The sequence below is a fragment of the Zootoca vivipara genome, chromosome 1 (assembly GCF_965207765.1).
Source record: "Zootoca vivipara chromosome 1, rZooViv2.hap1.1, whole genome shotgun sequence".
Taxonomy (NCBI): Eukaryota; Metazoa; Chordata; class Lepidosauria; order Squamata; family Lacertidae; genus Zootoca; species Zootoca vivipara.
In genome coordinates, this window is record NC_142582.1 from 114641257 (window position 1) to 114755243 (window position 113987).

At 42.8% G+C, this 113987-nt stretch overlaps 2 protein-coding genes across 4 annotated transcripts; one reads left to right on the forward strand and one right to left on the reverse strand.

The window, feature by feature from the left end:
• The first annotated feature begins 9493 nt into the window (after positions 1–9493).
• Positions 9494–90202, forward strand: PPP4R4 (protein phosphatase 4 regulatory subunit 4). Of its 2 annotated transcripts, none has more exons than XM_035106785.3 (25): positions 9494–10977; positions 11960–12033; positions 40344–40446; positions 51082–51229; positions 52249–52322; positions 59000–59106; positions 60982–61089; positions 64195–64316; positions 64471–64593; positions 67135–67304; positions 68110–68229; positions 70240–70317; positions 71759–71842; positions 72293–72475; positions 74546–74651; positions 75470–75617; positions 78771–78915; positions 79675–79716; positions 79807–79881; positions 81348–81423; positions 82603–82680; positions 83428–83521; positions 85547–85614; positions 86189–86339; positions 89060–90202. In XM_035106785.3, the coding sequence occupies exons 1-25, from the start codon at positions 10858–10860 to the stop codon at positions 89082–89084; spliced, it is 2622 nt and encodes an 873-aa protein (XP_034962676.2). In that variant the 5' UTR covers positions 9494–10857; the 3' UTR covers positions 89085–90202. The 2 variants fall into 2 exon arrangements, with proteins under 2 accessions (XP_034962676.2, XP_088511469.1); XM_088655343.1 differs by having other exon boundaries at positions 86189–86331.
• Positions 90203–94013: 3811 nt separating this feature from the next.
• On the reverse strand, positions 94014–102492 carry SERPINA10 (serpin family A member 10). 2 transcript variants are annotated; one of them, XM_035106759.3, is made up of 5 exons: positions 102314–102492; positions 99843–100568; positions 96512–96785; positions 95030–95177; positions 94014–94225 (listed from the first exon to the last, which is right to left on the reverse strand). In XM_035106759.3, exons 2-5 carry the CDS (start codon positions 100540–100542, stop codon positions 94034–94036), a joined length of 1314 nt encoding a protein of 437 aa, XP_034962650.1. In that variant the 5' UTR covers positions 100543–100568; positions 102314–102492; the 3' UTR covers positions 94014–94033. The 2 variants fall into 2 exon arrangements, with proteins under 2 accessions (XP_034962650.1, XP_088529045.1); XM_088672919.1 differs by having other exon boundaries at positions 102337–102436.
• Between the last annotated feature and the right edge of the window lie 11495 nt (positions 102493–113987).

The window sequence follows — 113987 nt, forward strand, 5'->3', positions numbered from 1 at the left end:
ACTGTCATGTGATAGCAGTGGAAATGGCTTGGTTGCCCCAGATCCCAGGAATGCCCTTTGGTTGGTTGGTTTTCTTGCAGATAGTTATCCCAACTTCAGCTGGTGGGGAGTCAATTTAACTGGGAGAAGCGGGCAGATAAACCTCACAACCTAATCCACCTGCATCCTGTTCAGCGCTAAGTGTGTTTGCATTGCTTTGCTATTGCTTGATCATGGGTTTAAAGCCCACATGAGAGGGTCGAGGAGCATCACAGGCCAGTCTCGGCCCCTGCTAATAAACCTTGCTGCTACATTTCCACCTCAACAGCCATACATTGGGTAACCATGTGCAGGAGCCCTGTGCATGTACCAATGCACATCACATTTCTCCATCTGAGAAAGGACTCAGGATACCATCCTTACACAGAAGAGCTGTGAGTGTCTATGTCAGTATACACAAGTACCCCTTCTCATGGTTGCTGCACATGTGGCTGGTGGGGTGTGTGGCCTGGTAGCCTCTTGACATGTTGGATGGACATGTGACAGGGGCTGATAGAGCAGCAGTTCTTACCTGCAATCAGAGATCTACTGAGTCAAGTGGCTGTCAAAGGCCCATCTAGTCCAGCATCCTGCTCTCACAGTGGCCAGCCAGATGCCTTTGGGAATCCCCCAAGCAGGACATGAATGTGACAGCAGTCTTCCCCATCATGGCTTTGACCAGGCACCCCCCAAACTGCGGCCCTCCAGATGTTTTGGCCTACAACTCCCATGATCCCTAGCTAACAGGACCAGTGGTCAGGGATGATGGGAATTGTAGTTCAAAACATGGAGGGCCGAAGTTTGGGGATGCCTGCCTTTGACAGATGTGAATGTGAAGGTGCATTTCCTGGAATTCTCTTTTCTGCCCAGCTGTTATGGGAGCAGCCCCATCTTCCGCTGCATCCAGTAACCTTAAAATAGTCCTCACCACACTGTTAGAATTAAGGAACAGGGAGTTCAGAACTCCTCTGGAGTGCTGTGCACTTATATCATTTCCCTTTAAGTGTCTGTTGTTCTGACCCAGCAAGGCTGTTAATGTTATTAATACAATGGCTGTATGGATTTGAATGTCACTTCAAGCTTCACCTAAGAAAGAACCATGTTATTTTTTCTTACTTTTCCTATTGTTCTCCTCCTCTTGCCCTCCCCCCACCTCCGGTGTTTTTCACTGAGAGCAGGGGCATGTGGAGAGTAACATGATGAAGGGGGGGGGGGTGAGTTCCAAGTAGCTAAAGTGCACTGCCAGAAGACACAGCATGTTATTTTCTCCTGTGCGATCGAGAGCATTTCGCAGGTTGCTCTTGGCAAATAAAAAAAAGGTACGGCTTAAATTATACACCAGAAACAATGGAGAGTTTTTGAGTTAAGCATGAAGACAGACAGATGGCCGGAACAGCTTCTCTTATACTGTGACACATAGGCAGAGACAGCAAACAGGAGATTTCTGGAAGGGAAAATTATGGGACCAGACAGTGAAATGCAATTATTGCAATAATTAGTATGATTTCATCTCTCTAAGACTATCTGCAGTTGCTTCTCAGTCATTGAGGTGCTTGAAAAATATTTCTTGATGCATCTGTATTAGTAAAGAGAGGCTGAAAAGCAGCACCTTGAAACCATTTTCTGTCCTAGGAAATCATTACTATACATTACCTCAGAGGCACAGGCATAAGGAGACTGAACTCCTCTGCTAACTCTTTAGGCTTTGAGAAGGGGAAGGACTGTTAAGGTGGCTTCTGCAACTGTGCCTTTAACAGAGGCTTGATCTCCAGGGATTATGCTTTTCAGGGCAGGAGAAAGATTTGATCATCGGCTAATAGCTACGGATCAAGATGCTGTTACAGTAGGGTAGCCATGTGTCCAACTTTACAGCCCTCTATTTCAAGGGAGGTCAAGAGGGTCCTATGAAGTGCTCTCTGGTCCTAGTCCAGTTTAAAAATAAAAAACTAGAGAAAGAGGAGCAGGGGCTTTGACGATGCCCATCAGCAATTAGCATCCGGATAGGAGACTGAGCAGGCACACAAGCCACTATCTTCTCAGTCATGGTGAGATGTGTTTCTACTTCAATTATAGTAATTATTTATAAATGTGCATCTATAAATATAAATTAGTCTATGCAAGGTTTACGCTAATTTTTTTGGCCGCCTTTTTGTGTGATGCGTTCCCTTCCCCCCTCTCTTTTGGGCAACACATACCAAGTTGCCCTATGTTACAGGCACAGTTGCAGAAGCCCATTGGAAAAATTGGGAACCCTATTGAAATCTATCATGACGAAGAACTGACAACCCCAATTTATCATTTGTTTGTTTTGCAAACTGGCACCTTGCCTGGCAGCTCCTCAAATTGGATGACACAAGAGTCCAGTAAAAATGAAAAAAAAAATGCAGAATTAAACTCAGCATAAAAAAGACTTTGATCCTACAACATGCTTACTGACACTTCCAAATAACTCTAATAGCATTGTGAAACAGGGCTTGTCCTTCAGAAGCCATGCTGGCTCTCCTTCAGCAAGGTTCATTATACGCTTGGCAACTTTTAAAAAACAAAAAAATAAATTCCACCAGTTTTCACAGGGAAAATGTTAAGCTAACCAGCCTATAATCTCCATGATCCCCCCCCCCCGCATGCTTTTTGAAATATTGGCATTACATTGGCTTCTTTCCTATTCTTCAGGAATGGAGGCTGATCTGAGGGACAAGTTATGTGTTTCCGTTAGAAGATCAGCAATTTCACATTTGACTCCTTCCTCCTTGAAGCATTATGCCTTCACATTGACAGAATTACATATCATGCCACTTCTTTAAAGTACGATACACTTTAAAGAATTTGAAAGTTGTAACACTTGAAGTTCCCAGTCTTCCCTACCAGCTGCACAAACATTGTTACATAAAAAGAATTCAGGCCCTTAATGAATTAAACAATTTTTTTGTCAAGCCTCTTCTTTGCAACTTATCTGGAAAATGGTTTCCACTTATAATTTTTCAATGCTATTACAATCACCTTATGTGGAAAACCCTTCCACGGAAATTGCTTGGGTAAATTGATTTTGAACCTCAAGGAGACATTTTCTTTTGAGAGACTGGCTCACATTTTTATTTATTTAGTGGTTCTATGTAATGTGATCTTGTGCCACCTTATTAATAGAACATCAAGATTTTATGATAATCATTATGTTTGTGATTCTTAAATATTCATTGTGTTTTGTAAGCCTCCTTGATTTAAGCTTAGAAGACATGGTTGAAATTTAGAAAGCAAATGATGAATAAAAATGAGGCCCTTTTTGAAAGGTGTTTATAAAGCCTTAAGGTCTTCAGTGAAGCAAAAAAAAAATCACAATAGTCCAGAATTTAAATGCCATACTATTATAACTTCTGTCTGAGCCATAATGCCTGCCTTCAAGTTATCAAAACGTGTTCATGATTGTCTCCGACTCAACCAAACAACCAATATAAAGGTTTTTGAGTGGGTAGTGAACTAGACCCAGGCACGCTTGGTTTAGACCTGGTTATGGTACAGGAACTAACTGCATTCATAGAATCTTAGAGCTGGAAGGGACCCAAGGGTTATCTAGTCCAACCCCATGCAATGCAGGAATCTCAGCTGAAGCATCCATGACAGATGGCTATCCAACCTCTGCTTAAAAACCTCCAAGGAAGGAGAGTCCGCCACCTCTCGAGGGAGTCTGTTCCACTGGCAAACAGCTCTTACTGTCAGAAAGTTTTTTTCAAATGTTTAGTTGGAATCTCCTTTCTTGCAACTTGAAGCCGTTGCCTCGAGTCCTACCCTCCAGAGCAGGAGAAAACAAGCATGTTCCCTCTTCCATGTGACAGCTCTTAAGATAGTTGAAGATGGCATTGGTTGCTCTGGATGATGATCTCTGTCAGGATAGAAACAGGGGAAATGTGTTCCTGTTCATTTTCCTTGACCTCTCAGCAGCTTTTGATATTATCAATGATGGTATCCTTATCTGCTCCATCTGGGCTGTGCAGAAGAGTTTCCCAGGTGATTTGCAAACTTCCAGATCGATGCATATAAACTTCCACCTACCAGGTGCAGTTGGTCAAATGTGTTGGCCCCACCTGGTGCTAAGTTCTTGTAATATTGGCATAGCTTCTTCTGCAGAAGAGTAGTAGTGATAGGTATTAGTAGTCCTGTTCAGTCCTAGTTCCTGTCCCCTTATGTGATTAACAATTGTGTGAAGCATGGGAGTCTGGAGGAGTTTTTCTGGAGGAGAAGGCTGACCAAGTAAAACACTGAGGGGGGCAGGCACGGCAGTTTCTCACTACAGTGGAACCTCGGTTTATGAACACCTCAGTTTATGAATTTTCGGTTTACGAACGCTGTGGACCCATCTGGAACGGATTAATTCACTTTCCATTACTTTCAATGGGAAAGTTCGCTTCAGTTTATGAATGCTTCAGTTTATGAACAGACTTCTGGAACCAATTACACCCATGCTTTGGGTTAAGTACGCTTCAGGTTGAGTACTCCGCGGACCCGTCTGGAACAGATTAATCCACTTTCCATTACTTTCAATGAGAAAGTTCACTTCAGTTTATGAACACTTCAGTTTATGAACAGACTTCCGGAACCAATTGTGTTCATAAACCGAGGTACCACTGTATACAAAAAGAATGGAAAGAATAGTGCATGCATGTACAAATTTGTCTTATATGTTAGGTTCTAGAACTGCTAGACTTTTTTTTTAAAAAAAAGAGAAAGCAGGGGATCCAGTAATTATCATTCATCCAGAGGTGGGTAAGAGGGGTGAGGACTCCCCCTACCCCACAGATGCCCATGGTATGAAGGGCAGAGTGAAGCATAAATAGAGTTCTGCATCCAGAGAGGCTTGATGCATGTAGAGCAGACTTACCTCTATAGACATGCACCCACAAAACACTTGGATTGTAGGGGAATTGCACATTACTGGGAACTGCAGCTGGACAGAGTGCTGCTGCACTCATTTCCAGCTTGCTTACAGGTTTCCCTTATTTCTAGTTACAGGTAGGTAGCCGTGTTGGTCTGAGTCGAAGCAAAATAAAAAAATTCCTTCAGTAGCACCTTAAAGACCAACTAAGTTTATATTTTGGTATGAGCTTTCGTGTGCATGCACACTTCTTCAGATACACTCTTATGTTTCCCTTATGTTTATTTATTCAATGCATTTATAGCCCACTTTTCTCCCAAATTAGGACTTGTAGAACCAGTGGGGACATGGGTGTCATGGGTGCTGCCTTGCTCTCTCTTGCACACAACTGTGACAACTGACAAAGGCTGCATTGTCTTCTGAATGTGGCGTAGCCTTTCTTCATAGGACTGGAGTCCTGCTTGCTCTTGGGATATGAAGATCTCTGTAGCCAAATCACACATACCTGTACAGATACTGTGAGAAAACCATTCAGTAGAGCCCATGTGCTGTTGTGCAGCTTTTAAAGGCACAAATGTTTTGTCAAGAAAAGGAGAAAGAAACCAACACTTAAAATGAAATTCCTACTTAAAATATGTTGTCATCTAGTTTCATTTTAAGTGTTGGTTTCTTTCTCCTTTTCTTGATAAAACATTTGTGCCTTTAAAAGCTGCACAACAGCACATGGGCTCTACTGAATGGTTTGCTTTAAAAGCTGCACAACAGCCAGAACTTCAACGGACTAGATCTTCTCATTACTGTTTTTCAATCTACAGGAAAAACTGTCCTAGCTAAATTACTACATATTGGGCAGTTGCTAAATGCACAATGCACCTATCTGGATAAAAGGTAGCAATCATTGTTGTCATCATAACCTCCTCATATATATGGCAAGAGAGAGGATGGGGGAAGTGAAATATCTGCACGTATAAAAATTCCTAGAATAGAGATGCCAAACTGCCAATACACACAAGCCCTGATAAAAATAAGAACATTACTTAACACAGCTTCCAGTTTGTTGCTAAGAAACTACTGCTTCATAGTTTCATTATTTTCGTTTGCAGAAACATTACTGGTTGTTCTCTTGCATCTTAGTGTCTGCTTAGTATAAAAAGTATAATTAGAATGTGCATGAAGTCAAATAATATTTCACATAATATGATTTCCCCTTGCCCCAAGCCTTGTGGGGTTGATCGGTCTACCATTTCCTGTTAGTGTAGTGAGTTATCCAGCATAACATGGAGGAAAAGGAAGAGTTACAGGAGTCTAAAGAGGCAATGCACTAGCAGCAAAGCAGTTTGAGCACAAGAACGTCTACTGAAAGCATTTTTCAGTACGGCTTTCAGCAACAGTAGAGTAGTTTGGGGCTTGTAGCCTTGGGGTTTAACCCTAAATCCATATGTATAAATGGAGGTATCTCCTGTAATCAATGCTGTTCCGTTTGTACAATAGCACTCAGACCTATCCATACTGTGAGTGAAAGCATGCCCCTCCTTCATTTCAAACCTTGCTCGCCTGCTGTTCCCAAATGCTCATCTCCGGTGCCATACGCTTGCTATCCATAACCAACTGTGCCTGTTTTCTGCTACCTGTCCCTGATAAATAACTGTCCCTGTTTGTTCCTCTTTATTTCTGCCTTTTCCTGAGATGCTTTCAAAACTCTGTTGGTGTGCCTGTGATGTAATGCTCTAGAAAGCTTTCAAGGAATTGAAACAATATGAAAGATTCCACAAAACTGCACGGCAGGGCTATGGGGGTGGGATAGATGTACATGCAACTCAACGAGGTGCAGAAGAAATGCAGCCCTGTTTGGCACATGCAGTATTAAATGGAATGAGGTCACAACTCAAATAGAAAATGCCAAACAAATAGGATGTGAGCTATGAAGATGTCAGGGCAGAATCACACCGTTATCTATGTTCATGGAGAGTAATGGCCAATATCTGCTTGTTCAGGGTATAATATCATTTTACCCTATCTGTGGTGTAACCATTTCTTTTCAACATTAAGTACATCTCAGATTATTATTCCTTACTTTTTAAAACGAAAGCTAAGAGTCTGGGGCCCCTGCTGCCATGGGGTCTTGTATATGTGCTCAAGCCTGTGCTGTGTAGAGCAAGAGGTAAATGTACAACAAATGCAATTCTTGCTTCTGTACTCTCCTCACACATTTCTCCATGGAAGAGGAAAACTTCCAGCCCAGAAAAAAACAAACAAACCAAACAACAACAACAACAACAACAGCTCAAGGAGACTGCAGGGCTGGTGATGGTGTATGGACTTGGGAAACACTGTGCTTGCCAGACAATGTGACCTGGAAGGCCACATCCAGCCCCAGGGCCTGAGGTCTCCCACCCCACTGGGAACACAAAATTGAGGAAATTGGTTCTCCATATTTATTCTTAGCAACTCTTGGCAGAATTTTCCCCAGGGAATGTCAGTTCACCCTGCCCTTTGTTGGACCTGTAAGCTGAAAATCTGTGTACATCTAGTTCTGATTCTCCAGTGCTCTATGCTAACAGATTAATTGACATTTATTGGTTAAAAGTAACAGTTAATTGACTAATTAAATTGGCAGGCTCACCAATAAATACCGTATATAAAGTGCCAGTAAAAGTGTATTCAGTCTTCCATTAGATCTTATTATTGAAAATGAATTTTGACATTCCTAATGAAGAAGCAACCCCCCCCCGCCCAATCTTAACATGAAACAGCATGAAAGGATTGCCTTGGGTAGCACATTCCAAAGGGGTTGTCCCTCCTGTCTCTTTGCATATTCAGAGTCGCCTGATTCCTAAAAGTGACTTCTGAAGTATAAGCAGTGGAATAAGAAATTGATTATGCCCCCACAGCAGTAAGGGCAAGGTGCAGAGGCATCTAGGACTTGTTCCATCCTGCCTGGGAGTGCAGAAGTGAGGAAACACCACCACATTTAACTATTTCTCTACCATGAACCAAAGCAACTCTCAGTGTGTTTCCAGATAGGTGTTTATTGTGGAAGGGTACTCGTAATGCATGCAAGCTTTTTACAGCCTCCACAAGACAATGCCAGTTTGCTTTTTTAAAAAAAGTACGTAATTTCCCAGATATAGCTGGGATTCAGCTTTAAAAATAGCTCCAAAACTTCTTTTGTTTTTTTTGAGAATCTGCAAAAAAAGCCCCACAATCTTCAGTCTTTTGAAACATGGCAACCCTAACTGTGTCAGTGACCAGTAAAGATATACCGAGGAGCAGCTTGCAAATGAAGCTCCCACCTGGATGTATGCGCCCATAAGGTGGCCAGTCTCATTACAAGTGGCCAGTGGGCCTGAGTTGATGCAAAAAACTAAAGATGAGTTTCAATAGGGACAAATGTAAGGTTCTAAACTTAGGCTTAGAGATGAGAGAGGATGAGATGGTTGGACAGTGTTCTCGAAGCTACGAACATGAGTTTGACCAAACTGCGGGAGGCAGTGGAAGACAGGAGTGCCTGGCGTGCTCTGGTCTATGGGGTCACGAAGAGTCGGACCCAACTAAACGTCTAAACAACAACAAACTTAGGCAGGGATAACCAGCTGAGCAAATATAAGATGGGGGACGGGGGCGCCCTGGCTTGCTAGCAATACATGTGAAAAGGATCTAGGCGTCTTGGTGGACCACAAGCTTAACATAAGCCAACAGTATGATGCCACAGCAGCAAAAAAAAGCTAATGCTATTCTAGGCTGCATCAATAGAAGTATAGTGTCGAGATCCAGGGAAGTAATAATACCACTCTATTCTGCCTTGCTGGTGTTTTGTTTTTTGTTTTTTTGGCAGGGGAGGCCCAAGAACACAAGGAGGCCCTGCTGGATCAGGCCAGTGGCCTATATTTTGACTACGTATTTTGTTCTGTGAACTGCCCTGAAACCTCTGGGTATTGGCATATAAATTCAATAAAGAAGAAGATCTGGTCCAGCCTCCTGTTCTCACAGGGCCCAACCAGACCTCCCAACGGGAAGCAGGGCCAATACATTTTGGCACCCGAGGCAAACCATTGTGAGGCCTGTTGTAGAGGTGGCATGGCTGGTGTGCCTCCACAGCAGTATGATAAGGGGCCAGATTTGGCTTTCACAGAGTGTGCTGCTGTCCCTGTGTGTGCCAGCGGGGCGATGCTGCCCTTGCAGAGCCGAGCCCCCCTGAGGACATCACCTCACCTTGCCTCACGGGTGGGCCAGCCCTTGGTCTCTGAACACGTGACCATACCCCCCCCCCCAGGGGGAAGAGCGCAGCCAACCAACGGCCAGCAGCCGTGGATTAAAAAAGCTGTTTTATCCTTCACCACCTGAAGCGGGGCGAAGGGGTTTACATTGCGCGTAGCAGGCGGCGGCGGCTAGTTTCCTCATGAGGCGGGCCCATGTGCCAAACGGGAACGTCAAGTTTACCTCAGGGAGAGGGGTGGAAAACAACAAATTAAGCAGAAACATTATATATATGATGTGCCTTGACCGTCTTTCCGGGCGCGTTGCGATATTGGCGCGCCCGGGTCGGCCCTTTTTGCCCCTCCGGGGCCTCTGTAGCGGCTTCGTTGCCCTGGCGACGGGCTCGGCGCTGCCACACTGCCCGCGGAGGCGAAGGCGGCTCCGGCTCCCTCGCCCCTCGGCACGGGGCTCCTCGAGTCGCGGGGGAGGGAGCGCGGCGCCTCTGCGAGCTGCAGGGCGAGGGAGAGCAGGCAGCCCGACTGGGCCCATGAAGCCGCGTCCCTCGGAAGGGCCCTGAGTGGCCCTGCATCTCCCGGGGTTGGCATCCGGCCTTCCCGGCTTGGTGCTCTCTTGTCTCTCTCTCTCCGCTCGCGGAGCCCCATCCTGGCCCGTCACCAAGAGGGGGGCGGGGGAATCACTGCGCTTCGGGGGCGGCGGGAAGGCAGGAGAGCCGCTCCTTTGGCGGGGGTGGCAACGCACCGCACTCTCGGGCTTATATGTATGATAGAGTGGTTGCGTTTCCCTCCGTAAGCGGGCCCTCCAAATCCATCATCCGCGCCCCACAAAAAAAGCTATAGATCATTCGCCCACCTCCCCGTTCTGCCACCCAAACCACCTCGTTTCCCCCCGGGAAATCTTCTCCCTTGTTATTGGAGCATCTAGGAAACGGCGCCTGCCTTCCCCAACCCTTCTTCTTGCGGGGGTGCAGGTCTCTCTAATCCGCACGCCCCCTAAATTCACATTTAAAATACAAACCAATAATCCCTTGCACTCGTTCGGGGAAGAAGTTGTCGATTTCTCCATCCCCCCCCCAATTGCAAAACCCTCTTCAGTGTTAGCTTTCAGGTGGGCACCTGCCCCCATCTGTCCTGGAGCAGGGCATCCCAAGATCTGCCTCCTTTCCTGGGCCAAAGAGGAGAAAAGTTGCAGCCTCAGATCCGCCTCCATCCCACCCCCACGCCTTGCATTTCCACCCTTAGCGCCCCCACTAAAAGAGAGAGAGAGAAAAGCAAGCAGGAGCGAAGTGAAAGGAGGGCGTGCGTATATGCGTATGTGTGGAGGAGGTGGAGGAGGAGGAAGGGAGATGTTGGTGTCTCCTTCTCCCTGGAAACGCTGGAGGGACTGAGGCGAAAGTGAAGCAGCAGGAGTGAAAGTTTCCTTGCCGGAGCCTGGGCTGCGTGGCGAGTGATGCTCTTGGAGCAGCAACGGCGGCGGGCTGTGCTGGTGCCGCATTGTGTTTGCTGAGGCTCCTCCTGGGCGGTGGGGGCTCAGTAGCGTCCTACGAAGAGGAGGAGGAAGCAGCAAGAGCAGCAGCACCAGAGCAGCCTCTATTCGCCCACCTCCACCAGTGCATCCTTTTAAGACGAGAAGAGGGTGTTTGTTGCCTGCTTGCTCTCTCCTCTCTCTCTCCCACCCTCTCTCCTTTCTGGCCTCAGTGCAATGTGAAGCTTGCACACAACCCTGGTTTGTCAAAGACTGGAGTTCCAACCTAGTACATGCATCCGATAATCATCTTCTCCTACAAAATGGATTTTAGCCAGAACAATCTATTTGGTTATATAGAAGATCTGCAGGAACTTACAATTATTGAAAGGCCAGTACGCAGGAGTCTAAAGGTATACCTCTCTCTCTATATATATTTATAACTGTACTTTCTAATCAAACTGCAGTTATTTTGGATTGGAATCTATTAAACAAATGGTGCTACTATTTGCTATATGTAGGCTCAGCTTGTTTTTACAAAGAAAAGATAGTTTGCACAGATAAGGGCATTAAATCATGTCATCCGACAGTAGAATTATTTCAGAAATGGGGTTTTAAGCGTGAGGTGGGGGACGAAATACTAGATACAAACTGCTTTAACTTGAATTAGGTTTTGTGATTATATAATTTGGGATCTTTTCCCATTCCTTTCTTTCAGGATGTAGTTTAATAAAAGGTGTGTGTGTGTGTGTGTGTGTGTGTGTGTGTACTATTCCTGATTTTTAAAAAGTGTGCTACCTAATTTTTGAAATGTTATCAGAGATTCTGAGTATTAAAAACCAAAGGCCTCAAAACCCTGGAACTGTTTATAGACTTCCAGGAGACTGTTCCAGAGAAAGTGAGTTAAAAAATACAGCCTTACCGGTACATTCTGATTCAGAAACTGAGGAAGGGGACAGCTACAGACCACATGTTTTGCATGCACAAAATCCTAGCTTCAGTTCTTACTGTCTCTAGTTAGCAGGTTCAGGAAAGACCTTTACCTAAGAGCTTGGAAAGCAGGTGCTAGTTGGTATAGATCATATTGAGCTAAATGGATCAATGGTCTGACTCATACAAGACAGCTTCATAACCAATTAAGCAGGAGTACTTGAATTCATTTTCCATTGGCATCTTTTTAATTTCATGTACTCTGATTTAACTTATTTGTGTTTCAAGCTGTACAACATAATTAACAGCATCATCCTAGGCATAGTCACTCAGGAATAAGTCACAGTGATCTCAATGATTAAGTATTTTTATGTACCGGAGAACTTGGGGTGGAAGTAGTTGTTAACAGATTCAAGCATGGACTTGAGATGTTAATTATGTTAATTTGTGTTTCACACTTGACAGACACCAGAAGAAATAGAGAGATTGACAGTTGATGAAGAACTCAATGATATTGAAAGGGCTGTATATCTACTCAGGTATTTCTTCAGATAATGTTGTAGAGGGTTTTTTAATGTTACTTTTTATCTAAATGTTTCCATCTCCATGCTTCATGTTTTTTTAAAGGTTTTTTTAAGGGTTTTTTTTGGAATAACACCATGGAAGAAAGTTTAAATTGTGTGATGGTAGCATTTTATTTATTAAATTTGTATAAGGCCCTTCCTGCATGTAGTAGCATGAAGAAAGGATGGTCATGCACAGAGGCTTAGCTACTTTCTATTAAGTTGGCTACTTTCTGCTATGGTCCTTCCCTGTGATGAGTTGGGCTGCTATTTTTTCTTTTTGAGGGTCACCAAATTGTGTGGTGGTATTAATAAGATTTCACACTGACTAACTCCATAGTACAACTTAATGTTTTAGAGGATTTGTTGTGTAGCACCTGAGAAATGCAGAGATGCAGATAACATTGACACAATCATATCTGGTACCTTTCCCCACGAAATCTGCTTGAAATGCTTACTTAACAAATGTTTAACTGTCTTGAACATTAACTGTCCGAAACATGGGCTTCCTTTGACTTTCATGCAGATGCCATATTTGAAGGAGGTGCTGTTCTGAAAGATTTTCATTTAAACTTGCATTTTTATACAATGCTCACTAATTGAAGTGCCAGCTGTAAGCTTCCTTTCAGTTTGATCAGTTATTTTTAGAGTGCTCCAGAGCCATGTTTGTCTCGTTCTTTAAAATGTGCTCTGCTAATATAATCTATTTGTCAATTTTTAAGCCAGCATTTTTATCTGCCACTTATGCTTCTGATAATAGTTCCTATCTGGCAATAGCCACCATCTTTTTTTTTAATTATCTCACTCACATGTGATTTGGAAGTACTTGCTTGAATTCACCATTTACCTTTTTCAATGTTATCAATAGTATACTGTTCATGCAGATATTGGGTTCCATAGCTCTGGGTGACCTTTGCATTGTTTGAAGACATAAAATAATTTTGTACATTGCTACTACCTCCGCCTCCTTAATATTGTTCCTCCAGTCTGCAAACCACCTCATATTTAATCACTTGCCTGGTCAACTTAGATGAAAAGGAGTTGTATGTAGGAAAGCGAATGGACAGAGGATGGATGGAACACTCCACTACTGCTGCTCCAATCTCTCTTAGCAGGCTACAAACCTTTTAAGAGGCTAGTAACTTTGGGGGGCCTGTTTAAAATTTTTGGTAAATAATGAAAAATTGTTCTTGCGCCATAGTTTGTTATTTTTCAAATGGGAGCCACATTTCATTTCCTTGGGCAGCCAAAAGGAGCTGACCTCCACGCAATCCAATATTTATGTGTCTTGACTGGGTAAGCAGAGATTGGACCAATGTCTGCTCACCAATCACTGTAGTAGAGGCCACTCTGGTGGCTGTCATTGGTGATTCTATGCCTACCCTTAGCGTTTGCACAGTCTGATGATGCAAGGCAGGTTTCTGCCACTTTTTGGGCCTCATATGAATAGAACACTTTGCAAGTTGTCAAAGATGGAGAAAGAATAATGCAATTGTATTGGAAGGTTGCAGGCCTCAATTTTTTTTTGAAACAAAAAGAGTCTCATTAAGATAAGATTTTATAATTGCTGATGTAGCGAGATAATTGCTAAGATATATTTAACAGTTCTTAAGAGTTTAATAGGATTTTTAACTGGTTTTGTATTCTTCTTGACCCCCCCCCTTTTACTATACAGTGGCCCAGTTCACCTGTCATAGTATACTCTAGTTCATGGTTTACTATGAATGCACTTAGTTGAGCTGTTTCTCCACTTCACACTGGGGAGAAACAAACTATGACCTCTAGTTTAGTGTTACAACAGTTACGTCTGATCCTGTTTTGTTCCAACAAACCTTGGTCCCTGTTTTGATTGTAACGTTAAGCCCAAAGCTCATGGCTTGCTTCTTCCTGGCATGAGCTGGGAAGAGGGCGGGGCAAAACAGGAGCAATTTGCTTGTGCACAGTAAGCCATGGTTTATGGCTAATGACATGAAAATTTGGTCAATTTGTAGTCTTGTGTTGGTGGAACACAAATTCTTTCGAGTGTTCATTTCCTTTGGTTAAGGTATGTACATTTGGCTTTTAATTGTTTTCTTATTGAGACATATGGTGAAATAAATAGTGTCGAGTGTCATCAGTGCAGCAACACTAGCATGCTTTTTTTGTTTGGGTAGTCTGTTCTTTGGTGCACCCCCCACCTCTCGCCAGTGATGCCAACCTCTCCTCCTAGTTTTTTCTGTACATTCAGTGGCACATAGAATACCTCTTCCTGATTGACCACATTTTTCAGAACAGGGTTTTCTGTAACAACTGCAACAAATCGGGTTGTGCTTTTCCCCCTATAGACTAGTTTTGTTTGTTTGCTTGTTGTTCTTTGCAATTCTGTTTTCTTCCAGTTAGACATTTATTGTCATATTTCTGGCTGAACATCACCAGCATGTTGTTGGCTTGACTGATACGTGTTCTTTCTTTCTTTTTTTGCTGTATGATTCTCTCCTTGAATCTCTAGCATTATTACATAACTTTCAGACATTATTTCATTATGGGCTGGTTCACACTGTTCCCCAGAACACAGGCTCCACTTATAGTAGGGTGCAAGAATGAGCTTTGGGCAGACATTTCCTCCTTGCCTCTGTCTTGCACATAGGCTTTTAAGAATCTTTTGTAGAATCATAGAATTGTAGAGTTGGCAGGGACTCCAAGGGTCATCCAGTCCAACCCCTTGCAATGCAGAAATCTCAGCAAAAACATCTATGACAGACAACCATTCTATCTCTGCTTAAAAACCTCCAAGGAAGGAGAGACCACAACCTCCTGAGGGTGTTTGTTCCACTGTCGAACAGCTCTTTTTGCGTCAAGAAAGTTATTCCTGATGTTTAGTTGGAATCTTTTCTTGTAATTTGAAGCCATTGGTTTGAGTCCTACCCTCCAGAGCAAGAGAAAATAAGCTTGCTCCATGTATTGTTGTATGCACGTAGGTCCTGCCCATCTACCTATCCCCTTTTTGCAGCACATAGATGACAGGACTACTTTTGTAGACATTTTTAGTTAATTGTACAATGTGCAAATCTGCGAATTGACCCAGGGTGAACAGGTTGCTGTCACTGGGTGCTGTATCAAATAGCAGAGCTTCCTCTTTCTTTCTTTCTTTCTTTCTTTCTTTCTTTCTTTCTTTCTTTCTTTCTTTGCCTTGCAAGTGAAGCCTGCCTCATTTGGACATTTGACCTCCAAACTTTGCTAGTTTCCATTTTATTTTGAAATCTGAAGATTTTTGTGTGAAATGTGTAAAAATGAGTGTGCTTTCTGAATCTGGATTGTAGGGGAAAATGTTATGAAGGTAACCTTTTTAAAAAAATATTTGACAAGTTGTGTCCCAGACAACATGGGAATAATGAGGTCATTTGACTTGATTGGTCAAACCTTGGAACTTTATATTACAGTACTCTGATTTCATGTTTTGTATCAGAGAAATAGGAATAGCATTGAGATACTCAATGACCTGTTCATCCCAGGATCCCATCTCTGACAAAGCCACTTACTTGGTCACCTGTGCCAAATAAGAATGGCTCCAAGGGATCAGGAGTTCTTACACAGCTACCTGTCAGCCTCATGGGTGTAGCCAGGGGGGGGGCAGGGGAAGGCACGTGTCTCCCCCTAAATCAATGCAAATCAATGCAAATCTTAGGTTCTGCCCCCCTAACTAAAGCCTGCCCCCCAAATTCCTGGCTAAGCCCATGGCCACCCCCTTCCCCTTGCACCTGGAAATACTTTTATTAGAAACAACACAGATAGCATGCAAAAGGTATACAAAATGTACAAAGAGACATAGTCAATTGACAGCCAAAATGTTAAAAAAAATTAATTTGAAATATCCAAATTGGGGGATGGGGTTGAAGAGAGAAAATTTTTATATGAAAATGAATCTCTAATAATAATAAAAAGCCAACTATTTGTAAAATATATTCCTGAGAGCATTGCAGACATTATTAATTATTTTACATTTTACTTATTAAATTTATATACCGCCCTTCATCTGAAGATCACAAGACAGTTCACAACATTAAAACGCAAAATACATAGTAAAGCAAAGCAAAAAGCAAGCACAAACCAATAATACCCCTCTCTCAAACACATTTAAAAGGTCATTGAACATTACTTAGCCAAAGAACTGGTTATAGAGAAATGTTTTCGCCTGGTGCCTAAAGATAGGTAATGAACTTGCCCTGGGATATTTCAATTGGAATACTTTTTGCCCTATTCTTTTTGCGCCAAAATTTGGCAATCTTTCCCTAGTTTGCCCCGAAAGAAAGCATTGTGCCTGTGTGTCCTGCCTTTGCAGTTTATTTGCACATGATCAACACATACCAAATTTTCTTGCAAGTTAAGGTGACTTCTGATTTTCCCATTTTTGTCCAGCATTTTGCTTGTCCTGCTTACTCCTTGCAGTTTCTCCTAATTCATACTTATAGCTTACTACTATCCTTTTTGCCTTTTTTCTTTAACCTATCAAAATACCGTATGCTCGGTAGATCAGTATTATTATCCCCATACTGTAAACTAAGGATAGCAATGGGGACTGAAACGGAGATAATATTGGCAACTTCAGCTGAGGTGAGATTTGAATGTGGAACTTTCTGATTCATTGCTTAGTCACTGTGCTATACAAGTGCTGTACTTCATTTTAGGCTTTATTATCCGCCTCTGAAAAGCAGTTCAACATGCAATTGCATTCAACACTTATGATTACTAATGTTACAATGATACAGTGGAACCTCGGTTTACGAACACCTCGGTTTACGAACTTTCGCTTTACGAACTATCCTAACCCGGAAGTTAGTAAACTGAGGTGCCCGAGGCCTACTGAGCGTCCGATGCCTTCGGGGAGGCTGGGCTTCGCTCCGATGCCTCCTGGAGGCCCAGAGCGAAGGCCCGGCCTCCCCGAAGGCATCGGAGCGAAGCCCAAACCTCCCTGAAGGCATCGGAGCGTCCGATACCTTCGGGGAGGCTGGGACTTCGTTCCGATGCCTCCCAGAGGCCGGGGAGCGCTTTCGCGACTGGGCTGCAGCCGCGAAAGTGCTCCCCAGCCTCCGCGAAGGCATCGGAACGAAGCCCTGGCCTCCGGAAGGCATCAGAGCCGGGACTTCGTTCCGATGCCTCCCAGAGGCCGGGGAGCAATTTCGCGGCTGCAGCCCAGTCGCGGAAACACTCCCCGGCCTCCGCAAAGGCATCGGAGCAAAGCGGTTAATCCTTCTAGACGAGGAAAAACACCTAAAGCAGCAGGGCCTTCGCTCCGATGCCTCTGCGGCGGCCTCCGCGAATTTATCGGAGCGAAGGCCCTGCTTCAGGGGGTGGTTTTCCTCGTCTAGAACGGATTAATCAACTTCCCATTACTTTCAATGGGAAAGTTTGCTTCGGTTTATGAACACTTTGGTTTATGAACAGACTTCTGGAACCAATTGTGTTCGTAAACCGAGGTTCCACTGTATGAGCATGTGGTAAGGTAAGAGTCTAAATATCATTCTCCCTGCCCAGTATAGAAGTTCTTATAAAGGAAAGTACACAGACTATGATATTTTCCTATTGTTCTTGAATTTGACTTTCATTTCTTTTGCTTTGTTATCCTGTTCCATATGTATTTAGAAAAGCCACTTTAGCCTCTCGAACCACCTAATTATAACATAAGCTCTAATAGGTCTTGCCTCTTGGGGCTTAGCTTCTGACTTGGGAGAGCCTCAGGACATTTCTTTTTGATGCTCAATACTCCTCTGCCTCCTTTACTGCATTCTCCCCTCCCCTTTAAAATCAAGGTCTTACACTTTCAAAGAATAACATAACCAATGGGTTATGCCTCTTGGGGTATCATGTATTCTTATTAAAGATTGGGGGAGAAACTGTTTGCTGCTCATTATCCTTGTGAGGAGTCATTAGAGCTGCCACTCATGGTAAAAAGAAGAAGAAACCAATGTGCGCATTTATCTAGTCATACATTTTATTGCCTAGGATCATGCCATTCATCTCATGTACCTAATATTCCAAATATGTAAGCCAAATTTCTTCTCTCGACCCTTCAGTGTTCCTCATGCACTTTGAGGCTTTAGTTTGAAGAGGAAATGTGATCACCTGAGGGAAGCGGATGGGGGTGAGGATCTTGGCAAGGGAAGCCTTGTTACTCTTTCACAAAGGTAGCTTTCATGAATGGTTGTGTGTAACAGTGCTGTCAAGGTTTCTACAGCAATTACAGGGTATTCATCAAAAGCTGGAAAAGTATTACGTAAAAGGGAAAGGATCCAGGAGAAGGGCACAAATGGAAAACAGTGACCAACTACGTATTCCTGATAGCCAGCCTAGTTGCCCCAGATTAAGACAATAAACAGAGGTTGCATTTCCCCTTTAAGAGGTGACATTCAAACATGTACAGTGGAACCTCGGTTTATGAACACCTCGGTTTATGAATTTTCGGTTTATGAACGCCGCGGACCTATCTGGAACGGATTAATTCACTTTCCATTACTTTTAATGGGAAAGTTCGCTTCAGTTTATGAACAGACTTCCGGAACCAATTACACCCATGTTTCAGTTTATGATCGCTTCAGTTTAAGTACTCCGCGGACCCGTCTGGAACGGATTAATCCACTTTCCATTACTTTCAATGGGAAAATTCGCTTCAGTTTATGAACGGTTACTCCGCGGACCGTCTGGAACGGATTAATCCACTTTCCATTACTTTCAATGGGAAAGTTCGCTTCAGTTTATGAACGCTTCAGTTTATGAACAGACTTCCGGAACCAATTGTGTTCATAAACCGAGGTACCACTGTATTGAACCAAACTTGATGCTGAACCAAATGTGTTGAATGTAGAAGCACGTATAGATATGCCTTTGCATGGCATTTGGAAATGCATTTATGGCAGAAATAGTACATAAGTGTTGCAAAATACCCACTGCAGCACTTCTGGAAGTTTGTAACACTGGCTATTGAGCTGACAATATTTTGGTCCCTTGGGTCACCTTCTCACAGATTCTACCAGATCCTAAGTTTGTAATAACTCAGGGGCAGCCTTTCATTTTAAACACCCATATTTCATGTTCATTGTAATTGTAACTTTTTGCGCTGAAAATAAATTAATTATTGCTTCAGAACAAATACACTTAAACCAGAGAAGGAGGAGGAGAGAGTGAAGGGCTCATATGGATGTCATGTACACAACACTGAAAGTATTAGTTATGCTGTCATGCAGGCATGCAGATGAAATAGTTAGCTCTGGGAGGAAGAGCAGAGAAAATGTTACTCGTGCTGATGTAGTCGAGCTTTTGGATCAGGAAGCTTTGCACTGATATCAAGCAATGGATGAGTCACTGGCTCAGCGTTGCTTGTCCTGAAATTCCACTGATAATTGTAAACAGTAAAATCCTTCCTATTGTTTTCATTAAGTATCTGTTTCCAGATTATGCTGTGCAGTGAGATATTGCTACTTCTTCCAGTTTAAGTAGTGTGGTGTGTGTGTGTGTGCGTGCGTGCGTGTATACATGCACACAAATGCACACATGGGACCTATGGCAAAATATTGCATTGTAAAGTGCTTGTGTTCAGGATGGCAGCCAGTCAGATTTTTCAGGATACTTCATTCTGCCTTCACTGAGCCCTGGATTTCTGACCACACCCTTAAAAGACACTCAGTATTCTGTGGACATTCAGCATGCTTAGTCCTTATTTGGATGTTTCTCCCACCCCCAGGGCCCCCTCACCCTAATTTTTAAAGATTACATCCTCACTCTTGAGGTTCCCTAAGCCTGCTGCTTCTTCCATCCTATGTGTGAATGGTGCCATTTTGGCTACATGAGAATTGACACTTGGCGAATGAGTTCATTATGATTGTGTGTGGGATGCTTATGTATATACGGTATATTTGTATTTTGGACCACGAGAAGAAAGAACAAGTAGGAGAAATAATATATGAATATATAATCATAGAAAATTATTCTGCATGTTGAATATATCATTTATTCTTATCTCCTTTTATTTTTGATTTGCAGGTTGAACACTGTTTTAGCAGCACATTAAGTACCCTTTTAATGTCACCCTCACTTGTGATGTGCTTAATTTTTTTTAAAAAAACCATTTTGTTTAACATGTCTCTACTACTAGTCAAACTATTTTTTTGTTTTTTGCATATGCTGTAAATTTAATAGATTTAATGATGGTCAGGGCAATACTTCCTTATTCTCCTGATATCTCTAAAATTTAAGATACTTGGAGATAGCAATGAATGATAGGAGAAGCAGAACTCTGCTAGTACCTTTGGTTTTTGTATACCATTCATATTTTCTTTTTTCATATATTTTTAAGTGTGCAGTTCTGCTCTTGGGCATTCCTTAATGCTCATCCTTAACTGTTGCACTGTAGATGTTTTTGTACTGTGATTTTCTTTTCCAGCTGTGGAAGGATGTTAATTCTCTTATTGGAAGTTTTACCAGCTGAGGCCTGTCCCTGTGTGTGTCATTAAGATACTCATAAAGAAATAAAACACAGCAATCTTAATTTTGGAAAATGGTGAATTACAATAAAGTGCAGTAAAACTGACAGTTAAGTTAGATTATCTGTTGGCTGAGATCAGAATATTGGAATTTTAGCGTATGAAAGTGATGAGGGGTCCTGATCCAGAGAAAATTAGTTACACCAAGAGTTCCACTGAAATCAAGGAAATGTTGGCAGTAACTCACTTAAGTCTCACTGATTTCAACATGATTCTAGATTCAGGTAGGTAGCCGTTTTGGTCTGACGGAGTCAAAATAAATTTTTTAAAATAAACAATTGTCCAGCAGCACCTTAGAGACCAACTAAGTTTGTTCTGGGTATAAGCTTTTGTGTGCATGCGCACTTCTTCAGATACACCTGAATATCTGAAGAAGTGTGCATGCACCTGGTGGTCTCTAAGGTGCTACTGGACATTTTAAAAAAATTATTATTTTTTAATGATTTCAACATGGCTTAGGCAGGGCTAATGTATTTGGGATCTGTTCAAGGATATGCATGTCTGTGTAAAAATGAAGTTCCAAAAATGATAAATTAGATATTAGTTTCATTAATTATTGGAGTGTGTGTATGATCTACATTGGACTCAGGTGGCGTTGTGGTTAAACCACTGAGCCTAGGGCTTGCTGATCAGAAGGTCGGCGGTTCGAACCCCTGTGACGGGGTGAGCTCCTGTTGCTCGGTCCCAGCTCCTGCCAACCTAGCAGTTCGAAAGCACGTCAAAATGCAAGTAGATAAATAGGAATCGCTACAGCGGGAAGGTAAACGGTGTTTCCGTGTGCTACTCTGGTTCGCCAGAAGTGGGTTTGTCATGCTGGCCACATGACCTGGAAGCTATATGCCGGCTCCCTCGGCCAATAATGCGAGATGAGCACGCAACCCCAGGGTCGGTCATGACTGGACCTAATGGTCAGGGGTCCCTTTACCTTTACCTTTATGATCTACATATATGAAACCTTTCCATTGGCTTAAATGAGACCTGGGCCTATTCAGTAAATAACCACTTAACACCATTTTTTCATTGCTGTGTTAATATAAGTGCAGCACTTAAAAAAAAAAGAGCTGAGTATGAATCAGCTGTGGCAAAGTCACCTTAAATGATTCACTCATGCTGCAAGAAAGCTCTCTCTGATCTATGGCTAACACCTAATAAAAAATAAAAAAATTCATTCAGTAGCACCTTAAAGATCAGCTAAGTTTTTATTTTGGTATGAGCTTTCGTGTTCATGCACACTTCATACTAGGTTGATGGACTTTCGTGCATGCACATGAAAGCTCATACCAAAATAAAAACTTAGTTGGTCTTTAAGGTGCTACTGAAGGAATTTTTTTTATTTTGTTTTGACTCAGACCAACACGGCTACCCACCTGTTACCTAATAAAAAAGAAAACATGGCAGCTTAGCTTGATATGGTATAGCTTCTGAGAACCTGATCCTGGGCAATGGAGATGGTTCAAAAGGCTGAAATAATGTAGGTGGGGAGGGAATCCTAAACTTAACTAGTGATCCCATTATTTAGCTAAGGTCCAGAAAAGTGGCGGCAACTCAGAGAATGGAAGGACAATAAGACATGAAAATGGTCCTGTCAGGTGGTATTTTGGGAACTGAGAGAATGGTGCTCTTTGACTTTGTCAGAAGATAACAGAAGTTATCAACAGTTAATTTTTTTGATGAATAAAAGCACACACATAGACCCGAAATAACTAATATTTGGAATAGGCTCAAAATATTCTGTAACTTGAACATCTTCATTTGAGGAGAGCATGGAACAGGGTGTGTGTATGTGGCCTGAGTAGGGGTGTGGCTTGGGAAAGAGGCCTGAAGAGCTTTTGGAGAGCTGAAGGGCCACATTCAGTCCCTGGTCCTGAGGTTTCTTACCAATGTCTTTGAAAACCCTTAAATAAGTTGCACCAGTTTATATCCCTTTAAATTAAGATTTGCGTCATGAACATACATGTTTTCAGTGTTGAATATTTAAATGAGCAAATTGTCAATAATGTGGATTGTGTGAAACTTTGTAAAGTTTGGAATGCAGGGAAGTACGGTGTGGTTGTTTCCCCATAGTATCCATATTAACCTCACTCATATTAAATAAACTACAGATCATTCCACTTTAGGCAGATTTTGTGATAATCATTTGTGAAATAATCATATGGCAGCTTCACCAGCTACTACAATTTGCTTGGATCTAGTCAACCCATATTTGTAAGATGACAAAGCAATGCTCATAAACTTTCTATCTTTGTACCATTCTAGGGTGATGTGGAAAAAGTAAGATGTAGATAAAAGCAGTTGCAAGTTTTCTGTACAGTATGTTGGTTTGTACAATTATAGCACAATCTGTGCATGCTGTTAGATCAGTTTGTTGGATAGAAAATGGTTTCTTAAAATTATTCCCTCATGGTAACATAAAATGTGCAATTTTGTGGATTGCACATTTATCTGAAATATGACACACACAGCAGTGATTTACTCATACTTTTGCCTCTGCTGTACGTCACCCCTAAATCACAGTTTCCCCCATAACAGTATAAGCATGACAACTCAGGCCAAGCAATTTGAGGTACACAAAGTGCACCATTAAAATGCACTGCCCTAGCTGGAGCATTCTCTTCTTTGAAGTGCTGACCCATCTTTAACGGAGTGGTCAGGTTTGCATGTGCAGAACTATATGTTCATGAAAGAGTCCCATGTGTGTCCGAAAATGCTCTCAGAGTCACGGAGCTCTTGATTAGTGTGCAAGAGTCCAACTCTAAATTGTTGCCAGCCTCTCATTCCTGTGTCCCTCTGTCATTCCACACAGAGATCTCAGGCTGCTGCTTCTCCACTGGTGGTGGTGGTGGTGGGTAGGGTGCCCACAGGTGTGTGTGTGTGTGTGTGTGTGTGTGTGTGTGTGTGTTGTAAACTGCTTAGAGATTCTGTTTGCATTCAAGCAATATGTAAATTTTGTAACCTAGCCTACCCTGGATATGCTTTTCACATTGATCTGCAGACAGCTCCATTCGTGATAGCATTTTACTTGCAGGCAAAAACTGTAGAAGACATAAAGTCATGATGGAACACTAAATGTTACATTGTATTATCCAGCAGTGCTCCACCTCATGACCAAGATCCTCCTGTAATGTTTACCTGCAAGCAAATGCTGCAAGATTCCCCACAATGTTTATTAATAGATTCCTCAATGTAGGTTCTATCTCTTTTATTGCTTCTTGTACAGTGGGGCTGAGGGAATTAATGAATTGGGGTGGGGGTTTAATTATGACATTTCTTTTTTATTTTCTTTTATAACAAACTTTATAAAAGAAAGAAAAAGTGATGAAAGGAATAGATCATTAAAGCCTCATCAGGAGTTGAAGATAACCAAGGGGTATTAATTACTATTCTCACAACAGGAAGCAATAAAACGAGAAGACCCTACAAGCAGGAAGCTTTTAGTTGAAGGCCTAGAAGCTTCACTAGTGTAGATCATATTACCCTATTGTATTATCAGCCACCTTGTGAAGTAAGTAGGTTAAGGACCAGTGCCTGATTCAAGGTCACGATTGAGTGAGGATTTGAATTCTGACTTTCCTGGTCCAAGTCCAGCACTATGTTTGCTATACAGTACTGGCTTTCAGAATGTTTAAATCATGAGATCTCCCTCCCTTACCTGTAGTTCAAAGGGTACAATCCAGGAAGTTCTATAGTGTGTGCTATTTCTGCATGTTTGAATCTTTAGAACTTTTCAGATTACGATTGCATGTACCGGTACATTGCAGGTATCGTACCCACTGTCCATGACCTTATCCTACATTAATGTAGTGGAAGGTCCAAGTAGAGTCTAAAAACTTAGAACTGTATGCACAATTAGGGTCCTGATAATGCAGAGAGAGACTACACCCGCCCTGTGGAACGCCCTCCCACCAGATGTCAAAGAGAAAAACAACTACCAGACTTTTAGAAGACATCTGAAGGCAGCCCTGTTTAGGGAAGCTTTTAATGTTTAATAGATTATTGTATTTTAATACAGTGGTACCTTGGTTTAAGTACACAATTGGTTCCGGAAGTCTGTACTTAACCTTAAGCGTACTTAACCTGAAGCGAACTTTCCCACTGAAAGTAATGGAAAGTGGATTAATCCATTCCAGACGGTCCGCGGAGTACTTAAACTGAAGCGTACTTAACCTGAAGCGAACTTTCCCATTGAAAGTAAACTTGTAGACTTTATCCTTACCTTCCCCTGAATATGGAGATCAGGAGGAGGGATGGTGCATCCCTTTCCTTCCATTTAATGTGTGAAAAGGGATTCTTGTTTCAAAGTCATGAGCGGAAGGATGAACACCCACACAAGTGTGTTGGTGATTTCCAATTACTTCTTCAGTAAGAAGGAAACAGCATGTCAGCTTGCCTTTAAGGAAATGCTTCCCACTATTTCTAGTACTGTGTAGCTAAAGCTTTTCTAGATGGGAGATATATTTCCTTAATGTTTATAGAATTTTCTTTAATTTTAAGATTGTGAGTGGGGTTTTTTCTGTTAGCAAACAGCAATTAAAGCTTGAACTTGGTGAAATAAACTCTGGGGGAAAAAGAAAGAAGTTACCGGCGTACACTTGATTTGGCAATGTCTCAAAATAGCCATTTGTCTGAATTATTCCATTCTTGCTGGCAGTTCTTTCGTCAGAAAACAAAGGAGTAAGAAACTTGGATTGAGCAAACTGATCTTGATAAACAAGGTTACTATGATACATAAGGTAGCTACAGTAGCATGCAGCCAATTCTTGTTTTTATTTAATCATAGTTAAACAACAGTGGGCTAATCATGTTGACTATCTAATGGTAAATTAAATAAACCATTGAAATGTAAGGACTCTCTTCTTTAAAACAGAAGTAGTAGGAAACCTGTGTAGAATTAGCCCATTAAATAATTCAGACACAAGCTTTGTGGCAGGTAAAGGCCAGTTTGTAACTAGATATCTGAATGAAAACAGCAGCAAATTAAACTAAGTGTATAGAGTGCGTTAGTTTTGGTTCCAGACAACTGAGACAGACAATGTAAGTAAGGTGAGATCTTTTGTTCTAAAGGTCTTCTAGCTGTCGAAGTGGAGGTGGACTTTCCCAGCAAGGTGTGGAGAGTTGCCAGAGTGGCTTCAGATTTCTTTTATTTCTTAATTTTTTTATTGACATGAACAGCTTAAAACCAATAACAATCAAAGCATAATAAAACATTAAAAGTTCATAACGGGTAAAAAATAAAGAAGCAGCAGCAGCTGACAAAACCCCCAATTCCCAAACCTTGTGAATAGTAGTAGTGATATTAATATAAAAATAGTAACAACAACAACACCTTTTCACCTGTCTCTGAAAGAAGACACGTGAGGCCGACAAATGGGCTTCCCAGGCTCTTGGGGGGGGGCACTATTGAGAAAGAATCTTTTGACCTCCCTCAGTGTCTCACTTGGGCCAAGTCAGACAAACAGAAATGATGAGATTCTTTCTGGATAGCACCACTTTTAGGCTTTGTGTTTTCACTACAGCACCATTAGTGCATACTATCGCTTACAGAGTATCATAAACCTAGCAACTCCCCTATGAGAAAAGATTACACTGTTTGGGGCTTTTAAGTTTAGAAAAAGGTGATGTTTGTTTTTATATGAGGAAGTGCTCATTTATGCCATCAGACACCTGCAACTAGAAGAGCTGCATGGTGTGCTATTTCTGCCCATTTTAAATGGCTGCTGTCTTCCTGCCAATCTGTTTACCTGGGTCCAAATGTGAACTGTGTCAGAGAAATAGTATGGCTCCCCGCCTTCCTGTTGGGGAGGCTCAAACTGTCCTAGGGTGTATGAAAAGTTCTGTTTTGTAAAACCATATTGAGGAATGAGTGAATTAAGTTAAGACCTTTATTTTGGTATGAGCTTTCGTGTGCATGCACACTTCTTCAGATATGGTATCTGAAGAAGTGTGCATGCACACGAAAGCTCATACCAAAATAAAAAACTTAGTTGGTCTTTAAGGTGCTACTGAAGGAATTTTTTTATTTTACTTCGATCCAGACCAACACGGCTACCTACCTGTAACCTTAAGTTAAGACCTTAATAGACATTGTAGATTGCTATAGCACCCTGTGGCTTGGTTAAATAACACAGCAGGGCTACCCCACCTTCTTTGTACATTACAACTGCAATGTAGATTGCAGTTTGGTGTTTGCAGGAGTATTATGGCATTGTGTAAAGGGTGAAATGTGACTAGCACCTGCTTTCCATTACTAGGAATGTTCTAAGATGCTTGTGTGGGACCCAGGTGGCGCTGTGGGTTAAACCACTGAGCCTAGGGCTTGCTGATCAGAAGGTCAGCGGTTCGAATCCCTGCAATGGGGTGAGCTCCTGTTGCTCGGTCCCAGCTCCTGCCCACCTAGCAGTTCGAAAGCATATCAAAGTGCAAGTAGATAAATAGGGACCGCTCCGGCGGGAAGGTAAACAGCGTTTCCGTGCACTGCTCTGGTTCGCCAGAAGTGGCTTTGTCATGCTGGCCACATGACCCGGAAGCTGTCTGCGGACAAAATGCTGGCTCCCTCGGCCTATAGAGCGAGATGAGCACCGCAACCCCAGAGTCGGACACGACTGGACCTGATGGTCAGGGGCCCCTTTACCTTTAACCTTTAAGATGCTTGTAGACTGATAATTTCTTGAGTATTAGGTATGCCTGCTCAGATTGCCATGAACTCAGAAACTTACTGGTATGTTGACCCCTGTACTGATCTCTGCTAGCCATAACAGACTGGGGATAAGTGGAAATAATGTAGGCAGCACAAGGGGAGAAAAAAGATTATTGTGAAATTGCCCCATGCTAGCTGGAACTTTTTTCCTGGCACCTTTCCCTGGCTTTCAGGTTCAGGCACGGGAATTTCCTATCAAAAGAAATTGGGGGGGGGGGGCATCTTTGGAGAACCTCTGATAGAGCATGCAGTATTGGGCAAGATGGACTAATGGTCTTGTGTGTGTATGTGTTCCTGGTTGCTCACATATGCGCATGTGCCAGCCCCCAGAATCTCAGATTCATATTTTCATATAACAGAAAACACATTTTTCTTCTGCAGAAAATGTTTCCTTTATCAGATGAAATAAGACTGTACCTGTATTATTATTATTATTATTATTATTATTATTATTATTATTATTATTATTATTTCATATGCATATCTTCCATGGGTGTTTCTAATCTCTTTGTGTAGAGAATGTAGTGGCAACTATGCCCAAAGCAATGTCTAACTTGTAACGTTGTAATCTCCTAAAATTTTGATAACAAAATGCTAACAGCAGATTAGTAACAATTCACACTGGTTGAAACTGATGTTATAACTCTCTGCTATCAGTACTGAAATTAGCAGTTGGGTTGCTGCCACAAAGGCAATGATACGTATCTGCAGTTCTTTTTTGTCTTGGCAACTAGTGTACTCTGGAGATGGAGAACTGAAATCCTGGAAGGGAAGTTGATGTTGACTAATCACTGATGCCGTATGCTGAGTCTTCTCAGCTAATGGGTGAATGACATATCATGTCTTAAAAAATGTGGTTCCTAGAATTCTAATAGGTGAAACAAAGAGGATAGTAGCAATGAACAAATAATAATATTCTGGAGATCCCGAGTCATAAGATGGCTAGATTGGCCTCTACTAGAGCCAGGGCCTTTTCAGTACTGGCCCCAACCTGGTGGAATGCTCTTTCCCAGGAGACCAGGGCCCTGCGGGATTTGTCATCTTTCCGCAGGGCCTGCAAGACAGAGCTGTTCCGCCTGGCCTTTGGGTTAGACTTAGCCTGACCCCTGTGTTTTCCTCCCTCATGGCTTGGATTTATGGCCTACTTGAAATGAGGCTGCACTTTAAATTTTAATACTGTATTTTAATCTGTATTTTAATTAATTGTTTTTATGTTTTATTGTAATTCTGTTGGTGTCAGCCGCCCTGAGCCCGGCTTTTGACTGGGGAGGGCGGGGTAAAAATAAAAATTTATTATTATTATTATTATTATTATTATTATTATTATTATTATTATTAAAGAACTATCAAAGAACATGGTATCATTGAAGAAGTTGTACATAAAATACAGTAAACCCCAGCACTCCCAATTCAGTTTCTATAATAGCTCTTGATATTGTTACAGGCTGCTCCAATCTTTGCCAACTGATGCGAGATTCCAGGGGTCTTGGCACTCAACCAGATTTGTGATTCCTTCAGAAATTAGGCACAGGAGACACTGCAGTGTCTTTATGAAATATGGTTTATTTACAACCTGTGTCTAAATGGAGAGATATCCCAGCATTCACATTTACTGAATCTAAGAATTTAGGGGGCTTTAAACCCGGGTGGCGCTGTGGGTTAAACCACAGAGCATAGCCTAGGGCTTGCGGATCAGAAGGTCGGCGACTGGACCTAATGGTCAGGTGTCTCTTTACCTTACCCCCACAAAAAGGCCTCATAACAATATATACATATGAGAGGGTAAGCTAAGGGTCTTTGCCACAACAGGGTGCTTGCTGGAGACTTCACATTCTCAGTTTTGTGAAAGTGTCCAACGTGTTTAACACCTGGGCTACTGTAGTGGTTAGAAATTTGGTAGAGTGTTAGCCAGGGCATGGATATCATATACCATACTATTCTGTGTATAAGACGAGCATTTTATTTAAAAAAACATGTCCCAAATTGGGTGTCTTCTTATACATGGATAGTGCATAGTTGGAAGTTGGGATTGGTTTGTGCTGCAAGCCGGAGATTGCCAGCAGGTATTTGGCATGTTATTGGTGTCTGCGGCAAGGGCTGTTGTTGATTGGCTGTCACTGCGGCACTAGGGTGGGCGATTGGTGGCTTTTGGTGTTGCGGGGACAGACGATAGGTGGCTTTTGTGACGCGTGCGAGTGGTAGCGTAGGTCAGGCGGGTGAGCGATTTTTGACAACCCCCCCTAAAAAAGCTCAACAAGTCTTGGCCACTGCCCCCCAAAACTCAACCACTTAGGGCAATCTCCCTCCATTTTCTTAATTTTGCGTCCCCAAAATAGGGGGCATCTTATACATGGGGGCATCACAGAAAAATAGTATGTTAAGTATGGTATGGTAGTATGTTAAGAATTGGAATGATAACCTAAGGAAGAGGAATAGTGGCGGGAGGAAAGGGAGATGCTTTAAAAGTGGTTGTGGGCCTCATCAAGCATTGGAGAGTAATATTTTACATACATACTTTCAGCAAAACATTTCCTTTGAAGACAGTAGGACACTCTGGATCCCTTGCCCTGCGTTTTACCTTTCATTTATTGTTCATTGCCACAAGAATCTAAGCAGAGCCCTTCTGGATCAGAAGTATCCATTTAGCTCAGCATTTCAATTGAAACACTACTCTGACCTGAAAACCAAAGCAGGCAAACAGTGAGCACAGTCATGCTTTTGATTTGTACAAGAGATTTCTTTTTTTAAGTACAGAAGGAGCCCATTGTGCTAATTTCAAAGCTGTTTCTTCAAAAGAAGTCTTCACCTGTTCTTGAAGTCCCTAGTTTTTCTTTGTAATATAGCCAGACATCCATAAGTATTCACATCCACATTAGTTCTTAAAACTGGCTATTAGTTTATGTATGTTCCTGGATGAGCTTCCGCCACTTTTGCTTTAACCACTTGACCCTTTGTGGTGATCATTGTAGCCTCTATATTGTTTTACAGTGGATGTGTATCAGAGTAAGTGTTTTGTAAAGGAAATATCCATAAACGAATCAGTATGAGGCATTTGTAGCTTGATACCATTGGTACAAACTGAATGGAACAAATAAATGTCCATATTTTGCTATTCTTGCCATTTGCGTTTTGCAGTCACAAGTGATTGACCTGGTAGGAAGGAATTTGATTGTGTTTAATACTTTGTTCGTAGCTATGTGAATTAAATAAACTAGATATGAAATGTACATTATGACTCAAATGCTTCTAGTTGTCCAAAAACTTTTCTGTTGTGTAATCTGCTGAATCACCATTAGCAAGCTACTGTGTCTGTGCATTTGAGCCTTTATTTGCAAAACAACAAAAACAGAACCACTAGTCGCTGATATTATGGAGCAAACCTAAGTTTTCATCAGTGTCAAATATCCAAAAGAAAGATATTCTTGCTTTATTTAACCATGACCTTCCTAATACCTTTTAGAATTTAGTGAGAATTTATAAGCTGTTTCCTATATTAGTTTCCAAACCAGAGTAAGGAAACAGAAATATAGAGCTTGTTACAGTTGAACACAGGCACACTGCATGGATATACCGTATGCAGAAGAGTCCTAGTGGCCTTATTCCTTGTTTTCCTACCAATGTGAGAGTATTGATTTGAATAGTAGGGAAAAGGAGATTTATACATGTGTTCTGTATCCCATGAATTACTTGTGCTCCACAGCATGAAAACCTCTGTATGTGTGTGCTATGCTTGTCCTCGACTGAATCCATAATATCAGGGGAAGCTCCCTGCAATCTGGGCTTCCCAACACACATATATCTTAACAGTGCCGACATTTATGCTGATTTATAGTTCTGGTGGTTATTAGTGTGTTTATGTACTTCTGTATTGCAGCTTATATTGTACCCCACCCAGACCTCTGATGAAGGCTGTACATATGACTACAAATATTATCTATGTATTTAACCCAAATACTATTTGGGCAAAATAACTTGGTGGTGCATTTGTATATATTTCCCTTAATTAAAATTCACACTGTGTAGTACGTGTGTGTGTGTGTGTGTGTGTGTGTGTGTGTGTGTGTGTGACTTCATATGCCTCATCTGTATGCACTGTTGGTGTGTGAGTATCTACTCTTGGGTTTTCATTTATTTCTGCAGCAGAGTTCTTTTTGTTGTTTAGTTGTTTAGTCGTGTCCGACTCTTCGTGACCCCATGGACCAGAGCACGCCAGGCACTCCTGTCTTGCACTGCCTCCCGCAGTTTGGTCAAACTTATGTTCGTAGCTTTGAGAACACTGTCCAACCATCTCGTCCTCTGTCGTCCCCTTCTCCTAGTGCCTTTCTGTAAGAGTTCTTTTTACAGAAAAGTTTTCCTGCACCTTCTACTTCTTTACAGCAGCAACAGCAGCATTCCAACTGTATCTTAGTGAAATTACCATTACAGGAATAAACACCATTTGGTTCTCAGAGTCTTTATTATTTACAAAACTTTACATTGGTCATTAATAAAGAAAAAAACAAATAAAGAAACATAATCTTTTCCTCCTTTTAGCCATCCGGCCAGAGACCCAATGCTGACTCATTCACATACAGTACTCATTTACACTGACCCCAACTTAGTTGATCGCATGCCCTGATAAGGACACCTGTTCCTGGGGATTTTTTTCTGTTGCCTAGCAACTTGTTCAAGGCCATTTACAAGTTTCTTCTAGAATATTCCAACAGCCCTCCTGACTTGAAATGCTGCCTTGAACATCTGGTATCTCCCCCCCCCCCGCTTTTGTTCAGTAAGTCCCAATTCCATAGTCAGCATTTGAAATTTTACAGCGGTCAAAGGCTTTGTAAAAATATCTGTAGTCATAAGCTCTGTGGAACAATACCTGAGGTTGATCCACACTTTTAAAAAGCAATATTTCACATGTGCATAGTGTATATCTAAGTGTTTTGTTTTAGGTCTACATTTTCCTGATTCAGTCATACTTAAACATAATTGATTATCCCCAAATATCATTACAGCTTCTGGAAAATTTAAATGTAGATCATTGAAAAGTTGTTTGAACCATTCAACCTCATTACAAGCTAGAGATAGGCTAATATATTCTGCCTCAGCACTTGATACTGCTACCAAACTCTTTTTCTGGAGTACCACTCAATGGAAGTTTGTTTATACATATATACAGTCCCAGATGTGGGCTTTCTATCTGTAGAAGTCCCCCAATCTGTGTCAGTATAAACACAGAGATCACCATAACTTTGTTTAAATAATTTAAGCTTATAATGAATGGTTCCTTTAAAGTATCTTAAAACACCATTCATTGCATTCCAATCTTGCTGTGTTGGCTTGGACAATTTTCTGCTAAGTATGTTAGTTGCATTTGATATCTCAGGCCTGGTTATGTTTGCTAAATAAAGCAAACTTCCAATTACACTTCTGTATTTGTCAATATCCTCAAGTTCTTTTTCATCATCTTGCTTTTAATATTCTAGAGTCATTGGAGTAGCAACTGGATTACAATTCTCCATGCCATTTGACTCCTGCAGAGCCTGAATTTTACTATTTGGGCTAATCAGAAAAGAGCCTGATCCATCTCTGTCTATTTGCATGCCTAGGTAATTTGCCTGTAATTTGCTACCGGTAGAAGTTATATTTTTCTATTTTACATTATCCAGTCACCTGTTCCAACTAGTAAAAGTTCACAAGCTGGGTGTTGCTCAGTGGTTAATAAATTAAAAAGGAGAAGAAAAAGAAGCAAGTTAACATAAAAAAATAATAATTGTCCTTAGCACGGTAAAGGTAAAGGGACCCCTGACCATTAGGTCCAGTCATGACCGACTCTGGGGTCGCGGCGCTTATCTCATGTTATTGGCTGAGGGAGCCTGTGTACAGCTTCTGGGTCATGTGGCCAGCATGACTAAGCCACTTCTGGTGAACCAGAGCAGCGCACGGAAATGCCGTTTACCTTCCCGCTGTAGCGGTACCTATTTATCTACTTGCACTTTGACGTGCTTTTGAACTGCTAGGTTGGCAGGAGCTGGGACCGAGCAACGGGAGCTCACCCCATCACGGGGATTCGAACCACCGACCTTTTGATTGGCAAGCCCTAGGCTCTGTGGTTTAACCCACAGTGCCACCCACTGCTGTAGGCTTTTGTGTGCATGCACATGAAAGTTTATACCAAGAAATTTAGGTGGTCTCTAAGGTGCTACTGGACAGTATATATATATATATATATATATATATATATATATATATATATATATATATATTGCGACTACGTCAGACCAACACGGCTACCTACCTGAAGAAAGTCAACATTATTCTAGAAAAGAACACAATATGTATTACAGTGTTCCTTTACCCTTTGTGTCTGAAAATTTTAAAGTACAGTCATACCTTGGTTTTCAAACAGCTTAGTTCTCAAACGTTTTGGCTCCCGGTTTGCAAACTATTTTTGGAAGCCGAACGTCCAATGGGACTTCTGCGGCTTTTCCAGTTGGCTGCAGGAGCTTCCTGCAGCCAATCAGAAGCCGTGCTTTGGTTTCCAAACATTTTGGAAGTTGAAAGGACTTCTGGAACCGATTCCGTTCGACTTCCAAGGTACGACTGTATTGTAAATTGATCTTGATTTTCTTGTTTTATCTACCGTATTTGTACACCACTTTGATGATGATGATACAATAAAGTGGTGTATAATTTCTTATGAAATAAATAAAATCAGCTGGACTCCAGCTTAGTCTGTAGGAGTGGATCCCTTAGAACCTACTTTTAGAGATGATGGAAGGTTGACTGAAACCACCCGCCATTATTGTTGAGAAGGCAGTTCTGGATAAATTCTGTCTCTTGGATATTAAACTGTCCAATCCCTGACCCACTGACCAAGTTTACATATCATGTTAAACTTTAGTGAAATGTGCAGAAGCAAGAAGGAGCTGCCATGAGCCTTAGTCTCTTGTGGTCCCCCTCACTTTTCTCTTACAGCCAGAAGGAAGATTTCAGTAAGCTTTTGCTTTGTTGAATCTTGCCTCCCCTTGTCCTCTGCATCACGACTTGTGATTTATAATAAATTCTGGTTAATTTAACAACCGACGGTTCAAAGTTTACTTGTTTTGAAACTGAGCTTCTTATAAACAGATCCCTAGCCCAGATGACATAACAAACTGCGATTTGGGGAAAGTGTTGTGTGTGTGTTGGGAAGCTGTTGAAGTCCTCTTCCTGGCTAACTGGTTGGAGGCGAGTGCACACAAGCTTGAGGCTTGTGCTGGCTCCTTCCATACCATGCACATTTCACTGGATGCCAAGTTGCACCCTAGCCTGTTTTGTAACATAGGTTTAACAGTTGTTGATGTAGGTCTGACTGTATATAAATTTAAATTTCCTATTGGTCAGTGGGAAAGAAAATCAAGGGGTAGCCACCAACAAGTGCCATCAGCTGAGATCAAACCATGGACGGAAGGAGTATTGGACACATGTGTGCTCCTCTCCTGTGCTGCCCATGACTCATCTATGTTTCTGCCCTGTTTTGCCTTGCATATATGTTTGGTGGTGAAGCCGCTCAGCCAGCAGAATGACTCTGCTAGCATATCTCTTAACTGTGGTGTCATATCTTGTATTCCTCTAGTGCAGGGTTTCCCAAACTTGGGTCTCCAGCTGGTTTTGGACTACAGTTCCCACCATCCCTGACCACTGTTAGGGATGATGGGAGTGGTAGCCCAAAAACAGCTGAAGACCTAAGTTTGGGAAACACTGCTAGTGTATTGGGACTTCTGCCAAACACTAAAACCTTCTTGTTCAGTGGTTCTTGAGAATCTGTACCTCATGTCATGCACTTTGCTGATTAAATTATTGTTTCTTTGCATATGAGTAGAAACAATAGTTCTGAAGCAAAAAAATTATACTGTACTTCCTCTTTAGGACTTCTGAGTAGACTTGGCAAGGATTGTTTGAGCCCTAACAAAGATGATTGATTGGTTGTGCCCATGTTTTGGAAGAAAATAGGTTTTTAAAGTTGGTATTGGTCACGGGGACTTGCTTCATGCTAATGACAGTTTCCTAAATATATTTTGAGTTGGAGGATCACAGTTAATATGCACACTTGAGTTGCATGAAATCAGTAATTTGCATATCTTTCTCATGAATATGCAAGTTCCTGTTCTGTGAATGCCTTGTACTAATTCTATCGCACTCTGATAATAGTAACCTTTAATTGTGAAAAGCTTTCAGTAACTCATGGAAATTTTTACTATGTGGGTCAGAATATTGAGTGCTAATAATTCGTGGTGAATTTGGGCTCCATTTTATCTTGAGATTTCTTATTTAAGTCACATATTTAAATGTATCTTTCAAATCACAAGGGATTAGGAACTAGCTTTTTTATATTTTATCTATAACAATAGTGAACTGAATCCTTACAAAGTCTGAATGGCCCTATCCATAAACAAGAGGGAGGTATCAAAGGTTTGCAGAAGTACAAAAAAACCACATGCACAGCCCTTTAGAAAAAGGCCCAAAGTGGTAGAGGACATGAAAGACAGCCCAGTGAGGACTGACCATGCTTAGTGGGCTTAGGGTGGTAGTGAAATGGAGTACGTATCCTGCAAAAGGGCATGAACATTTCTTGCTGAACAGGAGCACTCCAAACCACAGCATTTTGTTGCCATTTCTACTTGTATTAACTCAACATAAATATTAAAATCTTGACAGATTGAGCTCTGTAGGTAAATGAGACTCTGGTTATTATGATTTGTGGAATTGTTGTATTTAAAATTGATTTTATCTTATATTTCTGCATTGTTTGTCCTTTTTTTGTACACCGCTTTGGAATTTCTTCATATGTTAAAGCAGTTTATACATATTTTAACACAAATAATCATACTGCTGTTGTCAGGATTCCAGTGAACTTTCAAGTTGTTCAAAAGATATTTGGAAGATTGCAGATAATATATATTGACCCCAGCCATGTGAAAGGACTTTTTGATGTACTGTGGGGAGTCTTGTCATTTGTATCCTTTGTCCCACTATATTTCATGATGCACAACTTGTACAGATTAGGGCCCACTGAATTCAACTGGAGTTGCTCCCAAGTAATTTAAGAATTGCAGCCATACTATTTCTGAGGCATGCATCTAAAACTGTTAATGGATCTGCTTATCCACTTAGTAATGGTGATAAGAAAGCTTTTTAAAAATGTTTCTGAAGGCAAGGCATTAAGATAAGCTAATATTCAGAGCTTGTATCAGTCATTATCTTGGAGTCTATTTGAGCAGAATGCTCTGCCTTGACTTCAGAAACAGTGCTAGAGCAGGATCCCCCAGCTTCTACAACCTTCAACATGCTCTAGACTAGCTAGAAAAGTTGAGCTTTGTATTTATAGGGCACAATCTATTTCCTTTGTGTGTGGAGGGGAGGAATCAATAACGTACATGTAGATCTCGCAGCCCTGCTCCTCCATGACTATTGGATTGTTCTGTCTAGGAGGTTTTTGCATTTGTTACTCACTTAATTATCTCTCACCATGGAAATAGCTGGAGCAGAACTTGTCCAACTGTGCAGATCTTCCTACTGGAATCAAAGAGTGTAGATATTGTGCAGTCTTGTATATAACAGCAGAAACACCCAACTCTGCCATTTCACTAGCAGAGCAGATTTCCACTTGAACAATGTAAAAGTTCCACTTGAACAATGCAAACTTGGTAACCCCCATTCAAGTTGCAATAAGACATACAAGCAAGGCAAACATTCCCATAATATATACAAGCACTCTAGGACTATAGTTCAGTCTTTTTCACAGGCTTCATCTTAAGTCTTAAGGGAGCCCTAGGATTGGTAAAAGTTATTTAGGGGGCTTGGCCCTGCCCCCAAAATGCCTAAGAGTAAGACTAAGACTGTAGTCTGTGGCCACAGGATACTGACTTAGTGTTGCCATTGGGTTTTTTTTGTAGTTGGTGGGGTGATGACAAACTAACTGGGTGGAAGCGGGAATGGGGTGAAGCGCTGAAATCCTGAGCAACAGCATTGAGCGCTGCAACATTTTGTTGCAGGACCCACTTGTTTGTAATCTGATATCATAATATACATAGCTTAACTTCTATAGAAAAAAATTGAAAATGTAGAAATGACTTTCCCTCCATGAAAACCTTAGCATTGTGAAGTTTGTTCACACAATGGCAGAATAGTTAAGTTGACTTTAAGTTTTGGGAGAGCTTTCCTGTGGTTAGTGCTTTTAATAAAATGACAGTTTCTGAGCAATGCTGAATTTACAGCAACCCCTGATTGAAATAAAAAGTGTGTGTGTGTGTGTGTGTGTGTGTGTGTGTGTGTGTGTATTTTGATGCATCTTACAGTGTTAAAACTGCTGGAGTGACCACTATATGATAGATGGTTTTAATTCAGAATCACTAAAGAGTAGAGGATCACAAATTCTGCTATTTCAGTAGAAATAAAAGAAAAATCTTCCACAGTTGGAAAATTACAGCTTGTGTAGGTGTTAAAAACCCTCTGCTTCTCATTTTAAATTGACAGCAAGCCAGCCACTTGGAACTTTCTTCTTCTTCTTCTTCTTCTTCTTCTTCTTCTTCTTCTTCTTCTTCTTCTTCTTCTTCTTCTTCTTCTTCTTCTTCTTCTTCTTCTTCTTTAAGGAAAGGCCTCATTTTTCTTTAGAATTGCATATCATCACACCACTTTTTTGCATTAACATTCAGTTTACACAAATGCTGGCTTCCTCTTTGTGCTAAAATGAACGAATCTCTTCCCATCCCCCCGCCACATCATTTTATTGGTTAAGTTCATGGAAAAGGATTCACATATATGTGTTTATTATAGTATAGCATGTTAACGTGTGATGAAGATTTTTTTAAAAGCAGGATTAATATGAAAAGATTTATCTAGTACAGAATTAAGAACTTCCCATAAAGACAGATCTTGGAAGCAATTCAAAACTTTGCTATAGTTTGAGAGACTGACACTGTGTACTTAACATTTCCATCTGGACCCCTTAATTTTTTTAAAATACGTGTGAATTTATTAACAGAAACATGAACATGTGAAAGTGCCTTATACTGAGTCAGATAGTTAGTGCATCTGGGCATACTGTCTTCAAGGTCTCAGACAGATGTATTTTCTAGTAACGCTATCTGAATTCCTTTTAACCATATACGTTGTGGTTTGAATCTAGAACATTGTGCATTCAATTTTGAGTTTTTTTGAGTTATGTGTCTCTTTCTACTACAAATAAGCAATGAGCTTATTCTCATGTTCCTTATATTTCTTCCCTCTCCAGCCCTTCAAAAGGACCCCAGTTGACTATCCCTAAAGTTTTTATAACAGATGTTATATTATTCAAGGATAATGATTCCCCAGTATGAGCATTGTCTAATACATATACATACATACATACAGACAGACAGACATACATACATACCTATCAGTCTATCTATCTATTAGTTAAATGAGTGAAACCCAATATTCTGCATAATAGCCTGCCTTATTACTGAAGAAACCCATTCTGATTGTATGTCAGGATGTAGATTGGAATCCGTAACTGAACTACTGTAACTGAATGTTGGTTTTCATCTCAAATTTGTCTACTAAGGGTATTTTCCCAGCACTCAAGTTACAGTTTCCCCCATAAGGCTCAAGTGTCAGAACCAGCTATTGTGAGGCTCCTAAAATATCATCCCATGCTCATGTTATAAATTTGTCTCCTGTCCTGTATGTAGAGAAGCCCATGGGTGAGAAGAGATTCTGGAAGGAGCAGGAGTAGACAAAGGGGAAGGGCCGTAACTCAGTGGTAGAGCATTTGCTTTGCATGCAGAAAGTACTTGGTTCCATCCCTGGCATCTCCAAGTAGGGCTAGGAAGCGATCCCTTGTCTAAGATGCTGGAGAGGCACTCCCAGTCAGCACAGATAATACTAAGCTACATGGACCAATACTCTAATTCAGTATTATGCAGCTGCCTGTCTTATGTTCCTATGTAAGCCATAGACAATCAAAAGCATACCAGCCACTCAGTCAGTAGCAGGTACTAGCCTGGAGAAGCCGGGCTTTGGACAACTCCATGTTAACAACTTGTTCCAACAAGGTCTGGAACGCAACTGAGCCCTTGTGGCAAGAATGGACAGCCTGCAGCTCTACAAATATTGCTGGACTCCAGCTCCCATTAGGCCAGGAAGCATGGCCAGTGGCCACAGATGATGGGAGTTGCAGTCCCACAGGTTCTCCATCCCTGCTTTATGGAGAGGAATATAGAAGAATCTTTTCCAGGTTCTGCTCCCTCTGGATAAAATGGTTGGTGGATGAAGGAGGAGTATCTTACTTTGAAAGCAGGGCTACAATAATTTGATTCCAAGCACTTAAAATCTTCACTCCTTTTGTTCACTGAGATCCAGCTCCAAGGGCCTTCTGGCGGTTCCTTCACTGTGAGAAGTGAAATGACAAGGAACCAGACAGAGGGCCTTCCTGGTAGTGGCGCCCACCCTGTGGAATGCCCTCTCATCAGATGTCAATTAATGTTTTACTATGTTTTTATATATGTTGGTAGCTGCTCAGAGTGGCTGGGGCAACCCAGTCTGGTGGGTGGGGTACAATTATTATTGTTATTGTTATTGTTATTATTATTATCAACTGGTTATTACAGATTACTCTTGCTTGTGGTTTCAGGGTTGAGATTACATTCTTACCAAGCCCCCTCAAGTTAGCAGTTGCTTTTTTGTGATGCAAAAATACTACTTGCTACGCATTTGGAAATGATAACACTTCCATTGGCTTGTAACAGTTTCTTGCCTCAGCTGCATGTTGCTTCTGTTTTGGTAAAACAATTAAAATGGTGTTTTAAGGATACATTGTGACTTTACTGAATGTATTTCAATCACATCACATAGGAGGTAGAATGTTTTCGTTGTGTATTGTTATGCTACTTCTAGTTAATTAAATGAAGATTTGTGTTGCATGCACTTTTAAATTAAATTTCAAAGCATTAAATAATGGTAATTTATGTATTCTAATGATTAAACAAGAGAGATATGAGCAAAAGTTTTTTTTTGTCTTTTGCTAAAGATGTTCTCATTGCAAAATACTTTAAAACAAATGTGTTTTTTATAAGTTCTGGTCAGGATATCCAAGGAACAAGCGTGGTTGCAAGTCTTCCAGTTCTGATGCGACAGAATCCTGCAGAGACGCTAAGGAGAGTCCTGCCAAAAGTTAGAGTAAGTGTAGTTTGCCTTATTTTGATTGTTGTTTTTTATCTTCTTTAAAATAATTGAATGCGACCCACATCCCATTCTTGCTAATGACAAAGCTCCCATTGATTTTAACAGTTGTGAGTCAGACCTTCAATAAAGAAGGCAACAAAAGAAAACATGTTTTTCAGATTGAATAACATACTCCAATAGCACTGTATTGGTAACTCTTTATAATTAGTGTATTTGTATGAGATTTTAGTTATTTAACCATATACAGTATGGCAATTTAAAAATGCTAGCTATCTTGATGAGATGAATGCATGTTTATTGCATTATTCTGGGATATCAGTGCTATTGGTTTCCAATAGTTGTCTCCAGCCAATAATTTGTCTACTGGTTTATTTATGCATGCATTTAAGGCTTGCTTATACTATCCAGGGCTGAGGGCAGATTACAAAGCATTTATATTAGACTTTTCACAAACTCTTAGATAGAATTTTAATTCCCTCCTCCAAAACCTTAAGCTTTTACCAAGAGAACTCCTTCCACCCAGGTCAAACACCTGCTCTTTCACTTGCATGTTTTATGTGACAAAGAACCCATTATTTAAGGAGCTGTTCAGCTAGCTCTGGGCACTCAATGTGGCCTTGGACTTGTCATTCTTGAACAATAGTGCTCCATGCTGTGTTGTAAGATGAAAAGGCCTATGGAACATGCAGAAGCTTTTTGGTACACCTAAAGTAGTAGAGGGATTGCAGACAATAGTTCATCTGTGTAGACTGCCTGTGAATGGAATCCTGTTGTAGCTTGGAAATGCTTGTATAAAATATGAAGTTGTTTGAGATAATTATCGGAAGCCATGGTCCAAGTGTCCTTCCCATCCGAGTTGAGGAAGGTGGAGACTGGTGACAGTGTCTTCTTGGTGGTGGCACTATGGTTGTAAAGCAACATCCCAAGGGACACTTGAATGGTGCCCATCCTTCTAACTTTTAGGCACCAGATAAATACATTCATGGGGGGTTTGGAGCTTTTAATTAGATTTTTCTTTCTGTGCTGTTGTTTTTATTGTTTTCTGGTACACCTATGAATTTCTACTTGTATACATTCTTAATCTTACTGTTTCCTTTTGGATTTTTTTTTCCTAATTGGTTTTGTATGAACTAGTGTTTTATTTTTGTTGTGGCTGCTTTGGATATTTAGGATGTAATTCTATACTGCAGCCTGACACTTGAGGTCCTATAGGTTTAGACACGAGACTTCCTATGCTGGTGGAATGCGGCCATGACTCAGTCATCCAAGCCATTCTGCTTATGACGTTGTGCTGTCAGAAAGGCTGAAATGGGATGGGAATGTGGGCAGCATGGCAAAGAAGCACACTTAATTTGTATCCTGCAAAATAAGTTTCCATCTCCATTGCAGAGCTAGAACCAAGAATTTTACTCCCACTGATTTCAGAGTGAGGGATTTTTTTTTTAGCTAACAGTTAAAGATTTTGACTGTGCTGTATGTGTTGTTTCTTTGTTGTCAAGGATTGATAGACAGGGATCGCTTTCCACCACCCTACTGGAAAAATATAACATTAAAAAATGTTTTTAGAAGTTCTTACTGTTTTTAAATATATTTTTTATTTTTATTTTTAAATGGATTGTTTTGCTTCTTTGCTGTCTGCTGCCATGACCTCCTTTTGGGAGGAAGCATGGGAGTGATGATGATGATACTACCACTACTACTAATTATATATGGCTTCAGGGGTGGGTAAGAGGCTTGATGGGATCTAAGACAGTGAGCTCTCTTTTATCAACTCAGTCAGGTCCCCTGTTCCATGATGGATTCACAAGTGAAATGGATGCTGCTAGGGTGTACGAGACAGTGAGGGGGGTTCAAAAGAGAAGAGGGGGAAAAAAGATGGGTTGAGAGAAGAACTCCATGCCCTCCTGAGTTGGCCACTGGAGGTCGCTGCTGTCAGTGTGTTTCTGTGGCTGCCTTCATTGTATGTCCTGGTCCCTTCTATTGGCTGCTTGCCAGAAAAGTGGCTCATGACCCCTTGTCCTAGGTGAGTTCTGTGTACTTCTTGCAGGCATCTTGCCTAAGGAGCTATGTAGGTTTTTCGTTCCTGTGTGATGTGTACTCATGTGTGGTGCTTGTAAAACTGGTTGTGAGGAGCATTAGGGGATTCAATTATGGGATGCATGGGGACTAGCAGTTGGGGGGGGGGACACATCATTGTCTGCGCCACTGAGGCTGATGGAATGGGGTGGCCGTTGCATTATGCATGTTCTGTGTGTGGTGAAGCAGGTTGTGTGCCTTTGCCCCTTCACGTATGCTTTCCATGTGGTGGACGCTGGCAGAATTTTCAGGGATGTTGTGGGTGTGTCTGTCATTGCTATGCTGTTTGTGTGTTTTCTGTGTTATGTGTTTTCACCTTGTCCCCTTGGGCCAAGCACACATGGATGCAGTGGCTGTTCCATCAATGGAGTGGCAGCACAATATTAGCATAGAATTGCTCTGCCTATTTTCTCAGTCTATTCAGTCTGGCTTACAGGAAGCATTTAGATTTCCCCTTTGTTTAAATAACTCTATTTTCTTCTTCCAGCTTTCTATTACAAGTGTAACATCTACTGAAGGGTTCAGTTTTGTTAGTTGTTAGGTATGTGGCCTTCTAGTAAGGAAGTAGTAGGAGTTCTAATGATAAATTGCCCCCTTTTAATTGGCTGAGCCATGTGTGGCATTTGAAATCTTGCCGATTGAAGTTCTGGAACACATCTTAACATTTGTTTGTTGGTTCTTCTTTCATTTAAGTTCTGAACAAAGTGGTAATTTTCTAATTTAGCCCAAGGGCTCTTTAATATATTTCCAGCATATTCCCATCCACCTCTTTCTTCCTGCATTTCTCTGACTTATTTGATAGACTTTAAAGGTCATCCATAATAGTGACTGTGGAGGCTTTGGGGGAAAACAGAACAAACAGAAAAGGAGTAATAATTGTAAGTGCTTGCAAGAGCCTCAGACTATCATTGCTAATAATGTGGGCTAATCGTTTTCATGTTGTGATGGTGAGTTGAAAATTACGTTGGTTCACTTTTCTCTTTAAAATGACAAGATGAGAAGAAACCTTTGACTTATTAAAAATGTCAGCTAACTTGTCTATACTGTTGTGATATGGGTATCCTCTGACTTTTTACTGAAGGAAGAAGACTTCTCAGAATAGCTTGACGGTGAGGTCTCCCTCAGCAGAGGAGGTGAAGAGTATTTTGAAACATACTGCCTGTTTGAGTGCTATTTGGCCCTTGGGCTTCAGGCTCCCATGTAACCCTCCTCAACTCTCACCTTTGCCCTCAGCACAGAGAAAAGGTATTGAGTGAGGGCAACCTTCTACCTTGAAATCATGAGTTCAAATAAATAGGAGGTTTCTCTGGTGCATTCTTTTGTCTTCCGCAAGCGACGAGGTGAATGGGAGAGGAAGTGTACAAGCCCAGAGATTATATTCAGAAAAAAATGTGGGAGCTCAAATTTTGTAAGCCACTCAAGGATGTACACACTTACCGTAGTGTCCCTCCTTCAACCTTTTTGCATTCAGTTCTGCAGTAACAGCATTTTTCAGAATGCAATTAGATTTTTCCAATTAGGAATCCTGATTATGCAGGGTACGACAGGAGCCAGTCGAGTCATTGGGAGAAGGGCTTGTGTGGACAGGCATCTCTTCCCAAGCCATTATAAGCCCACATGTACTCTTTTGCGGCCTGGAGAGGGCTTAGGCCTGTTTCAGATCCTACTCTAAAAATAGCATCCCCATCTAAAGAAGCACTGGACAAGTGAATTTGAGATGACTATTGTTGCCATTAGTAGTATTGCACAAAGTTCAGGCTTGTTAGTACTTATTTATTTCACTACAGTGGCATCTAGATTTTTCAGAAGTATGTTCACATATTAATTTGCATTTATTTAAATATACTGTATAAACTATTCATTTGAGATTTCAGGATAGCGTGCAAGCAATCAATTGGGGGAAAATCTAAATATAACAAAATGGCTTAAAGCACAACACATTCTGTTATCCTTATCCTGCTCAGCTAACACAATCAGAAAGGTCTTATACTGCTTTCAAAATATTCACAGGTTTTCTGTAGGTACTTTCACCATTTCTTTAAAAACTTTATTTCAGTGGAGTGGAAATGGTTCTTCAACACATTTTTTTAACACACCCGGCAATAAACAGGCTTCTTACTTTGCCTGGGAATGTGGTTGATAGTTGGATAATCTTGCACTAATTATTATTTCACGTCAGTAAACTAGCTGGTCAGCTGATTTGGAACAGCCAGGCAGTGACTTGTTCTTGGGTACTGAATAGCAAGTAAACCCATGACTACTTTTGCCTCTCTTCTTAGATAGTATATCATTCTATTATGGCTATAGTCCAACCTGCTCCCGTTGACATTATTTTGTCATATATCATGGGCTGAATAATGATTTTGCATATCAGCATGGGTGGGGACTTGGCAAAAGCAGCCATTATGCCTGCCCTGTGTATCCTTCCATGCTTTATGAATCATGGTAGGGCTACCATGAAACCCCAAACTCCCCAGTCTCCCAGCTCAGTGCAGTCTTCCTATTTCACTTGCTAGTCAGGTATCCTCATAAGAGTTAGTTTGATTAATGTTAATCAAGAAGAACATTACGTGTGGTTAAATTAATGTCAGTGTATATGGTGACAGAATCTCTTGATTCCAACCCAATATCAGAAACTTTGCAAATCTCAGAATGAACAGACAAGGGAGGTTTGACGTATGGGTGTTGCAATCATGATCAAATGACAGTTAAAGAGCACTCAATCCAGGAGGCAAAAAATGAATTATTCTTATTCTTATTTTATTTATTACATTTGTATACTGCCCTACACCTGCAGTTCTCAGGGCAGCTCACAGGATAAAAAATGTGAAGTCCCATTTGTGATCATGCTTCAAACTAACATTATAATAGTCTGACCTCATGTAGTCTGGTTCTAACCTCTTTCACATGAATAGGAATTGGACCTGAGCTGCAGAAATGATTCAGTTGAGCCTTTCATCCCATCCTTGGCTCCCAGTCCTCTCCACCTGACTTTTTCAAGACAGGATGCAGTGGAAAAGGAGTGAAATGAACACCAAGACTTAGGGTTTCTTCCATAACTGGAACAGAAGCAAGGGGTGTGTGTGTGTGCCATCTTGTTACTTCCTCCAAGGTTGTCACCTATGACAAATGTCTTATTTGTCTAATGGGCAAGCCAGCACTGTTCATTCTGAGTTCCTTGCTGTTGCAAGCCAAGCAGCTGGTATGTGGGAGAAGATGCTTAGTATGCATTAAAAAAAGGACATGTAACGGTTTGCTCCCGGAATCTTGGGATTTATGCCACTGTTTACAAGCTAGTTAAATGTAAACCATTCTGAGAAGATGGATTTAGACAGAGGAGTGGCTCGTGGGCATGCTCTAACATCCTCAAATTATAATAATAACACTGGTCAGACTTCCACTTATGCAATGGGACTTCACCGTCCACTCCTGCCTGCAGCCTGCTGTGTTCCCTCAAAATCTGCTCCAAATGATTGGAGGAATGCACTGGGACAGCTTTGGGTAGTGCAAGGGGGATTGCAGGGGAGAGCAGGGAAGTTAGGCTCCTCTTGTGTAATTCTGGGTCCTGCTCTTAGGTTAATTTTCTTGCTGAAACTCAAAAGCCAAGTTGGCTTAGTGCTCAGTATGTCTTGCAATCAGGAATGCAGGAAGTGTGCACATTACATACAAGGATGATGCATTCTTTTATTTCAAAAAATCTGTATTTTCAAGGAGAAGGAAGTGAATGTCTTTGTAAATCCTGATCACTAGGATCCTTTTGGGTCAACAAAAGGATGAGTATTGCACTTATGGCAAGTTCAGTTTAAGTGAATGTGAGTTAGAGATCAGGCTGCCCAATGGCCCAGCACAAGGTTTAGTTTAGTAACTTCACTCCTGTAGGTCACAATTCCAAAGCTGCCATTGTTTTTCTTGGGAACAGAGAACTGACCATCATTTGAGACGGCTTTTGGATATCATCTGTTGCCTTTCCCAAGCAGCAACGCTATTGTACGAATCCCCATGGGACCTTTCTTCTGGGTAGGCTCTGATACTTTTTAAAGACTGTGGCAGGCAGTCTGTTGATCATTGTGTTTATTTTTATACCGCTCAATTTTAAGGAAAGCTCCAAGTGGATTACAAAAAGAATGAAATGAAATAATGAAATCATTGGCCAAAAAAGAAATCATTGGCCAAACATTGGCCAAAAAGAAATAAAACATATGTAACGTCTACATGTCTCTATAGGGTTGCCTAATCAGAAACATTTTAAGCAGGCAGCAAAAAAAAAGTACAGAGAAGATGCCTGCCTGATGTCAATAAGCAGGCAGTTCCAAAGTGTAGGTGCTGCCACACCAAAATATTGATTTCTGAGAAGTATGGATCTAGTATGATGTGCTACCTATAACAGTGCCAGTTCTGCGGATCCAAGTAGTCGAGTGGGCATAAATGAGGTAAAGTGACATTAGTCAGCTCATGCTCCTAATCTGTTGGTGCTTTCTTGCCTTTCTCCCCAATGTTCTGTCACTCTCAATTTGTTTTCCCACTACAAGATATCCGTGCTTTGTTCTATGGCAAATTAAGGGATATTTAATGGCATTCAAGGGCAAAGCCCTTGGAGACATCCCTTAGTGAAAAATCAGAGAAACTTGGAATTGTAAAATATATTTGAATCGCACATATCCAGTAAAATGCTAAAGATAGCTCTTTAATCAAGGCACACAGGCACTATGGTGAACATATTTAAATCTTCTTCCTTAAAGGTGAATAATTGATTTTCCTTATAGTTTTGTAAGCAATGACAAACCTAGACAGCATCTTAAAAAGCAGAGACATCACCTTGCCGACAAAGGTCTGTATAGTTAAAGCTATGGTTTTCCCAGTAGTGATGTATGGAAGTGAGAGCTGGACCATAAAGAAGGCTGATCACCAAAGAATTGATGCTTTTGAATTATGGTGCTGGAGGAGACTCTTGAGAGTCCCATGGACTGCAAGAAGATCAAACTTATCCATTCTGAAGGAAATCAGCCCTGAGTGCTCACTGGAAGGACAGATCGTGAAGCTGAGGCTCCAATACTTTGGCCACCTCATGAGAAGAGAAGAATCCTTGGAAAAGACCCTGATGTTAGGAAAGATTGAGGGCACTAGGAGAAGGGGACAACAGAGGACGAGATGGTTGGACAGTGTTCTCAAAGCTACGAACATGAGTTTGACCAAACTACGGGAGGCAGTGGAAGACAGGAGTGCCTGGCGTGCTATGGTCCATGGGGTCACGAAGAGTCAGACATGACTAAACGACTAAACAACAACAATAGTTTTGTGTTTCATATGTGTAATTCTAGATTGACATTTCCATATTGAGCTGTCATGGTTGTTCGTCTTGCATAGAGGAAATGATGTGCACACATTCTATTCACGCAACAGCTGTTAGCAAAATCTTTAAGCCAGGATGTTTCACTTGGATGTCAAATGTTTCAATTTTGTGCCATAAATTTCCATCTTGGTGCAGCTCTTTCTATGTATCAGAGTCATCAAGGAAAGTTGAAGTACTGCATCTTTTTATTCCTTTGTAATACCTTTGTGTAGGTTTTAAAAGAGCTTGACAGTTTATATTGTCAGCTTTCACTCTGACAGAAATTAGAACTTACTTAACATTTTATTTATTATATTGTTAACCATTTGAGCAGATTACTTTACCATTTAACAAATAGGCTGAGTGTATCAATAAATCTCATTCTACGTATACTTAAAATACGGTATGTCTTGTCTTCCCACCTCCCAGATGATATACCTCATCTAATGTGCATTTGACTTGTGTAATTTCAACTGTTCACACTGGAAGACAGTCTGGTTGAAATTGTGCAAGTCAGGTCCCAAGCAAGCCTAATAACTTGGAAGCTCTTTCAGTGGCAGGTCCGCTTGGGGTTACTCAGGTGGGCTGGTTCTGGGACTGGCAGGGATGCTCTCACAAGATCTCACGGGACAATGTGACTTCCTGAAAGATCTCATGGGAGCATCCCCAGCACTTTTAGAGCTGGTGTGCCAGTAAGGCTGAGAGCTTAAAAGCTCTTTTCTTACTGGGTAACCCCAATTGGACCCGGAGTGAAAAGAGCTTTTAAGCTCTTGGCCTTGTTTGCTGGGCAAGGTCCACTCAGCACACTAAGCTCTAGGATTGCTGGGGATGCTCTCTCTCTCTCTCTCTCTCTCTCCATCCCCCCCCCCCCACCTTCATCAGCCACTTTAGAGGAGGCAGGCTGGCTAGCTGCAGGGCAGCTCCAAGGGTTTGGCTATATGTATGCAATTTCAGCGTATACGCATAACCCTTGGAACCGAACCCCCGGTTAAGATGAGGCATTGCTGTACTATAAACATTCTTTCTATATCAAGAATTTATAGGAACTAAAGTTAAATATTGGCCTGTACATTTTAGACGTCTTTTCTGGGTATGCAGTAGATTTGTATCTCCAGTTCAGAGGCACAACACATAAATTGAAATGAGTTCTACTTGATTTGTGGTGACAGACATGCTGTGCATGGAGGAAATCACATGAATATAGAAGCCTCACTAAACAGGAAAGATACCTAAAGCCACAGTTAATGATATTCAGTAAAAAAACGTTATAATCCATTTACATCTTTGCCATACTGATTTTCTGATGCACAGGAGTCTTTCAGTGCTTTTGGTATATTTATGCCATTTATTGATTATACAAATGCTCATCATTGTGATAGACTGATTGTGTATAGAGAGAGGGCACCTCTCTAGACTCTGCATGAAGACCCACACTGTACTGCAGGGGAGTTTGGGCTGCACTTTGCTGGGGGCAGGGCAGGCAGGTATTGCTCACACTGCCACATTTCCCCCTACTTAATTTACCTCTCCCCACCACCACAATTGGAATGAGTAGCAGCCATTCTGCTGGAAATAAATGAGTTGACTCAGTACTGGTTAAGAATCCCCTAATCCTGCTCCAAGTTAACTCCGTATCTGGGGTGAGGCACAGGTGTTGCCCCTCAAACTGTGTTCCACATTGCAGCCCAATTATTTTATCCAATAGAATTTAGCAGGATCAATTGAGAACAGAGCCAGATCCCATACACAACAGAATCTTGGGAATCTTAATACATACTGGGTAAACTCTCCTCAGCTTGTTTCAGAAGTGGCTTTGTATTTTGAAGGGGTTTTTTTGTGGGTGTTCAAGAAAAAGCTTGTTTGTTTCCAAGAACTCTGTTTGGGCTAAACACTGTGCATGCAGGCTGATTGTGCTGCAGCTTATCAGATTGCCCACTGTGAATTGTAATTCCCAGCACCAACTATGTCTGAAAGCCACTTGGAAAGTGAGCCCCCATCCCACAATGCCAAAGGAAGTACACCAGGGAGCAAGTGGGTTTGGGTTTTTTTAAGAACTGGATGGCGGTAACATTAATATAAACAATTCATAGAATTGACCTGAGTGGCAAAGATGCCAAACAAGAGTGGCTCGGTTTTCTTTGTTTGCATTTTTTAAAGCCAAGAAGAGTTTCAGCAAGAGTAAGGGGTTAATAATAAAGAACAAAAGCACATCCACAGACAAAGTAGCCTAAGCAGCTGAACTTGCACATGTAGCAGAATTCCAGATCCAGAAATTAACTTTTGAGTGAAACGTGTTATAATTCGTACCACTTGAGAATTAGCTGGATGATTTTGTATTCCAAGCCAGGTAATAACATCCCTAAGATTTAAGAGTGTGACCAATACACAATATTGGGGTCCTTGCTATGATTTATATAGTTGTGTGTGTATAACAAAAGGAACAACCTAAACAAGCCAGTGTGAATTTAGGTAACAAGGATGGGCAGAAATTGTTTGTTTATTTAAAATATTTATATGCCTCTGTTCATACAATGCCCCACAGCTGTTTACAAAATTAAATTAAATTAATAAGAATAATGATGATAAAGCAAAACCAAACAAAGAAAATAAGAACAAGAATAAGGCAGATATGGTACATGAATTTTTAGAAGATTTATAGCAGCCACCTTTAATGTTCATAGGCCATATTAGTGTCAGGACTGCCACAGAACCTGCTCTTGGTGGAAACAATCCAACCCTTGAATGTTGCTGTTTATCACACCAGCGGTAAGGTCGGCCTGAATTCTGGTTTGGACTGGCCTTCCCCCCAAGAATACTGACAGTCATATATAACAGAGGTACATAACATTGGTGACCAAATCAAATGTGGGCTGGACTGTATTCTGCATACACATGGCACAATATAAAATGACCATACCCGCTGGATTGAATTTGATAGGATATTTGTGAGCATGTGGGTCAGTGAAGAGGGGGCAGAAATGAATAATTCAAAATTGAGTTTCTTCTGCCTAAAAGAGAGGATTTAAGATGAATTATTAGCACATTGCCTTGCATGCTCGTCTGGTTTTATAAAATTATGGTGCATTTTGCCTGGTACAGTACAGATAATTTTTGGCCTGACCATGCTCTTTCTTGCTGTAATGGTTATGTTTGCCTTTCATATCTATAAGCCTCATTATTTGATTTAAATCTTCTCTCCCCCCCCCCAACCTCTGATTACATAGGAGGTCCTTCCTGTTGCAGGGGTGGAAATGCAGTTAACAGCTGCTGTTTCACTTTTGACTATTCTACAAGAGGAGTCAATATCTATCCATACTTACTCCCACTCCTTCCTACACATCATTCTACAGAATCTGGAGCACAGAGATGCAGGTCAGAGGCATGACATGCTGCTGATTTCTTAGCTTGCTATGCTTTTTCTTTGCTCAGTGATATACCATTTAAAGCAGTGCATGCACCAATAAAAAAATAAAAATAAAACAATGCCATAGTGCGATCTTGCCAACACTATGTATAATGCAGTATGCAGTCGATTACCCAACTCCTGATTTTGAAGTACACTAGAGCTTTGAGGGCCTTAGCTTCAAGCTCCTAGTCTACACTCCCCTTTAAGTGATCACTGCCTGTGCTTAGGTTCAAATAGCCATGAATTGTATCAGCAGATTTAAAACAGATCTCATGTGGTGTGTATGTGCTCCGGAAGCTGACTTGATTTTGTTAGCACGGTCCAGAAGAAAAATAATGTCCTAGATAAGGAAACAGCCCTTCAGCATCCCAGAAATGTACCATTTTTTAAAGATCTACGCAGGAAAGAACTGAAAAAGCTACTGCTATTCTAGCCTGCATCAACAGATGTATTGTGTCCAGATCAAGGGAAGTAATAGTACTACTGCTCTATTCTGCCTTGGTCATACCGCAGCTGGAATACTGTGACCAGTTCATACTAGGCCACTTGCTTCTAATGAAAAAGATGGACAAAAAGCACTCCCAAACTCCAGACCTGATCCTTTAGGATTAGTGCAGGCCCCTCCAGAAAAGGTGGGTCACCATTCACCTGGGAGGGAAAACCCACTTGCTAGCGGTACTTTCATTTGGCTTAGATTGAGACTCAGTTTATTGATCCTCATCCTATCCATTACTGCAGCCAAGCACTGTTTTAGCACCTTTGCTACCTTGATGAAAAAGAGAGTTACATATCATCTGCATATTGCTGACACATCGTTCTTTAACTCCAGATGACCTTCACTCAGCAGTTTCACGTGGGTGTGTCCATCCTCATGTTAGTTGCCATTTAAGAGCTTGGTTAATTGAGGTCACAACCTGAAGGAGCTCCATGAAATAGGAATATGATATAACATGTATAAATCTACAGTCTTTTTTGTACCTCACAGGTGTCAGTAATGCATGGCTGGAAACCCTTCTTGCTGCAATAGAAGCTTTGCCAAAAGAAACCATCAGACATGAGGTAATTTTGTTTTCCTTTGAATATAACAGACAACATGAATACAGTCTGGGAAGGGGGGAGGATGTAGTGTGTCCTACAGTTTTCTGAACATTTGGCCTAACATTTTTATTTAGGGTCAAACTATGCATGCTGTTCAATTATATTTGATTGATTAAAAGCACTTACATACCGCTTAATATTTCAAAAAATTCCCAGCTGTGTGCTATTGAGTTGCTATACGGCTGCTGCTGCTGCAGAGTCCATCCATCACTGTTGTCTGTGAACATGAGCCAAAGTAGGGTTATCCCAGTTCCTGAAGCCACTCCTGCTGTTTAACGACACATGTTCCAACTTCCATCAGCTGCAGCCAGCATCACCAACAGTCAAGGATGATAGGAATTTTAGTATTAACCACAGGGAGGGAGCTAGTTACCTGTAAGAGCTCCTGTGTGACTAGGAGAAGATCTGAATTCCCTCATCCCCCTGGAGTAGTGCTGATTCCATAGGAAGGACCCAATAAATAGGTTTCACACCCCTGTGCTTGGTTCCTCTGAATATTCTCTCAGCCCTAACATATAGGTTGCTCTCAGGAGCCTAGGGAACATCTAAAGGGCGCCAGAAGCGAATTTCAATCCATACAAAGACAGCATTGGTTGAGGTGGGGGGCAAGTCAGTGGTGTCTTGCTGGTGGCACTGCATTGCGCCTGCCAGGATGGACAAGGTAGGGGTAGCTCTGGGTTGGCAAGGGTGCATGCATCTGACATACTGATTGTTTTAAAGCAAGGTTTCTCCAAATTTGGGTCTCCAGCTGTTTTTGGACTACAGTTCCCATCATCCCTGACCACTGGTCCTGCTAGATAGGGATGATGGGAGTTGTGGTCCAAAAAGAGCTGGAGACCAAAGTTTGGGAAACCGTGTTGAAAAGCAAGCATAGACAACGGGTGGCCCATCTAGTTGAATGAATGCAGCTTAGCAGGCCATGTGGCAGCCTGCCATTTTGGTGGTCTGGTGAGCTGTGCTTGTCCAGCTTGGTGATTCACATTTGTTTATTTATTTCAAAAAGATTATACACTGCTTGATTACCCCCAAAAACTCCACCCTCAAAGCAGTTTACAAAAAGATAAAGCAACAAAATCAATAAAAAATTGCAGCCATACTTTAAAACATACAGAAGTTAAAGTACTAAAATAGATTAAAATTCTAAATTGGTGCTTAGAAATTTGTGCAGGGCAGTTGTAAAGGTTGAAGGCACAAGGTACGTGAGGGTTTCTGAACAGTCAGAATATCCTGTACAAATGTCAAATATTATTGGCGTAGGAATAGTTCTCAGTATGTTGTACACACTCCATTGTAAATTCTGAGATGTGGCAGGCATCCTACTGAAGGAAAGCTGTATCAAATGAATGGTTGCACAGGAAATGAAATAAATGACAAGAATTTTAAAAAATGCAATTAAAGGGTGAAAAAACTATAAACGTTGGTTTCGGGAGGTGCAAAGCACTTCTGGCTTTAAAAAATCCACTTAAAAAAATTAATTGACTTCTTGCATTTTCTCCCTGGAAACACTGGAAAACAAGATAATATTAACTTTCATGAGTAGCGTTGTGCAGAATATAATTGGTAAGATGTTTGTAGCTTCGTGTCAGGTATGGCATGTAGGCCTTTTCATAATCTAATTAATTAGAGTAGACGAAAGCACTCTGGAGTTTCATTTGCTCTAAATGTCAAGTCTTCCTTTTCAGGTTTGTTTCTGATTTCACACATTTCATTCACAGACGCTTCCCCACAGGCCACTCCTGAAAGAGAGATAACAAAATGGGGATGGCTTATGGTGTGCTCAGACCACTATAATCTTTCAAGTGGTCTGCAATAGAAAATAACATGAAATAACCAGTCTGGTTTATTTGTTTGAGGTTGGGGTTTTTTTTAGCACTGGGTTTTAATCATGTGTCTTGTTAAGGAGAAGCAAACGTTCAGTCATTGTTCTGGACAGGAATCTCCCCCCCCCCAACCTCGTTCACTGCATCGAGACTGAAATTGAAATAAGAGAATGCATATTTATGGCAGTGTGTGTAGGTGTTGGGTGTGGGATGCAAGTATGCAGATTCAGCATTTATTATTGGGAATAGCCAGGCAGGCCCAAGGAGAAGGACACATCCAGACGTTTAAGTTACCGGTAGGAAACAGTACTTCTGCAGTAGCAGTTAAGAGAGGACTGAGTGGGAAGCCATATGGAGGGTGGGGGCAGGTCAGCCACCAAAACTAACCTAGAGGCAGTGCTGTTTTTCTAGAAAAAGAGGTGCCAGAACTCACCACGAACGCCTCCCTTGTTCTCTTAGAATGGCAATGGCACCCACCTAAGAGGCAAGTTCTGACTGAAAAAAGGCCCTGCCTAGAGGCTTCCTGAACAAATCCATACATATAACTGCACAAACTGGACTCAAACCAACCGCATCAAGTTGCAAGAAAAGAGATTCTGACTAAGCATTCGGGAAAAAAACTTTCTGACAGCAAGAGCTGTTCAGCAGTGGAAGACTCCCATGAGAGGTGGCGGACTCTCCTTCCTTGAAGGTTTTTAAACAGAGATTGGATGCCCATCTGTCATGGAAGCTTTAGCTGAGATTCCTACATTGCAGGGGGTTGGACTAGGTGACCCTTGGGTTCCTTCCAACTCTAAGATTCTATGATTCTATGAAATTCTATGAAATTCAAAGAGCTGCAGTTATCTCACAACAATCCTGTGAAGTAGGTTAGGCTGAGAGATAGTGACTGGCTAGTGAATTTCATGGCTGAGAGCCTGGGTCTCCCCAACCATAGTCTGAAACTCTTAATGGCACTCCCCAAAGAAAGAAGTGTCTCTGTTTTGCTCTTACCTGCTGCCCATCCAATCAGGCTCTCCGCGTCCATCACAAGTGCCCATGCGGCACTGCACAGGGACAGGCATGAACCTCATACATGCTTTCTTTTGGCTTCATCTTGCACTGAGTGCCACCTGCCACCCTGAGAGCAAAAGAACCCCCTGCTGTAAAAATCAATACACATTGTTTCCTACCATTCTCCCACCTCCCTATTCCTTTGTTCTCAAGATGGTGGTTCATTATTTTGCATGCCCTGTTAAACAAATCGCCAAAGGAAGCCTGTAGGTTAGGCCTGGATGCCTGGAGGCATTGTCAAAGCAGAAGACAGATGATCACTAAGTAAATAGGGTGATTGGGTTGAAGCAGAGCAGATCATGGGCAGAAAGATGGCCAGGTATGTGGGATATACAGCAGCTTGGCATTTTTCCTTCAACATATTTCTCAGACTGAGGACCTACGGAAAAATCTGAGGCTTTTTAGGACTGTGTGAAATTCTTTCAGTCCCTCTTGTCGCCTCTTAATTGCAGAGTCAGCAAACAGCAGTATCTTTTAATAACAGCTGATTTGGTGGTGTCCAAGGGCAGCATATAGCCTGGCAGCAGCTCCATCATTTTGTTGCACTGCTGTGATGCTGCAGATTGTGGAGCTCTTTCTTTTTTTTTTTTAATTATATTTTTTTTTTATTAAACATTTTATCAACACACATACAGAACACAAATACAAAAAGTAAACATCAAAATACAGAAATACAAAAATACAAAAATACAACAAAAAAATATATCATCTCTAATCCATTTTAATATTCATTGTCCTCTGGCTTCCCCAATTCCCTACTATCTGATTTTCTTTTTTATAAACTTCTGTAGCAGTTTCTAAATCATCCTTCTTACCCATCATATAGTCTCTTTAACACTTCAAAAATTTCATCTTTATATCATCTATCATATTTTCTCCCTTTCAATCTTCTATTATTTCCCTATTGCCTTAACTTCTTTATTTTCCTGGATGTTCAAAATCTAGTTTTCAAATTCATACCCTATGTATATTTTAAATTTCTTCCAATCTTTTAAAACTTTGTCATTTGTTTGGTCCCGGAGTCTTCCTGTCAATTCTGCCAATTCCATATAATCCATCATTTTCATTTGCCATTCCTGCCTCGAAGGCAGTTCCTCTTTTTTCCAATATTGTGCTATTAAGATCCTAGCGGCTGTGGTGGCATACATAAACAAATTAACATCGTCCTTGGGGATTTCTTCCCCAATTATTCCAAGCAAAAAGGCTTCCGGTTTTTTCAAAAATGTGTTTTTAAACATCTTTTTCAACTCATTATAAATCATTTCCCAGAAGCCTTTTATCTTAGGGCATGTCCACCACATATGGTAGAATGAGCCAACATCCTGCTTACATTTCCAACATTTATTGTCGCTTTTGTGATACATTTTAGCCAGCTTGACCGGCGTCAAATACCATCTATACATCATTTTCATCAAATTTTCCTTCAACACAGTACAAGCCGTAAATTTCATACCCTTCTTCCACAATTTTTCCCACTCCGACATCATCACATTATGACCCAAGTCCTTGGCCCATTCAATCATCACTGATTTTGTTTGCTCATCTTTCAAATGCCATTCTAGCAACAAATTATACATTCTAGACAAATTCTTGTAGTCTGTCTCTAATAACTCCGTTTCTAATTTCGACTTTTCTGTCTGGAATCCTATTTTTTTATCTAGCTTGAATGCTTCATTTATCTGCACATACTGAAACCAGTCACTCAACCTATCTTTCAGTTGTTCATATGGCCTTAACTTAAAGTGGTTTCCCACCTCCATCAGGATATCTTTGTATTTCAACCTATTCTCATCCATATTTGTCCTTTTAGGTTTCTTTGCCTCAAGTGGTGAGATCCACCTAGGAGTTTTTCTTTCCAATAGATCTTTGTATCTAATCCAAACATTAAACAATGATTTCCTAATTATATGGCTTTTAAAACCTTTGTGTAATTTTACTTTATCATACCATAAATATGCATGCCAACCAAACGCATTATCATGGCCCTCTAAATCCAACAAGTCATCATTGTCTAACAAAAACCATTCCTTCAACCAACAAAAAGCTGCGGCTTCAAAATAAATCTTTAAGTCTGGCAAGGAGAATCCTCCTCTTTCTTTTACATCAGTCAAAAGTTTGTATTTAATCCTGGGTTTCTTCCCCTGCCAGACAAATTTAGACAGTGTCTTCTGCCACTCTTGAAAACATTTCATTTTGTCGACTATCGGTAGGGCCTGAAATAAAAACAACATTCTCGGCAATACATTCATTTTAACAGTTGCAATTCTTCCCATTAAGGACAATTTCAACCTTGACCATACTTCCAAATCTCTTTGGATTTCTTTCCAAAGTTTCTCATAATTGTCTTTATACAAGTTCAAATTTTTTGACGTCATATTAACTCCTAGGTATTTCACCTTTTTTACACACTTCAGTCCTGTGCAATCCTCTATATTCTGTCTCTCTTGCAATGTCAAGTTCTTTTCTAGTACTTTAGTTTTCCCTTTATTTAACTTAAAGCCTGCCACACTGCCAAACTCTTGAATTATCTGCAGTACTCTCACTGCACTCTGTTCAGGGTTCTGCAAGGTCAGTACTAAATCGTCTGCAAAGGCTTTTAACTTATATTGTTTTGTACCCACTGTAATTCCTTTAACACCATCATCGTTCCTTATCATGTTCAACAAAACCTCCAGAACGGAAATGAATAGCAGGGGGGAGAGTGGGCACCCTTGTCTTGTTCCTTTCTCAATTCTTATCTCTTCTGAGACCACATTATTTACAATAATCTTAGCTCTTTGCTCAGAGTAAATACCATTAATGTGGAGCTCTTTCTTTGGTCTTTGCTGCAAGACTCCCTGGCTCCAGACCCCAGGTGCTTTAATGTGAAGCCAGGGAATGACAAATTGAAATGAAGTCAGAGTACTAGTCTGAATGCATCTATAAACAGGAATACATAGATGTGCTGGTTTTTTCTTGGCCTTTGGACTGCCTGAGACTCGTGTCAACAATTCTCATGGAGTGCCTTGTGGGAGCATTCCCATGAATTTTAATGTATTTTAATCTTTGTTGGAAGCTGCCCAGAGTGACTGGGGAAACCCAGTCGGATGGGCGGGGTACAAATAATAAATTATTATTATTATTATTATTATTATTAGGAATGAAAACTGTAAAGTCAGAAGTGGTTCTTGGTTTATATGATTCTTACTGCAGATAACCTACATGTTGCTAAATATTTAGAAATCATTTACAAAGCAACAAGCTAGTCCCAATTAGTGGGAGTCACAAAGCCTCTGGCAAGAAGCACAGAATTGAAAGCATATAATAGTGTAATATTTTGAGCTCCGATGCTCTTAATTTACTTTAATGTTGTTAATGTATGTGTTCTTAATGTACTGTGAAAAAGTCATCTCCTGGAAAGGGGTGGGAAGTGCTACTTTTGCAATATAATTATAAATGTCCTTGTCCTGTCTTCTTTCTGATCTTACATAAGGAGTACAGCTAATTTACACCAACATCCCCTTAGTTTGCATTTTGGATTTTTTTTGGAATTAACTTGAAGGCCAATAATTTTCTTACATGGAGGTCATTCCTCTGAAGGTGAAAGAGTGTACCCCATATTGCTTCAAGTAGGGTGTGAATGTTGTAACTTGCAAGAATGCTGACTGGGCAGCTGATACTAACATCAGTTTCAATATATGAAGTGGTTCTTGATTATTTTTATTTTTTTGCTTCTGTTTAGCCTGAGATTTGCCATTTGAATTTCTTCTTCTGTTCCCCCCATAGATCCTGAATCCTCTTGTTTCCAAGGCACAGCTTTCCCAAACACTTCAGTCTCGCTTGGTTAGTTGTAAAATCTTGGGGAAATTAGCTAACAAGTTTGAAGCTCATATGTGAGTAGTTTGAAGCTCATATGTGTGTTTTTCAGATGTCCTCATAATTAAAACTTGCAGAAGGGAAACAAATTGACCTGCTTTTGTGTTCTGCATGTATATGTGTAAATGAGAACTTTGTCAATTTATTTCAAACTGTATATGGTGGACTCAATCTACCAATGCTGCTGCGGTGCATCCTTATCCTTTCTCCAAAAGCTCACCAAGGTGGCACAGCATGAGTACTTCTTATGGTAGGTTGTGCCCATAAAAAAGACCACAGTGTTTTCTCACACTTACAGCATGATCCAAAAAGGTGTTCATCTGCACTATTGAATTTTCAAATGAATTGTCCAATTTCATCCTGATTTCCATAATTTTCCTATTGGCTGCCATGTTTTTCTATGGGATCTTTTCCAAACTCCTTACCAAGACTGCTGCCCCATATTAGAAATTGTGGATAAAGCATCCCATTCTGCATGAAGCCAATTTCAGTAACAGCCGGGGTGTTCCTTTTTCATCTGCAAGTGCCACCTTGTTTGTTCCTCTGACAGCCTTGGTATCTCTTTGCTTGTCTTAAAATTTCACAGAATAATAAAAATGTCACAGCAGATGCCCTGAGATTTATTAATGTTGGGTCCAAGTTCACAGTAGTCTTGTTTTAAAGGTGGAAGATCTCACTGCCCAATACTTTTTGCCAGTTTGCTTTCATTTTCTCTGCTAAACTCTATTATAATCCCACATAAAGGTTTATTTTGAAGGCAGGCCCTCAGCAGTGATGGGTACCCTCTAGCAACTGATTATTTATCTTCTGTCAAAGTCAGTGAAGGCCTGCTATTTGTGTGAGGTTCTGCTGCTGAATTCACAGTAACGTTTTACTTTATAGGCAGGTATCACAGCTCTAAATATTTTTGGTGGTATATTCCCGTGTGCTACTCTTGTACTTAGAATGCTCACCAAATATTAGATTTTACCAAAAGTATGCTGATTTTGGAATGCCACATCCTAAACTCATGTGCTTGTGCACCAGATTTTAGGATTAAGCTTCACAGCTGGTGTTCCAAACTCAGTCCCTTTTTTTGTAGCTACACCGATAGGGATGCCTGAGGAGTGCAGTCTTCACGATTTCTGATATGAATTCACCTCCTGGACTAACGTAACATAGATAACTATTGGATTCCACACTTTTCTGATGGTTGTAGCAGTTCTCAGCTTAAAAAATGTTTCAAGATGCACATTTTTTTTGTATTTTGAAAATAATTGACATATTAATATTGACACATGTGACAATGACTCAAACAAGTAATAGACTGAATCGTCCAAAACTATTCAGTTTGGGTGCTGGTTCACATGACATGCTAAGCTGCAGCCTCTCTGCTGCTTCCGCCCCCCGGTCACTCCCTCTTCCTTCCTCCTTGGGGGGGGGGCAGTGGCAGCTGCAGCAGCTATGCCCTCCTCCCCCTTCTTGTCCAGCTCAGGGGCGGGGCACTCATGAACATCCCTTCACTGACCACAAAGAGAAGTGGGTGCCGCTGCCACCCCAGCCCCAGAGGCCTGGCCCTGTGCATGGCTTCCCTTACTGTGGCTCCGGCCTTTTGATGGGGGAGCATGTTGTGGGGGCGCCTTGTTGTGCCTCTCAAAAAATGTGCCTTGGGCCATGGTCCCCCCACCCCCCAAGCTATATCACTGGTCATGCCTATATATTTCTAAAAATAGCAGTATCTCCCTTTCATGTTACTTCATTATGCAAAACTCAAAAAAGCAGAAATGCAGTTTATATATTGTCTGTGATGTGACGATTAAGGTTTTTCTTTCACATTATTCAACTTGGACATGTCAACTAAATGGAGTGGGTTTTTTCCTGTCTATTGATTAATGCAATTCTTGCCTTTTTAGAATTAAAAGAGAAATTCTTCCACTGGTAAAATCACTCTGCCAGGATGTAGAATATGAAGTTCGTTCCTGCATGTGTCGGCAACTGGAGCTTATAGCTCAAGGAATAGGGTGAGCATAATTACTACAGAGTGGAAATGATTTCAGAAGATTAACGACATGAATTGGGGTGGGCAACCTGTGGCCCTCAGCCTAATTCAAAGAAGCCCTTTGCAAATGATCAGCTCAGGAGGAGGAGGAGGAAGGCAGTAGCAGAAAGAACAAGAGAGAAAAGGGGATAGACGTGCCTACTGCTGGCTTCAGTCCTGTTCTCAGTTGACTCCAGCCACTCTTAGAAAAAAGGTGGCCCATGCCTGATCTGCAACAGAAAGTGCTGTGGCCCCTTAGAATATACCAACTTTACTATGACATCTACATAAACACAGGCGAAAACCTACTTCATCAGATATTTAAAATACTGGTACAAAGCAGTATAGAAGAAAAACTAGTATACTACTCCCTACCTACATAGACTCTCTCTCTCCCTGTGTCCAGTGTGAATCGCCTACTGCCCACCCTCTCACCCACTGCCATATCTGTTTGCTTCATTTGCTTCCTAACTCTTACAGCTTGCTACCTTGGTCCTCTTCCTTCAGTTCTGTCTCCCTCCCTCTCAGTTTTGCACACATTCTCAGGGTCTCATCACATATCGCATGCAGCCAAGTGTATCTTGTATTCAGTGGTTCCTTTCCCTTTTCTCCTTTTCATAGTAACAAAAACCAACTTCTGAGGCTCCTAGTTTGGGGAGAGAAGTTGTGGGTGCCCCAAAGTACCACCCTAGTTGTGTTTTGCCCCGTAGGAGAAAATATTCAGGCACCCATATCTTTTGTGCTGCAGGATGAAAAAGCAGCCTGGGACGTGGGTTTCAAAGACAAAAATGGCCCAAAGTAAAGGACTTTTCTTCTGCTGAAGACCACAGCCCCAGAGGCTGCTTTCAGTTAGAAAAGAAAATATTGGACAAATTATGCACGCAGCTATTTGTAATTTGGCCCTTATCTTTCTCTGGCTCTCCCCTTTTTTGTTAAGCATGTTCATGTATTTCTACTTAAAAAAAACACCCTGCCTCTTAACTTTCTGGTCCAATGTTAGGGTGCCTTCTTGGTCCTCCATCTTCTTAACCTGCCTCCTGCATGCTTTTCTACCTCTGACATTTCTTACTTAGCTTCTTGCTCTGTCCCCATCAAGAGATCCACCTCTGCTAGCTGTCCTTGATTCCTTCTCCCTCTCCCACCTCTGTGCCCTCTGCCTCCTCTACCTTGCCCTGCAACAGCTTCCTTCTCTGCTTGTCAAGGGACTTCCTTTCTGCATTTCAAGTCTTTCCTCAAGGTCCAGTTCCACAGCAAAGCTATTCCTGCCCCAGCATAATTTCACCTTATCTGGCTTTATCACTTCCTTGTCACCTTTCGTTACCTTCACTTTTGTCATTCCTGTTTACATCTACTTACAATCAAATCTAATTTCAGTGGAGGAAGCAAACCTACATACACACTCCTTTTTTGTGTGCTCTCTCTGAAAATGAATACCACAACGGACTTCCTGGTTCATTGGAGGCTTCCTACTTTTTCTATGCATTCAGACAATGGGAGAAATGACTGGTTTGGCTTGAAAGAACCTGGGGGTATAACAGATTTTCCTTGGTAAAAAAGTGATTGCTGCCAGGAGGAAAAAATGGAGAAATCCAGGGTTTCAGTGTACCAATGGGGCCAGCCTTGCACCCGCAGCTCTGGTGGTAGTAATGGGTGTGGGTGTGCAGACAATTTGCTCTGCCAGCCTGGAGGTGGTGTAGTAATCATCATGTGATGGCTGCGAGGCCAGTTTAGGATCGGGCGTATCCCAGGCTGCCTCAGCCTCTCCCATGGAATGCTGCATTTGGGGCCTTTCTGCTGGCTACCAGCACTGTGGATCCCACCAGTGGCACTTGTACCTGGCAGGGGGCTAAAAGAGAGCAGCATATGACAACCTTGCAGTGCTGGCCAGTGTTATCCAATCTGTTGGTGTATTGGTTGGGGTGTTTTAAAGTGAAAAACAGTTGAGGGGGTTGTTGAGTGTAGGAGCAGCAGTGGGTGGGAGGAAAGGGGGTGATTAACTTAGCTCCCATGCATGGGCGTACTCAGGATCAAAACTATGGGGGGGCACGCCAGCCACGCCCCCCACCTCCAGCCACCCGATTGGCTGGCTGGCGATGACGTGGCCAGGATCCCCCAGGAGGCGTGGTCAACGTCCACGCCCCCAGAAGGGACGGGGCCGTTTCCAGCCGTTGCCGAGGCGGCACACGGAGCCACCTGCGCTTGCGCTTCTGCCTCGCCCGCTCCTTTACCGGCAGCGGTGACTAAAACAAGGCAGCAGCAGCAAAGCTGCCTCCATCGAAGGAAACCTGGACCTGGACCTGGGCTAACTTTAGCCCCTACTCCTTCAAGTCACAGCGAGCACAGCACAAAGTGCTGCCCCACAATGCTCCACGGCACCTCAGTGCTGTGCTCGCTGTAACTTGAAGGAGTGTGGGCTGAAGTTAGCCCAGGTCCAGGTCCAGGTTTCCCTTGACGGAGGCAGCTTTGCTGCCGTTTCGCTTCAGCCGAGCAGGCCGAGGCGGAGCACAGCTGGCAGCGTCCCTGCCTGTCGTGCCGTGCTCTCCAGCTGCCCGCCGTGCCTGGCCTGCCAGACCATGGCGGCTGGTATAGTTAAGACGGCCCTGCCCGCTGTGGCAAGATCGTGAACCTGACCGAGAAGGTGAACTGCCTTGACAACAGCGCACGCCGTGAGCTGTTTTATACCATTCCCCCTTTTTTGCTTCGGGGGGGGGCAGCTGCCCCCTGCCCCGTGCTGAGTACGCCCATGCTCCCATTCATGGGTGGGGGGAGATGGGGATTCTTGGGGTTGGGTTTTTGTTTCTGGATTAAACAAGCAAATAATTATATCCATGTCAAAGGGCACATTGTTTCTGCTAAAAATGAGAAAAAGGAATGGAAAGGATGGCCATTTGACCTCTGCCTGGTGACTTCTAATAATTTAACAAAACTTAAATACTGCTTGATTGTAATAAAACCTCTGAGCGGTTTACAAGGTACGTTGTATGGGGAAATACAAGCTTGTTCTTGAAGCCCCTGCCTATTTCTGGAGAATCTGTGGATAGTGCAGCAGTTGTCTTTTTTTTACTAAATATTTTGATACTTTTTGTAGGACTGAGCTGACCAAAAATGTAGTGCTTCCTGAACTGGTAGAATTAGCAAGGGATGAAGGCAGCAGTGTACGTCTTGCAGCTTTTGAGACCTTGGTTAATCTGCTGGAAATGTTTGATGCAGGTAAGATCAGAACTGACTTGCTTTGAACCTAGTACTACAGCCATTCCTCTGGTTGCCAGACTATGTTCTTTGTCAATATGCTATTATTCACATTTTTATTAAATATCACAAAAGGATAGTTCTGTTCATCTTTATAATATTTTCTGTTTTTCAGATGATAGAAGTCAAACAGTCCTCCCATTAGTGAAATCCTTCTGTGAAAAATCGTTCAAAGCAGATGAATCTATTCTGGTTTCACTATCTTTCCATTTAGGGAAGCTTTGTAATGGACTATATGGTACGATCAAATGATCCTCATATGATATATATTTTAAGGGGTGCTGGTTTGTATTTATTTGCATTGGAATCTTAATCACTAAAACCCCAAGTAAATGAAATAAATGATTTTAATAACAAAGTAAATATGATCAAGGTGAAAATTGTATATAATTACATTATTTGACTTGCTGTTGCCCCCTCCCTCGACATGTGACATTTATTTGAATTTATAGTCCACATTTGTTTGCATAGCAATAGCATTGGAATCAGATACGGTACATCCTATGAAAATTCATTTAAAACTTCGTTACCTACTAGCAGAAATGGCAGACTTGTCCGTGAACTGTTGATCCTGTTTTCTGAATCCTTTATTTGATGTAACAGTTGAAGAGGAGCAGAAGAGGGAAAGATTTGTTATTATTGTTTGGAGTTAGACTATTTTAAGATCCATTCCTCTTGTGAGTATTCTAGAGATCTCTGAACAGTGTGCAAGTGCCAGAAATTTTAGAACTTTAGGTCTGACCTAAGCTTTTTACACTAAAATGAGTTTTGCCATGGAATGTCATGAAGGGAATTTGAAAAGGGTTCTGTGCTCTTAACAGTCTGGTTCACATAAAGAATTTCCTGATCAGTCAGTGCAGAGGTGTAGCACAGAGTTGAAAGCAGATCAGTGCCACATTATTCTGCCCCTGCCCCTTACCTGCTTCCAGCTATTAATCACAGAATCATAGAATTCCAGAGTTAGACGGAATCTTGACGGTCATCTAGTCCAACCCCTTGCAATTATGATAGCAAAGACTGAAGCAGGGTTCCTACAGAGTTCCAGCAAACACCCTCTTTATAAAGAGGATTGATGTGATGGGAGCATTGATGGAAAAACCTATTCCCTTTCTCTCAGTACAGTAGCTGTAACCACACATTTAAAAGGCGTTAATAATAACAACAGATATAGCATGCATACCTCCAGTTACATTTCACATGAATATTAATTGATCTACATTTGTTATGTATACTGAAGTCATGATAATTATTCAATATACGGTATAATGAATATTCAGTGTGTTAACAATGAATGCCAGCCTGTGGGACGTGTAATATTTTGTCCTTGGATTGTCAGTATTTTCCATATGCATGTGCAAGATAACAATACAAATTGCTTTGCCTCAGTGAGTTCCTCCTCTCAGGATGAGAACTTGGTGTGCCATAGTTCTTCCTGCTTTGGAATGTAAAATCTCTGCTGGCGTGTTAAGTTTCAGAACTGGCCTTAAGGCCTTATAAACCACAGACAATGCCTTAGCTCTAAGGTCTTATCTTAAATGATCAAAAGTCTACTCCCACAATGCCTTCTCCCTGCAAGATCCAGTGCAGGTTAGCACTTATCTGCTTACAACACATTGCAGAAGAGCCCTAAAGCAAGAGCTGCAATAAATACCTCTTTCATATTAAATCCTCAGAGCTGGAGTAAACAATCCCCATGGCTATTGTCTAAAGCAGAGGTTTTCAACCTTTTTGGGTCCAGGGCTCCCTTGACCAACTACATACTTTCTGCAGCACCCCTGTAGGGCCCAGGAGCCCAGTTATGTCACCCCTTGCAGAGCTGGCAGCCCCTTATCCCTTTCCAAACACCCTTCTTTGTGGAGAGTTCCTTCAGCCTCTTCTCTTCTCCCTTCTCCTTGGGAGACCTCTGGGCAGCCACAGCTGCTGCCCCTGGTCTCTGAGCTGCCCCCCCCGCCCCAAAGAGAGGTGGCTCTTCATACTGCCCCACAGGGGCCTGGGAAGCACCCCCTGGCCAGCCCCAGAGGCACCATTTCCTTGGGGCATTTGTAGCCAGGGCTGCTGCAACAAACAGCTGTGCAACCCTTTGGGAGGCAGAGACGCAAGGGGGCATCAGAGGAGGGAGGGAATGAAAGAGGGACAGAGCTCAGTGTTGCCCACGGCACTCCTGACCATCATTCAAGGCACCCCAAGGTGCCACATCACACTGGTTGAAAACCACTGGTCTAAAGAAATATGTGGCTGAAATCACATGCAGTGGTAATGATGCCTAGCTTTGTGTCTAGGGAAATTTCAGATCGCTGTTTGCAGCAGTGCTGGCTTTTGCGAAGAGGAAAGAAAGCCCTGCTGTGTGTGAATAAGCCCTTCTGCATGTTGGGTTGTAGCCCTTGCATTTGTAAATTCTATAATACAGAAATAAGGGTATTGTTCCTATGGATGAATATCTAGTTCCTCCAAATTTTTCGTGCCTTTTAACACAAACATAGGAAGCTTTCCCAGGGGAGTTGTCTCATGAGAATTGACGAGGGCGTTGTACTGTGATTTCTGGAACAAATGGGTTTCTTGCACATTGTGGTGCAAATAAACCTCACAACAACTCTGCGAGCTAGGCAAGGCTGAGAGAGGGCAACTTGCCCAATATCAGCCAATGAGCCTCATGGCAAAGCAGGGATGTGCACCCAAGCATCAACGGTCCTGACTCCAATGAATCCGACTCACTGGACAGACCATTCTTGTGCTGTTATGTGAATGTAAAATAATAAACACATATTGCATTTGTTTGAAGGGATTTTTACACCAGAGCAGCATTTGCGATTTTTGGAATTCTACAAGAAGCTTTGCACACTGGGATTAGAGCAGGAAAATGGACACAGTGACAACCAGGTGCAACTCCAAACCCTAGAACAGGAAAAGAAGTACATCTCAGTGAGGAAGAACTGTGCTTACAATTTACCAGTGAGTGGGCTACTATTTTACTTGAAAATCCATTTATAATATGTGCATAATGTTCCTATAATTCATATACAGTAAATCAGTTTAATAGTAATAATGAAGTCTGGTAAATTTTCTGGTTTTAAAGAGGTGGGATGTCCCCACCTCTAGAATGCTTTCCCCAAACTAGAAAGTGTACTATAAGCAGTGGGTTTTCTTTGGGGAGACACAGGGGTACACATACCCCTAAACATTTTGTGGATCTTTGTACTTTTGTCCATTTACAGTATTTATTTTCCCCAAATTGAACTATAAAATGGTGTTTTTCTTGAGTCAAAATGAGAGTACCTCTAAACATTTTTTAAGAAAAAAAGCACTGACTATAAGGCTAGCAGGGCTGCATCCCTTGCTGTTACACTGGCAGCGGCAGAGGATGGTGAAACAGGCACTACCACTTGCCTGCTCTCTTGGGATCTGCAACAAAATGTTGCAGTATAAAGTGCTTCTGTTCACGTTCCACCCACTCCATTCTATTCCCGCCCCCCATCCTCTGTTTTCTGTTCCCTTTCTCCTAAAGGTCAGCCAGCATTATGTAGCCACAGCATACTGTCCTGCACCCCCAGTTTCTTTGTTTTTTAATATAAAGTTGTTGTTTTAAAAAAAACACCTTGCAAACCTTGGGATTCCACACAGGCCAGTGTGATGCTTCCTTCTTATATTTGGATTGTTCCTTTTGGCTACATAAGGGTAAGCATTTGGAGAAAGAGTCCACTTTGTGGTTATGATATGTTCCTGCCCACATTAAATGTTACATCATTTCTATTCCCAGGCCATGATGGTTTTCGTGGATCCCAAAAATTTCAATTTGGAACTGTACTCAACATTCTTCTGTCTATGTCATGACCCTGAAGTCCTAGTCAGGCACACAATGGCTATTGGCTTCTATGAAGTAAGTCAAGGCATACTCCTCAGATTAATTTCAGCAACTATTCATTGTATACAATCTCATTGGTATGTTCATCTTTAACATATTAGTGTATGCTAACCTCCCTAATTGAAACCAGTGCAACTTATAATTTACTAACTTTGGATTCTTACTGGATTATGGTTGTTTCCTATGACTGCATTGAGGTGTATTTTATGTATAACACTTATAATACAATAGAATATAAATCCATGTATACTTTTTCCATTATGAACAAATAAAGTGCATGAGGCCATGAGCAACTCATTTTCAACACAAATTGTGTTATTAGGACTTTGGATTTTTCCAGTTGTGTATGTGCAAAATATTTCTTGCTAAAGCTAGTTTGAGTTCACAGGAAGTAAAGGACAACAGATTAATAAAGCCAGGCATCCCCAAACTTCGGCCCTCCAGATGTTTTGGACTACAATTCCCATCTTCCCCGACTACTGGTCCTGTTAGCTAGGGATCATGGGAGTTGTTGGCCAGAACATCTGGAGGGCTGCATATATGTCTGTATAACCAATGTTTTATGCATGGTTTTTTATGGTTTTTATTGTCTAAATTATGCCAATAAAGGCTGAATGAAGCTGTTGGCTGTATTCATTCTTCCCCTCCTTCTCCCCCCCTCCATGTACCCCACACCCCTAAATCTGCTCAGGGGGTTATCCCAACCCCTCCAAGCAAATCAGGAGGGGAATGGAGAGAGGCATGTGGGGGAGGTGAGGGAAGGAAAGTTTCTTGCACGATGCTTTAATTGATTTAACCCAGCATAGTGTAAGTTTTAAATCTGAGGGTCTTGCTTTAGAAAATTAATTTGGGCCAAAGGAGAGTTCTATTTCCTTGTCAGCAGACAGAAACAGTACAATGACTGGGGAAAGAGGGAATCAAAACAGAAGGGAATTAGATACAGATGTGAGAGGGGGTGGGAGTGGTGTACTTGGCAATGCTTCTGCATAACTTATGTAGGACTGTAAGACCTGGCATTTTAATTGGCTGTTGCTGTATAATAATTTTATGTACTCATCTGAAGCACTTTTCATATGAATGAAAAATTGCCTATTAGACTTTAAAAATACATACTGTATCTTTGGTGCCTTGTGTTAATTACCACCTTGGATTACACCAGCTGTCCTGTACCATAGTAATCTACATATTTCTGCTACTGGATATGTTTTAAATATATAGTATTCTGCAGATGACTACAGATCCCTCTTTCTGTTCTGATAGTAAATAATCATAGCTCTTAACAAGTATGTTTCATCCAGAGAGCCAGATAATTTTCTATTGCTTTGACATCCTCATAAGAAAAAGTTATAGGTGATCAACCAATCCATTTTATAGAATCTATCAAATGATGACAATTCATTAATATATACTTTTTATTTTTAAAGTTTCCATTATATTGCCTAACCAAGAAGCTACTTGTGATTCAGTCCAGTCAGTGTCACCATTCCATGGACCTGTATGGGATGGTGGAAATATATGGGGTGGTTTTCAACTATATTTTACTCAAAGTAAATGTACAGTACTCATTAATTTCAGTGGGTCAACTCTGAGTAAAACCTAGCTGAATGCAACCTATGGTTTCGGTTGGGAATGAGGAAAAAGTGAGAAAACTGTGTTTAGTATAGTAGTATATGTGACCAACTAGATCAGCTATATTATTTTAAGTTAATAAGGAATTACATGGCAGAAGGCTAAAATATTTGGCTGTGTAAAAATATTGGATATTTGAAATGTAAAAAGAAGCAAAATGTCATGTCAGTACCCCAGGGCACAATTTGAAAGTGTGCTGTTTGTGCTACTTTGTGATGCCACACTGCTTAATAGTGAGAAAAGGACATGACCTCAACTCTCTTAAGTATGATTGTTGGTATTAGAGATCTAGTCTATATCCTTGTTTCCTTTTGGCTATTCAGACCTTGTTGAAAAATAAATATGACCAGATTAAGAAGGCTAATGTCCCTGTTTTGTCGGTTCTGTATTTTTCAGGTTGCTAAGCTTTTAAATACTGATGTGTATGTAATACATAAAGAACTGGTAGCCCTATTACAGGATGAGTCATTAGAGGTAATAATAACCTACCTTATTTGTTGCTTACGTTAAGATCATTTACAATTATCCTAAATGACACTATAACAACACTAAGTAAGAAAGGCTTGGTGGGATGAATCATTTCTGTTTGTTGCATGGTCTAGTCATAAAGAACATGATAAGTGTTTAGTAAAGATTTATTTGAAAGTGATGACTGAACTCTTTTCACTTAAGCCCATATGTCATCTTCCCAAGAGAGGTTTAAAAAATGTGGAGCCAAATGAACTAACGTACAGTAAACACAGAAGTGCCATTCAAACAGTACTGATTCGCAGATTAACATTAAACCAGAGTAGGGTCAATCTTGGATTAACTATCCTTCAATACCTTTGTAGAATACTTGGGTTTGATCAAGTCATCACTTATCATAAATGGTGGCACAAAGCAGTGAGAGACTACTGATATTTTATAGGCTAGGTTAAAAATCATATTCAGGAATCATCAGTAAGAATTCTCTACTTAACACTAATAACAACTCATTTTGCAATGAAGTGTTTAGTTGTGTCACAAAATTTATGTTGGTAAATCAAAATGTATGAAGTCAGGCTGTAGAATATACTCTATTTTTCCATGTATAAGACCAGGTTTCCCCCCCTAAAAAATAATGTCAAAGATTTGGGGGTGTCTTATACATGGATACATCTCCCTCCATTTTCTTAAACCAGAGTCCCCCCCAAAAAGAAGAAGAAAGAAAATGAGCAGAAGAAGAAGAAAATGAGCAGATTGAAGCATGTTCAAATGAGAAAAGAATTGTTTGATAGATATGTTGATGGTTTCTTGGTATTTTAATACATGTTGGAAATAAGAGGAATTGTGGAATTGGAGGGGGTTTAGGCCTCTGTCTAACCAATGTTTGATGCAAGAAATTAAGAGATAGATAGCTGTCTAGCCTCTGCTTGAAGACCCCCAGGGAGGGTCTGCTTACTGCTTTCCTAGGTAATTGGTTGCATTGTAAAACTGTTATTTTGGTTAAGAAGTTTTTCTTAATGTTCAGCCAACTTAATCATCTTGTGACTTAAGCACATTAGACCTGGTTCTGCAACAGTGAACAAGATTTTGCTCTCTTCCATGTGACAGCCTTTCAGATATTTGCTCTGGGAGACAAAAGATGTTTTAGCACCATACGAACATACCGTTGCTGACTGAATAGGCATCTCTGTTGATGTTTACAGCCTTCATCTGTGCCACAGCCAACTAACTGTCCAGTCAGTGACTGTAGACTTGTATAGTGTCTTACCTTCACCACTGCCTCCTGGCTCCTACAGATAAGGGTGGGGATTTTCCTTTCCCCTTCAATTCCCCACACAGCAGCAGCTGTAGTCCTGTGGAGAAGACTAAAATGAAAACTAGAGAGATGTAACGTTAATGATATGTCTTAGTCACATAAATGTCAGCGACTCATCTTTTCTTTAACTAGGTGTTAGATGCATTAATAGGCTACCTTCCTGAAATTCTTGAACTATTGTCTACTGGAGGAGAAAACATTGGAACAGAGAGCAAGGTAAGGTGGCAGAATCCTGTTTTGAGCATTGGAAGTGTTTCCCAATTGCCTCTTTGGGGCAACTAACTACCACCTTGTAGCACAAAGCAACCAAGATTACTCCTTCTGCTGCTTGGTAGACATGGCCCAAGTATCAAACTCACACCAACTAAGCTATTTATGGAGTTGACATTGAGGATTTGGTTGGGACCCAACGAGCCCATGTGCATATGCAGAGCACTTGTGTGTACACTGGGTGGGAGTCCCGGTCCTCCTTTTCAGCTGTAGCCCCCTGCTCTGTTGCTCTAGGAAGAATTCAATTGGGGGTGGGGGAGAACCACAGTGAATGTCAAGAAGACCACATATGGCAGAGTAAGTAGAATTTGTGTGCATTTGAAAGATGGCAGTTTGTTGTTCAGTGATATAATTTGCATTTCTTCTCCCGTCCCCTGGATCCTTGCCATTCTTTAGTTGTTGAATTTCCCAGAGTTGATCCCAGCGCTAACAAGAGCGGAGCAGAGAGCAGCAACCTCTTTGAAATGGAGGACTCATGAGAAGCTACTACAAAAATATGCCTGCTTGCCTCATGTCATCTCAAGTGATCAAATTTATTATCGTTTTTTGCATAGAATGTTGAGCATCATTATGACAAATGTGAGTTCCCTGTGACCTCTCTCTCTCTTTATTTATTTTACTTATTTGTACTTCCTTCTGAAATATTATAGGAGGCATGGGCATAGCCGGGGGGGCAGTTGCCCCCCTAAATGAAGTAAAAAACCAAAAATACTTAACAAAAAGTAGAAATAATCAGAATATTTGAAATTGAAATGATCTTTGAGGTCACCTAGGTGATGTTGTGGCACATTCTAGCGATACAACTGGCTTCAGAAATGGGAAGGGCAAAAGCAAGCTTAGATAGCAGCCCTGCTCAGCGAGGGCTGATATATAATTTGATGGCATTACTCCAAAAAGAAGTGGTGTTATGAGCCATCAAACCTCAGAAATACACGTTTTCCAAAAGGTTTCTGCAATTTTGGCCACTAGTGTGGTAAGGGGTGGGATGAGCAGAGATTAAATCCTGCTCAGTTTGCCTTCACACCACTGCTGGGAATGGGTGTGCAGCCAATGCAGAATGTAACAATGCCCAAGCACCGTTAGATGTGTCAGGAGTGATGTCAGTGGGTGGGCGTGGTTTGGGGAAAATGGCCTTGCAGACAAACTTGGCAAGTTGATTCCACCCTGCTGGCACTATCTGCCAGAGCTTCAGGTGCAGTGGTGGATCTTTCACTCTCCTGCTCTGAGCAGGGATGCTATCTAATCTGAAGTAAACCCCACTGAGTTCAAGGGGTCTTATCCCCAGGTAATTGGATGTAGAATTTCAACCTTAAACAGTAAACGACACAGCAGTATGAAATGCCAGATGGTGGAAAAACATTTGTTAGCAGTGTGAAGCATGATAACTTTATTTTGTTTTATTTTAATGTGCTTCATTACTATTAAGTGTATTTTGTCACTGAAGTATTCAGCAGGTAGCATAACTTCTGAAAATTAAAAGTAAAGTGGAATGTGGTCAAAACTCTACTACTTGTGCTGAAACAGCAAAAAGAGAAAGAGCTCTATTTAAAGCTTCCCAGAGGTGTCTTACCCATAGAGGCTAGTGGCACGGGGCGCCAGGGCGCCAAGTTCTGGAGGGCGCAAGGGAAGAGGCGGAGGCTGGACGTTGCACCTCCCAGCATCAGCTCGCTGCCCTCGCCCGCCTCTGCCATGCTGTGCCGAAGCAGCGCCGCGCCCAGAGCCGTGGCCACTGAGTCAGCTGAGTCGGTCAGCTGAGTCGGGAGGCGCAGCATCCAGCCTCCACCTCTTCCCTGCCGGAGGAGCCGCCCTCCAGCCGCTGCCCGCCTTCTCCAGCCCCACTGGCAGTGCCGTCTTCCTTAAAAAAATGTGGACAACTCTGGAAAAGGGGGGGGCGCCTCTGGAGGGAGCTTTGCACCATGGCGCTGGTTATGCTTAAGACGGCCCTCCCAGAGGATTTCCACCTCTATTCTAAATCCACTCATTTGGAACGCCAGCTTCTTGTATGTTTTGGATGAAGGCCTCAAAGGCATCTGTCTTAATCTACTGATTGCTGCAAGGTTAGTGGTTCAGAAGCATAACTCCAAAGCCTACTCCATTCATTTCAGTGGATTGGGCAGATTGTCTTCTGCATTTAAAGAGAAGTGTTTCCCTCCCCCCATTTCCTGACTCATGTGCTCATGAGTGAAATAAAAACTTGCACTGACTTCACACATTTCCCTGCTCCCCTCCCTGCCCGATCATTTCCCTGTAGGAATAATGTCACATTATGAATGTTCTTAGCATATGTTATTTATTGCAAAAATAAGCAAAATAAAATAAGCTGTAAAACGCAATATATTCAGTAAGAAACCAATCAATTGGGAATGATTTTGAGAATTTACTACCCGCTATCACACAAACATTTGAAATTGCTTCATTTTTGAGATTCAAGTTTTAAGGATTAGGCTTTGGGGAGTAGTGGCAAATTCAATTTAAGTGCATTTCAGATTTCCTAAGTACCAATTCTTCAGTTGCTTTCTACTTTCTCCCTTCACCCCCCTTCCATACCATTAGCCATTAATTATCCTGAATGCTCTTCAATCAACAATGTGACTATCTGAATACTTACAGAGACTGTAGGATTAAATGTATTTCCTTTCTTTCTTGAAGAATGTTTTACCTGTCCAAAAAGCAGCTGCTCGAACCCTGTGTGTATATTTACGTTACAATCGCAAACAAGAACAGAGGCATGAAGTCATCCAGAAACTGATTGAGCGTAAGTCCTGATTTTCTCTTTGTTTTGAGGACAGCAGTGTAATTTGGAAAAAGGGATGGCAACTATATGTAGAGTTGTACAAGAGGGGAAGGTTCCCATCTTTACAGTGCAGCAAACAATTTTACAATCTTAAGGTCCCAGGTTCAGTCATATCTTCAGTTAAAGCAGGGATGAAGAACCTGTGGCCCTAGACATGGTTGTACAGCTTCTGCCATCCCTCATCAGTGACCCACGCGGTTTGGGACTGTGAGAAGCTGAGTCTAATAAGCTCTGGAGGGCTTTAGGTTCCCCATCTCTTAGCTAAAGGTGTGAGAGAGCCAGTGTGGCATAATGGTCAGAGTGTTGGACTGGGACCTGACAGAGCAGGGTTTGAATCCCCATTCAGCCATGAAGCTCCCTGGGTGACCTTAGGCCAGTCACCATATCTTAGCCTAACCTACCTTATTAGAGGGTTGCTATAAGGATGACTCTTGAGAGTCCCATGGACTGCAAGAAGATCAAACCTAATGCTAAACCCTGGTGGAGTTCATGCTAGAGAACAGGAAGAAAGGGGAGAGAGCCCACGGTCATCTCTTGATCTTTCAGATTTATTTAAAAGATTAACAGTGTTGTGTCTTGAGTCTTGACAGGACTTATGACTAATCTTTTCACATTATTGAAAATGACATAAAACATTTTTCAGGATCAGTTTGTATTGAGCTCATCCCATTAAATTAACTTTGAGATTATATATTGCATTTCTATGCATTTCTTGTGCAATAAAATAAAATGAAAATCTACATATGGTGATTGTCAGTTTCTTTTAATATTTTTTTCAGAGTTGGGCCAAGGAAAAAGCTACTGGAACAGATTGCGTTTTTTAGATACCTGTGAATTCATCATAGAACTCTTTTCCAAATCATTTTTCTGTGAATATTTCTTTCTCCCAGTGCTTGAGCTTACACATGATCCAGTTGCAAACGTGAGGTACTGCACAAGTTGTGTTAAAAAAAATCTTTGTGGCTTGTTCAAGATGTTTTATATCGATGTTATATAGAGTGGGTTGGCAGTTTGTTTGGGAAGCCTTGCATTCAATTCTTGAGTATTGTGGCAAGAATTCACCTCTACACCACCTTGTTTGTTACCCAATATTATCTCAGTATTAATGCTGCAATATCTTGTACTGTTGTGTAACAGTGGCATGGCTTTCCTCAGAAGAGGCTATCTATTCTGAGTGCAATCCTTAGTCTTTTGAAGTCTGAAGCTAATATTTCTCCTGATTTAAGCAGGTTTGATATTGGCTGTTTGGCAAATTGTGTATTAAGTAGCACAGAAATTAAAATATATAATAGGCATGATGTTGCCCAGAGGCATATGGAGGAGAGAAGGAAATATAAGAGGAGAGAGGTGTGAAAAATGTTTACAAGGAAGAAGCTGAAGTGGTTTTCTATGTACCCTTCCAGATAATATAAAAAGGATGAGCAAATAACTTTTTGAAGTTGAAAGGGATTCTATAATAGACAACTTCAGACACAAAAAAGCAGATGGAGATGAGGGCCACACTCCAGCAAGTCCCTAATGGGTGTGTAGCAGAGCTTGTCATGATTATTGTGTATTCGTTATACCGTATTAAATATATTTCTAACCCACCCTTCATCATAAGATCTCAGGGCTGGGTACAGTAAAAATTGCAACCCCCCCCCCCGCAATATGTAAAACACTATAACAGTCAAACAAAGAACAAGTATAACTTAGAGTGCAGTACAAACTTTAAAATTACAAAAACCATGAGACTGCTGCAAATGCCCTGGGAAACAAATGAATCTTTCTCTGGCAGTAAAAATGTCAGTTTTTTCCAGGAGAATGACATTCCATATGTTTCCAGGAGAATGACATTCCATAGATGGAGTGTCACCGCAGAGAAGACACTTTTATGTCTCATTGCATGATGTACGTGTCTCAATGGTAGAACGTCAAGAGGGGCCTCCTCTCCTGATCTTGGCTCATGGGCAGACAGATACAGGGAGAGGGGTCCCTCCAGCTCTTTGGACCCCAAGTCTTTTAGGGCTTTATAGGTTACCAGCACCTCAAACTCACCCCAGAAGCATGTAGATAGCCAATGTAAATCTTCTAGAATCAGCATCACATGATTCCAACTAACTGAACTGAACTAATACTATGGCAGCTGAATTCCCCAGCAGTTGAAGCCTCTATGTCATCTTAAAGTACCGTGTTTCTCATATTTTAAGTCATCCCTACAAAATAAGCCATGGCAGGATTTTCCTGAGTTGAAGAAATATAAGACATACCCCAAAAATAAGCCGTAGTGGTGGGAGCAGGTCTGGATGGCGCCATGGAAGAGGAAGATGCCTGTCAGCGTCCGGAACCGGCTGCTGCTGCCCCTCCACAATGTCCAGCAGCATGCACCGCGCCAAGCGCTTACCCGGCGGCGGGACTGGCAAGAGCCGCAGTGCGTGCTGCTCCGAGCCCCGACCCGGCGGCGAGACCCGGCAAGAGCCGCAGCGCGCGCCGCGTGGAGCCCCGACCCGGCGGGACCCAGCAGCGTGCCCTGCTGAAGCGCCGACAACGCGCGCAGCAGCAGCCAGTTCCGGGCACCGAGCCACAACAGGAAGAGGAGGGACGAAGCGGGACGCAGCTACAACGACAAAAAACACCCGGCCGAGCCTTCATTGGCCGCCGCGGCTGCCACTCGCTGGTCCCTCCTCTTCCTGTCGCGCGCGCTGCAGGTCCCGCCGGTCCCGCCGCTGGGTTGGCGCTGGCGCTGCTCCAAGCCCCAACCCGGCGGCGGGACGCAGCAAGAGCCGCAGCGCGCGCTGCTCCGAGCTGGGATCCGGCAAGAGCCTCAGCGCGCGCCGCGTGAAGCCCCGACCCGGCGGGACCCAGCAGCGTGCCCTGCTGAAGCGCCGACAACGCGCCCAGCAGCGCAGCAGCAGCCAGTTCCGGGCGCCGGACAGGGGAGGTACCATACTGTAATTTTTTAAAAAAATAATAAGACACCCCCGAAAATAAGCCATAGGCTTATTTTCTTGAGAAAAAAAGATTATAAGACATGACTTATAATATGAGAAACACGGTACATTGAAGTAGTCCAAACAGGAAGTTATTCGAGCATGGATTATTGTGGTCAAGCTCTTTCTACCCAGAAATGGCTGTGGCTGGTGAACCAGCTGGTTTGTTTGACTTGTGGACACATCTACACAAATTCACATACATAAAGGATCGCATATGTTTTAAGAGTGGTTGCTTTGAAGGGAGCTTCTGCCCAAAGTGGCATGTCCCATTGCTCCGAAATGTTCAGCAGATTGTTACTACATCACCTTATTTTAGCAGAGATCACAGTTTTTTTTACTGGTTCCTTACTATTACTTTATTGCCCTACACTGTACACGAAAGGATAATTAAAAAGCAGGTCAGCAGAAATTGGTTGCTATTAAGTGATGGAACAATATAACTCTCTAACAGCTCATAACATTTATTGTTTAGCATTCCTGTAGTGTACAGTGTCTATTGTACTGTTGAGAGGACACATAAATAGCATGGTCCTTGCCTCAGAGGCCTAAAACCTTATATTAGGTAGACAGGACCAAGCTACAGAAAAGGACAGTACTTTCTGCTCCTTTGCAATCGAGAACTCAGGAATCATTTGACCTAGAAAAGGGAGAGCGTTTGAAGTGACAGGGCAGAAGGTCAAGGGCATGGGTCAAGGTGGATGTACACTTTTAAAAAGAGTAAACAAAACAAAATATATAGGATAGAGCAGCCTTTCTCAGCCTTGAGTCCCCAGATGTTGTTGGACTATAACTCCCATCATCTCTGACCACTGGACCTGGTAGCTAGAAATGATGGGAGTTGTAGTCCAGCAACATCTGGGAGACCTAAGTTTGAGAGGCTGGGATAGTATGTTGTGCACCATACTATTTTTCACCAAGCCGCTATCAGTCTCCATGGACAATTTTGAGCTAGATGGATCAAAGATATCTTGGTATAAGGCAGCTTCCTGTCTTCCTATGTACATAAACCAAGGGATACTAATAAAGGAGAGATACACTGTTTGTTTTTCTTAACCTATTGCCAGATCTTTACTTTCCTCCTATATAAATATTGCTTTTCCCTCTGTAGAATGAAGCTTTGTTATTTATTGCCAAAAGTGAAGTCTACTCTCAAGGTTCCCACAGATAAACATTTACTGCAGCAGCTAGAACTGTGTGTAAGAAAACTTCTGTGTGAGGAGAAAGACAAAGATGTTCTGAGCATTGTTAAAAAAGTATGTGGGGTGGTTTCTTCTTTTACTCATCCAGTATTTTTTTCATGTTGCAAGTACATTTTAGTAATTTCCTGGGGTTGTATGAAATGCTAGTCACACACAGAGTAAACCCACTGGGTTGTGCTTAACTAAGTCCTACTTAGAGTAGACCCATTGAAATTAATAGGCCTTAGTCATGACCATTAACTTCATTAAAATTGTGTTTACTGTATATAGTATAGTGGGAAGAATTCTGAATATGTTTTACTTATTTGCAAAAGTGTGAACTGTGATTTAGTGCCTGTATCTAGAGCTGAGACAGTAAAAGACAGTAAATTTCACAATTGTTAGAAATTATTTTCAGTTGTGTTCATCTAGATTTCAATAGATCAGAGAATGCTGATGATGACAGAATACTATAATGTAATATAGTAAGGCTTCCTTACTATAATGTCTTACTGTTCTACTCTAACAATGCAAAATGTCTGCACATGAAAAACTTTAGTGAGACTCTAACCCAGGCACCCCCAAACTGCGGCCCTCCAGATGTTTTGGCCTACAACTCCCATGATCCCTAGCTAACAGGACCAGTTGTCCTGCTCTAACCCATGTTGCTAGTTAGTTCCTTTTCTATTTTTCAATACCTTTACTCACATTTATGTGAAAATCTCTGTGGAAAATCCCACAAATATTTCAAGATTCCTGTTAGGAGATCAAACTGGCTTTTTAAAAAACAAAACATTAAAACAACCTAAAATAATAATTAAACTTTTTAAATAGATGGTGCTGGAACTGGACAGAATGGAAACCTCTTTGGATGCTGTAAGTATCTTCTAAGATGATAACCTGAAATAACAAGCTGGAACGATTGGCATGATCACTGATGGCTTGTTTGTTTCAACCTTCAAACAGTTTCAGAAGAGGTTTTATGAAAATGATCTGTTGGACCAGCAAAAAGAAAGAGAGGAGCACCTACTTTTGGAAATGGTATGTTTACGATAGACATTAAGCTGAGTATCATGTAGACTTTCCAGTGGTTCCAGAGTGAAGATTTAAAACAATTCCCTGATAAAGCAGGGCCAGAGAACAATCAATCCTAAACATTCTCCATATATGTAACTCAAGACATACTATGTCACAGTGCTTATTTGTCTGAGAGGAGGTCCTGGTACAGGAAGAAATGGACAGAGCCTTTAGCAGCTGCAGTCCACATATATAGATTTCAAATTACTGGCAGGAGAAAATGCCCTGTAAAACTACAGCAAGTTTGTGATTCTTTTAGCAGTAATAATAATATTTATATAGTGTAACCTAACATTATCTCAATAACCCATACAGCAATTCTGCAAGGTAGACAGAAGCAGCTTGCTGGGTTAGGCAGGGTCCCTGTTGCTTACCAGGAGGGCAAAGTGGTGGGGAGGTCAGGGTGTTGCAGACACACTGACGGAGCCAATCTGCCACTCCTAATACAGTCATACCTCGGTTTGTGACCGCAATCCGTTCCACGGAGGCGGTCGCTCCCCGAATCGGCCGCTCCCCGATGCACGGATGCTCCCCGAATCGGTCGCTCCCCAATGCACGCTTCTGCGCATGTGCACAGTGCCGCGGAACCCGGATGTAAACACTTCCCGGTCCGCGGTGGTCGGAAACCAAAGTGGTCGCAAACGAAGGCGGTTGCAAACCGAGGTTTGACTGTAGTGTGTTTGCAGTGTGCCACCCTTTCTGCTGCCTTGCCCCTTTGCCTCTGTCTCCTGGTAAGCAACAGTGGCCCACCTGCCAGAAAGCTAGTGTGGCAGCTCCATCCTTCCCGGCAAGCAGCTTTTGATGGTAGGCTGGCACTGTGATGCAAATAAAGGAATAGTGCCCTAGGGTATCAGAGTTCATAGTCAGTTCTAGCAGAAGAGCTTTCGCTGCGTGAAATGGAGCCCAAATGGCACACCCTACTGAGGACGACACTTTGCTGCACTATTCGAACACCCTCGTTTATCCTCCCTGTGGACAGTGGTGAGGTTGCTTCACCCGGCTGCATGGCAGATCTGTCCCTGTTCATGACCGAGGCAATATTTTAACTGGGAACATCTTGACTCCCAGGTTATATTATTAGTCTCTGTGCTAAAACCGTTTTCTTGCAGCAGTCGCAAACATTTCACCATATATGTCCAGGTCATGAGTTCAGGTTTGGGTTGCACATGAGTTCAAGTTGGGGAGGGACAATTTCTGGGGAGAGTGTGCTATGAGCAAACGGCTGTTTAACCAGTAATAATAATAATAATAATAATAATAACAATAATAATAAATAATTTATTACTTATAATTGGTGGCATTTCAGGCTGCATCTTTCTCTCTTCTGAAGCTGACTGGGTTGTGGAAGCATGCCTGTCTGCAGCTTGCAGCCCACAAATTTTAGGTTTTAAGTTTCCATTACTACTGTTGTTAAATTGTTTCCACAACAGGAACAATTAGAAAAAGAGAAACAGCAAAATGAGGGCAGGTCTACCAGTATGAGCGATAAAATGTATGAAAAGAAGCGTAAGTGTTCTTTTGTTTCTTTTCCCAGAGGCGTCTTAATTTCTTTCTATGGGGCGTGGAGGATGCTGAGGTGGAGGTGGCAAGGACTATTTCTAAACTGGGTTACATTCACAAACACGGGGGATGGCGATATTAATCTTCTGGCTGCTGCTACTAATTTAGTGTGAGAAATGCATGTCAAAGCATTGCACACTCTTACAACCCAACGTTTAGGAAATTCTTTGGCCAGGGTCATACAATCAATAACTTGCATGACTGGAGTGGGCAACTGGGGCAGATCCTGTTCTCTGCTGTTACCAGGCAAAACCTCATTCAATACACTAGAGCAGATGGTTCCAGAGTAGCAGGGTGCCAGGCTTTTGGATCTGTGGAATCTGAAAATGTCCTTTTGGATAACTTCCTCTGACCCTGCCTCCTGCCTGCCTCCTGTGATCTACAGCCATCTAGCCCCTCTTCCATTACTAGGCCTGACTATGTTTTTGTGTTACATGTGCATTGATGCAAACTATTGTTAGTGAAAGCTGTGTTCCTTTCAGGCTCAGAAATTCTAATTTGAAGTGGGCTTGCAAACAATAGTTATAAGAGAACATGTCCTGCATAGGTAGCACAAAACCATAGTCAGTACTGGAAGAGAAGTTGGGAGGAATCACTTTGGAGAATAGAAAAGGAAGGAACCTATTTGCTCCTGATTTCAATCCAATCCAAATAACTTTATTGAACTAGCCACTGGTCATGACAAATCTGAATCAAAACTAAATACAAGCAAAAGGGGTGTAAAACCATGGTTTTCCGGGAGCCAGCATTATATCTGCTCTAGACCCCAAACCACACTTTCCTAAGTGCTTCATGCATCAGTTTCAATGGTCAGTCCCTTAGAGCTGAAAGAAATAACATGGGGCACTTAGTCCAATTCATGCCCTGTAGTAGGGAAAATTCATATCAAAAAAATCTGCAATAGATAGTGCTCTTCAGTATAGTCAGTTTATACTGTGATTGAAAGCATGGCATTGATACAGTGATGGGACACGTGACAGTTTTTACTCCAGGATAATGTATTATCCCGTCTGAGTTTCAATATGGTTGTGTGGTGTTTAAGATGTTGTGAGAGACTGTCATATTGCACAGTCTTTACCTCTTCAGTTAATCTGAGTAGAATGCTTAAAATGACCTTTGTTTTAGGTAGAGACAGTAAAGCATCAACAACTTTGGCCAAAACTATACCAATGTCTGTTTCCGGAAATCCAAGTGCTGCAGCAGGTAAGAAGAAACAACAACACCTTTTGCCTGTTTTAAAATATATGTCCACGCCACAATGAACACAGGTAGAAAACCGCAGGATAGACAGCTGAGTGGGGTCCAAACCCATTCATTCTCAAGTTGCCAGTGCAGAGTTGAACAAATAGCAAACAGCATGATTCCAAGATCCAAAGGTGCTCTGTGAATGTCCCTGCAGTCTCACGCTGCTAGGAACAGGTGTCCATGCAACCATAGCTTCTATATTCCCTGTGGCTGCCCACCCCTCTGCAGTTGTTGCTTGAACATCCTCCTTGTCCTTTAGCTAACTGGACAGTTTGGGTTTCAGGAAACCTGCCTGCTGGCTTTGCTTCCACAATCTCTCCTTAGGTTTCATGGTCACATACAAGCTTTTTTTTTTTGCTCAGTCCCCTTCAGTTATATCAGGCCCTGTAAATTTGGGTAACTGCTTACATATTTTGACTAAAAATCACATGAAATTATAGATAGACCTTTACACGCAATGATGAAAACTGATTGCCAGAACTCCCATCATGCTTTTCTAGGTCTCTGTTCCAATTGTTCTTTCCCTGCAGTGTGAATCCTCATATTGTTGCCAGCAAATTATAGACTGTGTATTGCTATAGCATTTTCAGTCTCATGTTGTGCTGAGGAGGAGGCACAAACCTGATGGGACTGCTGTAGTAAAACAAATGAGAAATGTAATAAGCCCACAAGAAATTGTGTTGGTTTTTTTTAATTGTCCCCTAGGCAAAGAAGTGAAAAAGTCAAAATTAGTTCGAAGCCAGTCTTTCAGTAGTCAAGCCTTGCAGTCAAAATATGGAAACATAGACAAGTGTCCCAGGTATGTAATATTTATTTTTTCTATGTGTCTGTGACAGAGATAGCAATCCTATAGACCAGGGGTCCCCAGACTACGGCCCGCGTGCCAGATGCGGCCCAATTGGCCTCCCAGTCCGGCCCGCGACGACCCCCGCCGCCCGCTGCCGCCGCCTGCTCTTACGGTGCGCAGCGCGGCGGCGAGCTTCCAAATCGGAAAAAACGCCGAAAATCCTTTGTGCGCATGCGTATGGGCCTCTCCCGACCCAGAAGAGGTCATTTCCGGTGCACTTCCGGGTCGGGGGAGGCCCATACGCATGCGCACAAGCGATTTTCGGCGATTTTTTTCGACCTGGAAGCACGCCAGCATGCCAGTAAGTGTGATCGGCGCGGTGGGCACCGGCCCAAAGCCCGGTAAGTCTGGGGACCCCTGCTATAGACCACTTAGCTTGTTCTTTATGGAAACATACCTATCTTTCTCTAGTTGTATACTAATAGCATGCTGTTATTCTTTAGTTGATTTCTAGAGAAATGATGGACAGTTAGGGAAGGATGGATCAGACAATTTCCCATTCTGCATTAGTTTGGCTAGCAGTCTATTCTTTCCCAGTTTTTTTTTTTGCAGTTATTTTAAAAAGCACATCTAAACTATTATTGTTTTATATGCATTTTTCCTAATATGCATTTTGTATGCCTCTCGTCTGAAAAAATAAACAATTTGTGCATATGTTTGATCAAAAACCACACTGCAAAATTCGGAGAAGTGTGTAACCAATTGAAAGTTTCATTCTAATCCCCATGTAACTTCACGTTGATTTCTCCTCCATCTGCAAGAACAGTGGTACACTGTAATGATACAGTGGTCATTTAGCAGAACTGGTCAGGGATGAAAGTTACAGCCTGTTCTGGATGGAGTAGCACTTCTACTGACCAGGTTTGACATCTGGGGTGCTGCTGGAGTCATTTTTACAGGACTGCCTTTGCAAAGTTTCAGTTAGTATACCATTTGCACCCTTACCTCACATGCCCTAGTTCTCAGTCGGTAGAACACAAGCCTCTTAATATGAGGGTGGTGGGTTCGAGTGCTACATTGGGGAAAAGATTCCTGCATTGCAGGGGCTTGGACTAGATGATCCTTGTGGTCCCTTCCAACTCTATGATTCTATGATTCCATGTTTTCTAAATTGAGATGATTGGATCATGCTCTGTGTGGGGCTGCCCTTAAAGAGTGTTCAGAAGCTTTAGCTGGTACAGAATGTGGCAGCTAGAATCGCAACTGGGCCATGCCATCTTTATCAGTTACCAGTACATTTATGGGCACAAATTGAAGGTTCTGGTCACTATGTATAAAGTCCTAAACATTTTGGGGCCATACCTGAAGGACTGTTTTCTCTCATGTGAAGCACCCTACGTACCGTGTCCATCATTGGAAGACATATTCCATATCTGTCAGTTACCAGCGTTCCGATTGGCTGGGATGCAGGACAGGTCCTTCTCTGTAGTGGCATCCAGGTTGCAGAATTATCTTACCTTTAAGACCAAGCACCAGTAGCCTCAGTATTGATCTTTATGGACCATTAGGATATCCTTGCACTGTTATGTCTTGCAGTTGTTTTATGTCTCTACTGTATTTTGTGACCCATTAATTTGATTCTCCCCTCCTTTAAAGCCTTTGTATTATTAACGTATTATAGATTGTTTTAGTTTCTGATGTGAGCTTCCATGAAGATTTTTGAACTGAAAGGCAGGATACAAATGTTTTACAATAAATACATAATGGAGGTACTGGTGTCAGCCTTTGTTGCTGCAAATTCACCAGGCACATTTGGGGGAAGGAAAGGTGGGGGGTGGGAGGGGCTCATGGGAGAAGATTTGGTAGAAGTGCTTAGAATAGGATTTTAAATCATGCAAGCTCTTTTCCATTTGGGAAGGGAAATTATTTGTTACGGTATTTATCTGGGCCCATTCTGAAATGCGAGGGGGAGGGCCTGCCCATGGCTAATGGTGGTTATGCTTTATAACATCATCACATATTTTTGTACCCCTTCAGCAAAAGTTCTTCAACAGGATATACTCCCGTCTCAGCAGTAGGAAAAGGTTCTATGTTCTCCTTTTCAGGTAAGCAGCTTGGTTACTTTTTGGGGGGGCGGCGGGGGGAATGTGTTTATTAGATTTCTTTTATTAGTTTCCCCTTGTGAGCTCAGAGACATTTGGGGCCCATTGTCTTTAGCGCTGGCCAGACTGAACAAACAGCAGGTCTAATATGTAGAATAAGAGAGCAAGAACAGGTATTTAAAGAGGAGTGGAAATTTTTTGTTGAGTATATTGAAAATAATTGTGCACAGTTGAAAACATGGGCAATATTAAAGTAAATTCAACAGTATAACATATATTGAAGTGATGTAACATAGGAGAACAGAATTAGATGGATACACTAATGCAGGAATGGTGAATAAGGGGAGGGAGGGAAGCCAGAGAAGGTATGGTATAATAAAAGATAATTAATTTGAAATGTAAAATTTTTGAAAATTCAATAAAAAATATTTTTTTAAAGAAATGAAATAAATAAACAAGCACACATGATTTTTATAAACATTCAGTACAAGCTGCTAACAAAATCACAGCTCTGGTAGCAACAGCTGCACCCACATACTGCCAATTACTGTGTTAACATTTCCTCCTTGTCTTTCAGATGATTCCTTCCGTACTCGCTCCAGCAACCCCAGTGGGACTGCTGCGTTCTCCTCTGGTCCCACCTTACCATCTTCCTCTCGTAATACAAGTAATTCAGTTGATCAGAAGAGCAACGGGAGTAAAGAAAGCCATTCGCGGAAGGTTAGCTTGTAAGTGATCGACTAAAGTTAGGGCACAATTTTAAGGCTATGCAGCCTTAAAGTGAAAGGCTAATTTTACATCCTTGAATTTTTAGTTAGTTAGCTTTTATGATGAGAATATTTTCCATTTATGGATCAGAGAAATGTGAGATTTAATCTGGTTTTGCTCGTTATGTATTATTTCCACCTGAAAATATGAGTGTTATTACATGGTTGCACCCCAACATGTGTGTGTTTTGGTACTACTTAGCTCGGAGCACTGGGAATCCCCATATATCTGAATCAGCCCTCTGCTACAGAAGGCCCATGAATTTCATTTGTAGCACATGGGTAGAATGTGGAAGGTTTCATCCAGCAAGTGCCTCAGACCTGCAGGAGACCACACATAGGGGAGGTATTCTTCGGGCGGCAAGAAGGAAACACATACAGACTCATTGCTAAATGAGTTTGCGTTAAATGAGTCATCCTAGAATAGACGGCAGCCCTGAATCATAAACATGGGGATTAACAAAAGAATCTGTTCTGCTACTATTATGCTGTTATGCTGGGCTTGGTTTTATTATCCTCTGTGTGTCTGCTCATTGTGAAGGGCTTTAGAAATTTTCTCTCAACATAATAGCTTACTCTTACACTCCTACATGGCAACAGATTTGAATATATATCTGGAGAGGAATCAGGTGTCTTTACTTTGTAAGATGAATCACTGCAATATGGGTTAGGGGGAGAGTGTGCATAATAATTTACCACATGGGCATACAGTGCTGAAGTACATGGCAACATTCTAATTAATTCCAGTAATTTAACATCTGCTCCCAAAAGACAGGTATCTTTAATGAGAAGTGAGTTGTTCACATATCAGTGATCTATAATGCTTCTTTTCATGTATACTTTAAGACACAGTGTGAGTTGGGAGGACTTGACTTCTAGGCCGAGCTCTATTACCATCTAAGTTTAAGGAAGGTGGTTGCTTTTAGGTCATATTTTCTCACAGTTTATGGAAACAAGTCCTTGCTGAAGACATGATAAAGTACAGGAGTGGCAAACTACTTTGCCCCATAGATTGGGTCTGATTCCCCACCCACCCACCCACACATTTGTTTTTGGCCCCAAGACCACCATCTAATTGGGTCAGCTGCCTGGCAGTGGAATCTGTGGAAAGAGCTGTGGGGAAAATACAGCGGTCTGAGCTGCACATCACCCCCTGGACCACCTCTGAGGAAAAACCCTCCTTCCCTCTCTTCTTGAAGCACCCCTCCCTCAACTGAAGCAGAGCAGAAAAGGAGGGAGGACTTTGGCATGTTTTAACATTTCCTGAGTCCTTAGCACTTGGGAGACATAAGTATAGCTCTGAGTGCCCCTTCCTGTTTCTGATCTGCTGTGATCAGTGTAGAACTACAGTGAAGGAGTCATCCCCCCCCCCCCCCCGAGATTTGTTAAACAGTGAGGATAGAAAGAGAAAGGGGCGAAATTGCTCACCATCGCAAAGCCTCAAAAGAGAGCAGGGCAATTAAAGACTCAAAAGAGAGCAGGGCAATTAAAGGCACAGAAGTCCTATCCACTATTGAGTCTGGCAACCCTACCTAATGGTTAGACTTGGGTGTGCCCAGTGGAGTTGTTGACTCCCCCCCCTCACTGAACAAAAGGGACACAGACCTATGCTTTGCAACGGAGAGTGTTTATGAAAACCCCAGTTTCCAAGCAGTTTGATACATGCTATAATGTGCTACTTCCCCCCAGCTCTGCAGGACTAGAAGTGCAGTTCTTTGGATCCCAGCCAAAGAGTTTAGAAAGTCAGTCTTAGTCGGCTGCCAAGGCATCAGCCTCTAGCTGGGAGAAACAAAGATGTAATAGCCAGTTAACCACTTGAAATGGCCCTTCCAGATGACCCTGAGCATATGCACAGGGAGGTGGGGAACAGAACATTCTTATCCCTCACCACTGCCATGCCATAGTTCCCACCGTAGACTGTATGTTGTATTTAGTGATACTTAATGGGTTTTTATGCTCTGTGGCTCCTCTTTTGAATCAGGAGGAAATGTATTGCCAAGGCACAGTTTGACTAAGAGCCCCATATGGACCAGCATGAAATTTAGAAGCAGGTCACATCCTGCCTACTTTGAACTGTTGATCAGTTTTAAAAACTGATGAGAAATAATACTGTGATAGCTCATATTTCTAATAAAATACTCTGCATTAATAGATTTAGTCCTCTCTAGATTGTTGCCTCAGTTGAGGCCCCAATGTGTGTCTCTGTTTAGCATATACGAGTTTCCACACTCAAAGTATGGAATGATGGAATTAATACCAAAGAATGCATTCATTGATTGATTCTCTGCATAGAAACGGATGTGCAAGTTCTTTCACGTGAGGGAGAATTCCACCTGCATTTGGGAAGCCAAACAAGAGACTTCTGTACACCAAAGCCTTTATGGTGGCCAAGGTGACGTTGGAGGGGTGCAGGGATGGGGCACGTGAGACACCAAAGTTGAGGCACGGATATCATATCTTCTTGTTCTAGTCAAGAGAGGAGAATGGCTTTGGGTTTTTACCTTGCAATAAATGTGTTGAGGATCACAAAATCCATAGGAAAGAAATTTTAAAATATGACTGTACTAAGTCAATATCCCCCCCCCCATTGATATACTTAAAAGCAGTGAAGTTCAGCAGTTCTGCCTTATGCTATTCCAATCTGACTTGTTTGATTTGGGTTCTTTTGTATTTACCTGAAGGAAAAGCAGGAAGTCAAACTCCTAGAGCTGGTGAAAAAAAGGATGCACACCAAAGACCCCTGGAGGCAACGTGGATGAAGGATTGGCAGGAGTTGGAGTAAAATCTTGAACAATGAGGACCAGAGAGGAGAGACTGACTGCATCTCACGATGTTAACATCTTCTGTCAGTTAAATAAATTCCTATGTTGTAAAATACCTTCATAGAAATAATGTAATATGTGCAGAATTCCAATGTTGTAAGTGAAGTGTTTAATTCAATGTTACTTTAGCAATGTGCTTTAAAACTGCTGCAGCTAAAGAGACAGGGTTTTACCTCCCCTTCCTCCCTCTCAATTATGCCTTTTAATAGTTCAGGTTCTTCAAATTGGAATACAAGTGCCCCCTACTTTAAAATATACTTATTTATGAGTGTAGGGCTCCTACTATATCTTTGCTATGGAAATAGGACCATATAGGTGTAATTGATCTGCATATAGGATTAACTGACCAAGTAACATCTTATCTCTGAAAAAAAAAGCTTTAGTATTGAACCTGGAAGCATGGGCAAAGAAATATTGAGTAGTCATTTACAATACAGTTGTGCTATAATTTTAAGTAAGATTGCTTACCTGGTGTATACAAATTCTCAAAAGGGTTTTCCTTTCACCTTTTAATAAGAACAAATACCTCCAAAATGCATACAAATGATTATTCATGAGTTTCATATCTCAGTTTCGTTGTATAAATACTTTGTTTTAACTTCTAGTATTTCAGGTTGTAGTTTCTCTTTATCCAACATTTTAGAAATAATGCAATCTAGTTTTTAATTAGTTGTTATTTCAAGCTATCATGCTTTTAGCTATGTCAACGGCATTTTGTTTGTATTCATCCTAACATTTCTATCAAAATTTGCCTGCAACATGCAGTTCTATTTAAAAAGTTCTATTTATGCCAATACTTGAGAGAGACTGTATGAAGCTATTGTCAGCTTCTCTATTTCAGAAATGCAATCAGCAAAACTATATTGATATCAGAAATCTGTTTTTTTAAATATATTGGTGTATGATAAAGATAATCTAATTTGTGAATGAATATGTGTGTGGTTACTTTTTACAATGTGGAATAATGAATGCTTTACGCACAATAAAACGTAGGATATGAAAGTACTTGCATGTTTTGGGGGGGAGAGATCTAATTTTTGCAATTGAGAAGTGCAGCCGAGACATAAAGACATGGGTCCTATGTTCACTATACCAGCAGCTCTGGCTCCAGGCCTAACACTAGCGTAATATTTCCTATATAATAATGTCCATGTTGTCCCTGCGTCCAGATGTCCCGTGTGTCCCTGGGGTACTGCGCATGTCCCCCAGAGACACAGGGATTGGACGGAGGGACAACCAGGGACACAGGGATTGGACCCGTGCTCTCGGGACACAGGGAACAGCCAACTGCCGCTCCGCCAACCGCCGCTCCGAAGCCCAGTCTCATGCTGGAGGTGCGCGGTGAGGCGGCGGGGGAGAGAAGCGCTCCCCCCCCCGGCAGCCTTGCCGCACACCTCCGGCATGGGACGGCGCTTCCTCGGGGAACCCGAGGAAGCCGAAGCGGCAGCGGGCGCGGAGGGAGGCCCGCTTTGGCTTGGCAGCGGCGGGAAGAAGGGGAGGAATTCCTCCCCTTTTTCCCGCCGCCGCCAAGCCAGTCCCGGAGCCGAATTGCGGCGCGGCGGGGTTTTTCGCCGTTTGCCTCCCCCTCGAGGGAAGGCAAACGGCGAAAAGCCCCCGCTGCGGCCTGGCTTGGCGGTGGCGGGAAGACCCGCCACCGCCAAGCCAGTCCCGGAGCCGAATTGCGGCGCGGCGGGGTTTTTTGCCGTTTGCCTCCCCCAGGGGAAGGCAAACGGCGAAAAGCCCCCGCTGCGGACTGGCTTGGCGGTGGCGGGAACATCCCGCCACCGCCAAGCCAGTCCCGGAGCCGAATTGCGGCGCGGCGGGGTTTTTCGCTGTTTGCCTCCCCCAGGGGAAGGCAAACGGCGAAAACCCCCCGCTGCGGACTGGCTTGGCGGTGGCGGGAAGACCCGCCACCGCCAAGCCAGTCCCGGAGCCGAATTGCGGCGCGGCGGGGTTTTTCGCCGTTTGCCTCCCCCTCAGGGGAAGGCAAACGGCGAAAAGCCCCCGCTGCGAACTGGCTTGGTGGTGGCGGGAAGACCCGCCACCGCCAAGCCAGTCCCGGCAGGCCGCTTCCTCTAGCGCCCGTTTTTAAACGGGCTAAAATCCACTAGTATTTTACATTTCTATAATCAAAGGCTGATATAGCAACTAGGGATGGGTTAGTTTCGGTTTCTCTTGTTTTTCCACATAAGTTTCTTGATTTATTTATTTTCAAGTCTTCATGGAGGTTCATCAGCATTTTCGTGCAATTTTCTCCCAGTACACACATTTTTGCGTACAACCTTGCCCAATACAATTCTTTTCCCAGAACGGTTTCCCCTAATATAATGCACTTTTGTAGGATTTTCATTAATATATTTTCATTAACAATTTAAACTTATCTGCTGGAGAACTGCACCACACAATATAGAGAAGTCTGAATTGCAAACCAGGTGCCTTTGGCTTTCCCAGTGTGGCTAGCAAGAGGAAGTCCGGGTCACAGAGTCCTGCGGTGTGGCCACTGCCTTCACGCACAATGGTCATGATCCCTGCCTGTAACTTACTGATATGGGTATGAGAAAATCTTTCGGCAAGAAATATTAAAAATGGGAGCCACGTGGATAAGGTAGAAGATGCTGCACCAGCAGGGCGACACAGGGCCAATGCATGAAATGCCCAGCAGCTCAGTGGACAATGGCATTGCAATGGATTTAAGGTTCACCCTGGGAAGTTGCAACTGTGGCTTCTACAGGGCAAAGGACAGCTTAGTGGTTTGGGTGATGGCAGTAATTTTAGATAGGGAAAGGAAGTTGTATGGAGATAAACCCCGATCTAGCTGGTTCTCAAATAGCTCAGTTGGTTAGAGCGTGGTGCTGATAGCACCAAGGTTGCAGGTTCAATCCCTGTAAGGGACAGCGGCATATTCCTGCATTGCAGGGAGCTGGACTATTAGGGGTGGCCAACTCCCAAGAGACTGCGATCTACTCACAGAGTTAAAAACTGGCAGTGATCTACCCCCTTTTTTGGGGTGGTCAAAGTTGTTGAGTTTTTTCAGGGAGGAGGTAAAATGTTGAGCTTTTTTTTAGGGGAGCCACAGTTGTTCAGCTGCTTTGGGGGGGAGCCAATGATCTACCAGTGATCTACCGCAGACGTCCAGTGATCTACTGGTAGATCACAATCTACCTGTTGGACATGCCTGGACTAGATGATCCTGAGGCTCCTTTCCAACTCTGATCTATGATTCCCTCTCAGCATGCAAAAGATTGGTGCCTTTTTGGAAATATTTGAGGGTCCAAGTGCAGCAGCAGCAGCAGCAGCACATAGGTAGGGCAGGAATGTCTTTGAACTGGCATGAAAAGACGGGAGGAATCAAAATATTTGTACCTACAAAACAGGAACTATCACTGCAAAAACCAAACGTGAAAATTTGGTGCAGCATCAATACAGTCTAATACTGAAAGGGTTTTCTGGGGTGTTGCAGCCCAGCCTTAGCAGGTGTGGGGTGGTCCCCATCTCCTACCTCCCAGGTTTAAAGTGACATGGAGTGTTAACATATGCTTACTTGTAGCATATGTAGTGAGCCAGCATGGCAAAGCACCTGGACCAGTAGCCTCAGGAGATTAGCTAGTTCATCCTCAGGTTGCCTTATCCTCATTTATCACATTCCACCACACCTCCCTCCCACTTATTAGGATGATGTCCCCATCTCCTGGTTGGTTGGTTAGTTGGTTTTCCCCCTTCATCCCCTCCTACCCTTCACTAAGGATGGTCGTCTGTCGATTTCAGTTCCTCTCCATTTCTCATCCACTCTTCAGTTCATTTTTCCACGAGTCCGCATCAGTTTGTGATCCTTAAAAAAAGTCCTCATGCAAATGCATTGGCACTTAATGTGAAGTTCTCATGAGTTGGGAGAGGGTCATTCTGGATGCCCCCCCCCCGGGTCGCTTCATATTCTCAGCTCTTATATCTGTGAAGCTTAAATGTAAAAGGGATAGCTCAAACTAGTCCCTGTCAAGGTAGTGGCTTTAGCTGGGCAGTTCACTGCTCATCAGCATCTCAAAGAATGAGCTAAGTGATGGTGCTCTCCCAGAGGCGGGGTAGGCATTTCCCCACTCCCCTCATCTGGCTGGAGAGCATGTGAACCTAGGTAGAAGAACAATGGCCACAGTATTTTGTGAGAGTGTTGGTGCTCACCTTTAAAGCCCTAAACAGCCTTGGCCCAGTATACCTGAAGGAGTGTCTCCACTCCCATTGTTCAAGTCCAGCTCCGGAGGCCTTCTGGTGGTTCCCTCACTTTAAGAAGGGAGGTTACAGGGAACCAGGCATAGGGCCTTCTCGCTGGTGGTGCCCGTCCTGTAGAACGCCCTCCCACCAGATGTCAAGGAAATAAACAACTATCTGACTTTTAGAAGACATCTGAAGGCAGCCCTGTTTAGGGAAGTTTTTAATGTTTAATGTTTTATTCTGTTTTATTATTCTGTTGGGAGCCACCCAGAGTGGCTGGGGAAACCCAGTCAGATGGGCAGGGTATAAATAAATAAATTTATTATTATTATTATTATTATTATTATTATTATTATTATTATTATTATCATCATCTATTAATGAGAGAGCTGGCAGACTGGATGCTAGTGGAGTTGCAAACATCACCTTTAGGGGCAAAGAGCAGCTGTCTCCAATTGAACTATTAGTAGGGAGGAAAAAGCTGATCTCTTCCCCATGTGCTGTGGTTCCAAACACCAGCTTTTTTTTCTGGAAGAGGAAATGCAATGAACACAGTTTGAAAAGAGGCATGCCTGACCCATAAAGGACCACTAAAAGAAGATGGACCAAATAGAAATGTGTGGCTTTTATTCACAGCTCTGTAGGGTCGATAACTCTGCCAAGGAACAGCAATGCATTTATGCTCGTTTCATAGATCATAAAAAGGAACGGCCGATTCACCCGGATGACTGGCGGCAGCGAGTATGCCATGATTTCTGACCCACTGGCAGCTACAGCTTCGGTCCCCCACTCATCCACTTCAATAGCTGCTCTTTGGAGAACCTAAGAATGTTGGAAATGGATGAGGTTTCATAGTAAAGCGGCCTGCATTTCATGCAACACTGATCTCCATTGGCCATTGTTATCTGGAGCTGATGGGAGTTGTAGTCCAATATCTGGAGGGCGCTATGCTGGGTAACCCTCATGGGAGTCAGAGATTTATATGAGAACAGGACTCCAGCCATCGTTGAAGCAGCTTCAAATAGCACAACCGTTGCCAACATGCTTCCCTCACTTTTGGGGGGTTGGACTACAGAACATCTAGACTGAGGGCATCAGGTTGGCAAAGGCTGAGATAGCAAGTTCAGAAAGGTGATTTTTGCCAGCACCATGGCAAAGAGAGAAGGTACCAAACTTCTGCTTAAACTGCACCCTCTCTTGGTCTCTCAAGGCTGCTCCATCACTGCAATTAATATATAAAAAAACCTATGTTAATTGCAGTCATGTTGTCCCATTCCAGCAAAGGTGGTTATCCACACAACTGCAACAACTTTCTGCACACAGAGGACTCTTTGGGATTGGGTCCTGCAAAAGCGAAAACGCCTCAAATCCAGCACGGGAGTCTGCAAGTTATTGGGTAGGTCAGAGATACGTGCACACCACCAAAGCAATCTAAGCACCGTCACTTTTGATTGCTTTAAATGGGTGATCAGCGTTGTCTAATCTGGCAATGCCAATCTTCTTCCCAGCACACTGATACTGAACAAATGGCACACAGCCATGTGCCTGGATCTCAACGTTGGGGCAGTTGTGCCTTGTGAAATGGGATAGCATGCAGTTCTATGCAGGAAAAGTGGTCACGCTTACCTGGGATACTTTTACATCTCTCTCATTTGTGAGGTGGCTGAGGTCTGCTTCATTGGAGAAAAGATCTTTAATTCCCAGATCTTGAAGCAATTGATGCATGTGGTATTTCTGGTCTAGCTTGAACTTTGGAAAGTAAATGTCCATTTTCCTGTAATGCAAATAAACAATATTTGGTGACGAATGTAAGTTGAATGGAGAATATGCATAAAAAACTGCTCATTGTGCACATTGATTGGACAGCTATGAAGAATGGGCATAAATGAACATTGACAAACAGGTACGGTTCCCATATTCCCCAAAGTGAAAATCTGGACAAAAGTTGTTGAGCTTTCATTTGTGGGGGTGAGGTAGGGAGTCAAAGTTGCTCAGTTGTGTGTTTTTTCCGCTGATGTTGTTGAGCTTTTAATGGGCTTTTCTGGGTTTGTTGAAGTTTTTTTAAAAAATAAAATAAAACCCTGCTTGCCATAGGTCCAGGTTTTCCCAGACATTTTGCCGATTCACAGAAATCCCCCTGGACTCCATTTTCAAGCCTGTTTCTCGGCTGTGTCCAGGGAAATCCGGACATACGGAGGCTCTACAAGCAAGGGATTTTGTTTAGTGCCATCTCAGTCTGCATACTCTCTGAATGAACTCAGGGAATATGCAAAGCAATTAGTGTTGCTTGGTCAGTGTGCATATTCTTCTCTTGGAGACTGCACATTCAATGTGTATAATAAATATATCATCTAAAAGACTGTCAATGTGTATAATAGTATATCATATAAAAGACTTGGCATATCTGCTGATCCAGTTGACTCGCAACTTATACACATTTAACTTGAGTGAATAATTAAAAAAAGATGATGGGCACGGGAGGGGGTGACATCGCCCCCCCCATTGCGCTCAACTTGGGAGAGCATTTTGAGGTATAAGGAGAGTGTTTGGTGGCCTTAGGAAGGTGTTCAGAGGCGCAGGGAGTGTTTTGACTATACACAATTTTGGCTTTATGCACTATCCCCAGAATGTAACCCCTGTGTAGGAGAGTCAACTATATCATTCAGAGAATGCGGGCTTTGACAGACATATAAAATCTCTTAATGGTAGTTCATTTGTTCATACAAGTGTTCATTTGTGATGTCAGGAGCCATGGGAAATGTAACTTCTATGGTTCCCATCATCGCTGCATAGTGTAGGAAGTTTGGGCCTAAATACAGGAATGAATATATATACGGTGTGTGTGTGTGTGTGTGTGTGTGTGTGTGTGTGTGTGTATAATTACACACACACACCTGTTTTTGTGTTCCTGTGCTTGATCATTTCCCAGAAGAAAAAGCAATGAACTTGTCTTTGCAGAAAAGGTGACAAGCTCCAGGGACCCATCATAGTTAAACCCCTTTCCTTCCTTATTCAGGTACATTGCCCTCTTTCTTTCCTTCTCCTTTGAATATTCTAGCTTGCATCAATCTAGCATCTTAGCAACAAAAAGCACAACATTTCCTGTACCTGCTATTCATGGTCCTAAGCCAAGACTCCACCAGCTCATTTGTTAAATGGTCTTCAATGGACATAGAATCAGCACCCTTCTCAGGTATGACGATCAGCATGTGTGCGCTCCCTTTGTATGGCAGCTTCAGTACAACACAGCTCAAGCTCTTATCGACTGTGATGGCAACCCTCTCCGTCTTGGACATCATCGGCACTTGGACAGTCCTGTAATTGTCAATATAGAAGGTGTCCAGTTCTGTGTGCTTGGGAGGAAATGGGTGTAGCCAGTTGCCTGAGAATAGATCACAGAAACACAACCATTTATTCTATAACGCTGACATAATCCACATCAGCTGCAGGAAACTTCAGGGACAATCCAGACAAAGCCAAGTCCCCATTTATTGCCATTTCAGCATGTGCTTAACCCTTCCGCTGAAATGAATGGGATTTCAAAGCATGTGTAACTTTGGCATGGTTGATCACTGCTTTTCTAATAGGGTTCCTGGTGTATAGCCCTCCTTCCCAAGCCATGCCCCCGTTGGCCATACTTCATACATATTTTTGTCGGGATGAAAGGTGTCCTTGAAGTGTGATGATGCCTCAGGCTTATGTGGGGGGGGGGAGTATGGAGATGGGGTTTGTGTGTGCATGTGCAGGAACTAGCTTATTGTACAAAAATAAGGTTTACATTCATTACTGTTCCCACTTTTGCCTCTGGTCCTGCCTGGAAAATTGCCCAGAAAGGAATGTGGCCTTTGGGTTATCGTAACACTTTCAAAAGACTCTTGTTTGTATCCACCCTGAACATTTGGCTAGATAGTTCAGTTGATTAGAGCATGGTGCTGATAAGTTGCAGGTTTGATCCCCAGAAGGGACAACTGCATATTGGTTGGATTGGATGATCCTCAGGGTCCCTTCCGATTCTATGATTCTATGACATCTTCTCCTCCCCACTCCACATAGTTTCTCTTCTTCTCTACGAGTCACCTTCTAGACCTCCCAGGCTTGCCCTTTCAGTCACAAAAGGGGTGCCATCCTGCATATTTTTAGGTTGCTTAAAGCCCACCAAAGCCAATAGAGCTTCTGCAGCCTCCATGTGCTCAAGATAGCTCTAGCTTCTTTTTCTCTCATCAGCACACTTTATATCGCAACTCAACAATTAGTGAAGGAGTGAAAAATCAGAACAGGAGCTAAAAATATAGAAGAGAGAAATTAGGGGATATTTAATTGCAGTGTCTTTTGGGTTGCCATGGAGCCCTTTGAAAATATTCCTGACAAGCAACACCCAATGGCTGGGAACATTCCTTGCAATCTTTTTCTCCACTTATTAAAAGGGTCGACAGAAATTGAGGGAGGACGCAGGCGGCCTTGATTTTTGCCGCTGTGCGAAATTCTGCAATAGCAACGAGACCATGTGGGTCCGCATCTATACGGCATCCCAAGAAATGTGCTGATGACCACCAACCTGGATGACTTTGAAAGAGGATTAGGACAAATTCATGGAGCAGAAAGGCTCTCAATGGCTACAAGGCATGATGGCGATGTTGTACCTCATGGCTGGAGCTAGTGCACTTCTGAATGCCAATTGCTGGGAATCACAACTGAGAAGAGTGATATTGGCATCTGGCTGGTCACTGTAAGAACAGGATGCCGAACTAGTGCCAGACCCACCAGCTTCCTCTTTGAAAGTCATGTAAGTTCATGGCCATCACTTGATCTTGTGGGGGAAAACTCCTTAGTATCTTCGGGGTGGGGACACAACACGGGTGGCGCTGTGGGTTAAACCACAGAGCCTAGGGCTTGCTGATGAGAAGGTCGGCAGTTCGAATCCCCATGACGGGGTGAGCTCCCGTTGCTCGGTCCCAGCTCGGTCAAAAGCACATCAAAGTGCAAGTAGATAAATAGGTATCGCTTCGGCGGGAATGTAAACAGCGTTTCCGTGTGCTGCTCTGGTTTGCCAGAAGTGGCTTAGTCATGCTGGCCACATGACCTGGAAGTTGTACGCTGGCTCCCTAGGCCAATAAAGCGAGATGAGCGTCGCAACCCTAGAGTCATCCACGACTGGACCTAATGGTCAGGGGTCCCTTTACCTATACCTTTATCTTCAAGCAGCACATCTTTAAACTTTGAATTCACTCCCACAAGAGACAGTGACAACCGCCAACTTGTATGGCTTTAAAAGAGGATTAGAGACATTCATGTAGGATACGGCTATCAATAGCTACCAGTCATGACAGCTAATATTCTGCCTTCACTGTATGCCTGTGAATACCAGTTGCGGGGAATCACAACTGCTGTTGCACTCACATCCTGCTTGCAGGCTTCCCGTTGGCCTCTGTTTGGCCACTGTGAGACCAGCATGCTGCATTTAGATGGGTCATGGGCCTGTTCCTGCAGGACCCCTCTTGTATTTTTATGTTATGTTCTTATGAGAGGACCAGCTCCTACATTGAAAACTGCAGGGAGAGCTGCAGTGGACATGCACACATTTTAAGAATCCTATTTTCACTTCCTGAAATTCATTGAAATACATGGGGTGGGGGGGGGGGAGAGCTCCTTTTCCAACTTCCACTGCCTGCATGGAAGATTGCAAGCAGATTGCAAGCAGAACCCAACTTCACCCTGAGTGTGGTTCGAAGGTTCACATAGCTACACTACATTGGTGAGAGGTGACTGGTCACTCCTGTTTTATAAATTTCGTTACTGCTTTTGGGGGGCATTTATGGCAACAATGCTAGCTTCAGATACATAGATTTCTCTGGAGTAGCCCTAGTCTAGGGATGGGCAGCTGGTCCCTAGAGCCCCTTAATGAGAAGCAGCTGACCCTTCGGCTGCCGATAAAGGAACAAGAGAGATGAGAGAAAAGGAATGATTGTGGTGATAAGACTTGCATGCCCTCCAACATTTCTCCAGTGAAAGTAGAAATGTTGACTGCTATTTTTCTAGAAAAGGAAGTGCTGGAACTCACCCTGAACACCTCCCTCATTCTCTTAGAATGGCAATGGCACCCACCTAAGAGGGGCCAGAACTGAGTCCTTGTGAGTTCTGGCTGAAAAAAAGCCCTGGGGACATCCTATTCCATACCCTCCAACATTTCCCCAATGAAAATAGGTAGGTCCTAAGGAAAAGCAGGACATTGTGGGATCAAATAAGAAACCAGGATGGCTTCTGTAAATTCGGTACTGTCCCTGGAAAATAGGGACACTTGGAGGGTCTGGTCTTGCTGGTAATGTAGAATGGCAGGCAGAAAGACTCTTCCATAAACCTAGCTGTTAACCACATCTCTGTTCACCTCTTAAGAAACGAAACAAAAAACAGCAAAGATATTTATGATCACAATAATCGTTACCTTTAAAGAGAATGCAGTTCACCAGGATGATTCTAGCCTGGTGATCGACTGCATCAAACAAGCTAGGGATTTTCCCTCTAGTCTTTTGTTTCACATGTTGGTTGATGGCAGTTTTGGCATGAGTAGAGTTGTGGAAATCAACCGTCAGGAACTCCATATCGAAGTATCGCTTGGACAAGTTGCGGAAGACGTCTTTGATCTGGAAGCCTTTCTGGACGAAAGAGAAGCTGTCCTGCAAAAGAGTGAAGTCCTTGTTCTTGGCGAGGCTGACGCTTAGCTGCTGGAACAAAGATGGTAGCCGGTTCTCTTTGTCATCCAGAAGGTGGAGGTTTAGAGTCTGAATCATTTGCTGGTGCGTCTCTCCTTCAGAAGCCAGCAAGAAGGCTGCCAAAGCGAAGGACAAGGACAATGGGGAAAAGAACACATTGTTGTCATGCTTCAGCGCTATTTTTCTGTAGAGATTGAATCCAAAATTGGTGTTCTTTTCGGTGAAGTTGCGCATGGAGGACTCCAGCACAAACTCTTCCCCAGATGGATCTGGCACAGTATTATGCAGGGATAGTTTATCAGTGTCATTGAAAGGCCAGAGGTTTAGGATGAGACTCTGCTCTGTCTCCACCCCTGAAACACCAGCTGTTTCATTTGATAAGCACATGCCAGCCCACAGTTCAAATAAGACAAGAAAAAAGGCAGATTTCATGTTGGAGTACAGCAATGAACTTCTTTCTGGTGAATAAAATGATAATAGGTCAGAGAAATGGATGAAAATGCTTTATTCTTGCAGTCAAACAAAAGGCCAGTAGACATACAGTATATTTCAGACTCTCCAAGTGTCCCTATTTTCCAGGGACAGTCCCAGATTTACAGAAGCCATCCTGGTTTCTGATTTGATCCCAGAATGTCCCGCTTTACCTTAGGACATCCCTATTTTCATCAGAGAAACATTGGAGGGTATGGAGTTATGCAATGCCTGAGCCAAGGAGATAAGTAACTATACAACCTTTAGAAGCCATCTGAAGGCCGTCCTGTAGAGGGAGGTTTGGAATGTTTAATGTTTTATTATGTTTTTATATATGTTGGAAGCCACTCAGAGTGCCTGGGTCAACTCAGTCAGATGGGCAGGGTATTATAACAACAACAACAACAACAACAACAACAACAACAACAACAACAACAACAGAATAGGACATCCCTATTTTCATCAGAGAAATGTTGGAGGGTATATTTTATCCCATGCATCATACTCATATCTAATCTTTTCTCCAAGATTGGCTTCCTTAACCTGGGGTTCCCAGATATTGGTGGACTCCAATTCCTATCAGCCTTGCCCATTGACTATGCTAACTGAGAATGATGGAAGTTGGAGTCCAACAACTTCTGAGCATCCAAATTCAGAAAAGGCTCCTCTAAGGCTGCATTCACATTATAAATTTAGAGCACATTCCCAAACCAAGAATCCTGGGAACTGTAGTTTACCCATTACAGAGCTACAATTCCCAGCACATTTAACAAACTGTGTATGGTGAGTACACAGCCTAAGATTAAATAGGCTTCCCCCACATTTTATCCTTGCGGCAATCTGCTGGTTAAACTAAGAGAAATGCTGCCACCCAAGCCACTTGCTGAGCTTAATTCTTCAATTAAATACTTAGTGACTAAGTTTTTAAGTCTTAGTCTGAGGCTGAACAATGTGAATGTGAATGAAAAGACCCCTGCAATGCCAGTCTCAAATAGGTAAAACAATGACATTCTGATTAGATGAAAAATTAAAAATGGGGTGTTCTAGGTGTGCACTTTGGAATAGACCTGAACTAGGTCTGTTTTAGAGGCACATTCAAAATAATGTGGGTTAGAAAGCAGGGTCTCCCTCCTTCAAGGCTCCCAGAGGAAGAAGGAGATGTGTGAATGCAGAATAAGAAAAGAGCTTGGTTTTAAATATTGCTTAGCTCGAATGTAAACAACGCAGGGATACCAGTCTGAGAACGTTTTAAAGAGTCACATGGCAAGCATTAAGAAAGCATTGCCTGAGACCCTGGAGAGCTGCTGCCAGTCAAAGTAGACAGCACTGGGCTAGGTGGACAAACAGCCTAACATGGTATATCGCAGCTTCCTATTTTTGGTACAGCTAGGTATTCCAAGCAAATGGTGCAGTTCCATCGTTGCTTGTAATGTAAGGCATTAATCCCAAACATTTTAAGGATTTACCAATGAAATGCCACCACTATAGACAATCTTATAGGGATTGCTTTTGGAACAAGAAAAAAGTTCAAAAATACAGAGGAGAATCCCTGTGGAGCTATTCACATTTTCCCTTAAGGCATTCAAAAGTAGGAGATACTTTTTGAACTGCCCTAAAACACACACAAACCCTCAGTGTTTAAAATACAGCAGTGAATTAACTAGTGACCACTTTCAATTGACCTCCCTTCCATTATATTCTTTTAAAATGCATTTAGATTTGCAAATCTTACCAATGGGACAGCTTCTCTCTTACTTTTCTGACTCCCGTGCAAATCAAGTTGCAATGTTATTAATTCCAAATGAGTGAGATCCTGAGGTAAATATTTGCTGTTCCAAAGTGTAGCTTCATATTTTTGTCTGTTGCAAATTAACTAAAGGACAAACAGGACATATGACTTCCAGAGAAGGAAGTGCTGCAATGCCAGACAGGTTCCAGTAAGCGGCATGTGGAGTCAAAAGAACAACAGCATGAAAGGGCTTTCAAGAAGTTTAACGTAAACACTTCTGAAAGGCAAGACCAAAGTTGGTTTCCTGTCCACATACTTGGAAGAACAGCACGGTTTTGGTAGGTATTGAGCACTGATTCTCAAGAACATGCATCTCAGAGCTTTGAAAGAACACTTCTCCCACAGTTGGCTTCCCTTGCACAAACAATCTTGGGGTATTATTATTGTCAGAGAAGGCTGTGGCTACTCATGAGTAAAGACGCTCCACTCCGTCTTTTCTTTCAGAGTTTTATTGTGCATGCTATTTACAGTGCAAGAGTATCAGGAAACATGACTGCTCAGTCCGTATCAGAACCTCGCAACGGCTTCTTCCTGGTCTTCGCCCAACATAAGAGCCTGGGGACCCTAAAATTCCGCCCCCTTGCCCTACGGGTAGTAGTGCGCCTCACGGACACCCTGTGTCCGATGGCTGTCTCAGCTCCTCCTCCTTTAGCTTTCCCTCAGAGCGGTGCAAGGGCTCTGTAGCATACGACAGCCCTCTCTCCACTCCGCTCATTTCCTCATTCCTCCCCTCTGACTCGCTACTTGTGCTGACGCTGGGTGATGAGCTGGTGAAAATGATGGGTGGGGGCTCTCTGTAAGGAGACCCCCTGACAATTATTATTATTATCATTATCATCATTATTAGGCAATTTAAAGTGTTTATTGTAAATTATTATTATTAGGCATTTTAAACGTTTATTATAAAACTGAACACTATCTTGAAATGCCAGTGGGAGCAAAAAAGTCAGGAACAGCAAGACCTAATTCTCAGGGGTGAGGGAATTCCACAGGCTTGGGCCCAATACAATGCATTCATGCCTTCTAGTAGTTATGAGCCACGGGGGACCGTCAAAGGAGACCCCCCCCCCAAAGATCTCAGTGGTTGGGCCAGGATATAAAGAACAAGGCGGTCCTGGAACCATGTTGTGAAGGGCTTCATAAAGAACCTTGAAATGATCCTGTAGCAAAAGGGAAGCCAATCCAAGCATCTAAGCCCTTAACCTATGTGCTGGCAATGGCCTTCTTAAAGAGCACCAATGAAGTAGCGTGTGACCTAAGTTGCATTACCCAGAATCACTGCAATGGGGACCTTCCTCAGTCGCAGCCCAGAGAGAAAGAGCAGACTAGTGTCAGGTTTAGCGCTTCTCCCACACAAGACACGGAATGCTGGCAGTTGAAGTAGCTGAGGTTTATCCTATATAATAAAGTCCCTGTGTCTCTGCATCCAGATTCCGTGTGTCCCGTTTTCCGCGCTACTGAGCATGTGCCCCACGGACACGGATTGGACGCAGAGACTGGATGCACACAGAGCCAGGGGGGGGGGGAAATGCGGTTCTCTCTCCCTCAACGGCTTCCCCTCCAAACTGCTGTTCCGCGCCTCGCCTTCCTATTAATGGCGCGAGGGGAAGAGGGGAAGGGACCGTGAGGGATTGAGATACGAGTGCGCGTTCCCGCCGCCGCCGTTCCCCACCCCATCGCCGCATCCCAACCCCTCCCCCCACCCGGCGTGTGGCGGGCTCAGCTCTGGGTGGGTTGGGAAAGGCGAGGAGAAGGAGGCTGCTTTCCCCCCTTTTTTTCTCTCCTACGCTCCCCCCCCGATGATCAGCAGCAAGCGGGCGTCACGCACACGCGCTCTATCCCTCCCTCCCACCCCTCTGCCTACCGTTTCCCTCGCGGTGCAGGGTCAGAGGCAGACAGAAGCGGGGACAGCGCATGGGGGGGAGGAAGAGCAGCCCGGGGGGGAGGAGATGTTTGACAGGGAGCAGGGAAGGAGGGGCGGGTGGCAGCCACCTGCCGCCCGCCCCTCTTTCCCTGCTCCGTGAAGCATCTCATCTGCTACCCCGTGCCTCCGCTGCGTTCAGCAAGAAGCCGGTGGCAGCGGAGGGATGCTGCTCATTCTTCCCCGCTAACCCTTCGCAAAAGCAGGCTCGAGCCCAGGTGGAGGGCAGGAAGGAAAGAGGGCCCTGGCCGCCCCTTCCCCGCTCCCCTGCCTAGGCATGGACCGCAGCAGCGGAGGAGGAGGAGGAGGCGGAGCAGCGACAGAGGAGCAGCGCCGGTGGCAGCCCAGGAGAGTCCTGGCACGTGTGGGTGGAGAAAAGAAGGGAGGGGGAGAGAGGGGGGAATGGGCGGGGGGAATTGCATGTTCTAGCACCCGTTAATTTAACGGGCTTCAAGATACTAGTTTCTCAATAACAGGCTTACAGCAGTCCAAGCTTCCACAGCTCACCCTTTGCCGTCGGAGTAAGTTGACTCGACTGGCTTCTGACCCCTCCCAAGGCCAGATATACGCCACATCCTCCCCCTCCTCCTGCTGGCCCACCTCTGCTCTAATCACTTGCTCCATCTCCTACTTCTTGGCTACTCAGGTGCAGCCAATTCCGCCTCTGGAGGCGGAGACTCAGGTGCAGCCAATTCCTCTTCCTCTGGAAATTCCTCTGTGCTGGGCGTGTCTCTGACAACTAGTGTGCCTATCTCAGTAGCACTGAGCTCACCTTTCCTTACTGCACACTGGGTCCAGGCTACCTTGGGGACCACCTGAACCCTTGAATCCCAGCTTGACCACTGAGATTATCTGTACAAACGCCTCAGGTTACAAACTCCGCTAACCTGGAAGAGATACCTTGAGTTGAGAACTTTGCCCCAGGATGAGAATGGAAATCGTGTGCTGGCGGTGCAGTGGCAGCAAGAGGCCCCATTAGCGAAAGCAGGCCTCTAGTTAAGAACAGTTTCAGGTTAAGAACAGACCTCCGGAACGAATTAAGTTCGTAACTAGAGGTACCACTGTAGGAGCATTGCTGGTTGCCCCAAATTGGTGGGGCTCATTTGACATCAACACAAACCTGAGCCTTCTGTGTTATTGCCCCTTTCTGCCAATAGAAATTCAGCAGGTGCCTTCTCCACTAAACTTCTTCATCACCATCATCTGAACCATCATCTCTGTGTGGAGAGACTAGGATGATAAAATCGATCTGGAGTCTTTAGAAAAGATGGGCCTTGAACCCAGTTGCAATATTAACAATAAGCATTAGAGCACATCGGCTGCAACCTTTTACAAGCGGGAGGGGGGCTCACAATCAAAAGCTGGTGGCAAAAAGCTTTAAGATTAAATACCATTTCATTTTAAAAATATGTATCTTTTGAAAACAGCTGGATATGCCATTTTAAATGGCTTGATTTATGCCTCGTTTCTAGGCTTATTCAGTTTCTAGGGAAACTGAAGTTCCACGCTTACTAAAATTGCACTGAGTTCAATTGTACCCTGCAGTTTCTTTTAAAAGCATGCATTCAAATACATAGGCCACTGCTGTGCAATATTGAACTTTACTAAAACGAACTGGATAAAACAATTTTTTGAAAGCCTTATATAATCTGCTAGGGATAGAAGCATCTTCAGAAGCATTTGGATGAACACCACATAATTCTTGGATGGCAGCCACCCACCCAACATTATTGCACCATTTCCCGGAATCTGCAAATCTTGCAAAATGAACAATGAACAGGTGAAAACAGAATGAGAAAAAGTGAGTGAAAATCACTAACAAAGACATAATTCGTTTAGAGCAACAAGAAATGCTGCACAAGACTTTTTGCATTAGACCAAAGTAGGAGAAATCTTGTCATAGTCTTTGAGAATAATTTCATGCACTCTTTCTAGCATTGCTAGTATTTCTGGCCAATTTGCCTTCATGATATTCTATCCAAAAGTAAAAACCTCCTTATTAAACAAATTCCAAAAAATGGTGCAATGGCCCTTGACAGAACATTTGTCATCCAATAATTGTGTTCTGTTCCTACAACATTTGGTGAACTAAAAAAAAAAAGAATTTTATTGCACATTGCAAAAGTTGCAGCAGAGGGCAAATGCACCTGTCTGGATTATGTCTGATGGGAGCATAAAAATGTGGGATGGTTCCATCAATTCGTAGTTCACAAGCTCTTGAAAATATTTGGGAAAGAGCACAGAAAACCCTACTCAGTGATGGCAAAATAAATAAATAAATTGCAATTGTAAAAAATAAAGATGCCATTTAGAGGCTCTTGTAATCTGTATGGTGGGGTGGACTTTTGCAAGCTACAGGTGAAAGCCTCATACATCATACGGTAGCACATGCAAAGGATTCCACTGAATATTCAGGATGGTTCAGGCACAGAATGATGATTTTAAGTTGTGACCAAGAAGCAGGTGACCCGGCCAAGTACAAAATGCAGAGATCATAGTCCTCAGGAGTTTCCCACAAAACAACCCTGAACATTGCTTCACCTCATTATAGTCTGCCCATGGACTGTCTCGCCAGAGTGGTGCATGCTCTAGTTATCTCCTGCTTGGACTACTGCAATGCACTCTATGTGGGGCTACCTTTGAAGGTGACCTGGAAATTACAACTAATCCAGAATGCGGCAGCTAGACTGGTGACTGGGAGCGGCCGCCGAGACCATATAACACCAGTCATAAAAGACCTACATTGGCTCCCAGTACATTTCCGAGCACAATTCAAAGTGTTGGTGCTGACCTTTAAAGCCCTAAACCAGGGGTCAGCAAACTTTTTCAGCAGGGGCCAGTCCACTGTCCCTCAGACCTTGTGGGGGGCCAGACTATATTTTTTGGGGGGAAATGAACGAATTCCTATGCCCCACAAATAACCCAGAGATGCATTTTAAATAAAAGCACACATTCTACTCATGTAAAAACACGCTAATTCCAGGACCGTCTGTGGGCTGGATTTAGAAGGCGATTGGGCTGGATCCGTCCCCTGGGCCTTAGTTTGCCTAACAGCCTCAGCTCAGTATACCTGAAGGAGCATCTCCACCCCCATTGTTCAGCCCTGAGGTCCAGCTTTGAGGGCCTTCTGGGGGTTCCCTCTCTGTGAGAAGCGAAGTTACAGGGAACTAGGCAGAGAGCCTTCTCGGTAGTGGCGCCCGCCCTGTGAAACGCCCTCCCATCAGATGTCAAGGAAATAAACAACTATATGACTTTTATAAGACATATGAATGCAGCCCTGTTTAGGGAAGTTTTTAATGGTTGGTGCTTTATCGTATTTTAAATATTTTGTTTGAAGCCGCCCAGAGTGGCTGGGGAAATGAAGCCAGATGGGCGGGGTATAAATAAATCATCATCATCATCGCCTAACGTTAAGGCTTAGCTCCTTAGCATCCTTTCAGTTATTGGAAGAGAAATGCAGATGGCTTTTGTTCAGATCCAGCTGGCGCCACTAGATGTCATGGAAGTCCTTTGCAATTGGAAGTGGTGGAACCAGTTTGATTACATCCCTTTCTATGCCTGGAAACAGATGGTGCTTCCGTGTTCCCAAGTGTTAATGTATATACAGGTCTTACTTTGTTGGAGTGGCATAGGATGGAGCCACACAGCAATTATAGCACAGCAGAAATGTAAAAATTCGAGTCTATGAGAAGAAAACGCTGAGACTTTGAAGCTTAGATGACTTAAATTCAGGTGGCTCTTTGTAAACCGGTTTGAGGTTTTTTTTCTTTTTCTAATCAAGCAGTGTATAATTTTAACAAATAGAATCTCATAGAATCATAGAGTTGGAAGGGACCCTGAGGATCATCTAGTCCAACCCCCTGCAATGCAGGAATATGGCAGCTGTCCCTTATGGGGATCAAACCTGCAACCTTGCTGTTGCCAGCACCACGCTCTAAGCAATCGAGCCATTCTGTTGGGAACATAAAACAATGGCTTTAAGGAACCTCCATTTTCAGAGGCAATATATCACTGAATACCAGTTGCTGAGAAGCCACATCAGTGGAGGGCTATGAAGAGCCTAGGAAGCGCCTAGGCTGGATCAGAGCATAGGTCCAACTGGTCCAAGCATTCTGTTAACTCCCCCCCCCCGCCAAAAAAAAAAACAACTTCAAAAATTTACCAGAAATCATTTTATGAATATATGCATGTGCCTTTATGCACCTAAAATGTCTTCCTTCTGAGGTAAAGTGGCCCTCTGCAAGGCTAGCTGGATTATTTACCAATGAGATAAAGCAGAACAAACAATGGTGAAATGTTGTGAGCCCACACAGCCATCTCCATTGAGTTGCAAAATGCTTAGTGACTGAGTTACAGGATTGCAGTGTAGGGGTGGATGGCCTCACTCATTAAAACACAGCTATAGCATCCAAGAGGCTCCAACTAACTTGCATTAAGGGAAGAACGAATGCCTGGTGTAGGAAATCCTGTAAAACCGGCCTCATCTATTATGGTCTGAAATTTCCACCCTGGCACACAGCCCAGCTGCCAAAAAGAAGAAGGGCAATTTAGCTGGGAGCAGGTTGAGGTGACTTCTTCAACTTCCTCACTCTAGGAAATATCTATGCAGTAATCTTTGACAGTGCTAAAATTAGTACTTCGGCAGATTTCATTGCATTCGTTTGACGCCCCCCTGCAATTTCCACTAATGTAAAAGAGAAGTTCTTTTACATTTTAGTCATGCCTTAAAATATTTACCGACCCTCTATGTGTTGACAAAGAAGCAAGTTGTGCCGAGCTCAGAGGGACTTACATACCCCTGGGATAGCTCAGTCGGTAGAGCGTGAGACACTTAATCTCAGAGTCGTGGGTTTGAGCCCCACGTTGGGCAAAAAAGGTTCCTGTGTTGCAGGGGGTTGGACTAGATGATCCTCGTGGACCCTCCCATTTCAACAGTATGTGGGAATCGGAATGCAGCCCTGGAATCCTGGGATGGATCCTGGGAAAATCATGTTGCTCTGAGGTATTGTGGGCAGTCAAAATGGTCAGCTGTGTCCCAGCCACGGCTAGTGGATAAGTCCACATTAGGGCTGGGCGATGTATTGATATATCATCCCAAACCGGTTTGAAGTCCATGCTTTGATATCGGTTTCATATTTTTGGACCTGACTATATATTGCGAATCAAATCATGGTCTGTATGTGAGCGCGCTATGCAAAAATCACGATGCGGGGAAAAGGGTGAAGTTGGCCAGTGCCTATACACAGCTCCATTCTTATTTCAGACATTGTGATATATCAGTATATCACAATGTTTAGATGGTGATATATCGCAAAGTTGAAAACCAGATATCACCCAGCTGTCAGGGACTGGGCAGAGGAGGAATGGTGGAGACTGCCTCCCCATCCTGACCCTTCCAGGGAGGAGGAAGAGGAAGAAGACAGTACTGTATAGATTTACAACAGGGATTTGTGGGAGGTCACAACTCAGAGGCGGATGAGGGGATAAGTTGGGAAATAATGGGAAATGAGGAGGAGAGGACAGAAGCGGAGAGGCAGCTGGCTGACATGGTGTCACCAGAAAGCACCTCAGACTCCCCATCTCCCAGAACCCGGCAAGCCTTAAAAGTAGGAGAGCAAAGAGCTCAAAGGCAGAGGACACGTGGCAGCACCCAAATGAGGAAGTGGGAAAGCCAGGGGTGGAGAGTCACTCAGGACAATGCCATTATCCAAGAGGCTGGGTTCTACAGCCTCTCTGTAAATAATGAAATGAAAAAGGACGGTAAGAAACCTTTCCTTGTCTTTATACTTTTCTGAGCACCCAGCAGGGAGCTGCTGACAGCATCCTGACACCAGCCCTGCTGTTTGCCCCTGCGCAGTGGCGAACAGTGCTGCTTGGCTGCCTGGGGCGGTACATAAACAGACTGCCCTGGCGCGTGCGTTGTGACATCACAACGTGGCCTGACGCACGCGCCGTGATGTCACGATGCATGCACCAGGCCGGACTGCGCATGTCCACACACGTGAAGTCCATCCGCGGTGGTGCGTGAGGGCAACGGCAGATGGCGCGCTCCGCGAGGGCGGCAGCGGGCGAGCTCCATGAGGGCGGCTGCAGCGGCAGGTGAGCTCTGCGAGGGCAGTGGCAGGTGCATGAGGGCTGGGGGTGGCCGCGGCAAGGGCGTGCTCGGCTGGAGGAGGCGAGGGGCGGGCCAGGGGCTGGCGGCGCTGCCCCCGCACTGCCCCCATCAGACTGGAGCCAGGGGCGCCCCGCCCCGCCCCTCCCCTCCCTTGCTACGCACCTGCCCCTGCATAGTTCCATCCTTATTTCAGACATTGTGACCTATCGGTCTAAACCAATGAGCCTCTTGGACTTGCTGATCAGATGGTCGGCGGTTCAAATCCCCACAGCGGGGTGAGCTCCTGTTGCTCTGTCCCAGCTCCTGCCAACCTAGCAGTTCGAAAGTACGCCAGTGCGAGTAGATAAATAGGTACCACTCCGGTGGGAAGGTAAATGGCATTTCTGTGCGCTCTGGCTTCTGTCACGGTCTTTCGTTTCACCAGAAGCAGTTTAGTCATGTTGGCCACATGACCCAGAAAGCTGTCTGTGGACAAACGCCGGCTCCCTTGGCCTGAAAGCGAGATGAGCGCCACAACCCCATAGTCCCCCTTGACTGGACTTAACTGTCCAGGGGTCCTTTACCCTTTTTTACCTTTATATCACAATGTATAGCTGGTGATCTGTCACAATGTTGAAAATCAGGTATCATCCAGCCCTAACCCACCTCTAGATAAAACCTGCAGTTGGGGTTTAGAACTAGGGGGTGTCCTTAGCAGTGGCCCCCTGAAACTGGAGCTAGTGCTGTTTGCCAGCATCATGCTACACGTCTAAATGTTGGTGGAGGTGAATGTGAGAGGCTGCCTCAGCTTCCACGGGACCTGTTCCTCTTCTTCCTGAACAAGCCCATCAAATGGAGGTGTGTAATGTAATAGCATAGGCTCTGCAAGAGCAGAGATCGAGAAGTCCACCTTCTGTACAAATGGCTGTGTACTGGGAAAGGAATCGTTGCTGTGTGGGCGTTAGAGTGGGAGGCTGCGAAGAATGGCTGGTACAGAGAGGAAATGCAAAGAACGAACATGATAGAGACATTTGGGGGGGGCGGGGAGGACACAGGAGCAGTGAGAGGCAAAAGAACTGGAAAACACATACACACACACACACACACACACACACACACACACACACACAAATTAGAATGGTCATTGTGACTTTTGGCAGAGAAAGCGCAAGCATTGTGTCAGTTGCTCATTTACACTCCCTGGTAGCTCTTGCTATTGCAGCATCAGAAGCAAGGAAAATCAGGGAGATAAACAAACTTTGCATGTACTGGATTCCACTGTGGATTTCAAGGTTCCCCCAAAATGTTTTCTGTAAAAGGCGAAAGGATTGATACGATTTGAAGAGAAGCCAGAAAATGTTTTCTGGAATGCAAGCCAGCCAATCAGGAGGATCGATGGTCCTTTGGCTCTGTTTCTGGAATTTAGGAGGATGGGAGGGAGGAGAAAGGGCTTCCTGACTCTCTCTCCCTTCTCTCTTCCCAACACGGCCACTCTTTCCCCTCTCTCTCAGCCAGTGCTGCAAACAGAATGTTTGCAAGCTGCCCAGAGAACATAAAGTGGAAACCCCCATCTCTGAGCATCAAGAGACTGCAGGAGTTCCAGTGCTGACCTGGGTTCGGTTTCCTTGGAATGAAGGTTGATGCAGTTTGTGGTGCTTTTAGGATATGCGGTTTTATTTACACACATGTACAACCTGAGCAGGGGGGGTGGGCCTCACAGCATTAACACTCCTGCAGATCTTGCTTCCTCATTGGGTTTCCAGGGAAGCCTCCAAGTCATAGCTTTGAGTCGAGAAACGAAGACCCACCTCTATGTCTCCAGTCATCATTGCCCTCCCCAGCATTTCCCTTTTGCTGCTGTTGGTCTCCTCTGAAGGAGAGATAAAGGAGGCAGCTGTAAATCACCTAGCCTACTGAGAAGACCCTTCTCTCTCTCAACTGTATTTAAAACAGGCTGCTGAAGTGCTCGAAGTGCTGCACCAGCAGTTGGAACTTTCTTTTCTGCTTTGCTTTTATGTATTTATATCTTCTCTAGTCTTGAATTTGTTCTGTATGTTATAAACTTCTGAATTCTGGTCTTATTTGAATTTGCAGGCATGCTTTGTAAATTTCCTTCTCCCCCCTAGACTCCACGCCTCACTGTTTTGCATTTTGATAAGTGGTTGTAAACCACTTTAAGCACAGCTCACCGTAGAAAGGGGGCATCTAAATCAATCGAATCAATCAAACTGACTAGCCCAGGAGCTCAGCTGCCAATGAAGCCATGTGTGTGTGAATCATAGCATCATAAGAGTTGGAAGAGACCACAAGGGCCATCCAGTCCAACCCCCTCCCGAGCAGGAAACACCATCAAAGCATTCTTGACATATGCCTGTCAAGCCTCTGCTTAAAGACCTCCAAAGAAGGAGACTCCACCACACTCCTTGGTAGCAAATTCCACTGCCGAACAGCTCTTACTGTCAGGAAATTCTTCCTAATGTTTAGGTGGAATCTTCTTTCTTGTAGTTTGAATCCATTGCTCCGTGTCCGCTTCTCTGGAGCAGCAGAAAACAACCTTTCTCCCTCCTCTATATGACACCCTTTTATATATCATGACTATCATATCACCCTTTAACCTCCAGGCTAAACATACCCAGCTCCCTAAGCCGTTCCTCATAAGGCATCGTTTCCAGGCCTTTGACCATTTTGATTGCCCTCTTCTGGACACGTTCCAGCTTGTCAGTATCCTTCTTGAACTGTGTTGCCCAGAACTGGACACAGTACTCCAGGTGAGGTCTGACCAGAGCAGAATACAGTGGTACTATTACTTCCCTTGATCTAGATGCTATACTCCTATTGATGCAGCCCAGAATTGCATTGGCTTTTTTAGCTGCTGCATCACACTGTTGACTCATGTCAAGTTTGTGGTCTACCACAAACATGAGAGGGAACAAGATGTAAGGATGGCGGCAAGGCTTGAAGCACACTTCACTGCAAGGGAGGTGATGGGATAACCTCACCATGTTGGAGCACACTCCCAACCGCAGACGAGCCACAGCTGTCAGAGAGTCATACCCTATATCCGACCTTAGCTCTGCCGGAACACCACACACTTTCTCTAACCTTCTGCTTTCTTAGTGGTCTGCCATGCCCTGCCGGGGGCCTCTGTCTACTTTCGATTAACCTTTGTTTAAGAGGAAGATGAGGTTATGGAAACAGGTACTGACATCACCTTGTGTCACCTCACGACCCTGTGGTTAGAGGATGTGTAAAGGTCATAGTCCAAAAATGTATCTGCCTTGTTCTGTATTTTCTGCTAATAAAAAGAGCCTCTGCTGAGCTTGCCATTCAGCTTGCTATGTGCACAGCTCACTTGCATCAACTCCCGACTCGTGTCTTCACTTCACGAAGGGGTTCTTCAAACGTTGTTGATGCAAGTATAGTGTAGCTATCCTTGCATATTCCTTCTCAAACAGATGGATGCCAGCATGCAAAGGAACTGACAGTCAAGGTAGCATATGTGTAGTCTCTGTAGGTGTCACTGGTAGGAAGCCAAGCTTGGGAGATGAATACTGCTATGATTTATTTGTCCAACGCGCACCTGCCATTGAAGTAATCCTGTC

Excerpts from the sequence above, each read along its gene's own strand:
- PPP4R4 (XM_088655343.1), top strand. The coding sequence starts at position 10,858 with ATGCATCCGATAATCATCTTCTCCTACAAAATGGATTTTAGCCAGAAC. Across the intron at positions 52,323-58,999 it reads AAGAAACCATCAGACATGAG|ATCCTGAATCCTCTTGTTTC; the intron begins GTAATTTTGTTT and ends TTCCCCCCATAG. Across the intron at positions 64,594-67,134 it reads GCTTTGTAATGGACTATATG|GGATTTTTACACCAGAGCAG; the intron begins GTACGATCAAAT and ends ATTTGTTTGAAG.
- SERPINA10 (XM_035106759.3), bottom strand. The coding sequence starts at position 100,542 with ATGAAATCTGCCTTTTTTCTTGTCTTATTTGAACTGTGGGCTGGCATG. Across the intron at positions 96,786-99,842 it reads GAACTGCATTCTCTTTAAAG|GCAACTGGCTACACCCATTT; the intron begins GTAACGATTATT and ends ATCTATTCTCAG. Across the intron at positions 94,226-95,029 it reads GAGATGTAAAAGTATCCCAG|GTTCTCCAAAGAGCAGCTAT; the intron begins GTAAGCGTGACC and ends CAACATTCTTAG.